General features: G+C 37.6%; 4 protein-coding genes across 4 annotated transcripts; 1 reads left to right on the top strand and 3 right to left on the bottom strand.

Moving 5' to 3' along the window:
• Positions 1 to 3,767: 3,767 nt before the first annotated feature.
• Positions 3,768 to 14,995, bottom strand: LOC139739256 (transcriptional adapter 3-A-like). The gene is made up of 9 exons (XM_071649871.1): positions 14,588 to 14,995; positions 12,508 to 12,690; positions 11,557 to 11,708; positions 10,907 to 11,168; positions 9,760 to 9,838; positions 8,956 to 9,070; positions 7,537 to 7,660; positions 6,728 to 6,921; positions 3,768 to 5,708 (listed from the first exon to the last, which is right to left on the bottom strand). The coding sequence occupies exons 1-9, from the start codon at positions 14,670 to 14,672 to the stop codon at positions 5,577 to 5,579; spliced, it is 1,326 nt and encodes a 441-aa protein (XP_071505972.1). The 5' UTR covers positions 14,673 to 14,995; the 3' UTR covers positions 3,768 to 5,576.
• Positions 14,996 to 15,429: 434 nt separating this feature from the next.
• LOC139739255 (GPI mannosyltransferase 2-like) lies at positions 15,430 to 19,362 on the top strand. The gene is made up of 3 exons (XM_071649870.1): positions 15,430 to 15,518; positions 17,218 to 18,420; positions 19,102 to 19,362. The coding sequence occupies exons 1-3, from the start codon at positions 15,432 to 15,434 to the stop codon at positions 19,360 to 19,362; spliced, it is 1,551 nt and encodes a 516-aa protein (XP_071505971.1). The 5' UTR covers positions 15,430 to 15,431.
• Positions 19,363 to 38,938: 19,576 nt separating this feature from the next.
• LOC139739230 (UNC5C-like protein) lies at positions 38,939 to 39,226 on the bottom strand. The gene has a single exon (XM_071649847.1). It carries the CDS (start codon positions 39,224 to 39,226, stop codon positions 38,939 to 38,941), a length of 288 nt encoding a protein of 95 aa, XP_071505948.1.
• A 25,892-nt stretch (positions 39,227 to 65,118) lies between these two features.
• Positions 65,119 to 130,359, bottom strand: LOC139739229 (uncharacterized). Its single transcript, XM_071649846.1, has 25 exons — positions 130,293 to 130,359; positions 129,533 to 129,807; positions 127,726 to 127,869; positions 126,368 to 127,069; positions 124,575 to 124,718; positions 120,644 to 121,068; positions 111,643 to 111,792; positions 109,130 to 109,216; positions 107,239 to 107,325; positions 97,204 to 97,335; positions 93,148 to 93,228; positions 92,353 to 92,423; positions 91,327 to 91,435; positions 88,965 to 89,178; positions 87,708 to 87,802; positions 85,391 to 85,456; positions 80,711 to 80,801; positions 79,311 to 79,542; positions 74,937 to 75,016; positions 73,504 to 73,559; positions 72,011 to 72,127; positions 68,941 to 69,026; positions 68,048 to 68,099; positions 66,363 to 66,503; positions 65,119 to 65,241 (listed from the first exon to the last, which is right to left on the bottom strand). Exons 1-25 carry the CDS (start codon positions 130,304 to 130,306, stop codon positions 65,119 to 65,121), a joined length of 3,774 nt encoding a protein of 1,257 aa, XP_071505947.1. The 5' UTR covers positions 130,307 to 130,359.
• Between the last annotated feature and the right edge of the window lie 13,820 nt (positions 130,360 to 144,179).

The following is a 144,179-nucleotide window of genomic DNA, read 5'->3' as shown; positions in this document are numbered from 1 at the left end:
TCGTATAAACACAGATTATACATGTACATTCACGAAGTGGTAAAAAAGCAACTTCGTTATCAAGTGTTTCGTCTTGCATAAATGAAACTGGTCTCCAGCCAACGCAACAGTGAGATATCAAATGGATTAGAATATGCATGACGAAGATTAATTTCTAGCGGTTTTTAAGTTATCACAACGTATTACTACACTTAGTCCCAGTCGCAAATATGGAAATGAAACAGAACGAATGGACAAGATCAGTCAAGTACGATGGTATCTTAGAGATACGACACTTCATGACCCCATGCAAGCTTTCCGTCATTTTACGATTTTTCATTTCCGATATTTTCACTCCCATGACATTGTCCCCCACCCCCCCCCCCCCCCCGACTCACACATACAAAACATAGAGGAACATGGGGACGACAAGCTAGACAAGGAGACAATGGCACATTTTATTTTCCTCCGGTTCATATATTTATTACTGGTGGTTTGTTTGTTGTTGTTGTTGTTTGAGGGGGTTCCATGCTATAGGCATTGAGCTACAACAGAGTAACTCCATGCTATAGGTGAAATGACATGTACAATCTGTATTTGGTATTTCTAGGACCGACTGATTCACCGCTATGAGAATTATGCCCTACTACAGAAAAGCAATGTCTGTTGTTATAGGCCTACCAGAGACAGAGAGAAATCAGTCTCATAGCTCTATAATATATATTCCTGGACAGGTGGTATTAAAATGTTCTTGACTTCTTTTTGCCGAAATTACTCTAGGAACGGGAAGAAAAAAAAAACACATACATGAACAACAACAAAAATCTGCAGACCCATTGATAAATAATGTTTGTGAGCGCGTGTGATTCATTTTTTTTCTTCTATAAATAGGCCAACTGAATGTTGCTTTTTTTTTCGTATAAAAACAGTGATTGTTTGTTGTTCTTTTTTGAATGCCAAACAGAATGCCTAAACGTGTGCGTAATTATCTTTAACCCTAATAATGGGGGGGGGGGGGGGGACAAGATATCTGAAATCAAAATAACATCATGAAAACATTTTTGCAGTAGAGCATGCTGCTTAAGTACAGGCAATACATCTAGCCTATAAAGGTCTATTATTAGTACCCCATAGCAAACAGAAGTATCCAGTGGAAATTTTGTGTGAAATGATCACGTAGGTGAGCGTTTGTATTAGCGCGATAACATGCCGTTATTATGTACATGTCTATGCACATACGGACTTTGTGTTCAACTGAGTATGCAGCACATGCCCACATCATAAACTTCCATACTGAACAAAGCCTTAATTGTTTGTTTGCGTCAGAGGTAACTTATATTCACAAAGCATGCATGAAGTCCTAAAATTTACTTCATTCAGTGTTCAGTATGTCTCACAAAATCAATGTCAAACCGATGCAACTTTAAGTGACTAAATGTGATAGAATACACCGTATGAAAATATCGAAAACCTAGAATTTTTTACGTTCATGATACAATAATCCCAGTCGCAACTGAGTACTAAAGTAGGATTGATAAGGTTTATCAAATACGGAGATGCAACGTCATGGAGAGCTTTGACCATGAAATTCGATTCCTTGCCAGCTGTGACAAAAAATTTCACTCCCATAATATATTATCCTATATTAATAACAATACAAAGCTGAGATAAAACTGAGATTAAATTCAATTGAACATTCAAGTTTTAACAAATAAGACGGTGAAAATATGCTTTCCATCAGGGTTACGTCGTATGACCTTAAACGTTACAGACAACGTCTGACAAACAGAACCGGTCCCGTAATCGTCAACAAACATACAACTTGCCTACAGTGATTATTCTGTGGTATTCGCAAAGGATCTTGCGATTAAAAACAAAAACGCAGAGAACAAATTGAATAACAAATTAGGTCAGATATAACATGATTTCCATTTATTTGTCCAATGGCAGAAAATCGTAAGCATAATAATCATCCTTTGAATATGTCATTATCTGATGACTGACAGCGTGCAAAACGAATTCCATAGCAACATACATTGTAGATTCACATGTAATCAAGTTCTTCCATCGCGTTTCATGTAATCCCTTGGCAATCGTATATCATTCAAAGTTTGCCCGTATAGACCATACATGATATATGTGTGTGTGTGAGTGTGTGTGTGTGTGTGTGTGTGTGTGTGTGTGTGTGTGTGTGTGTGTGTGTATCTATGTGCGTGTATATTTGGCATATGTCGATACTTTGTTATGAAGAAATTATGAGTGGTACTGATTCATAATCAAGGTATCAATGTATTTATGTTGAAGAGAGATTATTTGCAGTAAAATTGAAAAAATGATTTGTTTTGTGTTTTGAATTGTATTTGTATTGTTTTTGTTCATGTTACACCCAGAATGGATTGATTCATGACCGATTTGAATGAAAACAGTAACAAAGGAAAAACAAAGTGTGTGAATGTATATGTGTAAGCTGGTATGTGTATGGATGTATGTACAATGGTATTGTATGTCTGTTCAGCGTAATAAAGAATTACTATAAATGTAGTAAGAATTCTCTGTAATGCGTGCCATGATTAAGAGTATACACTTGTGCTTATGCTTTGCAACCTTGACTTTACAGTGTGCACTTCCTACTCTGGAACCCTTTTGGCAAGAAGACTTGCACGTTTAGCTGTACATCTTATACAGGAAGGACTAAGTGACCGAGACTGATCCAGGCTGGCATTTGGTTTTGCTGGTGTTATTGCTTACTCATAATGATTAGTTTTGTTGTTGTTATTGCTCTAGTTATGAGGTGAATCATTCAAATTTGAATATATAGAAACAACTCCCGCCCAAAAACATCAAACAAACAAACAAACATAAATTGTAAATAATTTTTTTTTTTTTTTTTTTTTTTGCGTGGGGAGCAGTCTGCTATCACACGGATGTACACTGTAGTCACATAGTTGACAGTCTTCTGTCCAGGCTTTCAATTCCTTCCAACATGCTCAGTCGCAGGTTTATAGAGTTGTCAAAGGGCTACTGGTACATACAAACAGACTAGCATACAGTGAATGAATGAGACATGGAGAGTAATCACATGGAGAACAAACATCCCTTTTAATCGGCATATTCTCCCAACTCACCTTTACTCTTGATACATAGAGCAACAACATGACAAAACGGTGCATAGGGTACAAATAATGGAAAAGACAAATAAAAATAAAAGAATCTATATACATTTTGATACAGATATGCACAGGTGAGCATACATACACTCAAGGTATGAGAAGATGCCAAATGTTGACTATAATACTTCAGAGACAAGTGGAAATAATGAAGAATGATCTTTCTGAATTAACACTACAAAAGTTTTCCTCCAAAATACGTAGTTTGTCCTGGGAAATAATGTGTTACACCAACAGGAGAGAGGAAAAAAAAACATAGTTCAAAAAGTAAAAGATTGGTGAAAAACTAACAGAAACCAGACAATCAAGAAAAAGATACTGACTGTCCAGATGCTGACATATCATCACACATGGCACACAATCTGCCCATCTTCTATAGGTTTGGATTTGTCGGTCAAATGTGGTACAGTGTATCTTACAATTGTGACATATTTTGCCGTGAACAAATTTTCATGCATTTTGTTTCCTGCAACATTATAGCTAATCAATGATAATAATGATAATAATAATAATAATAATAATAATAATAATAATAATAATAATAATAATAATAATAATAATAATAATAATAATAATTGTAATCATAATTATAATATAAAAGTGAATACTTTGTTCCCCATAGTTTGTCTACACGAATTGATACTTTATTGTTTGGCTAAGTATCGACCACTCTGTGAAAATCATATTTCTTGCTAGACTACATGTACATATGTTCCATTCAACTACAGAAATGCTACTTTACCAGTACTCTTATTTCTATTTCATTTGGGTAGCAGCAGACAACATGTGATACTTTGTGCTATGTCCTCCGACTGTGCAAAAAATTATAGGAGAATCTGTCACAATTAGCTTGTGAGCAACCATCTCTTTTCAACGACGTGAACTCGGCAGGACTGATTTTCCGTTACAGTATTTAGCTGATCTCTTTTTGGTATGCCTACAATGAGGTAAATGTACCACTTGTGACAAGGTGAACATCAGCAGTCTTGACAGCCTTGTAATGATCGAGTTTTGCTACAACTACTGCATAGTAGACCTTACTGAACAGGCTATAGGCATCCACCCTGAAACACACGAACATGATGTCTTTGGACATAAAGACTGGCGCTACTCAGCTAGAAAATCAGTTCAGTCAATTTCTTAATGTTTACATGCTTCATGGCAAGAGAGTGTGGTCAACATTATCCCCTGTTTTGTTTGTTTGTTTGTTTTTTATTTCTTGCATTCTACACTTTTTTCCCCTATATTAGTCAGTCCCTTTGCATCGAAAATAACTTGCAAGAATCTATTGCCAGGAAGAGACATTGTAACGGTTGTAGTTCATATCACCCTGTAACTTCCCAGCTCAATGACAATAGAGGGCGTTATGCACAGTAATTTCTCATGTTTTAGATTTGTTTAGATTTAAATTCATGAGTAAAAGTCTCCAGGTCAAAAACGGTTGCAGGCATCTATTGTCATTTTGTACATTTTCCTCACTGCAATGGAGAAACTCCTCCAGCTGAAGGTGCTCTGCACTCTAATTCCTCATGCTTCTTAAGGTCAAACCTTCCAGGTTATAACAGGGAGAGTGTGATGTCATTTCATGTTTCCATTGTGGCAGCACAGAATCTCCCTGAGCCACCTGGCAATAGGGGGCAGTGTGTCCTTCATTTGTTTAAAGTTTTAAGTTGATGACAAAATCACATTTAGTCAATGTACAAAGGCCATAAAAGGTTGTAGGAACTATAATAGACAGAGGTCTTTCTATTTTTCATAACTTTCTCAAGACTGCTAATGAAGAGTTTCCTCAGGGTTGGCAAACAAGAGAGGGCGCCATGAACATCCTTTTTTTGTGCGTCTTGTTTCCTTCCTGTTCCATCTCGCCTGTGACTTTTGGTCAGAACAGGTGGCAGGAATCTATTCACACGATGACATGGTGACATCATCTGGTACCCATCCATGAATGTTGCATGAGAGTCCTGTGGCCTGGACAACAATAGAGGGCGCTGTGTATTGCATCTTCAGTATTTTCTTTCTCTGTATTCACTGTTGTCTGTGCATCTGCATCGAATGGGCAGCTAGATTCTACCAGCAAAACGTGACATCAATTTAACATCTTCCCATCGCCACAACAGCGAGTTTACATCGGCAATGCCATGGCAAATTCACAAGGATTAAGAATCCTAACAAACAAAACTTGTAGACTTTCGGCTCACTTGGTTTTCAACCAGTCTTACATAGTCCTCGTTGCCTTTAACCCGTTGAAAACTACCGGTCTCGAGTATACTGGCAGGTATCTATGAGAAATGCATGTTGTAGCCAACTCAGTCTATCTTCAACAGGTTAAAGAGAGGGATGTTCCTTATCAGAAAGATGTTCCCGCTGCGGGAATCCTACTCCGGGAATCCCGATGTGGGAATCCCTCCGTGGGAATCCTGTTGTCTCCTCTCAGAGTGCGTCGAGCTGCTTGATGAGGGCTTCCCGGTCCCGGAGGGCCTTCGCTGCCGCATCCCTCTCCTTCTTGGTAGGGGAGCGCTTCTTCTGCTTGGCTGCCATGATGCGTCGGTAGTAGTCAATGCACTGGAGTGGGAGAGACCACATCAAGTTAGGGGAAAGACTCTACCATAAGTCCCCCCCCCCCCCCCCCCAAAAAAAAAAAAAAAAAAAAATGGGACCCTCGTCAATGAAATCTTTACATGTAGTGAATCAATCTAAATACAATTTCAGGGTATGAAACTGTAAGTCATTGCCCACATCTTACAGAAAACCCCATTAGATTTGCTTCAGTGGTCACAGATAAATGAGGAATTTTGTAGAGGATGTAAGGAATCTCTTCCCTCCAAGTTCTATCTATTGTATTCACACACAAGAGCATCGAAGTGCTAAAATTGGAAGAATTAGACTCATGACATGCTTTACAACAATATCCATTTCTTTGTGACCACTTAATCAAATTGAATGGGGTTTTTTGCAAAATAGAGCTAAGATCTTATACTTTGAGATCTTGAAGTAGCATTTAGACAGGTCAATCATATTGGGTGTTATCAATTTGAAAATCTGATTGTATTTGTTATTTTTTTAATTTTTTTTTATTTTTTTTTATTTTTTATTTTTTATTTATTTATTTTTTTTTATTTATTTATTTTTTTTTTTGGGGGGGGGGCATACTTCTTAAATCTTACAGACGATGTTTAGATCTGTCTGTGCCGGGGTGAAACCTTTGAGTGCCATACTAACTTGAGACTGCATTGCTTGGGCACTTCTGGAATACATTCCATTTGTCAAAGCCATGTAACTTTTTACAGAAGCACTTTTACTAGAAATGCAGCGCCCCAAAGATGTAGAGAAAATTGTGAGCTTTGCTTTACTGTAGATTTCCTGGCAAAGCAATGTCTACAAGGCTCTCAATGTACTTACTGTTGAATGGGCATTCGTGGCAGATCTAATGAACAAAGACACTAAATACAGTGCAAAGGCACTGCTCACAAACGAACTGCTTGCACTACTTACTTAATCTTTTGATTTGAACACATTTTCATTAACAATGCAAAATAATAACAGCAATATTTACAGTACTTGCTTGAGAGAACTCCACCAACCTCATTATCTGCGGCGCGGAGTTTCTGCCTGAGATCCTGCCTCTTCATCTCCTCCTTAGCCAGTTTGATGAGCCGCTGCTTCTGGCTGCGATTGTGAGCGTAGAGCGCCTTGAGCTCCTCCTGTCTTTTCTGGAGCTCGATCAGGACCTCATCTTCCTCTGCCATGACCATGGGGTCGTCGATGTCGAGCAGACCTGAAAACATGGTGGTAAAGAGGTTGGAATATCAGTCAAGTGCACAAAACTGAAAGAGATTGAGCTCTCTACTTTTAACAATTTGGCAAAGACAATCTTTGACTAGTGGTTGATATATAACAGGGAGCTTTGCAAAAGGAACAGCAAGCTGAAGTGAAGGTTGGTTTGTTTGTTTGTTTGTTTGTTTGTTTGTTTGTTTGTTTGTTTGTTTGTTTGTTCATTTTCCATCTGAGAAGATGTCTGGATAGCCCATAATCAACTACGCTAAGCTGGTTTTCCACAGGGTCCACTTGGATGTGAGCCGGGACCACTTCATCGGGTTAAAAACCCTGCTCTTCACAACAAATGAATAAAGCGGGATCTTTCACGTGCATGAGTTGTTACTCTCTCACACACGGGACCTCCATTTTTGTGTCCTGTCCAAGGGACAGAGTGTTTTGCCTCTTGCTAGAGGGGACGGTATGATTACACACAACATTTGCTCAGTACATATTCTGCTTTGAACCTGGGATGCTTTGGTCGGAGGCAGACGTGCTAAAGACTGAGCCAGCTCACTGCCCTCTCACAAACACACTCTGCACACCCCACATACCAGTCTGATCCCTTCTCACTCACCCTGTGCTAGTAGTTCCTCCTTAATCCTTGCCTCCAGAGCCTTGGTGTGTGGTACTGTGAAGGGGCGGTTACCATTCTTGGGGGAAGTGGCTGTGTTGCCATCGGTGACGGTCCCATTTTCTTCCTGCTGGAAGAAAAAAAAAAATCAAAATATACCAAATAAAACAAATTTATGAATTTTAATTTTTGGAGAGTCACTAGAAAATACAGGTTACACCCATTGTAACTGAGTTCTTGGGACCTGCAGTTTTCTTGCATTATATAAATAAAATAATTGCTATAAGTATATCTGATATATGGAAAGTAATCATGGGACCTGCATTTTTACTTTGCTGAACGGAAATTAAGTTACAACTATGGTCATTATAGTAATATATAGATATTCACATTTACACAACATTGCTGACTATGGTTTCGTGTAGACCCAAGCAGCTCACTCATACATGTACTGCACTACAAACAGTGTTACACAATGCCTTGTAGGTATTTCGGCATACTGTAAAGCGAGGAACGTTCACGTGCATTTTAATATTCTGAATTTTGCAAGAGCCATGGTTCACAAAATTAAAATGCGTGCAAAAGTTCTTGTCTACACTATATGTGACCGTGCATCACAAAACGAACAGAAAGTCGCACACACCGATTTTGCACGAGGACTGAAAATAAGTGAAATGGGTCAACCTAGCCAATCTTGACTTTTCCTTACTTTCTGAAAGAGCAAGTCTTCTTCTACATTATGCTAAAACTTTGGATCACAAAAGGGGCAGGAAAGTGTGTTTTTAAATAGTTTGTCTCGAACATCTTTGGTAGAGTACTTTGAGAAACCTTGTACACACTCTTCACTTTCAACTCTAATAACTTTTGAAAAGATGACGTTACTGCTTTGAAAATTGGCATTAATCAAGGACAGAGTGTGTAAATAAAGCATGCTTAATTTCAGTTCAATTTGATAATCCCTTCATTGTTGTTACTACGGTGGTTTACTTCCTGTTTTTTGTCCCATTCATCACACAGGCAGCACGGCTTCGTAAAGAGCGCTTGAATAGACACTGTACTTCAGAGCCTCTTTTCTCAGTTCACACTTTTCCTGAGTGTGTGCTTTCTTTCCAATTTACATAGGTTACGAGAATCCATTTCAATTGAATTATACATCATTTTAAAGCTTAGAGTCTGCTATTTCAGAATCTGAACTTCACTTAAAATCCATGTCTGGCAACTTCTTATGTGTTTTGCGGTGCAGGGTCACATATGCACTGAATGCCATTGGCAATTCGTGAACATTTCATGCTGCAGAAAATTCACTGGCTTCAATTTGCGAAAATTTCATGCCGCATAAATATTATGTCTTACAGTAGTTGACTCTTAAGTTGAAACTATCCAGGTGCGGTTAACAGAAGACCACAGAAAAAGAATGCTTACTTTAGTCGTCTCCACGAAGAATTCCTCCTCCAGAGGACACATGATATTCTCCTCTACGAGAGCTGAAATGAGACGCTGGGTCAGCGTTCCAAACGGACAGATGTCGTCATCCGGCCTGGGGTTCAGAAAACAAACATACGGGATTGTCATCATAATGAGGAGTAAACATAGAATGCCATTAACCTTGTCATATCAGGTTTCTTTACTATTCAGGATACGAAAACAAAGATATTAGGTCCGACAAACTCACCTTGTCATTCAAGGGTTTTGATAATATCCGACCTCTCTATGGCAAAGTTCCAATGTACAAGGATGGTCACTTATCTGACCACCTCTCAAAGAAAACACAAAATGTGGTCATTATACACAGGTGGTTTTTGTAGACGGGATTGGTATGGTAACCATTGTGATAGACATGCCTGATATTAGTGCCCTATATGATTACATGTATACCACAGCACTGAATATACATGCTCACCTGTATAAAGTCACATGTGTTAGGCAATTACCCTGTCCTACCAAACAATGTGTTGGTAGCATACCTACTGGCCCGACTTTATGAAGGCGGTACAATCTTTGTCCATGGTTTAAACCATGGACAAAGATTGTACCACCTTCAACTTTTGTACAACCTTCGTGAATTTGGGACTCTGAGTCCGAGTAGACCGACACAGCCCTGATCTTCAAAGTGGCAAAACATTTTTTAAACACCTTTTGCAGATACGATTGTGTAAAGTAAAACAGTGACTGATACATTTAACAGGGTTAAAAGCATCAGATGTAACTGCAGTCATGGAAACATACCTGTCTGCTTTCTTGAGCATGGCTTTTGCTTCCTTCACGTTTGGAGATGGTCCTTTCTTCTTGTCTGTTATTCTGCCTCCTGCAGCAAACAAACGAATGATAATGAATTCATATTTGACCGGTTCCCAATGACAGTAGTTATAGCTCTCGCAGTGGCAAATGTCTCTGTTGAAATACTCAAAATGTGTTCAAGGGGCTGTACAGTACTGATTGAGGTGGGGTTTCAGGTTTATAACATTCCTAAGTGAGATAATGAGAAACCTCTTATGAAATATAAAAGAGCATGTAATTGAAAGGATTCAATGTTTATTTGATGAAAATTGGTTTTCAAATGGCTGAGATATCCAAATAAAGTGATAATAATAAAAGGTGACAGGCCACGCTTTTTATTAGGATCTCTTTGTTTCACCTTGTTTTTGGATATCTCAGCCATTTCAAAACCAATTTTCATCGAATAAACTTTTGATACCCATTTGAATTGCATGCTCTTTGACAGCTCATAGAGTGGTTTCTGAATATCTTGCAAAATGTTAAAAGCTAAATCCTCACCTCAACCAGAACTGTACATACCCTTTAAGATGATATCAGAGTCTAATGAAACTTGCAGGGAAAGCAGCTACTGCGTGTGCACATTATAAGCTCAAAAGAGGAAACTTCTGTTTGTTTCTTTGTTTCTTTCTTTCTTTCTTGCAGATTCATGAGTGACAACTGTAGATACTCACTTAATGATAAAGGTTATGGTATCATTTTGGAGAATCCAGTGAAAAAGTTTGATTCCTGTATGCTGCACTCTATTAGAGGCAGAACACGGTATAGATCATGTTTGTGTCAGAAAAAGCTCTGGTTATGACAATGAATGGCTCTGAATGTAAATAGCTCAATATACAATAATAAAGCTACCAGGCTATAAATATAACTATTGTAATATCAACACCCTCATCAAAATCACTATCTCCATCTTCATCATCATCCTACACATACAACATCATTATCAATCTAACTTTAATCACATTAATCATCATGAATATACATGTAGCCATCATTATTTTCAGCATTACCATAATCATTTCCAGCAGCACTGTTTTCTTTAGTTTCTTTGGTATAAAGTACAGAAAGGGAAGACAACTGCCACTAGAGGGCCTCCTACCTTCTCGCTGCTCCTCCAACAAGTCTTCATGTGCCCAGCGTACGGTGTAGTGTTTCCCTAGCGATGGGATCTTGAAATACTCCACCTCCTCATCCCCGCTCTTGATCAGCTCATCCAAGACTTTCAGGTCATCGTTGGTGATGTCAGCGCAGTACGGCTCCACTGACGCCCAGAAGCGGTCGATGGTGTCATTTCGGGGCAGGCGAGGGGGCGCTGCCTCGGAGAGTGGATCGTCCGTGAACTCATACTCCTGGAGCTTTTGCTATATCATAAAGAGGATAGGGAAAAAGAAAAGAAAAAAAAAATCACTTTCAAACCAACATTCATGTCTGTTTTAATAAATCCAGTACACTCACCAATCACTGGCTTTACAATAATTATGATGTAATGGATGTAACAAAACAAGCACCAAAAGTTACATCCCAACTTGAGATAACACTTCAACCTAAAGAGAAGAAGAAAAGAAATCCACAAGTTCAGAGCAAACATTATTCAGGGCACAAGGTATGATGTGAGCAAATTAACATATTTCCAAAGATGGGTTGCTATGGCAACTGAGCTCAATCGTCTCTAGCACTACATCCTAACTTCACAGTTTGCTAGGAGCAATCTTATCAGCTGGGAATTGCCTCAAGTTTCCATCCACTCACATGCATGCTCTTGGCTTTGGGTCGGTTCGGTCCTGAGGGTGTACCAGCATTGTTTATCTTGCCGCTAGACTCCTTCATCTTCTTTGGAGGTTTCTCTGATTTCTCTTCGGTTCTCCCTCTCTTGCCTGACGAGGGCGTGCTTGCTGTGTCCTCTTTCTTGTCCTGCTAGTTAGATCAAAGCCACAGACACAGACACAAACAACAAAAACAGGATGAATCTGAGGCTGGAACCTATTTTTGCATCTTCATTCAATAATTGTTGCAGAATTGAGAATTACTAATACTATATGTTACCCTCTTTCTTCTACTGTTACTCCTGACATACAACCTTTGTGTTGAGGTACGAACTCTGGAAATGATTAATTAAGGATATTAACAATGTTTAAAGTGTTCATTCCTCAATACTGAAGTAGAGGTTATCGTCAATACAATTACATGTACATCATAGTATGTAATTTTGGATACAGAATGAAACCATGGTATCATCACAGTTCTTCCACTTATCTGAACATAAAAATATTCTTCTTGGGTCCAAGTAACAAGATTCATGCCTTTACTAAAATGTCACTTTTACTTTTTGATCGCTACAACTACAGAATACATCATAATGCCTTCTTTGATTTTTTTTTTTTGGGTTTCATTAACAGATTTGTACTAAAAACTCTGTCAGGAGGTCTGTGAGTAGACATCAGCAGTTCATCTAATTTGCATCAAGACTGTTGATATACAAGCTGTAAATATAGTAGAGATAAAGAAGACATTGAAACTCTATAACTTTTTTTTTCCGTCTGTGCTCAATGGTTCTTTTGCTGGTTTTTGTGTGTAGTGGAGCATGTGGTTAAACATCAAGAGTTGAGATATTGGAAGACACAAATAACCACAACCCAACCAAGAGAGAGAGAGAGAGAGCATGTGATGAAGGTCAGAAAGTGGTAGAGGGAGAGGGTCTACTCACCGGTTTTGCCCCCTTCTTATCCTTCTTACTGGTGTCCTGGAGGTCGGAGAGGGTCTGCACTTCCTGCTGGATCTGACGGATCCGACGAGACACGGCCGCCAGCATGGTCTCCAGCTCCAGCTGAAGGCAGTCAAGCTCCTCTAGGCTGATGGTGCCATTCTCAGCTTCCTTCTCAACAACTGGGTGGGGACAAAGATGAGAGGTGGAGTGGGAGGGGGGGGGGAGAAGAAGAGGGGGAAGAGAAAGAGGGGGAAGAGGAGGAGGAGGAAGAAGAGGAGGTGGAAAAGGAGATGGAGGTACATGTAGTAGAGGAGAAGGGAGAGAGGATGAGCCAAGGAAGAGGAGGGAAATAGAGGGAGGAGAGATGAGGAGGAGGAGGAAGAAGAAGAGGAGGAGGTGGAAAAGGAGATGGAGGTAGCAGAGGAGAAGGGAGAGAGGATAAGCCAAGGAAGAGGAGGAGGAAGAAGAAGAGGAGGAGGTGGAAAAGGAGATGGAGGTAGTAGAGGAGAAGGGAGAGAGGATAAGCCAAGGAAGAGGAGGAGGAAGAAGAAGAGGAGGAGGTGGAAAAGGAGATGGAGGTAGTAGAGGAGAAGGGAGAGAAGATAAGCCAAGGAAGAGGAGGGAAATGGAGGGAGGAGAGATGAGAGGAGGAGGAAGAAGAAGAGGAGGAGGAGGAAAAGGAGATGGAGGTAGTAGAGGAGAAGGGAGAGAGGATAAGCCAAGGAAGAGGAGGAGGAAGAAGAAGAGGAGGAGGTGGAAAAGGAGATGGAGGTAGTAGAGGAGAAGGGAGAGAGGATAAGCCAAGGAAGAGGAGGAGGGAAATAGAGGGAGGAGAGATGAGAGGAGGGGAAATGAAGAGCAGGAAAAGGAGGTGGAGGGAGAGGAGTAGGAGGAGTAGGGAAAGAGGACAAGGGGAAGGTGGAGGAAGAGGAGGAAAAGGAGAAGAGAGGAGATGACAAGGGGGAAGAGGGTAGGTTTAGGAAGTGCCAAAATGAAGTAGAGGGAGTATATGAGAGGAGAGTATGGGAGAAGGAGGTGGAGGAGAAGCAGGGGAGGGAAACAAAGATGAGAGGAAGACGAGGAATACGAAATGGAGGAGGAACAGGAGTGGGAGAGAGAAATACACAAGAGAGAGGAAGAGAAGAGAAGAAGAAAAGAGGAAAAAAATAAGAGCATGGGAGAAGAAAAAAATCAATCATAATACTACTACATTGTATGTACGTGTACAATGTATATGATTTCAGTGTGTTCACCGTTATTTCTGGCTGCGAAACATCAACAGTGCGCCGTCATGGCAAATCACGACTAAAGCCTGAAAGTGAAAGGAAAGTGCATACGTCATTGGACATGTTTAGATTTTTACCAATTGGGCCAAGGGATAATGCTGGTTTTGCTACCTTTCATCTTCATCTTCTTCATAGTTCTTCCCGCTCTTCATCTTCCTCATTTTTATTGGATTGTAGATAATTTTGTTTGTTACAGTGTACATCCCTAACCGTTAGACATCTACATTGTAGACAATAGAGTCTTACAAGTTCTAAATAATCATACAAACATGTAATCCTATCCCACAGATGAGAAAAATTGACTGCAAGATGTTCACAAACTCACTTGCTGGATATTTTGTCTCTCCCTCCAACACACAGTTACAATGTAAACTGCATGATTTGCATTTTACAGTTCATGAACACAACTTTTTTCAGTAAAGTGTGTCTTGTGATAGAGAGCTAGAGACAGTCTCATAATAGCTTGAATAGGACAATACCTGCCGCGCTGCACGGCACGGTGAGCATGACTCCATGAGTAAAATTACTAAAAAATTCTCCCTTGTGTCTGTGACCACAGACAGTCGACGATAACTGATCGAGTCGATCAGTCATGTTTTCTTTGTAACAGAAACAGAGTTAAAGTTAATTTACGTTAGCTAGATCTATACTGTATACATGAGGTCATTCTTGTGTTTAATCTTGTACATGCTGCTGGACTAGATCTAGTCTAGATCTACATGATCTAGACTAGAGGGCATATCCAAAATAAAAAAAAAAACAAAAGTTTAGAATCTAGAAAAACACTCACCTGAATTATATCTCGGACATGATTTCTTGTGGTCGATATGAGCTAACTCAGGAAACTGAAATGGGAGGTCTTTAACATCTGCCATTTTTCACGGAGTTTCCACTGACTGTACTACTGAAGCCGGTGTTGCGAAGTGAGGAGAGATCCACAAAAGGAAGGACACAAAGTTACTGTAACACTACACAGCCGCAGAAAAGACCCAGGGCCAGTGCGGTGGTACGTGTGTACACACCACCAGTGACCAGGCATGCGCATGTGATGCAGCGCGTACAGAATCGCATCCGTACTTGTCGGGTAAAAACTCAGCAATTTACATGTTCGTAAGCATTCATTTTTACACCTTCGAAAAATAGGGTCTACATGCGACAGGCTTCAAGTCACAAAATTCACGGCGATAAATTGAACAGATGGAAATGGTGGGTTCGTGAACAGCAAACATCAACACACTGACGCCGCAGCCTACCAAACAACACCAGCATTCGACTACTCTCTACACACAATTACAAACCTATGCGGCAAAAGCTCCTGGGTTAGCTCTGTACACGCTTTAGCGCTAGCGATAGCGCTGTCTCCAGACGCAGTGGAAAAAAAAAAAAAAATGTACATTTGTGTACACAAAAGCACCATGACCTTACCGAGCGGATGTTGTTGTGGCCAATTTTAATTCCTTTTAGAAAATTAAAAGTCATGGGCAAAAGAATCGAAACCAATAAATTAATTTCTAAGGAGCTTTAATTTCTTAAATTTGTTTTTGTTTGGATATCAGTAGAACAAAAAAGATGATTACAATTATTACATTGATCATTTTAGCTTGAGGTTAAATACAAGCAAAATGGCGACGCCCATGGGGCAACTCAGCATGAGCCAGTCAGATCTGAAAACTGTTGTGCATTTTGCGGTCTCAATAAGGATTCTACTAAGTGTAATGCAGGTACGGCTTTTGCTGGTAAAATTTAAGCTAGTATTGGACTATTAAGTATCTTTGTTGGTTTTCAAAATACATTTTTTGTGTAAATAATCGGTACTAGCTCAGTTAGCAATGGTTAGCATGGTTAGGTGGTTAGCCTGTGCTGTGTATTGTCTTCTCTGTCTGGGTAGTTTAAACTTACTGGCGGATCGGATCGGGATCACACGCACCGGTCTCGCCGCACAGTGCGGTGGTCCGTTCTCCCCATCCACAATATGCTGTATCGTGTAGCGTGTAGGCCATGGCCCATAGCACAAAATGCCTAGCAGCCTGTCAATGCCAATCGGGGAATGGAAATCCCTAAACGTTAGACCCTACTGACAGATTTGAACTTCAAATAAATTCAATATTATTTATATGTACACTGTTCAGTTGTGAATGTGATTTTTATATGAGTGAGTGGAAGTAGATATAAAGATACTTAAATTTCATAGGTGGCTTTTCACGAATCGAAAGGGTGCGGAGTTGAGCGGAGCGGAGCACTCAATGCACCCATTGGCCATATTGGAGACAAGCCCCCGGCCCCCAGGCCCAGTTTGTCTCAAAAGGGTGCGTTTAGCCATTGTGGACGGAGTATGTTTGAAGAACGCACCCATGGACATGATGGATGCATGGTTTATCTTTAAAGGGTGCAGCGCGGAGCTTCGGAGCGGAGTAGAGCGCTCATTGCACCCGTTCAAGATAAGCGCTTCCCCCCCCCCCCCCCCCCTGTTTGTCTTGAAAGGGTGCATTGGGCAGAGTATGTTCGATGAAAGCACCCGTTGGAGACAACGGGGAGGGGGGCTAGTCTTGAATGTACGCGTAAGCTAGTCTTAGAGGATTTTCAAATCTTGTCTGTTACAGTAATCTTACGTTTTTGAATACATTTTGTGTGTTAACAACACTTAACATCGATTATACGGATTCAAATTTTTGCAGTGGTTGTTTCTAGACCTAACTCACATTTTACAACTATTTTGAAGCACTTACAAGTATGCTGGGTTTTTGTTTCATCTGCAAATGGTAAATTATGACTTTAATCTAGGCCTACATACGTATAGGCCTACTATGAACCGCTCAGTTTTGACAGATCTTTGAATACATGTACATGTATGTAGGCCAAAGGGCAAAGTTCAGAGTTTATTGTATGTGTGTGTAGTTTGCATGCGTCTTTGTACCCGGCGAGGGGATGCTATGCTTTACGTTGTCCTCCTTTATTTTTTTGAAGGGTTTATGAAGTTATGAGAGGAAAACATATCAAACAAAATTAATTACTATAATTTGTAATAAGTAATAATTTGTAAAGTACGATTTACACATGTTTTGTTTGGTATGTTGTCTCGAACGGGTGCATTGAGCACAATGCTCCACTCCGCGCCGCACCCTTTCGAGATATTAGCCCTAATAGACATACAAACTGTAGACTCTATCCTGTAAAGTTGCAAAGGTTCAGTGGAATTTGATTATTATTAGAATTAGGGACTTCATCACTCGCATCATGAACATTCCTGAGCCTGTATGGAAAATGTAATTACTGAATGTTTGTATGGCTATTCCATTTTCTTGTTTGTTTTGATGCCTGAAAGTTTAAAAATATTTCCTTTTTTTAACAAGGTGACATGAGGTACAAAGATGATAAAATGGCTAATCTATCTTTCTAATTCAATTTATCTTTCCTGTGCAGATTATTCTCAACACACTCATTCCAGACCACGAGGCAGACGCGTTCCATCAAGACACGATCCAGAACCCAACCACCGGTGACAGGGTGGTCGAGTTGGCCCTCGGAGGGTTCCGCAAGTGGGATGGTGCTTACTTTCTTCACATCGCTGAGAATGGCTACACCAAATCTCACATGTTTGCGTTCTTCCCCCTCCTCCCGTTTGTGGTCAGAGCAACAGGCGACTCTCTCTTGGCGCCGCTTCAAGTCCATCGGAGGAGTGTGCTCCTTGTTGCGGGCTACCTCGTAAACTTCGTGGCATTTGTGCTCGCGGTTTGCGCACTGTACAGACTCAGTGTGAAAGTACTGCAAGATGAGAGACTGGCGTATACGGCAAGTGTGCTGTTCTGCGTCAATCCGGCTAGCGTCTTCATGTGTGCTGTGTACACGGAGGCGACATTTTCGTTCCTGAGTCTGTGTGGAATGTTGTTTGTGACGAGTAGACGCTTTTTCCTATCTGCTGTCTTCTTTGGCCTTGCAGCGGCTGCCAGGTCCAACGGTCTGGTCTCGCTCGGATTTGTCGCCTACCTCAGCGCCCAAGAAGTTGTACGAACTACCTCAGCCACCTGCATGCGAGTTTTCAATATACAGACGCTCAAGCACCTATGTGCAACATTTTCAACATGTGTGACTCGTGTTTTGTACTCTGGTGTGATTATTGCCGCACCCTTTGTCCTTTTTCAGCTCTTAACACACAGTAAGATTTGCGGCACGTATGAATTTTCTTTGATGCAGGCTGGCAAATTTTTGAGTGCAGTATTTAGACATAACTCCACAGGTGGAAGAGCACAGCAAAGTTCCCATGAAGCATGCAAAGAGGAGCTCGTACCGTCCTGGTGTTGTGAGTCATTTGCGATCCCATATTCTAAAATTCAATCTAGTCACTGGAACGTTGGCTTCATGCGCTACTACGAGTTCCGGCAAATCCCAAATTTCCTACTGGCCTCACCAATCATCACCTTATCTCTCGTGGGGGCATTCCAGTATTGCCGTGCTAATTGGGAACACGTCAAATGTCTAGGCCTTCCCAAGCCAATCAGGAATGATTACAAAAAGACAGACATGCCGACTGCTTCATCAGTGGGTTTCTTCAGTCCAGAATGTTTTGTCTACATTGTACATCTTATGGCACTTCTACTATTTGGTCTGACAACCATGCACATTCAAGTGAGTAAGCCAGACCAAATTTGTCAGGAATCCCTGTTTTTAGTCCAGTGTTTCAACAATATATCCAGTGGCGGATCCAGAGGGGGCGCAACCGGCGCACGCCCCCCCCCCCTTTATTTTTCGTTAAAAACAAGAGAAATAAAAAGAAAATAATAAAGTGAAACCCGGAAGTGGCATCAACAATATTAGCTACGCCCCCCCCCCCCCCCCTTTACAGAATTCCTGGATCCGCCCCTGGTATCTGCTTTTGTTGTTGTTGTTGTTGTTGTTGTTGTTGAATTGCAGAAACTCTCCTATGTCATTACTTGTCCGTGAACCTTGTAATTTATTGTTTATCTATCATCAGTATGAAAACTATTAGAAGCTCAGAAAGCTCAATGAAACAATGTGTTTCATACCACCTGTTCATACCGTATTGCTTGATATCTTTCCTGTTGTGCACTCAGAGGGTGCCAGAGGCTTTTCTGTATAGGCCCTATTTTAACAAGTTAAAAAACACACACACACACAAAAAAAATCACCAATTGAAGTGGTGGACTGTCTTGACATGGGTTGTATGCATTAATATGAAGTAGAAGGGGCAATGTACTTTGCCAAAAAAAGAAGAAGAAAAGAACAAAAAATGACAATTGCTTGACCAGGTAGTGTAATTTGACATGTGGTTTCCCTTTTCTCGTGCAGGTCATCACACGATTTCTAGTGTCCAGTTCACCGGCTGTACTCTGGTATGCTGCACATGTCATGCAGTCGTCCCTCACAGAAGGTGATGCGCCTGGCTCACCCCCTGTCAAGCAGCATGGACCAGCTCATGAAGGAATGCTGCCAATGGACATAGTGTGGAGGAGGCCTGTGGGATGGAAGGGTCGATTAGTGCGTGGGTATTTTCTGAGCTATTGCGTCATTGGGATTGCACTACACTGCAACTTTTTGCCTTGGACATAGCAGTTTGTCAAATATGTAACTAAATTTCAGTTCTATGCATCTACTTCATAACAAAGAATGAGTGTGGAAATCAGACAGTTTGCCGAAGATCTGCCGAGCTTAGCCACAATCTTGTCACTTGCAGTTTTGATGAATGAGAAAAATGTTAATGTCTGCAGAGCAACGGCGAGAATAAGATGTTGGGTAACGGTAACCTAAAACTTGTCCTAAAAACAAAGGAAAAGAAAATAGAAAGGATGTCTCCAAGGGACAAAATGCATACAACGCAAATGCTGAAAATCTTCTCTTTTTTTTAACATTGTGTACACGGGTACCTTATAATGTATTTATCTTGAATTTACATTTAAGGCTACACCTCACTACCACAGTGGTGAAAGTATATTCCTGTAGATAGTGTGGTATGGCAGGGTTAAGGGAGTCCCATAGGACCCATTTAAAATCCCAGTTTGGATAATTGCCTCTTAAAGCTGAGGAGCTGTAAAATTGCTGTATGAGTTATTCTTTGGAAGAGAGCAAATTTTCAAGAAGGAAGGATAATGCACTTCCCACAGCCTTCAGATACAATAAAGTACACATTAGTGTCATATGCAAAACTATTGCATAACAAGGACCATGTTCTAAAAGTGGCAAAGTAAATGAGTTTTGGAATAACACCATCTGGTATTAAAATCCTTGGAAGGACAGATTTACTGCATTTTTTTAATATTATGCATAAATTAGCATAATAATAATTCCCTCTTCAGTTTCGTAGAATACAAATGTACCTTGTGGGTGCCAATTTTCCTCTCAATCATGTGGTTAACAGCCAAGATTCCCCCCCCCCCCCCTTCAAGTCTTGCTAGGCATCAAAATAGCTCAGTCTTTTTATGGTTAAGGGACATTAGTTATCAAAATTAATCACAGGATAAGATTATTAGAGGATCCCTCCTCATCAGTAGACATGAAGGTTATGCTTGCACGTTATGCAAACTGAAAAGAAACCATGTAAAGTAATTATGGTAATGAAAAAGGTGAACAAATTAATGTTCCTTCATGGCTGGTAATTCATGATTTGATCAAAAAGGTGGGATACACAATGAAATTCTCGCTATAATATATCCAGGATTTCCATGTTCTTGAGTGTAAGTGAAATCTGTGTTGTGTGTGAAATTGAATGCATACACACTAATGTCCACACTTCTTGGGTTTCCTTTTCACATGCACTTTACATTCAAGTCATTCCAGTCATTTCATATGTCTATTCCTGCATAGCGTAATGATTTCCATTCTTGAGTCACATGTACTATTAATAATGTAACAATATTTTCTGCCTTATATTAGAAGTATGAAGGGGTGAATTACACTTAAATATATTCTCAAGTATACCAAGAACATCAATACCAATATTGCGTTAAACAAATACATACTACTGAACGTTTTCGACTTGCACTCGTTGGAGTAGAACGGCACGTATGAAACCAGAAGCGCGAACATAACAATATATACAAAACGAGCAAACCATTCAAGCAAGCGAAAAAGTGCGTACGCTGATTGGCTGACGCCAACATGAGTCAGAATCTAAATCAAAAGAGCGCCAATGTGCGTACAAACTCCTTTTGCCTGCATAGAATAGGACTGGTCAACTGAATGAATGTCGTAGCCTCAAGCATCACAGGTGAGCGTCGTTCCGGCCTCTACTGACTATGCGAAACTGTGACGAGGTGAGATGCTCAGCCCATGTGCGACTAGTCAGTAAGTGCTGAGAGATAGCAGAAGAAGGGTTACCGGCGGTGGCTGCACTGTCAGCAGGGCGTTTACACTAATACCAATATATGAAAAATTTAATTATTTAATAATCCTAAACAGTAAGCTATGCATGCCTTCTTCTTTTGTTCTGCTTCCATTCTGCTTCCCCAACTCATGCATTCTTATGGTGACTTTACCATGTCATCATCCTTGTTCATCGCAATTTGTTCTAAATTCTGAAAATATTCTTATGCTTCATCCCAATCATCACAAATTCTGGAACTTTGTCCTCGGTATAACTAATTTGTAGTTTTTCAAATGCAAAAATTGGAAAATCAACTGGTCTCCTTTAAGAATCAGATTTCAATGGAGCTTTTATTAGTGTTAATTGACATGGAACCAGTAGGGACATTTTTTGCCATAACCGACTTGCAAAATTCACAAAAATAAGTCCTTCATGTAAAAATACCATAGACATGTATACTGTATAACAAACTACTCATACACTGCAGTTGTAATATTTTCCGTGAATGTGAATATTTCAGGACAGATATTCATCAAAACAGACTTTACGATGCTGCAAGGCACCCTTTACATTAAGAAGTGAAGTACATGTACAATGTACGTCTTGACCATTTGGTTAATACGAGCATCCAACCGCTCCTCTGGGGTAAGCTCCCCATGTTTTCTTTTCAGATGCTGTGCCATTCTGTTGATTTGCTGGCCACAGAGGCAACATGGCCTCGGGATTGTCTGCCGTTTTTTCCCTTGTAAGAAAACATGCAATATTTATAATTGAAGGTGATTCTTCTACTCAAATTCAGAAACAGAACTTTCCAAAGCATTCATTCATAAAATTATTTTGGATAAGTACATAAGCATAGTAAAAAAGTGTGTCTTGAAGATTGACATAATAATTAAACTAAATGGTGGAGGAAATTGGCTGTAAGCCATCGGCCTTTCGAGGCTGATCCCATTTAATGAATATTGTAATTACAATATTGAAGCTGTCTGTCATTATGCACTGTGTCATAAATTGGGAGTCACATATAAAAAGAAACCTGACTTGCAACGAGACATTTTAAAGGTCATGGACCTTGTGAAGTAGGGCATGTATTGATAGGGTCCAGTAACAAAATCATTTTCTGACACAAATTAAACTTCATATTATGCAAACAATCTAAAATTTTACACACACATACCCACCACTCACACACAAGCACTTTTCGACAGTTTACAACTAAATGAAAATCATTCATAATCAGATATTATATTTAAAAGTGTAGTAAAATGTACTGTATAAACATCAGCGACATGATTACTGAACAATAAAAAAGCGTCACTTCCCAAAATCACATTTTGTTTGAATATTTCCCTTTTCTCATAATACTTTAAAACTGGACAATGTTGAGCATGCTCTTATTTTCTAATTCAAGTCATTTCATATGTCTATTCCTGCGTAGCGTAATGATTTCCATGCTTGAGTCACATGTACTATAATGTAACAATGTTTCCTGCCTTGCATTAAAAGTAAGAAGGGGTGAACTACACTTACCGGTAAATATATTCTCAAATATACCAAGAACATTAATACCAATATAAATATGAAAAATTTAATTGATTAATAACCCTAAACAGTAAGCTATGCATGCCTTCTTCTTTTGTTCTGCTTTCGTTCTGCTTCCCCAACTCATACATTCTTATGGTGACTCTGCCATGTCATCATCCTTGTTCATTGGCATTTGTTGTAAATTCTAAAAATATTCTTATTCTTCATCCCAATCATCACAAATTCTGAAACTCTGTCCTCAGTATAACTAATTTGTAGTTTTTGAAATGCAAAAATTGGAAAATCAACCGGTCTCCTTTCAGAATCAGATTTCAATGGAGCTTTTATTAGTGTTAATTGACATGGACCCAGAAGGGACATTTTTGCCATAACCGACTTGCAAAATTCACAAAAATAAGTCCTTCATGTAAAAATACCATAGACATGTATACTGTATAACAAACTACTCATACACTGCAGTTGTAATATTTTCCGTGAATGTTTGGTATAATATTTCAGGACAGATATTCATCAAAACAGACTTTATGATGCTGCAAGGCACCCTTTACATTAAGAAGTGAAGTACATGTACCTTGACCATTTGGTTGCGAGCATCCAACCGCTCCTCTGGGGTAAGCTCCCCATGTTTTCTTTTCAGATGCTGTGCCATTCTGTTGATTTGCTGGTCACAGAGGCAACATGGCCTCGGGATTGTCTGCCGTTTTTTCCCTTGTAAGAAAACATGCAATATTTATAATTGAAGGTGATTCTTCTACTCAAATTCAGAAACAGAACTTTCCAAAGCATTCATTCATAAAATTATTTTGGATAAGTACATAAGCATAGTAAAAAAGTGTGTCTTGAAGATTGACATAATAATTAAACTAAATGGTGGAGGAAATCGGCAGTAAGCTATCGGCCTTTCGAGGCTGATCCCATTAACAAATAATTACAATATTGAAGCTGTCTGTCATATTATGCACTGTATCATAAATTGGGAGTCACATATAAAAAGAAACCGGACTTGCAATGAGACATTTTAAAGGTCATGGACCTTGTGAAGTAGGGCCTGTATTTATAGGGTCCAGTAACAAAAATATTTTCTGACACAAATTAAACTTCATATTATGCAAACAATCTAAAATTGTACACAAACATACTAACCCACTCACACACAAGCACTTTTCGACAGTTTACAACTAAATGAAAATCATTCATAATCAGATATTATATTTAAAAGTGTAGTAAAATGTACTGTATAAACATCAGCGACATGATTACTAAACAATAAAAAAGCGTCACTCCCCAAAATCACGTTTTGTTTGAATATTTCCCTTTTCACATAGTACTTTAAAACTGGACAAAGTTGAGCATGCTTTTATATTCTAATTCAAGTCATTTCATACATTGTATGTCTATTCCTGTGTAGCGTAATGATTTCCATGCTTGAGTCACATGTACTATAATGTAACAATATTTCCTGCCTTGTATTAAAAGTAAGAAGGGGTGAACTACACTTTGACCGGTAAATATATTCTCAAATATACCATGAACATTAATACCAATATGAAAAATTTAATTAATTAATAACCCTAAACAGTATATAAACAGTATCTCATAGCACAAGGCAAGTTTGCATCATGCATGTAGGCCTATACTGTTAGTGTTAGTAATTTGTAAGCATGCCTGAGGCACCTATTGTAATATTAATAAAACTGTCTGAAAACTCTGTAGCTTCTCACTTGTGTTGTCAATTTCCCACATATTGCATCTGTGACCCGGCTCACTGTCCTAGATGGTGTTACAATTTGTAACCTTGATATGCCATCCAGCATAGATGTAGTGGTATCCAACACAACTCCTGGTGTATAGAAATTTAGTCTTGTACGATCTTGTTGGAGAAAGTGCCTGGCTGTGGATTGTATCATGTTGTATTTCTGGTTCAACCATTGACACCACATGTATACACATACATGTATACAGTATACAAACTACTCATAGCTGTAATATTTTTCGTGAATGTTTAGTATAAATGATATTTCAGGACAGATATTCATCAAAACAGACTTTATGATGCTGCCAGGCACCCTTTACATTTAGAAGTGAAGTACATACCTCTTGACCACTTGGCTTCGAGCATCCAAACGTTCCTCTTGGGTTAGATCAGCATGTTTACGTTTCAGATGTTGGGCCATTCTGTTGATCTTTTGCCCACAGAGGCAACATGACCTGGTGATCGTCTGCCTTTTTTTTCCCTTGTAAGAAAACATGCAATATTTATAATTGAAGGTGATTCTTCTACTCAAATTCAGAAACAGAACTTTCCAAAGCATTCATTCATAAAATTATTTTGGATAAGTACATAAAGCATAGTTAAAAAGTGTGTCTTGAAGATTGACATAATAATTAAACTAAATGGTGGAGGAAATCGGCAGTAAGCTATCGGCCTTTCGAGGCTGATCCCATTAACAAATAATTACAATATTGAAGCTGTCTGTCATATTATGCACTGTATCATAAATTGGGAGTCACATAGAAAAAGAAACCGGACTTGCAATGAGACATTTTAAAGGTCATGGACCTTGTGAAGTAGGGCCTGTATTTATAGGGTCCAGTAACAAAAATATTTTCTGACACAAATTAAACTTCATATTATGCAAACAATCTAAAATTGTACACAGACATACTAACCCACTCACACACAAGCACTTTTCGACAGTTTACAACTAAATTAGAATCATTCATAATCAGATATTATATTTAAAAGTGTAGTAAAATGTACTGTATAAACATCAGCGACATGATTACTAAACAGTTAAAAAGTGTCACTTCCCAAAATCACATTTTGTTTAAATATTTCCCTTTTCACATAATACTTTAAAACTAGACAAAGTTGAGCATGCTTTTATATTCTAATTCAAGTCATTTCATATGTCTATTCCTGTGTAGCGTAATGATTTCCATGCTTGAGTCACATGTACTATAATGTAACAATATTTCCTGCCTTGTATTAAAAGTAAGAAGGGGTGAACTACACTTACCGGTAAATATATTCTCAAATATACCAAGAACATTAATACCAATATGAAAAATTAATTAATTAATAAACCTAAACAGTATAAACAGTATCTCATAGCACAAGGCAAGTATGCATCATGCATGTAGGCCTATACTGTTAGTGGTAGTAATTTGTAAGCATGCATGAGGCACCTATTGTAATATTAATAAAATTATCCAACAACGCTGTACATAGCTTCTCACTTGTGTCAATTCAATTTCCCACATATTGCATCTGTGACCCAGCTCATTGTCATAGATGCTGTAGATCTTGATATGCCATGCATAGATGCAATGGTGTCCAACACACCACCTGGTGTATGGAAGTTTTATTGCTAGTCTTGTACATTCTTGGAGAAATGGAGAAAGCGCCTGGCTGCGGATTGTGTCATGCTAAATTTCTGGTTCAACCATTGACACCAGAGCCGTCAAATCCTGGCGAGAAAATCGCTATTTCTTTCACAACTCTTCAGGACTGCATTTGAGAGGGTCTGCCTTCTCCCAAACACTCGTTCTCTCTACTGGCCCTTGCTGCTTGGTCAGCTGGCAGTATTAATATGGCAATAGCAGTCATCTTGGCTCTCTGACTACATCTACTAATAGTTGATTTTGGATGTATGATAACAATTAAAGTTGTTTTGTGGAAGCTATAATTGATTTTCTAATGTTATAGACAGATCCTGGTGGCCCTACTGTATAAGCCACATTTGTCCTGGGGTGGAGGGCCTGCATATGAAGTGAAAATAGAAGTTGTAATAGTAATGATGATGATAATAATAATGATGATAATAATGATAATAATATAATAATAATAATAAAATGAATAATAATCCTAGTAGAATTAGTAGTTAGAGTAATAATAACTATAGTTATAATAGTAATGATAATAATAAAATATGATGATAGTAATCATATTAATAATGTATTACTATGTCGACAAACCCCACGTACTTGCCATTCATGAACTGGACCTGCTTCCGTATTGTCATCTCATCCAGCATCAAGGCGCATTATATAGTCTCCTTCCCCTTACGTTTGTTTTCTGCTGCCTGTGCTGCTAAAGCCTCTAGTACCGGTTTAGTGAAACCAGGATCAGCGTCTGTGGCTGCATACCACTCTCTAATCTGACCAGGATGTGGAATTGGAGTAAAATTGAGTAAAATTGGAGGGTCATAGCAAAAGTCTTGAGCTCTTCCGGACATGCTGCATTTGTTTGTAAATCTTCTTTTTGTTCAGAATCATACGCTGGATAATGTCTGTGGGCACTCCTTGGAAAGTAGTTTCCAGCATTTCAGCACAAGACGAGGAGATCAGATTCTCACTTTTGAGCTGGTTCACTACTCCTTTTAGTCTTTTTATGCCTCCGCCACGAAGTGGTGCCGGAGGCATTATGTTTTCGGGTTGTCCGTCCGTACGTCCGTCCGCTTTCGTTTACGCGATAACTTGAGTAATATTTACTGGAATTTTACCAAACTTGGTCCAAGTATGAAGTATGATGGGGCAATTATTTGAGTAGATTTTGGGTGAAATCGGCTGAAGGTCGAAGGTCAAAGGTCAAGGTCAAATCATAAAATTGTATCTGTTTACACGATAACTCAAGACTGGATAGAGCAAATTTCACCAAACTTTGTTGGAGGATGATGTATGATGGGTCAATTACTTGATTAGTTTTTCAGTGAAATCGGACAGAGGTCAAAGGTCAAAGATCAAGGTCAAATCCTAAAATTTATCTGTTTACGTGATAACTCAAAACTGGATGAAGCAGCTTTCACCAAACTTGGTCCAAGGATGATGTATGATGGGACAATTAGTTGAGTCGATTTTAGTGACATTGGCAAGAGGTCAAAGGTCAGAAGGTCAAGGTCAAATGCTACAAATGTTGCAATTTCCCCCATATCTATGCAATGCCCAAAAGTATTTTCTTGAAACTTAGTGTAGACATGTACTCCTGCATAGAGATTCTCCAGAGAGAGTTTCATGTCATTTTAGGTCAAAGGTCAAAATGTCAAAGATTAGGTGAAAATGTTGCAATATCACTTTTCTCGCAAATGGTTCAATGTATCTTCGTGGAACTTGGTACATACGCATGTACTGACTGGCAGGGATTATCTAGGGAATTTAGGGGTCATGGGTCAATAGTCAGGGGTCAAAGGTCAAGGTCAACTCCTCAAAATTTTACTATTTCCCTCATATATATGCAATGCTTGCATTATTAGTTTCAAAACTTAATACATGCATTACCTAATGGAGATTCTCTTGGAAATTTCCAGCCAGAAGGTCGAAGGTTAAGGGTCAAAGGCCAGGTTTCAATGTCCCCCCCCCCCCCCCCTCCAAAAATTTTAAAAAAAGATCCATTTTGTACCATCATTACACTCTTTCTTCATACCTTGGAAATTACTCAATGCATAAACTTATAAAAAGGTCTCTCAGAATTCAAGTAAAAATGCTCAATTCCCCAAATATATGTGTACCTGCACTCTTTAATAGAAAATTAAAGCAAACCCAGTTCAAGACATTTCTGACAAACCTGTCATTTCAATATTTTGCCAGTTATGTGAAACTGTCATGGATCACACATTGTGAAGACATTGTATTATACGCCTATTGGGAGAATCATGCAATATGGCGGAGGCATCAGTCGCCATAGCGACATTTCTAGTTTCTTTCTGTTTCAAACATCTTGTCTTTTGATGTTCCATCCTGAGTTTCTTTTCACACTTGTCTAGATTGCGGACTGCCTTATCCAGTTTCCGTTTTAAAGTACGAGTCGAATCCAATACGCCACACTGGTGATCCTTTATGACAGCTGATGATGACGATGCCGAATCTTGAGGATGATGTCGAGTACCTGCAACTGATTGATGTGATGATGACTGTGTCACATGTTGAGGATGATATATGATAATGATAATTATGTTGATAATAATAATGTTAACTATAATAATGATAACTGTAATAATAAAAAAAAGAATTGAAAAAACAGTGTTTGTGATATTAATAACATTTATTTTTCATAGAATTAATATCCAAGAAACCGCGTATAACCTTAGCAAACTTATAAATATTTTGATACCAATAAACCTTCAAGAGATTATCCTGTTTTCCTCTCTCCACCTCGTTTTCTTGACACAACTCCCAACATCCTGTAATCTCTTGTACAGTTTCTATGTGACTGCATGATGCATTCTTTCATGTTAGCACTGGGAAAGTACTTTTGACATCGTCCTTTCCTTAAAATATGACTGTCCACGGATTTTGATGTAGGTTTCTGCACATGTATCTCCACAGTCAAACATAAATCAACATTTAATTTTCTGCAAATGGGAAATGATCGTCATCCCATTTTCAAATCAGCTAAAGACATTTGACTTTCACATTTATGTGAATGTGAGTCAGGCAGTCATAGGGTGGTGTTGTGGAATCATACCATCCACTTTTAATACCGTTCATGGAGTTGTCGCATTTGAACATGTACAGGTATCCGTGGAGGTTCAATTCTGATAACCATAGAAACTCGTACTGTACTTAACCTGTTCCATACTGGAGCCCAGATACCTGTGTATTAAGTCTATGGGGATTTCAGAATTCAGTACGGAACAGGTTAAAACTGTCAAGAGTTTGGCACTGCAGTAGACCTTCCCCCTCGTGAGTACAGTGGACTCCCGGCAGTTTTCTTTCGTTTTAAATATCGAAATTTCATTATCCGTACAAATAAACAATGAAAAGACGTAGAGCTGATTCTGTTTTGGCCTGAATTTTTACTTCGTTGTAACCGGAATTTCGTTTTAACCATGTTCATTATAACGGGAGTGCACTGTAGTAGTTAAATTTTGAGGAAAATCAAACTAAATTTTCAGTGTTCAATCAACTTGAAATGTATGTACATGTACACAGAGTGTACTTTGAGAGGCATTCTTATTTCTATATATTTTCTGTTGTTTGTACTATGCATGTTGTTTTGCAAAGATTTTACATTTTGTTGTTGTGCAATAAAAATGTACAGTTGTACATTATATATCCCAGTCGCTTGCACATTATGAATTATTTCATTATTGTTTGTGTTGAATGTTTTTTGATGCAGTGGACAAGTGAAGAGGAACATGTACATGTAATACTTCATACGCCATATATTTGATATCATATTTGGTAAACTAAAACTTAACAAGGAAAAGTAGAAATTACGCGGTGCGTAACATATGTCCCCGCCGGAAGTAGCATTTTGTAACAAAATGTGCAATATAGGTAAAAAATCAAGGTCAAAGGTCAAAGAAGTCAAAGGTCAAAATTCTGTGTAGAAGTTTTGAAGCCCTCACCTAGTGCCATCACATAAAGCAAATGGAATCGAAATTGGGTTAGAAATGGCGGAGTAGCATTTTGTAGCCAATGTACAATATAGGTCAAAAATCAAGGTCAAAGGTCAAAGAAGACAAAGGTCAAAATTCTGTGAAGAAGTTTTGAAGCCCTCACCTAGTGCTATCACATAAAGCAAACGGAATCGAAATCGGGTTAGAAATGGCGAAGGAGTAGCATTCTGTAGCAAAATGCACAATATAGGTCAAAAATCAAGGTCAAAGGTCAAAGAAGTCAAAGGTCAAAATTCTGTGTAGAAGTTTTGAAGCCCTGAACTAGTGCCATCATATAAAGCAAACGGAATCGAAATCGGGTTAAAAATGGCGAAGGAGTAGCATTTCGTAGCAAAATGTACAATATAGGTCAAAAATCAAGGTCAAAGGTCAAAGAAGTCAAAGGTCAAAATTCTGTGTAGAAGTTTTGAAGCCCTCACCTAGTGCCATCACATAAAGCAAACGGAATCGAAATCGGGTTAGAAATGGCGAAGGAGTAGCATTTTGTAGCAAAATGTACAATGTAGGTCAAAAAATCAAGGTCAAAGGTCAAAGAAGTCAAAGGTCAAAATTCTGTGTAGAAGTTTTGAAGCCCTCACCTAGTGCCATCACATAAAGCAAACGGAATCGAAATCGGGTTAGAAATGGCGAAGGAGTAGCATTTTGTAGCAAAATGTACAATACAGGTCAAAAATCAAGGTCAAAGGTCAAACAAGTCAAAGGTCAAAATTCTGTGTAGAAGTTTTGAAGCCCTCACCTAGTGCCATCACATAAAGCAAACGGAATCGAAATCGGGTTAGAAATGGCGAAGGAGTAGCATTTTGTAGCAAAATGTACAATATAGGTCAAAGGTCAAGGTCAAAGGTCACGACTGAAATTCTGTGTAGAAGTTTCAAAGCTCCCATGTAGTGCTATCATATAAAGCAAACAGAATCAAAATTGGCTCATAAATGACAGAGAAGTAGCAAATTGAAGATTTTGATCACACACGGACGCACACACAGACACACGGACGGACGGACGGACACACGGACACACACACGTACGGAGCCCGTTTCATAGTCCCCTGCTCGAACTCGTTCGGCGGGGACAAAAAGGCACTTCACAAGTGATTAAATTTGTGTTTCGGAACAAGTAACAATACTGCATTTAAATCCTTTTCACTGTACATGCATAAAAAGTGATTTTTCACCCTGTGTAGGATGTGAAGGGCATTTTGTGTAATGTGAAGCAATACAATTACATTAAATGTTAATTTGCTAAGATTGGTTGTTGTGTGAAATACTGGAAGATAAAGATAAATGTGCTTGTAATGTTTTCTCAAATTCACTTTTTATCAGGTCACAATTTAAAGCCACTTCATGTAACTGTTTAGAACTTCAAAAGTCTAGTAGGTACTGTACAATTTCTTAATTTCTTGTCCATGATTTTTGTGCAAACTATTTTTGTACAAAGTTTTAAAATCAAATGGTGTAAGTTGTGATTCATCCAGGTAACGATCAATAAAGGAACCAAAATTAAATCAATTCATCTGGACTTTACTGTTTTACTTCCGAGAACAATTTCACGTCCGATCCTGGACGCTTCATCAGCTCGTCTGATTTGATGGCGGGAAAGCGTCGTTGCTAATCGGCGCAGACGCACTACCGACATGGATATGTCCCAGAAAGGTCAAGTACAATGTACAAGTGTCAAGTTAGATAACAATTCAGAACTATTGAGAGAGCTTTCTCCTTTTGTTAGATGAGTTATGCATGTGTGTGTGTGTGTGTAAGTGTGTAAGTGTGTGTGTGTGTATAGCACAAACTTGAAATATATCACTGTGTGTGTGTGTGTACATGTATGTGTGTGTTTTAGATTTATTCATGCAATCACCAAGGATGCTGAGAAAATGCTTTCTTTTCTTTTGACCAAACCTAACACGAGACAAACTGTTACAGTGTATCTTACATTATGTACTTTGAAAAATTAATTATCTTTTTGACATGGAAGAGCATTGTTCTAATTGTTTCCTGAAAAAAAAAATGCTAGCATAAAGCTCTTCAGTAGGAATGATAACAATGACATTCCAAATTGCTTTAAAAAAGGGGCTACTTGAATACAATGGGCACTATCCACAGACATTGACAATAAATGCATATTGTATATTGGATTTTTTCAAGCCAGTCTTTTTAGGCGTTTTCACATCAGCCCAATGTTTCGAGATAGCGCGCTATTTTCTCACTTTGGAAATTTTCCCCGACAGCGAAATAGCGCGCTATTTGATAATGTGAACACAAGTTAACGCGCCAGTTGTATCACTCTGTTCGAGAAAATTTCTCGAGTCCAATTCGGGAAATTTCTGAAATAGCTGGATAGTACGGCACTATTTGATAATGCGAAAAGGACTCGAGAAATTAGCGTGATGAATTCCATCATTCCTCGCGTGTGTGACCAAATTGACCGAGGCAAACAGCACACAAAGCATGAGGAATTTTTGAGAGGACACACACATTACTGATACGCTGTTTGCACATACTCAGCTGTTGAATTAGCTATTTTCAAATTTTTAACTATTCGGGCTAACCCCCTTTGGGCTGATGTGAATAAGAAATGAAATAGCGCTCTAATTCGCAATCACGAAAACTTTTTCGAGCTTGGATTTTTATCGGGGCGATGTCAAAACGCCTTTTGTGTACCACTTTGGCGGCTGTCGTTCACATTGATGATTGCACAGCTTTTATTATTAGGGAGCTTTAGATTTTTATGGTGGGGACATTCGGAGGGAAAAAAAAAATGGGTTCTATGCATGCACAGAAGCATGCATCAATTCAATCTATTTTAAGCTTGCGTAGTCTGAGTTTTTCACTGTGCGTTCTGAGCTATTTTTACTTCTGCACAGTTTGCGACGCAAAGAGCATCTTCATGCACCGTATTGCACCGATCATATGGGGGCGCCATTTTATTTCTTATACGCGTTGTATGTTGTGTACCAGAATAATCTAAAGCTATCTTTCAGGACGACAGGGTGGGGAGAACGTCCAGCGGAAGAGTCGTCCATGTGTAAAAATTTAAACCTCCCTATTTTGTAACAGCCAGCTGCAGTCAGCGGAGGCACACAAGGAAAACATGCACACATTTATGGAGGGCATTTATGGAGTTCATTGTGGAAAGAACCCACATTATAAGTACCGAGTTTCAAATCAATTTCTGAAAATTGTGGGGGAAACTGATAAGACAATGAGTAGCACATTAGGGTACCCTTTCTTTGCCAATCTTTTTTTTTTTCATGGTACAACTGTGTTTAATGCTGTTGATTGAAAGAAAGAAAAAACAAATGGGGGAATGTTGATTGAGTAAATGCAGGAATTAGTAGAACACTACATCAAAGAAAGTGTGGAAAAAAGTGAAAATATGCTGAACTTTCTCATATGTTCTCCTTTTTTCTGTGTTTTCTTCCTTTTTTTTTTTCTTCCCAAACGTGACGTCACAACCTGTAGTAGTCTTCCCTTCCAGTGATGGTAACACCAACATTTTTTAACAATTTGTAACTTTTGAACGGATTGTCTGATTTTCATCATATTTTCATTGCTCTTTGCTACTAGTATTGCTGCATGCACTTAATTCACATAGATATATATTTCATTTCAGTCACCCATTAAAAACAAATGAGGCAATAATGAGGGTGAAGTGGTTAGCCCTGGGGCAAAGTCTCCACTGTGAGTGGGACATGAACCAGAGACCTCAGGTCTTGGTGCATGCAGCCTTACCCACTGAGCCACGATACAACATAGATCCTGATGAACCCATCAATGGAACGGCCATGGTCATGAAATAATTTGTTTTTTTTTAGTCTCCATAAAACAATCTCCATAAAATTAGTCTCCATAAAACAGAAAGTGAAATACAACAATCATGAGTCATATACCAATTAATTTTCACTAATTGTAGTGAAGTTTTTAATAACTTTTTTAGCTTTTTTTTTTACACAAATTAGTAAAAATATATTTTTATGTATTTTATACAATACTTCTATTCTCTATATCTATGCCACTCATGATACACACACTACATGTATGTGCACAATGGTTAATGCAATTTTAAGTCTGGTAAAATATAAAATCAGAACATGTTTTTCTTGCACAGTGATAGCATTATCGCTCATGGGCAAAGTAGTTATGAGAAATAATAAACAAATATTGTATGTTTGCTGTAGTGGTTTGTTGACTTTGTACCATGCAGAAATACACAAAATACACAAAATAAATGAAAGAACATTCAAGAAATTCTTACAGATTATTACCATCAACCATTAAAACTAAATTCATTAAAACTTACACATCAAACAATTGACAAGAGTGCTGACATTTCAGTGAGGAAGCCTGTACTTGAATCCAGACTATTGGCACAATGCAGCGTATCACAGATTAGCACGACATATAAATATCTGAACAACAACATTGTGATTTCATCACAAATGACTGATCAAGTCACAAAACACAGAGATGCCAAGTTCAAAATAATTTTATGAGTGAGACTTTCATGACTGGGCATCTTGGCACACACGCATACGCCCAAGTGAGGGAGTGAAGTGACCAATCGGGGGGAGGGTGTGGGAGGGGGAAGTCCCCCCTCTCGCGATATGGAGCTTTTTCAATTTTTAGCACTTGATGGTGCGATCTGGTGCATACTTCAGTGACTACATTTTGTACTTATCTTGAAAGACGAAAGGGAAATATACATTCAATTGCAACTATCACTTCAACCCTTAGAGCTACGTGTATGTTTAGATGCGTGAGAAATATGGGTACCATGCCTGAGATCACGAGACAGACCCGGAATTTGTGAGTCTCATGCAGAATGCATGAGACTTGGTAGCTCTGAAAGCATGGTCTCTCAACATTGCCAATTTTAGACTCTAACATTTTCAGCTGTCCAGTAGCACTTGTACATGATTATCACATGATTTATCGAATTTCATGACAATTGCCAACAAAAACAAACCGGATAGGCAAACTTAGAAAATAATAATAATGATTAAAAAACAGATAGAGCAGCTTTCAAGGCTACAAGCCATTCAGGATACAGTTTAAGTAAGTCATTTATTACACTGTAATAGCACAGTTTTATGAAACCTGCTGGTCAAACAGAACCACAGGTCAGTGAAAAGATGAACAATGAGTTTCATTGAAAGAGTTTCAAATTTTAAAACATTTCTAGGAATATAAAATTTAGATTAAAAGATGAACAATGAGTTTCATTGAAAGAGTTTCATATTTTAAAACATTTCTAGGAATATAAAATTTAGATTGGCAGACATCAGTATCTTTTCTTTCTTTTTTTCATACCAATATCAAATTTCTTGTTTTGGGCCAAATTGCAGAGTTTTCCAGTTTGCATTACACATTGAGACTTTAAGTTTTTAACTTTAAGGGGTAACATTAAAACAAGTTTCATACACTGTGTTAAGTGAATTCAAGGTGTGCTTAATTTCCAAGGGTTGACTGCGAACATATCAAGACTTTGATGATTCTGCCAACTCTGTCACAGAAGAAAGCACATATCATTATGGAACAAAATATTTAAGAAAAGTGAAAAAAAATGAAATTCAACAACCAAACGTTGTCACCTACAAAGGTTATTCTTTGCCTTAATTTTGCTTGTAACATGAAAATCTATGATATTTACAAAATTCATAAATTTTATTAAATTCATAAAATACCATAGTCTGGGGGAGAGTTAAAGGGACTGTAAAGTACTGGTTGAGGTGGGGATTCATGTTTTGAACATTCTTATTAAAGTGAGAAAATGAGAAACCTCTTATGAAATATGAAAGAGCATGTAATTTTAAGAAGGATTCAACGTTATTTGATGAAAATTGGTTTTTCAAATGGCTGAGATATCCAAAAAAGTGATAATAATAAAAGGCGACAGGCCACAACTTTATTAGGATCTATTTGTTTCACCTTGTTTTTGGATATCTCAGCCATTTCAAAACCGATTTTCATCAATTAATAAACTTTTGATACCCCTTAGAATTGCATGCTCTTTGACATCTCATAGAGTGGTTTCTGAATATCTTGCAAAACGTTAAAAGCTAAATCCTCACCTCGACCAGAACTGTACACACCCTTTAAGTATTTAATGCCATCAATTCTATGATTAAATTACATTTTTAAATGCAAATGCAGGAATAAATAGAATATAAACCAGACTCTTAGTACTGTTTGTCTCTACACAGTGCACACCTTTCCTAATCTGAACCTTCAAAAATGTTTTTTTTTTTAAGCTATTGCTTGTCCTTAGAATGCCACTGAATTTTGCACTTGCATATATTGTAACATGCCCTACAAGACTGCAAATTCAAGTCAGGTAAACCTCTCCCCAGATAATACTGTGGTATTCATGGGAAGAAAAAAAAGCTACATCTGAAAAAAGGAAAACAAATTGTGATTCACTTCACCGTCAATCGGTTTATCGGTTTAAAAAAAAACAACAACAAAAGAAACAAACTTGACCTTTATCAAAAGTGAATATAAAACAATGGAGATATGAAATAAGAAATTGCACATCCCATTCCCAATATTCCTGACCAATATCCGCATATAAAACAGCAAACTGGTGGACTTACAGGCTGTATGGTACCTATTGGTCACTACAGCGTGGTAAGGGTTCAACTAATCTTAGCTTGTATTGAGGAGTCTTAGTCCTTGGAGTTAAGACAATAAAAAACAAAAGCAAAAACACTAGTGCATGGAGAAAGAGTCACTACTACCATAATATAATGATGATAACAGTAATAATAATAATTATGATAATAATAACAATAATAATAACAATAGTATTAATATTAAATAATAATAATAATAATAATAATAATACTAATAAAAATAATATTCAACAATAACATAATCACATAATGTTTCCACACAGCACAATTCAACCCAAAATAGGTTAACAGAGCACTTTGCAAACAAAAATTTTAATCCATATTCACATTTGCATAACAGCAACTATTATCTATAATTTCAGTTCAGTTACATTTTATATAACACACAGAAACAAATAGAAATATACGTGTAACCGTAAAATACACCAGAGCTACATATTAACCCATTTTTTTTTTCCTGCTAATCCAACCTGACCCTGTTGAACCAGTAGGTACCAAGGTTTTCCATGTTTTTAACTGGTCCATACCTGAAAGTATAAAATACTTGTCCAACAGCGATTGTTGCTGGTCTGGACCATCAGACCAGTGCCAGTGTGCAGCCTCGCATACAGCAGAGACTCCAACTCTCCTGTTTTCGACGGGAGATCTCCCGCCGAAAGCCCATTTTTGCAAAATCTCCCGTTCTCCCGTTTGAGATTTGATTTCTCCCGCCCTGGCTCTGTGTCTCCCGGTGGAAAGGATTTCTTACTTATTGCTATTGTATGTTGAAAAAATAAGCCTTAGAAAGCACCAAAGAACATCTAGAACCCTAGGAACTTCGCGCTTCGCACACATCAACTTGAAGTCTCCCGTTTGCTATGGGGTTTCGGGCGGGAGAATCTCCAGATCAGAAGGTGCCTGGGGTTGGAGTCTCTGATACAGTGTAACTCTGGATCATACAGCGGTAAAAGATACTCAGACACAGAGATGACTTGTGTGTATTTTATTACACATCGCGGTGGAAGCATTTCAGTGCCTATTGTGGGACTGACGGTTTTACCCTTTCTATGCTAGAAACTTTGGCTAGTGTCTACAATGCTATCAGGTTTTCTGTGTCAGTCAAAACTCAAGCACATGAAAAATGAACACACCTACCAACTACCTAATAATATAATTCATACTGATACATTTGTTCTCTAATATTATAGGAAACTACATGTACGAGTATATCATTTTTTTTTTATCATGTTTTCTTCTTTCTTTCTTTTTTGTTGGAATTTGTGATTTAGAATCCATTGTTTGAATTTCAGAATGCTGATGAAAAGTGGAGTGTTTGCACACATTAAAGGCAACCGCATGGAACTCAGGGCAGGGCACTGGGCGGAGCATAGTGAAGGAGATCTGATTTGTGCTCATGGTCGCTAGGCTTGCACCCCATTTCATCCCGCCAGGTACTGAAAAAGTGGAAATGTTCACGGTTTGGAAATTTTCGGGCATTTCTCACAACCGGACGCTAATGCGAAAATAAAAGCATGAAATATATTTGCATGCCATATGTTCCAGTAGTTAATGTCCCAATTCCGCAGAATTAAAAACACAAGGAATCCATCTTACCCGGCCATGCACATTTAATTACTCACGCGAAAATATCACTTTAACAGTAATTCCACCAGTCAATAACATACGAATAGTGAATGATCACGAGTGCGATGGTGCAAGATTTCTCACGAGGTGAAAGATAGAGGCGCTGTATTCAACAAGGCGAAGCTGCGCGTTGAATAGTGCGCATATTTGTGTATAAACAACCCTCAAACATCAACAGATATGGTCTGCACAGATTCTTGACTTTGGCACAGAAATGACAATGATTTTCTGCGGAAGGCAAATGAGTGGCTGCAGTCACAGTCTGCTACGTGTACATATGTACACAAAACCAATCAGTTGAAGCTACGAATGACAAAAGTATCCGCTTTTGAGCGCACTTGTTATTGTTGAGCACATGCAACAAATGTTTGTTTATTGTGACATCAGAGCCATGCGATGGAACAAAAACTCCGTGTTGATTGTGAGTTTAACACTGGAGTCAATGGAAAGGGTCGACGTCAGCCATGCACTATCCATTTTTGCTCAAAAATATTGTACGACTCACAGCCACAGTGCGCGATGGCACTTTTAACTGAATGTCGCGTGACGGGCAAATGAACCAATTGGATAGCTACATTCTTTTAGGCATTTGAATGACACCACAGGAAGAAATGCAGATACCAGTCAAGATCAAGGTTTAAGGTTTTGAGGATAATTTTGGATGATATCTACACAGTCCTGCCTCTCCATCTCCTCCAAGAGTTTCGCCAATTCTTCGAGGCTCTCTATCTTTCCTTTCTGGTGAGCGGCCTGAAAGAGATCCATCGTTGGGTCCTGCCTCCCCTTCAGAGCCTCGATGCAGCTTTCCAGGCCAAGTTTTTCGGCGAGACTGGTCCAGTCTTGCCCAAGTACGCTTTCCTGGTTGAGTTTGACGCTGAGCTTTTTTTGCAGCCCATGTGGCACAACCGGCGGAGGCATCGGTGTGAGCAATTTATCTGGACTTGTGCCAATTAAATTAAGCACATACTGGTAGTTATTAGTTATGTTTACTGCTGAAGGAGGAGGTGTAGTTCGATAGTGTTGTGGACATGGAACAACCTGGCCATCATCCGCCCTGCTGAGATCCCTTCCAAGTGGTACGACCGTAGTATCTATCGGAGATGGAAAGGGCCGGTTATCAGAGAGATCAAAAATTACCAGCATGTTCATGTCTACCCTTATCAAAAATGCACTGTTGCCATGGAAACAGACAATCCTATAAGCAAGGCTGTAATGTGTGACCACACCACAAAATCTACAGAATATAGCGGTACAGCTAGTTCATTTCTTCTTTTTTTTTTCTTCTTCTTTCTTAGCACAGCTGAAAACAATTACAAACTTTACACCAACCTTGTGTCAACTCTCGCAAGATTTCGGAAATACTTCATTTCTATTGAGATATGAAGTCTAATGCAGAAGATTATATGCGTGTCATGTCATCAACAGTTTCTGTTAAGACATTGATTATTTACCAAGCCCACCAACTTCCAACTTAACTTGTGCATCACTGAACATTCCTGGCAGAAGTATAGACAAAAAAAAATGATTCAATAAAATCATACATTGACCTGATATAGTCTTGGTTTGTACGGGAACTTGGATTTCATTTTTTTATTTTGAGTGATAGTTGCTACCCATTTTATGGGAAATATTAACCCGCTGAAGACTAGTAGTCCCAAGTACTGCCTGGGCTAATGTCTATGGAAAATGCAAGTTACAGCAATATCACTTCATCCCAATGGGAGAAGAACATACAATTCTATGAGGAATTAAAAGTTTATTTGATTAAAATCGTTTTTGAAATTGCTGAGCTTTTCTAGTACAAAGTGAAAACAAAAGTGGTCCTAATAAAAGGTTGGTCCCACATCTTATTAGGACCACTTCGTTTTACTTTGTTTTTGTATGCTCTTAATGTTTCCTATGAGTGGTTACTAATTATCTCGCAAAGAGTTGAAATCTGAATTCCCATCTCAGACAAAAATGAACTATCCCTTTTACCTTAGCCATTGACATTACACAGAAATACCTGTTTATCTTCTTTAACCTACTTTTTACATCATGCACTGGACTTTTCTACATGTTACCACCTAGGTATAAATGTTAACTGCCATCTTTGCATTTGAGAGATTTTGCCCCCAAACTCTAATCATCTAGTATGCATCTTGTATCACACAGGGGGGATAGGTATTAAAGACATTTATTTTACCAATTCATTTTTTTTTTAGTTTAAGTGTGATAACAAGATGTTGATCAGACAGATGTCGCTGATTGCACCTTTCAGCTATAAACAACTTTCAAGTTTTGACCTGTTGAGGACAAGTCCCGAGTATACTCTGGCAGGTATGTAACGCTGTATATGGGAAATGTGTGTTGTAGCAAAATCAGTCCATCCTCAATAGGTTGAGGGATGGTACAGTATTGGTTGAAGTGAGAATTCAGCTTCTAAATTTTTGCAATATACTTTAGAAACCAATGAAAGCAAGGTATTATTCAGAGGGGTGAAGGTTCAGGTGTCAATTTACTCAGTTTCTAAAATAGCAATGTCAGAATTTTGGAGCTTGGGTATTTGTTCCATGTTCATCGTGTCACTGCCAGCAACCAGGGACAGTCTGATGGTAGTGGTGCTGCCTGGAAAGCAGTAGATGACAGGTTCAAGTCCCACTGGTTCCTTTTTTCTGTCATGCTTGTTAAGTTACAGATCAGCACTTCCAATCTTTGCAAATTTCATTTGTAGAGGGAGATTGTAGTTTGAAGAAACTCACATCTAGAGAAACCACTTCACAAAACGTTTAGAGGCATACAATTCTAAGTGGCATTTTTAAGCTTGATGAAAATTGATTTTGAAATGGCTGATATCCCAAAACAAGACAATCGCCAAATTGTGTCTCACCCATTCGCGTACAAGGAATTAAGATTTTTTATAACTCCCAGAAGTTAATTGACTTGCTTATGACCTTTGACCTTGTGGTGACCTTCAACACCCTAAGGGACATTTACCATCCAAGTTCGGTCACAAATGGACAAAGGGATCAAAAGTAATGAGCCATAATCGAAACGCGTCATAAAAACTTAACATTGGGCCCTAAAAATTTGTTGACCCCATTCTGTGACCTTTGACCTTGTGATGACCTTTAACTCCCCAAGGGACATCTACTGTCCAAGTTTGGTCACTAACGGACATAGGGATCAAAAGTTATGAGCCACAATCAAAACGCGCCCTAAAAACATAACATTGGGCCCTAAAAGTTTGTTGACCCCTGTCTGTGACCTTTGACCTTGTGACGACCTTCACCTCCCCAAGGGACATCTTCCATTCAAGTTTGGTCACAAACGGACAAAGGGATCAAAAGTTATGAGCCATAAACGAAATGCGCCCTAAAAACTTAACATTGGGCCCTAAAAGTTTGTTGACCCCATCTGTAACCTTTGACCTTGTGGTTACCTTCAACTTCCGAGACATCTACCATCACCCAAGTTTGATTGCCATTGTAGCAACATGTGCTGAGTTACGTGTGATAAGAGAGTCTTGCAAGTAAACTTTAACATGACCTCAAATGACCTTTGACCTTATCATGTGACCTCTTACGGCACCATAACATGAAGGTACCCCCAGTGCCTCCATCACCCAAGTTTGATTGCCATTGTAGCAACATGTGTCGAGTTACGTGTGATAAGAGAGTCTTGCAAGTAAACTTTAACGTATGACCTCAAATGACCTTTGACCTTATCCTGTGACCTCCAACGGCACCATAACATGAAGGTACCCCCAGTGCATCTCTGACCCAAGTTAGGCTGTAATCCAAGCAACTTATGTGAAGTTATTTGTCAAAAGAGAGTCTTGCAGGTAAACTTTAACATAGAAAAGAGAGTCTTGCACATACTCTTTAATATGTGACCTCAAATGACCTTTGACATCATCATAACATGAAGATACCCCTAGTGCTTCTATCACCCATGTGTGGCTGCCATTGCTGTAACAGTTGCCAAGTTATGCATCATAAGAGAGTCTTGCAGGTAAACTTTAACATTTGTGACGGACGACGGACGGACGACGGACGACGGACGGACGACGGACGGACGCCATTTGGATCCCTTAGTCTCGCCTTCACCTCCGGTGGGCGAGACAACAAAGTGAAACAAGGTGATCCTAATAACAGGTAGGTCCCATCTTTTTATCAGGATTGTTTTGGATATCTCAGCCATCCTAAAACCAATTTTCATCAAATAAAGTTTGAATTCCTCTCAGAATTATTTATATGCTCTTCCACATTTCATGTGAGATTTCTCATTATCTCAAAACATCATCATCAAAAAATGTTGGAAGCATCAAGCCCCATCTCAACCGAAAGTGTATCATTTCTAGATGAGACATTATTTGGCACACGGACCTGTTTTGGAATCTCAAGAATGTGTGATTGCTATAAAATTGAGAGCAGAGTACAAACCTGGCATATTGATGCTGTTGAGGGGTGTGAAGGCTTCCGGAGAGCTTGCAGACACTCCTGTCGGATATGTTATGTTTTCTTGGTCGGCATCGATGCTAGGAGACTGGAGCCGACATTCTTGGAGTTCTGCTTCCCATTCCTCTTCTGACAAGGGAGGGAAAAACATTTAAAAAAAAAACGATCCACATTGATTTTCTTATGATGTCAGGAACTCTGAACCATCCTTAACATTAATTAAATTTATCCAATCTGAGATTGAACATTTAAAAAAAAAAACATATATGGACACACTTGAGCAATATAGAAAGCAAACAAAAAATGAAAAAAAATAAATCAAGAAATTTGGGTAATACAACATGTAGTTCCTTTATGTGGTGAATTCTAAATCAAATTTTACCAAGATATGATATTTCTAAAAAAAGATGGAGAGATCTGCACTTTTAATACAGACCTGGTGTTGCTAAATCGGTTCCTGGTGCATCACAGACCACCAGTGGTGCCTGGTCGGTTGTTGGTGTCTCATTGGACCCCAGTGGAGCAGGGTGGAATCTCGGTGCTCCACTAAGCTCCAGTGGTGCCTCATTGGTTCTTGGTACCTCGTTAGATTCCAGTGGTGAAGGTTTTGTACTTGGTGCTTCATTGGACCCCAGAGGTGCAGGGTTGAATCTCGGTGCTCCATTAAGCTCTAGTGGTGCCTTGTTGGTTCTTGGTACCTCATTCGCTTCCAGAGGTGCGTGGTCAGTTCTTGGTGTCTCATTGGACCTCAGAGGTGCAGGGTTGAATCTCGGTGCTCCATTAACCCTAAAAAGACTGGGGGGGGGCCTAAAAGGCCCCCCCCTCGACATTTCGCGCGATTACTCAGCAACACGCAATGCTCTCGCCGCGATGCTCTATGACTTTTTTCTTTCAAGTTTCCCACACATTTTGACACCAAATTTGTGACGCCCGGGGGTACGGTTCTGAAGTTACATAACTTTTTGTACATGCACGTGAGACCAAAAATGGCTCAAAAATGTGATTTTGTGTACAAAGTCAATACAAATTGAGTTTTATCACATGGTTCATATAAATATGCTTATTTTTACTCTCAATGGCTAAAATCAATTTGTTTTAGTAGTATTATGCTTCAAAAAGGGTCTGCCACAAATTTTGCTGAAAAAATCAACAAAAACAAAAGGTCGAAAAAACAAAGAAATACATAAGAAATTCATAAAACAATAAAATAAATAAGAAATTAATTTTGATACCGATTTTTTTTTCAAGTACATTTGCTAAGAATGCTACAAAGAATATCTAGACCCAAAATGAGCACTTTTGGAGCTTTATTTACTGATTTAGATAAAAAAGTCTGATTTCTCGCATAAATTAGCATAATTAATCAAAATAAAATAAAAGAAGACTATTTTGGAAAATTTAAATATACGATCTTGTAGATTACATCGCACACTACCATTGTGCAAATTTCCGCGGCGATCGCGCGATCGACGGCCGAGATCTTAAGGGGGGGCCCTTTAGGCCCCCCCCCCCAGTCTTTCGAGCTACCAAAATAGCCCAGTCTTTTTAGGGTTAAGCTCTAGTGGTGCCTTGTTGGTTCTTGGTACCTCATTGGATTCCAGTGGTAAAGGACTGGTACTTGGTGCTTCGTTGGACTCCAGCGGTGCGGGGTTGGTTTGCGGTCCCTCATCGAACTCTTGTGGTGCGCAATTGGTCATTGGTGCCACATTGAGCTCAGACGGTGCCTGGGCGGTTACTGGCGTCTCAATGGACTCCGGTGGTGCAGGGTCTCTTCTTGATGCCTCATTGGACTCCAGTGACGCCTGGTTGATTCTTGGTGCCTCAAGGGGGTCTAAAGGCAATGGGTCACGGCATGGCATCCCAGCAGATCCAGAAACCACGTTTGATTGTGGACCCTGTACTCTACCTCGCAACACTTGGTCATGAGTTGGTGCCTGAGATGATCTCTGCGCTAGCTCTGCTGTCGGTTCTACCAAGGCTGCGTCATCAGAGACTTGAATTGGCTGTGACAGCGATTCCCGTATTCCTGTTAATATCACAAACATTCAGCAAGAAATATGAATATTCCATTTCCGTTTTAATTTCTTATTTAGTTTATATATTTGTCACTTAAATATATTTCTCCTGCTCTTTTTTTTTCTAAAAAGTATTCCAACAAAATCAGTCATTTGATACAGCTTGTGAATGAACCAAGTTAACTATTAACGTGCCATGGTCCCTGAACGGCGACCTTAGTCCTGACGTGCCATGGTCGCCGATCGGCAACTACGAAGAGCGCAAAAAAACATCGGTCATTTAAGTCCCTGCGGTACCATAATGCCTTACACCAGGAAACTGCCACTGATATGTATTGGTAGCTGATTAGCATAGCCATCATTTTCACTAAAAATATGAGTACATACTTACATAGAAAAATTTTGACTGAATACATGGGTATACTTACATAGAAAAATTTTGACTGAATACATGATTTTTCAGCTAAATGCATTTTTTTCGCCTCAGGAAAATCCACAGACAGCGCACCCTTTGCGAGCTGTGTATAGATCAAAATTCTCATTGATAAATCACGCATGTGTATGCTAATGAATCTGTGTGAGTTGTCTATGCATTTCCACTCGCATTCTTGGGTTCTGCTTGGGTGCTCTCCTGCCGGAGCGGCTTTCATTTTGTCCCTCAAAGAAGGTCAAGCTTTCGTTCGTCGGTCAAGTCTTTCATCCTTTTGTCTTGGTGAACTTCACTAATCATCCCCATGCTGGCATCAAGTATACACAAAAGAAGAACACGCTTTTGTTCTTTTCTATGTACATGTACAGAGAACAGACAGTAGACCTGTAAACCAAGGAATTGCATGAGCACAAACCCCTTGTGGACAAAGGCCTGCCGATTTCAAAAGAGTACACCCGCCCGTAGTATAGAGACAAAAGAAGGATTAGTAGGTGCTTCCTTCTCAAGTGGACAAAAGACACCCTTCCAGGACCCGGGATTTACTTTAGTTTCAAATACAGGATCTGGGACTAAAGGACTCCGATTTGGGAATGAATTACCAAGGCAGAAAAAGAAATTGAAAAGACAAATTGAACTGCCAATATCTTTGGAATTATACAACTTTAGAAAACAAATTTGCTATCATTTGAAAGAAGAAATGTAGCTCTAAAACTTTCTCACAGAGGCAAGGGTGCGTTCTATTGAAGAAAAATCACCACTGACTCTTTCCTTCCATGCTACACAAAAATTTAAAATTACTTTTTAATGATATTGATTATTTCTGCAATGTTTCATGTATAGATAGATATTACAGCAAACTAACTACACGACACAAAAGAACAATCATTTCTTGATATTTGTTGTGTAGAACTCAATTCAAAACAGTCAGTAGTTTCAAAGATAGAATAGTTTTGAATTACATTGTCAATCCAGATCGCAAACCTTCTGGCGTTGGGTAAAAACATCTGGCACCTCAATAGGGGTTTTGGGTCTGGCACATTAAGAGTTAACCCGTTGAAGACGAGTCCTGAGGTGTCTATGGGAAATTCATGTCCTTACAAAATCAGTCTGCCCTCAACGGGTTAAAAGGGCTAAGAGTCTCTTGATATTAAATTGTATTTAGCTGGATAATGGGACGACATGTGTGAATACTTTTTACTACACTAGACTCTCAACTTGTACAGAACTGACCTGAGTGTTTTGCTCACTATAGCCTATGATGTGGTAATCCATGGCCCAGGAGAGTGGTGTTATAGATTAAGAAATGTTATGATAAAATAAACTTACCCATTTCAAGAAAATGTGTCTCCAGATCAACCATTTCCGATGAGGGGGAGTTGTTTGATTTGCTCTCAGAAGTCTGGTTATTAGAATGTTGCGACTGATGGCCTTGACTGTGTATCCTCTGCTGCTTTTGCAATCGTTGTTCAGCTAACAGTGAAATGGACAAAAAAAGTAACTTTAAATACTTGTACGTGTATATAATTACATTTGCAGTGCACTCCCATTATAATGAACACGATTATAACAAAATTCCAGATTCAACGAAATAAGAATTCAGGCCACAACATCATCCTCTCTCTTTTTTTTTCTTTTTTTTAATTGTGTATTTGTTCGGTTATATTGAAATTTCAATATAACAAAAGAAAAATGCCAGTCCTGAGGACTTTGTTATATTGGGAGTCAACTGTATGTTTATGTGTATGTATGTGTGGGTGTGTGTATGTATTATCACAGAATACAGAGAAATTGACCAAATTCACAAGGATAGTGTTAATATTGATAGTCTATGGATTATGCACATTTTGTCCATATAAATATGCATCACAGATTACATACGTATGTAGCATGTCTTCTAAACATGATATAGAGTGGTAAGAAAAAGAGTGGGCAGCATACACTGTGTGAAATACAGTAGCAGTGTAACATTGCTTTTGTTGTTGTTTTTCTCAGCTTTGCCTTTCAGAATGACTTTCTAATGCCAACAAATTATCCACATAATTGTCTGGCTTTTATTGAGACTTTCACTTTTACTTCACCCCCATTTTAATTTATGTTCAAAATTCGACTTGCTCAATTCAGAACATAAATTAACCACTTTTTATCTGCCTGTCATAACATTTGAATTGGAGGGGTAGTCAACCAAGTGCTAGTGTCAAATCCTGTATGAAAATACAAGTACATAAATATTAAATATGCAGTGAGTGGCCTCGTGTTATAACAAAGTCCTCGGGATCCTTCAGTTTTGTTCATTATATCGAAATTTCATTATAACCGAACAAATAAACAATAAAACTAAATAGTGTGGATAATGTTGCAGCCTGAATTTTTACTTCGTTGTAAACGGGAATTTCGCAATAACCCAGTTCATTATAACAGGAGTGCACTAGCTGTACCATATTAATTAGAGTGACCGTCACATGCTAATCCTAAAACTATGTGAAAATATAAAGGGACATGATCAGTAATGACACTTCTGCCGGTTTTATTCCTACCTTGCTGAAAGACAGTGCCCCGTAAGTGCAGCAGACGTGCATCCGTCAGGGCTTGTCTCATGACGGAGAGCTGTTTTTCGGGAGGTACATCTGCTCTCCATCGGCGTAGCATATCCTCCGTGCCTCTAGTTGTGAGAACGCCGGATAGTCGGTTTGCAGTGTGACACCTTGTGGTGTCGGCGTACGTCATGCCCAGGGCGAGAGCAAGGTCATCGATCTGATCGTCGGTCTCTAGATTTTTGGCGATAGCCTTAAGAGCAGCATTATCCATGCTCCTGATGAAGAAACAAGCAAATTAACTTGTTGAGGATGAGTCCCAAGTATACTTGGGCAAGTGTCTACATGGGAAATGCATGCTGTAGCAAAATCAATCCATCCTCAACAGGTTAAAATCAACAGCTATCGCTGCTATTAAAACTTTTCTTGAGTTTTACACAAGATCATCTTAGGTTACAATATAACACATATCAAATGATAAAAAAAAAATACATAGAATATATAAATCAAGCATAATCGTCTATAGAGAAGGAAATAGGTTGCTTATTGACTGCAGTTTACACACTCTCCATCCAAGCTGTTTTATATGCAAACAAAGGCACAGAATATTTTCCCTATTATTTTCATTATGAATATCATATCTAACGGGGATTAACACATTGAGGACAAGTCACGAGTATACTTGGGCAAGTGTCTATGGGAAATGCACGTTGTAGCAAAATCAATCCGTCCTCAACAGGTTAATACAGAACATCATATCTTACCCTGGGACACTCATGATGGATCTCTGACTGGGATAAATTCCACCTGTTTCGTTCTGTATCAGCAAAAGTTCTGTTCACAAAAACAAACAAACAAACAAACAAACAAGAAAAGAATGAGAAAGTCAATTCTTGAAATTTTAGATTTTCCAATCTTTTCACAAAACAATTAATTTCAGTCTTAGGTGCGCTAAACATGTACCGGTACCTCACACCTCTCAAACTGGTCTACAGGTACAAAATGAAAAATATAACAAAAACAAACATCCATACACCAACAATGTACTTTTTTTGTGCACAATATTGCACCCACAACTCTTCCCCCCCCCCCCTTAATATCCCAGTAAAGGCCTTCCTGAATGAACTACAGTAGAGTTCTAGGCTAGAGAAATTTAATTAGGCCAAACAAACTCTCAAAGAACGAAGTGATATGTTGACGTACGGACGATAATATAGAGCACATATTTCTACAGTAGCCAAACACTTACTGCAACATCAATAGCATGTGTTTGGAAATTGCAACAGAAGCATGCATGCAACTACTCTCCAACTTTAAGGGAATTCCCGAAGACGGAAAGGCTAAATGGATCTACTAACAGTGTACTGCACAACAAGCGAACACCGCACAGCACAGACTTCAGTGCAGTGCGGTGGGTGCATAATTGCCCATACTTGGAGGGACCGAGATGGCAGGAAAGCAGCTCCTGTACGCTGTAAGCCAGTTCTAGGGTTCCAGTTTGCGCAAGAGCAGAAAAAGGTCATTTGTACGGAGAGAAGCATCTGCGATGTAATGATTATTCATGTAATCCTTCTTAAATGAATGGTGGTTGGTTGTCAGTAGGTTCCTTGAATCCTACATCCACTTGACAGTAAGCCTGGTATTCCGCAATAAATGAATATTAAATCTTAACAGAAAAAGTTTGCTGATCCATTCAAAAAACGAGTGAAAAAAAAACAATGAAATGAATGCTTTCTAAAGTGTTCATTGACGAACCATGCATTCTGGTCACCTGGGGGGCATTTCATGAAGCATTTTGTCCGACAAAGTTGTCGGACAAATTTGCTCTCAGCCAATTTAATCAGGGGATGCAAGGATTTCAGTAGCTTGTAACAGTTTGTCAGTTAAAAAAAAATATCCGACTAAATTACGCTTCATGAAATGCCCCCCTGATCTGCACGGCCACGGGTTTATTCTTTGCTTGAATATGAGTTCCATATAAATCATTATATAACGCCTGAAGAGATCCTTGCCATTTGATTAGTTGTTTGACATTGATCATTCGGCCCATTTCACTATGACGTCATCATCCATGCAATTGCGGCTCCGTTTGCTGTGCAATTTTGGATTCATAGGACTTGATCCATTGCACGCTCACTGAGATCCCGGCTCACTGCGCATGTTAAACGTTTGTGTGTTTGCAGTGTGTATGCGAAAGCGCTCTAGTGTAAAGTGCTCAGTAGGCCTAAGCACTCGACGTGATCTCAGATTCTCTCTTAATTGCTTCTAAATCAATAAAACATCAAATGACAAGGATCTATAGGCGTTGTATAATTCAAAAAACAAATAATAAAAGTTTTTCATTCCTGCAATGGACAAAATGAAAGTGAAAGATGAAATGTTTGATCTATTAGTATTGAACTCGGGTGCACCTCGTTGAATGGATCATATTTTCATCTTTCACCTCAGGAAATATTCTGTCCATTGCACTCATAAACATTCATTATTTGTATACCATGTTGAGCAAGCTGATGAATTATGTCTCTTTGCTGGCAACTGGGAAAAATGAAAGGTCATTTGTACCCGAACTATACACAGCCCAGTTGCTTTACGTGACCGCACAGCGTATTAACAGCGGATCTGGTCGGGCTAGTCTATAAGTACCCAGGCCATGACGTGCACATATGAGCTATCTCCGAACGTGGAAGTTACAAAATACAACTAGCATTGCAGTGCCAGTGGAACATTCCTTTTGTTTAGTTTGACAGAATATAGACGTCTAGACTAATTCACGCATCAACTTACCAAATCATGCATTCTATGTACTTGACATCAGTCGCCTTTTCATTCGTCCTGACATGGACTTGGATTTAGGAAGAAATAGTTGCAGCTCTCACGGAGCAGGGTGTTGCTTTCCGGTGTAAACTTTGGGTTGATTCATACTGCACGAGTAGTAATACAACTCTTTGTACTAGTGCTTCGCGCAAACAAAGTACTGTACTGGCTATAACTGTGTAGCCGGTGTGCGCGCAGTGATAAATAGTGTTGGTGTACCGATCAAGAAAGCGCAAAGCATAGCGCAGATGAGTACGGGGAATCCCCACAATATTCCCCCTTTATATTTCGTAGTCTGTTATCGAGTCGCATTGATCCCCCGTTGTCTTCGATTGGAGTTTCATTCTCACCCACCCCGTCCCTTCTTTTCTCCCCGATTGTGACTTGTATTTGATATTTCAAATGATATATTGACACAGACTTTTGCGGCTTTATATTATTTGATCAAATTCTAATCGAAGGGATAGGGATGACATTGTTTTGGATGAGATGGGGCTTCAGGTTTTCAACTTTGTGTGTGTGAGGTAATGAGAAACGTTATTTCATGAAAATTGGTTTGAAATGGCCGAGGTATCCAGAAAGAAAGAGGTCCTAATAAAAAGTGGGACCCTTCTTTTATTAGGTCCACTTTACTGTTCGATATGTCAGTCATTTCAAAAACAATTTTCATCAAAAACAAAACAAAAACAAAAACAGAAATCCTCTTAGAAATGTAAGTTCTCTGATATTTCATAAGTAGGTTCTAATCATCTTGCAAAAACTTAAAATCTGAGTTCCCCTTCTCAACCAAAATTGCGCCCTCTACATTTAGACGGGTTGCAGTACCGCTGTTACCGTGACCATCATTGTAAAACTAAACAGATTCTCTTTGTTTCATTTCTGCTTTATATGTGGTAGATGAGATGATGAGAATAATTAAGTGACAATTAATGAAAAACATCATTCCATGGAATGATGGTTAAGAAGCATTGTAAGTATTTTAGTCCACTTAAAGTGGTCAAACAGTTGAAAAATTAAAGGAATAGGAAGTATAATGGACATTTATAGTAGCGTGTAAATGATATCAAGAAATTATATTACTATTATTTATACGTTATCATCGCCATTGGGTTTCAGTTTGTGTATTCTACTCAACTTTTCATTTACGGCAGTGGGGGAGGGGGGAGGGTGGTAGCCAGAATCCAAGCAATATACATGAATACGCATGAATTCACACATTAGCCACACACACACACACACACACACACACACACACACACTACAAAACTTTCACTCGTTGATCCATGTAGGTAACGTTGTTGTTGTTGTTGTTTTGTCGGGTTTAGTGGCGTTTTCCATTCTCTTTAAAATATTTACGCCAAACACTGCTCTATAAATTTCTTTTCCTTTTCTGATTTTTTTCTATGTTTTTCTTTTTTTTCACCTTCACAAAAAGGTAAATATTGTAATGAGAGTATTGGTGGTATAATGAGGAATGGGCTTTTGACTTTTTGTGAGATACCAAGAAACCACTTGTGAAAGAGTACAGAGCATGCCATTCTATGAAGAACTCAAAGTTTATTTGATTACAATTGGTTTTGGAATGGCTGAGACATACTAAGACAAAGTAAAACAAAGCAATCGTATAGCAAAAGGTTGGTTCGACCTTTTATTTAAGGACTGCTCTCTATTGGGTATCTCAGCCATTTCAGAACCAATTTTCATCAAATAAACGTTGAGTTCCTCTTAGAATTACATGCCCTTTCATATTTCGTGAGAAGTTTCTCATTATCTCACCCAAAAATGTTTGAAACATGAAGTAAGGTCTCAACCAAAACTACTGAGTACGCATGCAGTTACTCTATATGATCCCTTTCACAGCCTCGTTCCTTCTAGTCTTGTTTCCAGACCCTTTTCCAACTTTAGTCCCTTACACACAAAAAATGCGCCCTCTGCGATGAAAAAGTCGCGGCCTGTAAAAAAACTCGTACGCACATTTTCTTTTTTAAACGATAATACGAACTAGTGGGCTTATTCTCTCTATTTTTCTTGAGCTTTAATCGCAAATATCTCCATTTGACAAATATGGACTTACCGGTTTTTGGAAACAAACTCTTCATATGTGTTTGTTTTTCTTTCTTTTGCATCCTTTTTTTTTCTCCCAGTAAACATGTCATTTTGGATATTTAGGTGTTCAATAAAGAGCTGCTTATAATATGACAGCATTCCTTTGTTCATAGATTTCATTACGGAGAGTCATGGAATATGTCTGTTTGAAAAGGAAAAAAAGAACAAATGAAGAGTTTGTTCGCAAAAACTACTCTTACCATAATATTACCCTGTTTTATCTCTTTCTCTCTTTTTTTTCTAATAAAGTTTTGTTTTAATTTCTCTATTCATTCTGTTCTCTTTTTTTTTTGGGGGGGGGGGGTTACCTCTTCAACCCACAAGGAACAGTGCGGGGATCGACTCATGTATGGATAAGCTGTCACTTTTTAGTTGTCCTTTTACTAGTTAGGGCAGCTTATAGATTGCACTAAAGAGTGAAGACCCTTATGCCACTACTTAGGCAGGGGCGGATCTAGCTTTTTATAAAGGGGGGGGGGGGAGTTGTGGGCGGTATGTGAGGGAGCGTAGCGACCGAGCCTGAGCGAGTGGAGCGAGCGAGGGTGTGGGAGGGGGGTGTCCCCCCTCCCAGAGTAGGGAGAATTTTTGAAAATCTGTGTGTGAAAATGGCGTTTTCTTGCATCTAAAACACCACTATTTTTGGTATAGAGGTCATTGCCAAATTAACCCCCATGAAAATTTGTAAAATTTAGTTGCATTTTCCTGCAATGTAAGGCCAGTTGACAACACAGATACAAAGAATTGGGGACCTTGGAATATAAGAATAATAATAATAAAAATGAAAAATAAAATAAATACATAAACAGAAAAAAATAAAATTACAAGTTTAAAAAAAAAGATAAGATGATTGTTTTTTTAATGTAAAGTGTGTAGACAATAATTGATGACACTTATGAGGTTTAACATGATTATCATTGTGTCCTTTTTTCCATTTACACATTCATTTATTCACATAAATTCACAATATGTGACCGTACATCACAAAATGAACAAAGAGTGGCACCCCTCGATATCATGCGAGGACTAAAAAAAGGTGAAATGGGTCAACCTAGGCGATATTGGGTTTTCAATACATTCTTAAAGACCTCCCCTTCTTCTACATTACTCTTAAGCTTGAGATCATAAAGTAAATGAAAAAGTGCATTTTCAGCATTTTTAAAGACCCTTTTTTTGTAGAGTAGTGAGATCGGGTATGTTTTAGAGGCCCCTTTTCATTTCTTAAAAACCACTTGCACACTCTTCATTTTCAACTAGTCTAATAACTTTTGAAGGGATAAAGCTACTGCTTTGAAAGTTTAGCGTTAATCTTGGACAGAAAATGTTAATAGAGCATAATTAATTTCAGCCTAATCTGGTAATCTCTTCATTGTTGTTGCTCCAGTGGCTTGAACATCCTATTGCTGTCCCATCCATCACACAGCTTGGTAAGGATTAAGCGCTTTAATATGCTCTGTACTTCAGAGCCTCTTTTCTGGGTTTACACTTTTCCAGAGTGTGCGCTTTCTTTCTAAAATTTGGATAGGTTAGAAGAGTCCATTTCAATTGAACAATACACCATTTTAAAGCATGGAGTCTGCTCTTTCAGAATCTGCTCTTGACTAAGAATGTATGTCTGGCGACTTTTTGTTGGTTTTGTGATGCAGGGTCACATATTTCCTTCTGCTTCTCCCACATGCAAGAAAAAGAATCTTTTACATACAAGAGCTTTGATAATTAGTTCCATTTTGTTTATTATTTCTGGAACAACAATGTAAACTTTCTTCAAAAATCTGCTTAAAATCAGTAACAGGTTTTCTTTTTCTCACTCACACCTTTAAGACAGAGTAAGTCAACACATTCCTGCACAATCAAAAAACTTTATTTGATTTGATTAAAAACAAATTTTGTCACTTTGCATACTCGTAAGAACTAGTATGCAAAAGACATCGCAATCAAACCTGACAAAAAAAAAATAAATAAATAAAAAATGGATATTTTCCACAAAAAAAAAACACAAACTTGCATTCGATGGTAAACCAGCATACATAGAGCTGAAACTCTCTCATTACATGTACAATGTCAACCTAACTTCTAACAGCCATTGCATTTATGAAATTTCCTTCATCATGATTGGGTGACCTTGTGTTACATCAGAGCTGATGAATATGCAGATTGCAGATTATGAGAACAGGGGATATACACAAACTCAGATATTAAGAGGATTACAACTAAAATAAGATTTAAAATTATTCTGCACTTCCAACCTTTGATTGAGATACACAGATTACTCCATCAAAAGGCTCTAAGATTGGAAATTGCTACCGAAGAACAAAAAAAAACTTTCTTTTTAGTGGCACATAATGGGTCCGATGCCCAATTTCACTTTTTATATAGGTCTTGTGATGTGATTTTACAATAATAATCATTGAACTCTTTTCTTTTTTCATGCCAGGAAATCTTACTCAAAATGCCTGCTGTCAACAATTCCGCTTGCATACATTAAATTCTGACCATAGCTGTACCTTAATCAATGCAATGTTCTATAAATACCAATAACTTTCATTCTTGTCCTTACAGGAGCAATGATAGCCACTTAACATCCCATATTCCGAGGTATTTCTGCATAGATAACAGGCGGTGAAATCAAGTTAAGCTCTGGACCACTTCCTGCTGGTTGGCTCCATACAAACAAACAACAAAATAAAATATGGCAGGCCTCCAAATGCATCCGTTACACATATAAAAAAGTGTGGTTTGCATTCATATGCACCAAGTGTAAAGTACAATATAAGAGATATTGTACGAGAAACTGTATGCAAAGAATCAGCTAGCAGGATAATATTTCTTTAAAAAAGGGCTATAAATAAGATAAAACCAATATAGATGTATCTTTGAATACTATATTCCATCAACCAGTATCTATCTCTGAATCCGTGTATCAAAGTTAATTAACTCTCTCTCAACAAACGCCATCGTTAAAAATTCTTCAAACTTAAGAATACATAAAGTAAAAGTAATAAAACAGCAATTCAACTGCTTAACCATGAAAGAAAGTGATATAAATTGAACAATTCATAAGCATAAAACAAGTTTACTAGAAAATGGCCATATCTATACATGTATCAGTGAAAAAAAAAGAAATTCAAATTCTGTGCTATTTCTGTAAAATCTGATTCCCTGATGAGTGCGTCCATATTATAATCTTTATTTCTTCAGATGACTCCAACCACACAAAGCTGACTGCAAGTCATTACAAAGAGAAAGGTGGAGTAGGGCCAAGTTTCGTTATATATATATACATATATATATATATATATATATATATATATATATATATATATATATATATTATATATATCTTTGGGGCAGCACTTACAATTTATTTCTGAATACACAAGTTTCCACAATGTCCATGCAATCAGTGATATATTCTCCTCCATGTGAACAAAGGGGGGATTTCCCGAGAAAGTGTAACCGAGCTTCTGCATTCTTACATTAAAATGATCAAATAATTTTATATATGATATATGAACATTTATTAAACAAACAATTAATAAACTGTGACTCAAAACCTGACCAGACTGGAGTACTTGTCTTCATGAAGCTTTCATTTCTTATTAACGTCCGTCTCTTTTGTCAAAAGCAATGATGAACTTGGAAAGGAACTAAGGTCAAAACATACGTCTGTAGAAATTTTTGCAGGAGCACTAAACTTTCTATTATCTACATTACTACCACCTAGTTTAGAAGTTCAAAAAAAATGCAATGAAAAAAAAAAAGAGAGAAACAAGACATTTTCATTCCTTTAATCAACTCACCTGACATGATGCCAAAAACTTCTTAAGACATTACTCAAATCCTCTCATTTTTTCTTTTTCGATTCACACTTGCACCAGCCTTCTTGGGAAAACACTCCCTAAATGAATTTGCTTAGCTGCTCAAAAATACTTGGAAAAACCGCATCCGTAACATCAAGAAACTCTAGAACAATTTGGAGCAGTATTTTCATCACATTTCTTTCTCTCAAAAGATAATTATTGCATCAATGACAAAACCTATGATGTGTGCCGATTCATCTACACGTCAAATAAATATACCCCTCTTTTATATGTTTACATTCATAAAATATAACTTCAATATACTCAATATACATATTTGTGTGTGATATATATACATATATAACTTCTATTTATATGGACATAGTGGTATGTATAACATGGATATTGATACACATTTATATATACACAGAGTTTACACAATGTTCATCTGTACATGTCAAAAGAAGAATTCTATGCCGTTGGGTATATTATTATGGCAGCTTTTTATTGAAATCACATTTTGAATCATTTTGAAGATATGCACATCCAATAAAATGCTGCAATCCGTTTCTGCAAATCTAATACCAGCAAAATTCCATAAAATGTCTCATATCTGCATTTATCTGACTGCCAAACTGAACTGCCGCCATGTGAGATCTGAAATATTGAAAGCCTGCAGATGGGTTGACTATCAAAATGTACTGAAAATATTGAAGAAGCGATCAAAAGAACACAAATTGCTTGAAATTGCACAGATAATGAAACAGATCATGGCAAAAGCTTTGAAGATTAGTTGGTCATCTTAGCAAATTTCCCTGGTCAACCCCAAGCAGTTCTTTCTTCCCTTTCATGCATAATGAAATGTCCAGATTGTTCCTGACGCTTGGCAAGCCAATACTGACTGAAGATGTTTTGACTGATATGCCAAACCCATTCAAGTTACCATGGAAACTTTGTGCCCCTCCCCTTCCACATACCCAGTACATTTGAATGTTGTAGATTGCTTTATCATTCAAGCTCTGGGAATTAACCAACATGTTCTGTGTACAGTAAGAGCTGTTATTTTCAGTCACATTTTCAATCACATTTGGGCTGCGAATTTATACATATATGCAAAATTATCGTAAACAAACAGGCATTAGTGCACTTACAACAACCTTGGTGTCAGAATTGTGAAAACAACATCTAATAAGAATGTCTGTTACTTTCTCATTCGCGAAAAATCACCTGTATGCAAAAATGACAGCTTTCACAGCAATTCTAGTCACACAGGTGTGAACTATTGGCATACCAATTATCTCAAAATGCACTATACAGTCCCATATACACTCACCACTGCTTTCTCTGCACATATCGCATTCTATAAATGTTGTAATACGCATAGGGCTCAGAACAATTTCCAGTCAAAAAGATTTTCGGAATCTTGAACAAGAGTGTTGGAAAGGGAATCGTGTTTTCATTTCTCCAGAATAACACTTCCCAGACCTAATCTTATGTCTGGTGCAAAAACTTTTTTTTTTCTCAAAACTTGCTCATTTATATCTGCTGGCTTTGCATTGTACACTACACATAAGAACACAGGCAAATGATGCCGACCCCTCGTGGTTCGCCCAAGGCGACTTGCAATATAGTCAGCTAATGGTATCACCCAGGCACATTGAAGGGGTGGATCCAGGAATTCTGTAAAGGGGAGGCGCTTTTGCAAAATTAAAGTGGGGCGCTAGCACCTTTCCCCCCCCCCCCCCATTTTTTCTTTTTATTTCTTTTGTTTAAACCAAAAATAAAGAGGGGGTGTGCCCCCCTCTGGATCTGCTATTGCATTGTGCCATATGCTTGAATGAATGAATGTTCTACATTGTAAATTGCAATAAAAGCATCTCCAAGGACAATTACTGACCTGGGTTGGCAAGATTGTACATTTAGACAGCAGTAAAGCAGTAAGTAGGTTGAGGGCACCAGTGCAATGGACAGATTCCTTTTTTTGTTTTCTTCATTTTTAAATTCAAATTACGTTTGAGGTGATAGTTAAAAAGATAATGGTGTACGGAAAAGAATCATTATTTTTTGCGTAAAATATTTTTTAAAATGTTGAATGCAACACCAATAAATTGTCATAACAACCACATATTACTAACCTTCTGGGGGTATTTTGTGAAACATTTTGTCTGACAAAGTTGTCGGACAAATTTGCTCTCAGCCAATCAGATGCAAGGATTTCAGCAGCTTGTAACAGTTTGTCAGAAAAATATCCGACCAAATTGCTATGGGAAATGCCCCCCCTGAGCTATTATGTGACTGGAAAGCAAAACATGGTACACATGGGTGTGTCAGCATAGTCAAACAAAGAAATCTGCCGTGGACACTCTCTGAAACACATGATTGATCAAACTATGAGAATGGTGATGTCAGAAAGCTACTGGAGAGAGCCAAGGCAGTCATTGCAACCATAGGCATTTCATTGTTGTTGCTATGAGTGCAGAGACTCCAACCCCAAGCACCTTCTGATCGGGAGATTCTCCCGCCTGAAACCCCTAGCAAACGGGAGACTCCAATTTGATGTGCGCAAAGTGCGAAGTTCCTTGCGGCCGGGGTCCAGGGCCCGCTTAGCCCTGCAGCTCTAGGGTTCCGGATGCTCTCTCGTGCTATCTAAGGCTTATTTTTCAACATAAAATGATATTAAGTAAGAAATCATTTCAAGCGGGAGACACAGAGCCACAGAGCGGGAGAAATTAAATCTCAAGCGAGAGAACGGGAGATTTTCCAAAAATGGGCTTTCGGCGGGAAATCTCCCGTCGAAAATGGGAGAGTTGGAGTCTCTGTGAGTGTTGAATGGCAAAGAAAACCCCAACTGTCAATAGTTCATGCAATGACATACTGTGAAAGTGGACATTTTTGCGGTGTTGAAATTTTTGCGCATTTCGCCCAACCAGAAACTAGCACAAAAAATAAGAGTACACCAATATTTTTGCTTACCATTATGTTCCTGCCTAGCAGAATTAAAACATGCGAAACTCATCTTGCCCAGTCCAGCACGGAAAATTACTCGCGTGAAAATATCCACTTTTACAGTAGTCAGGGTCAATCAGCCATCAGCAATACACACAAAACATAGGTTGATATTGCCAACAGTATTAAACAAGTAATGAGTTGACCACCACTCATAAATCCAAGACATAACAGTGTCGGCAGCATACGCTTCCGGTCTTCCCCGAAAGGGCCAGCCAGTGGGGATCCAAAATTGATTGGTGGCATTTCATTGGCTATGGAAGATTTAAAGTCAAGTATGAGTACACCACCTCAAATTCTATTGGATGGAATTGCCTGTTGTTTGATTTGCTTCGTCACTTTACAGTTAAATATGATAAAATATTACTTTTTATCATAGTACAGTTCAAAAATATACAATACATTTATATGTAGATATATACATTTATAATAATATTGATTGTAAACATGACTCGTGTGACACACATTTGCAGTTCTTCATTCAATAAAATACAACCATTCAATAAAACCCCCTGGAATGCAGAATGGAATATTCCATGTGTGCACCTTGCTAGTGAACACTGGGTTCTGCCATTCATGAAGGTGGGTTAGATATCTCAGTGAGTGAGCACACACTTTTTTTTTTCAACAATTCCTTAAGCACTGAAGCCAAAAAAAACCTGAATTGATAAATAAAAAAAGCTATGCATGCAATGCAAAAAATAATTTTCAAGATATATATTACCATATGTTTGCAAAATTGTCAATATTAATTTGCATTTTGCTTTGTCCCTTTTCTTGTTTCCATACCACCCAAAAATGTTCCAAGTCTTCACAATCGCAATCATGAACCTCATCACCTAAAAGGTATATCTATACATTTGCACACATCTGGAGGCACTAAAACCTTTTCTTGTTTATCTCTTTATGTGCCACGTTCGCACGTCCGACTCAGTCGACGGCGTGCCAACTTCGCATATTCTGCTCAACAAACAAAGCCGCCAAAACCGATCAACAAATCGCTAATCACTGCTAATCCCCCGGCACAATGAAAGCGTTTCTCGTGCTTTTGTTCCTCTCATATACGGCTTGCATTTTATGTGGTGATTGACTATCAAGCGGTGTTCCCAACTAGATTTGCTCGTACATTCTAAGTTTCTGTCACGGTTTTATGTGCAAAAGTCATACCTTTTCAGTAATGTAGCAACTGGTCATTCAAAAGAAAAATTGAAAATAGATTCGTCATACAATTTATATCGAAACAAAGCTTGGCATTCCTCTTTAACTTTGCCTGATATTATGCCCATCTTAACAGAAATCTGTAGACGTTAAACAAACTTGAAAAACAGAATTCTTTCTCAAAGCATGGCTACCTTCTGTCTCAGAATAGCGTGGCACACAGGGGGTCTCCATCATGGCACATAAAGAGTTATATAATCATGGAAATTCTGGTTCTAAGTCTTTCAGATACATTCCAACATCCATCAAGAGTGGAAAGACCTCTCATATGCAGACTCTTAGCTCAGGAAACATTTCAGCAAAAATAAACACACTTTCATGAGCTACAGAGAGGCAGATTCCTTTCGCAAGATTAGTATGAATCCGTGTTTGCAGATGTGCTTAATAGGAGAGCCAAACTTCCAGGCATCAACAAGTTACACTGTTATTTTGAAGGTTCATTAATCCAACAAAATGAAATAAGGCTCATTATTCCAAAGGGTTTTTTTTTATCCAAAAATGAAATAAGGTCAGTAAGTTACTCCGAAGGTAGGTTAATCTAAAAATGAAAAGAAAGTGTGCACACCAGCAAAAATTGCTGGGCAGTTCCAAAGAAAAATGAAAGAGATCCTCGTGTTATGTGCCATCAACAATACACCCAATCTCGAAGCATTGATGCAAATCTGTCAATGATCAAATATTCATTTAGAAAAATATCTGCAGTGCAAATGACATGCACCCTTTCTGTTAGAGAGGGTTACAAGTCTCAAATAAAATCATTTCAGAGGTAGAATGAAGCATCTCACATATTCTTCAGAACTTCAAATATCATATGTTAGTACAGGATTGCAACTTGATATCATCAAGACTATCTAAAAAAGAGAAAACAATTATGATATAAGTGCTTCAAACAATTACAAGTACAAGATTCCTCAAGAGGTGAAAGATAGAAGCACTCTATTCAAGAAGTTGAATGCCAGTTGAATGGTGCACCTCATCTTTCCAACATTTGTGAAGCATCATCAAGTGCTTGCAAAGTATAGGGCCTATGGTTTCCTGTAAATGCCAACATTATTGTCATCTGAGCAACTTTTTGAGCTGAGTGACTCAAAAACATATTGTTTTGTTTTTAATTTGCAATGCGCAATTATCAACCCATTCAAAATGTGCAGAGAAACTTGAAAATATACCTTCGCAGTTCTCAGAGTTTGCGCTGGCCAAAAGTTGCACAAAGTATGCACAAATTTATGTACTGCAATATGATTTCTGCATTTACAACTAATTCAAAATGTGCGGAAATACTTGGTAAATATACCTTTGCGGGGTCAGAATTTGTGCAAGCCAAAAGTTGAACGTAATATGCAAAAATTAATGTACTGCAATAATTTCTGCATTTACAGTTTACTGTACTTTGTAATCCCTGATATGAATTCATTTGAAGCAGAAATGAAGCAGAGCTTTCAAATTTCAAACAATGTCTGCGTTGTATTTGAGGCTCAATTGAATTGATTCCCTTCAAAAAAATAGCACCATTTTTCTTCCCTTACTTTTTGCTAGTGACAATCAATACCACCTCCATCATACGGTGACAATTAACATGCACTTCCAAAACAATTACTACCTTTTTAAATCCCGTCTGTTTTTTCAAGTCACCATCACCACCAACTGAAGAGTTTTATTGCAAAATGAGCTAAGAGCTATATTTAAACATTTCAAACTAAGTCCATCAACAGATAGATCAAAATTAAACCTTTCCGGTAATACTTCACTTGTGACATAGCAAGAAATATTCTATAAACTATGATTAAGAATATTCTGTATTTTCTTTCTTATTTGTTTGTTTGTTTGTTGTGTGTGTTTTTTTGGCGGCTTTAATCACAAATATCCCAACTTAGCAAGAATGGAGTTACTTCATTTTACGCTAAAACTCTTCAACTCCTTCTGGCATGACTGTCTTCTACTGTAGGGATTGGGTTCCTGATTTGGCATCAATCCCCTCTGCACTATGTGCATGGTCTCCGCTCCCTGGTGATGTAATTCTCATCACTCATTCCAGCAGAGCCTACCAATCCAAAACCACCTGTTACTGCAGTCCCTGCACCCTTGTGTCCATTATCTATCTCCTACTTCAGAATGGGCGTGGTGGGATAGCTTTACAAGCAGCAATAAGTGTACATGGAATCTCTATTTTCATAAGGGTAAGAACCCCTAACCTGCTGGGTGACCAGTCAAATGCACCCCAACCACACAACCACCACATTTTGTGTTCCCAGTCACTGACCTTGTCCAACTCATGTACAGACCAGGTCAATGCAGTCTGCTGGTCTCCTTGAAAGTCTTACATCATCTTAAAATGTAAAAAAAAATCACCATCTTTCTCATGATAAACTGCACCTGCCATAGATCCACTCTACTGGGAGCTACCATGTTACGTAGGGTACGTACTTGTGCATCTTAGCAAGACTACTGATCTGTCTGCTATGAAGAGTTTGTTTGCAAAAACCGATAAGTCCATTTTTGAAGATTTTGAAGTACGATCTCTGTCATAAAGTACAAAATAATACCTTTTAAATGATATATTAGGCACTACATATAAAGGTATATATTTGAAGTTATGGTCAAAAGAAGCAAAAGTTTTCTTATTATTCTCTTCATTTTTCTTGAGCGTTAATCACAAATATCTCCATTTGGCAAATATGGACTTTGCGAGCAAACTCTTCATATGTTGATGGAGTTTTGCTTCTAATAATGTTACCCTGCTAAGGACAAGGAAACAAACTCCTTAAACACACAAGATGCAGGCACTCTTTGTGATACTGACAATGCCTATACCAGGGCCCCACACTAGTATCTATTGCTGGTGGCCCATTCAGGACACTAAATCGTTGAAAGTTTGATGGCCCAAAGCCTATCAAAAGATAGCTTTTCACTTAAATCTTAAAATCTTGAATTTCAATAACCCAAAAGAAACAGAAAGAAACATAGGTCCTAAGTGCCAAATCAGGTCACCAAAGGATAGCCTTTCTGGAGATTTGGTTGCCCCATATCAATTTCTAGTGGCCCTGGGCTACTGGGCCATCACAAACAATGAGCCCTTCTTGCTTAAAGGACAAATCCACCTTCCTGGACATGTGGGTTGAATGAATGCAGCAATATTAGTAGAACACCTCCGTGAGAGTTTGAGGAAAATCAGACAATCCGTTCAAAGGTTATGAATTTTTAAAGTTTCTGCTCAGTCACAGCTGGATGAGAAGACTACTATAGCTTGTGATATCACAGGTACACAACAATTTAAAGAAAGAATAAAGAAAATTCAACATATTTTCACTTTTCTTGCATAACAAAAGAACACTTGACTTCTCTCTTTCAGATTGCAAGGGGAATAATATTTCCCTTAAGATATGTCAGTAACAAGTCCTTTATTCCAAAAGTAACGTTTTGTGAAGATCTCTTTTGATTTTCCTTATATTGTTCTATGCATGTGACATCATACACTGTAGTAGTTTTCTTATCCAGCAGTGAGTGCGCAGATACTATAAAAATTCATAACTTTGGAATAGATTGTCGGATTTCCCCTATACTTTCACTGATGTGTTCTATTAATCGTCACTGGGGTGACAAGACCTAGTATCTGCAATTTTGGTGAAAATGACTTTTTTAGATTAATGGTCAAATAATGGGTTAAGTGATGTCCTGTCCAAATCCCAACTGTCTTACTCATAAAATGAAGCCATCACAGCACATCAAAGGAAAGGCTCTCCTATTCGCCACAGTGCTTTGGCCGCCACGTTTTTTGGCTCTCCTGAACATTTGAAATTTTGTAGATACGAGGTCTTGTCGCCCCAGTGACGTAATATTGTTGCATTCACTCAATCTACATGTATATGAAGGTGGACTTGCCCTTTAAACCTGTGATGGCAATAGAGTCGACAACAGTGAACTTATCACAAGTGCCAAATATACTATTACTCATCTTGGTTTAAGAATTAGTCTCGGTATTCAGACCCACTGAGTTACACACACAAAATGTGCCTGAACTGTCACCAATTCCTACTAAAACAATCAGTAAGACCTTAGAGGTAATTCGCTTTTAAAATCGCTCTCTTTTACCATCTCAACAAAAATGAATATAGAGATTGAGAAACCTCCGGAGATCCTCTTTCAAAATATCCTCAACTCCCATTTGAAGCACAAAATCCAATAAATAAAGAAAATGTTCATATCAATTACATCTCTCCAACTTAGATATTGTTGGCCACTGCTCTTGTCTGCTGCCCTCTAGTGTCACCATTCATATCAAACTTGAAGATGTTGCCATGAAACAATCATTCATACATCTGGATACATCACAAGATCAGCCTTGATTTTCCACATTTTTCATCACCCTCACAACATTCCCCCCTTGATGGGAATGGATTCTTCCAAGTCATTAAATAAGTCTTTAACTGGAAGGCCCGCGCTTCTGGACTGAACCATTAGCGTTTGGAGGTCCTGACAGCCTCATACATTTCGAGGTATTGATATGGGTAGTAGCCACTCTTGCGACCTGTCCTGACCTGGACCCAACCATTATCTTCTGGAGACATTTGGATAACAACCTGAGGGATGAGATGGAGAAAGAGAGAGAGAAGAAAGAGGAATTATAATGCCACTAATAATATAATATGAAGTCCTTTCCCATATGAACAGTGAAACAAGAAAAGTTTGAGAGTGTGTTGTACCAATAACAACGTAGCATCAAAATAGTAACATTACAGGGAAATCTACATGAAATGTAAACATCCATGTGTATTCAGTAAATGAAGGTAATATTGCAGTAAACATCAGTAAACTTTGAGGAAAATCCAACAATCAGTTTAACAGTTCTGATTTTCTTTATAAATATGAAAAATATAATTTGTTTGAATTTATGTGCCTCCGTCAATTGATTAGAAGACTACAGATTAGTAGGGCAACGATATCACAAAATGTCAAAGAAAATTCTTATGCAGGCCCAATTTGAAAGTTAAGATTCTCTACATAATGGCCTACAATTCCCTAGAAGGTACAACAATATTGCTCTCATTTGGACAACTTTCCAAATTATGTGAAATAGCTCACCACAAGTTTATTTTCGCCTTTTATAAGTTGAATATATTTGAAGGCCTGCTTAGGCTTTACCAAGATAATGAGGTATCACAGAAATAATTTTGATATACCTTTGTTGATCCTTGAAATCTTTCAAATAACATGATTATATATTTCATATGAAAACAATACAGATGGTAAACATAAAACTACAAAAAAAAAGTAGACAGGTGGTTTCTGGCAGTTCAGTTACAGGCTGTGGATCCAGGAATTCTGTAAGGGGAGGCACCTTTACAAAATTCAATGGGGTGAACCCCCCCCCCCCCCAATTTTCCCCCTTATTTTTTGTTTTAACAAAAAAGTAAAGAGGGAGTACACACCTGGGGTGTGTTTCATCAACGTTTGTCAGCACTGACAAGTTGTCAGCGCTAACAATTTAAGCAAAATCCGTGGTTTTGATTGACTGAGAAGCTCTCGTCACTGACTGTTACTATGGTGATTGTTAGTGATGACAACTTGTCAGCGCTGACAACTTGTCAGCGCTGACAACTTGTCAGCGCTGACAAATGTTGATGAAACACCCCCCAAGTGCATCCTCTCTGGTCTGCCAGTGAGTTACTAATGGGTTAAAGGAAACTGGAACTCATCTTACCTGGTCCTTGCGGAGGGTGAGACCATCCTTTTTCTCCATGGAGGCCTTGAAGGGGTGCGCCACCTGCATCACGCGCTCCCAGGGCTGGAGGAAGGTGACGCAGAATGCAGGGAAGTAGCCAAACCTGCCCTCGCAGTCGCCCTGGCAACCAAAACAAAGGAAAACCAAGTCATGAGAAAAGTTCTACAAGTTAACCCACTCCATAGGGGAACCTGCTATAGACCACTTTGGTTTGGGTACTGTTCTTTACCTTTTTTCTTTTTCTAATGGAGGCTTCAAGCATGCCTAATAAGAGATGATTTATGCACTTACATAGCAATGCACCTGGATCATTGCATAACTCATTGAAAGTGCTTTTGTTCTTCTTTGGAATCACATCTTTCAGCTCACAATAACTGCTTGGTATTGTAAAATCAAATATTGAACTGACACACTCACTGATCTTCAGTAGATATTGACATAGAGACCTCAACAAGATATCCATCAAGTTTCTAGAATCACATTTCTGTTGATTGGAATTCTAACTTTTTCTTTCTTATTGGTAAATAATTTCAATATCCATTGGTTGTATTTTACAAGGAAGAATTCAAACTTATCTTCACATTTCAAATTTACTTTGTTCACTTGCCAATGCTCATTTTGGAATTCTTAAAAAAGCTCTATGTAAATGCTACATTTACAACCAGTTCTTAAAACTGGTAACACATCTGAGAAGATAACATTTATTTTATCTGTATCATTGTGGCAAATATGTGTAAAAGAATTATGATTCATTTGCAGATTTAAGGAATATTATTCAGTCTCATCTGGTCTCAGATGCAGTCTCCATATAGTTGCCAATTTGATCAAATTGGCAACTATATGGCAAACCATCCCTCAATTTAACACATTCTTTTGTTGGTGATAAAGCAAACCAGCCAAATCCTACAAAGAGAGCTCAAAAGTTTCTTTGGGGAAAAAAAAAAAAAATTAAGTTTCACATTTTTGCGCAATTAATTTTCAATTGTGAACCAGCAAAGCCACTTTTTCTCTGAATTTGTATAAAATTTTGTTCCAACATTTGGTCACAAGATAGACCACACCATCTAGCATTATATCACACTAAAATCTCTACATTAAGTACTTTGCATTCTTAAACATTAATTTGGCAGGTGCAATTTATCACTAACAAATTATGTGCATACAAAAAATAGCACTTAAAGGAGACCTCCATATATGATTTTCTGACTTTTACATTTGAACAAGGATAAATTGATAATACTGAGTACAAAGTTTCAGAATTTATGGTAATTGGTATGAAGAATACGAATATTTTCATAATTTATAACAAATTGAAAAGAGCAAGGATGGTGACATGGCAGGGTACCATAATGCATCAGTTGGGGCTCAAAGAAGCAGAACAAAACAAGAAGGCATGCATAGATTATACACAGGACTGGCGAACTGGTATTGTAATGGAATTACACTGCTAATTTTCGGAAATATGTGAGCCTCCTATGTCAACCTCCTTGTTCAGTGTAATTTGATTAAGGTTTTTCAAAGTATTGTTTCTCTGCTCAAGAGCCACAAGAAAATCTACAAATCTATACATGGAGCTGTTGAGTTAAGTACTATATGATGTGAAGTTATGAATATCATCTGGAGTGCCCCTTTAAAGCTCCATAGCAACCACATTTCCTTCTTACCTTCCACCAGTCCGATCCCTCATCCTCAGCCACCCGAACTCGTTGTCCAGCTCTGCAGGAGAGAAATGAAATGAAAATCTCATAAAACCCGTTGAGGATGGGTTGCTTTCGGTACAACACACATCTAACATATGCCTCTCATACGCCTCTGTCCCTCAGATAGGACATAAAATGGAGGTCCCGTGTATGAGAGAGTAACAACTCATGCACATAAAAGATCCCGCTTCATTAATTCATCACAAAGAGCAGGGTGTTTAACCCGGTGAAGTGGTCCCACCTCACATCCAACTGGACCCCATGGAAGACCAGCTTAACATAGCTGAATATGGGCTATCCAGCCATCTTCTCAGATGGAAATGAACAAACAAACAAACAAACAAACATAGACACCTGCCCCTGTATACTCAGGGCTGGTCTTCAACGACTTAATGTTCTAATTCGTTCAACATGAGAAAGTGGGAAAGTGTGTTTTTTCATAGATTTGTGTGATTAGGTATGTCTTAGAGGTCCCATTTTTATTTCTTTAAAAAAATCCATTACACATTCTTCACTGTTAACTCAAAGATGTTGCTAATGCTTGAAAGTTAAAATTAATCATGGAAAGAACATGAAAAAAAAACATGCCTAATTTCAGCTTAATCTGATGATCCCTTCATTGTTGTTGCTATGGTGGTCTACATCCTGTTTTTTTTTTGTCCCATTCATTGCATGGCTAGCATCACTTGGTAAAGATTAAGCACTGAAATAGACCCTGTGATTCAGAGAGTTTTTTTCTCAGTTCACAATTTTCTAGAGTGGGTGAAGAGAGTCCATTTCAATCAACCTATACATTACTTTAAAGCTTAGAGTCTGTCCTTTTAGAATCTGCCCTTAACTAAAAACTGAATACACACCTTAGTGTGAGGTCGTCCTTTAACATCCCTTCAAAATCATAGAGACAGATGTACTCCCTGCCAGGTGGAGGACTAGCTGAAGAATCCTGGGAGGAGAAACAGAGGGGTTACCATGGTTACAGAGAATCTTCACTCTCATGCATTAAAATGATTTTAAAAAAACAGAAACAGAAATAAGAAAAGAGAGAGAGAAGGTTGAAAAAGAGGGAAATATAAAGAGTGCACGCAGCATTGTTTCCTATTAAAATGCTGGGCAAATAATCATTGCTCAATTTTTACCTGTTTCTATGCTCCACCTACACAATATTACCATATCAGTGAAAATAATGCAGTGCCTTTTAAAAAAACTGCATCCAACTTACACAGTGCAGAGTTTGCTAACAAACACACACACACATACAAAATATGCATATACATTAAACACATGCAGCACAAGCATGCGAAAGTAAAGAGACATCAGCTTCTACTCAGATGGACAATATTGTCTAACAAGATGAGAGAGGAGAAAGGGAGGAGGAAAGGTTTGCAGTGACACAATGAGAAGAGTTTGTTTGCAAAAACAGATAAGTCCATTTTTGAAGATTTTGAAGTACGGTCTCTGTCATAAAGTACAAAATAATACCTTTTACATGATATATTGGTCACTACATATAAAGGTACATTTTTGAAGATATGGTCAAAAGAAGCAAAAATTTTCTTATTATTCTCTTCATTTCTCTTGACCTTTAATCGCAAATATCTCCATTTGGCAAATATGGACTTATCGGTTTTTGCGAACAAACTCTTCAAGTTGATGGTTGGAAAATCAGAGAGATAGGAGAGAGAGAGAGGTGAAGATTCATGAAACCAAGGGGGAGAAATGAAGTCGGTGAACGATGTGGACTATGGAACACAAAATTAAAATGATGAAAGGATCAATAAAGCATGAAGGGTAGAGGTTAGTTTCAAAAGGAAAGATGAGGCTATGGTAAGGTTGCTATGGTAACAAGAGAGGAACATCTTGGCAATCTCAGAGAGGGAGTTAATGCAGCATCACAATATATGAACACAGCACAGAAATTAGTAGATTTACAATTCACTGCAATGCCAACAGCTAGCATTAGAAGACAGCTAACAATGATAATAATGGTTCTGTTATTCAATGATGATATTGATGGTGATAATAATAATGATAATAGAATTTTAGTCAGGAATACATTTTTCTAAATGAGGTTTATATATAAAACTTGATACATCATGTTGTGAATCCATCAAAATCTTCACTAGAGTGTAGACAGTGCAGAGACTTAAGACATAATAACATTTTTTATAATTCAGTGAAGCTCTATATGTGAAGAGAAAAATCTGGTCCAATATTTCATTATTTTATCAAATCTGCTGATTCTTATGTTTTTGGGTGTTAAACTTTTTGTCACAGTATGTGGTATTTAAAGTACTTTTTCCTCCCTGCCAATTTTTATATGATTATCACACACTACTTTATCTTACTATATTATAAGATGATTTAATTCCTCTTGTTTTTCTTTCTATTTTCAGCCACTAAATTTCCTGGCCGGGCCAACACTGTACAGTATATGAAGAGTTTGTTTGCAAAACCGATAAGTCCATTTTTGAAGATTTTGAAGTACGGTCTCTGTCATAAAGTACAAAATAATACCTTTTAAATGATATATTGGTCACTACATGTAAAGGTACATTTTTGAAGTTATGGTCAAAAGAAACAAAATTTTTCTTATCATTCTCTTTATTTTTCTTGACCTTTAATCGCAAATATCTCCATTTGGCAAATATGGACTTGAACAAACTCTTCATATATATAAATGCTTAAGTGGTCTGAAACTAGGTACTAAAAAAAGAGCTTGTGTTGAGCCTTGCATACATTTGAGAATGTTTGTGCACATTGATCCAATAATGTTACATTTACAGTTGTAAGAACTGCAAAGGACATAATCCTTGCCCCCCAAATTAAACTTGTATTTGTATGCTCTGAAATGTAAGGTCTACCAATAATTTAGAAGGCTACTATGGCATAAGTATGGCAGACATATGATATTTGAATGGTCTGTTTCCATACCTTCTGCTATTTTCTTTAAAATGTGATCATTTCGTCACCATGCTTCTCCAGGAATTGTAATGCACTTTCATAGTGACCAGATAAAATAGCACATGCAGATATACACGCATATATATGTGAATATATTTACAAATATATACAATAATATAACAAATATACTGTATACACATAACTAATTACACTTTTATTTGCACTTTATAAACTGCACATGCTTGTAGCTAAAAACTAATATTCATATTCAAGCTTATTATAGAACTGGGGTATACTATTGTGATCACAGTGGCACAACACAGCTATAAAAGTAAAATTTCTAGAAATTGGATCTAATTTATATATGTCAGGCAGCATTGAAGTCTGATAGCTTTTAACACCTTGCTTCCATACTTTTTTTTTATAATAGAATGTTATTTTTTTTGTGATAAATTACTAATGTTCATAAATTTTAAACCCTTGCCAAAATGAATGTCCTTGATATATCCAACATATAACAGGTATAAGAACAATCTATGAAGGAAATGCTCATCTCAATCCCATTTTCCATGTATCCTCAAAAGACATGGCAAGTTTCCTTCAAAGATTGGTCTGAAACTCCGAAACCGAGTCTTGAAAATGTTAACCTGATGGTGATTCATAGCTTAAGAGCACTGATAACAACCTTTTTGTTTTCAGAGAATGGAAAATAATGTAATGCCACAATCATTTTGGAACAACTTGACATGCTTTTATAAAGGAATAAATCCCAAATAAAGATGAATTTGCACAGTGCCCTTTCAATGTGTAAATAGGTTTTTCCATTTTACTTAGTATAGTGAGGCAACAAGTGATTAAAGATTTACAGATATTCTCTGTTCTTGCTATTTTAACTTACATGGTACTCTGCAACATCAAGACAGACATACAATCCACAGCTCGGACATAGAAAAGAAGGACGTAGTTTACATTGCAGCAGAAGTTCAGACAGTGGGGGTCAAAGGTCAAAGGTTAAGAGAGAGTCACCTGACAAGAGTTATAGGAGCCGGATATAACTCGACCCGAGTACCTATGCCGGGACGGAACGGTGGAGGTGAGACGAACGCTCATTACGTCAGACGCGGAAGAACAATGGCGCGGGGGCTTTAAAGTCAAGTTTGTTTTTAAGAGATCGCAGATGAGTTGGATTCGGTCAGATTTATTTTTCGGGAGTACACAAGGGGAGCATATAAGAGGAAGAATGAAAGAAAAAAGTGGAAATTAGACAACTGAGGAAGTGGCAAAATGATAAACACAACAATCATGTACTGCAGAGAGACCAGAAATGACTGAAGAGAATGATCTCCACAAAAATGCACACAGGTATCAGTTTTAAGATCATTTTGAAAGAATTTTGTTTTAGCAATTTATGATGAGAGAGTGATGACAGAAGACAATTATTAAACACAGAAAATAGCACAGACCATTAAAGGCATAATGTTGAAGTTATTGCAGATTGATCATGAGGGGACTCAGTTTCCCTGTTTAGATTTTAATTCAAGCTAAAACAAAAATGATGTATAAGCATTGTCTCCAAAACATTGAAATCATAAAATACTGTGTTGCAAAGATCGATGTTGAAGCACGGCAAAAGGAATTGAATTGTAAAACAAAGAAACAAAAATGCACGCTTTATAAACAAAAAAGTTTAAATCAAAGAAAGCAAATGAAATGAACAATTTTCTTTACTATTTCACACAAAGAAATAAAAGGAATAACAACCACTCTACACTGCAACCAAACAATCATTGTATAAGGTTGGACCAATCTGGCAACACCAGGAATGATGAAGTTGGCAACATTAGATCAGAAACTTTTTCGGTAACTTGCAAGTTGCTCAAAGAGCAATTGACAAGTCATCAAATCTAAAAGACAGGGAAATTCAAAGCAAGGCAATTCTGTAATGGCCTTTGGCAGCACGATGCTGTTTAGGACTCATGAAATAGAGTCAGAATAAAATCTTAAAGATCTTTTTTTTGAGAATGAGAAAAAGAAAGGCAAGCTTTAAGCAACAACTGCCAGACTAGCTATCACTTCACATTCATTTGTTTCTTTTTTATTCATAACCTTGAACCAACATACATTTGAAAAAGCATTGGTTACAGCAAAGTTTCATAAACATGATGTCAGCCTTAGTAAAGAATAACCATTCTACTCTTCCAACTGACCTGCAATTAACATGATCAAGAATTCACTGCCATTTTTGCATAAAACTATCATTTTTCAGATTACATTTTATGTTCCTGCTTTTCTATTTCAGTTTACACTCGTCTAATTTCATTAATTGGAAGGATCTTTAATGAAACTTACTAATATGAAAAACAAAGCTTTGGCCAAGGTTTGGCTGATGACAGAACATCATCTTGACTAAACACCCAGAATTAGTCACTGTATATGAAAATGTGAACTATATGATTAGGCAGTTGATGTCATCAAAGATGATTTTCAAAGATAATTAATTCAATGTTTCTTCCACTTACAGTTTCAACAGGTATTGGAGGCTCACTTCTTCTTCCACTTGTAACCGTCTTGTGAGCTAACAGCAAGAATTGAAATAAAATATATAAAAACATGACAATATCGATCAATAAGTGGCAAGGAGTTTTGAGTTCATCCTTAAATGTATGTATGAAATCTTAGAGTTTCACAAGACAAATTATATGAAATATATATCCAAAATATATACGCAAAAGATACATCCAAAATACATACAGAAGATACATCCAAAGTAGAAAGGAAAGATACATCAAAAATATATATTACAGAAAAAAAATCCAACACAAACTCAGATGAACTTCAAAACATGGAGAAAATTATTCCCTACAGAACAATACAAATATGTCAAAACATCAGATGAAAAATAAGGAAGATATGACATTTTGAAATTCAACATTTTTTGGAAAACATTTCCTGACCAGTCCTTATGAATGTTCAAATGAGTGAGTTGATGATGTCATACCCTCATACTCTTTTTAATGTATGTAATACATTATTTTCATTTATTTATTTATTTGTTATTGGTTTTTTGTTTTTTTTTTTTTGGGGGGGGGAGGTAAACATCATTTTAAGCTAATACAAGTACAAGCATGTTAAAAAAAAGTTTTTATAATTCTTTTATAATCTGGGAGGTTATAAGGGCAAGTTTTACATAAATATAACTTGAATATGAGACTTTTGTCATTTCTGTACACAAAATGAAGAAGGAATTTTAAGATCATGACATCATCAATTTGCTTATTCGAATATTCATAAGTACCAGTAAGATTTTTTTAATTCCCAAAACAGTGACATTTCAAAATATCATATCTTCCTTACTTCTTATACAATTTTTGTCACATTTACATTGCTCAGTAGGGAATACTAAATTTGTCACTTTCTTTCGAAGTGGATATATATTTTGGGGGTGGATTTCCTTTTTAAAGATACATCCAAAACATACACATTATAGATACATCATGATGAAATGAAGAATTTGTTTGCAAAAACCGATAAGTCCATTTTTGAAGATTTTGAAGTTATGGTCAAAAGAAGCAAAAATTTTCTTATTATTCTCTTTATTTTTCTTGACCTTTAATCGCAAATATCTCCATTTGGCCAATATGGACTTATCGGTTTTTGCAAACAAACTCTTCAAATATATAGTAGATCGCCGATATGGTTGAGGCATATATGTCTAAATACAAACAAATGGATTACTTAATCCCCTAATTCCTTTTGTGTCACTAAAATGACCTTTCTGTTAGACTGAGGCACATCGCTACACAAGGGAGGGTTCGTTAACGCAACACATGCATTTGTCGATTTCCTTAGTAAAAACTTGAAATGGAACTGAATATATTGAAATTGCACAAAGACTGGCTCACAACATTTATTCAAAGCTATGTATAAATAGGAGAGTGAACCATCAACTCACATGGCTCAGTGTCGAAGGACATGCTTTTCCCATACGACTGCAGGATCTTCCTTCGTGACTCCTCCCCTCCGTTGCTAGGGCTGAAGGAGCGTATCCGGGGGCGACCGACGTAGTTAGGGGTGGGGACAGCATGGGTGGTGGCGGTGGTGGTGTTGGTGGTGGGAGGGACAGCAGACGGGAAAATGAAAACACGGTGTTCACGAGTCTGGTTAAAGTCAGAGAAGGGCGGGGAGCTACTCCTACCGAGGCTTCCATACCCCATCCCAAATCTACCAATCAAAATGCAGCACAAGAGGAGTTGGGCGGGGCTAAGGGAAGATGGGCGGGGCAAGGGGGAGGGGCTTAATGACATGGGAATAGGGAGTATACTCAACAAAGAAAGAAGTTTGAGATGAATACAGGGATAGCCTTTGATACAGTTACATAACATAAGATGTCAAGTTAAGATTTCTTTTAACATGGGGGGGGGGGCGCAAAGGCAACATTATTTTAAGACACAATAGACATACCACATGGTGTATACATACAAAGGATGATTAAGGAAATGCAAACAAAGTTTATGAAATTTGCAAAGGGGAAAACACACATATTGAGACATATTGAGAGTGCGCATGCAAGTGACCATGAAAGAAGCAATTAGTTAAGAACAGGAAGACCAATATATGAAGTGTGAAAGAAAAGGGGCTAAGAATATTGCAAGTAGTGTAAAATTTATGGATAACGTGAGGAATAGGAAAAATAAGCAAACATGGAATACAGTAAAGATATATCAATGCAGAAAGGAGCTTAAAACATACAAGGTAAGAAAAATAGCAGAGAACAGGAAAGAACAATGTCATATAAAGAAGGTAGAGAAATAGTCATGGAAAGATGAGTTTGAAGAAGCATGACATATATATTTATCAATATATTATATACATATAGATATATGTATATAAGTGAATATATATGCATTTAAATACATATACATATACACTGTATATTACATACATATAAATATATGTATATAAGTAAATATATAAGCATGTAGATACATATATATATTACATACACATAAATTATATATATAAGTAAATATATATGCATGTAAATACATATACATATATATTACATACATATAAATATATATGCATGTGGATATATATACATACATATAAAACATACATATAAATATACATAAAGCACTCATATATTACATGTATACAGGCAGAGAGAGAGAGAGAGGAATGAAGACAGAATGGAAGGAGGAAAAGAGAAAGGAGAGAAGGACTGAAACAGAGAATAGTGGAAGGCATAGAAATATATTAAAGGAGAAGAATAAACATATGGTATATATATGTCATGCCATCAACACACGTTTATTGCATGCAAGGCAGACATATATAACGTAGATGGATCGAAACACACAAGGGTATTTTCCCCAGCGGAGAATAATGCATAAGCTTGACAAAGAGAGTGCACAATTTAAAGCCAGCATTTCATAACATTGAAAGGAAGGGGCTGGAAATGGGGTTAAACAGGTTAGCAAAAAAGGCAATGTAACATCACAAAATAAAATAAACAATAATATGTATTAAAGATATTGGGAGGAGAAAAATGTAAGCTAGTGCAAATGGAAATAGGAAGTAGTGTCCATTACAATTGATTGCTTAGTTCGGACAGTGACATATGTGGTGTGAAAAAGGAAAGATTTGCATGGAAGATTCAGTTTGGAAATGACATATCACGATCATGTCAGTGGCAATATAAAAAGTAATATCAAAACAATTTCAAGAAAAATCTTATATCAGACATTTTATCAATCATTTCTGGCATATATTCCAAATTATATGCATATTTAAAATGGATTTAATTGACAAATGAATAAAATACATTTCACTTCTTTTTGGAGAAAATGTGTCCAGTTGGTATCAGTAAGATACGGGAAAAGTGATTTGTACCATAAGTAGCAACAGGAGAGAAAAAAAATGGTGGTTTTAAAATAGAGGCATCACAAAATCATAAGAAGAAAAGAAAGAAAGTAAATTCAGAGTTAAAGTAGTCGAGCGAATCATTGACACATGCACACAAAATATAGAAGAAAGAAAGAACACACAGATCAAAAAGTTAGTCAACTTCATTCAAGAATGGGAGAGTGTCCTTTAATTATGGTCAGTTTATTTGTTGCCATTCGAATGCAAATTTTGAAAAGGAATTGAGAACAAAGTTACTTGGATGTCATTAGTGGAATGATGGATATGGACATATAATGGAAAAACTACTATGGTTAGTTTGTCAATAAGAATGTTTCCGTGAATCATATAGACCTCCCCATTGAATGGACAATTACAAATTCAAGAACAGAAAACAATTTAATGAATTATCACGTGTTGTATTTGTACATTCATATTAGAAGATAAAAATCAACATTTAAACGACAACCAAAAAAAAAAAATCAGCATTTCATCGAGGCAAGAGGGAAAAGAGAAAAGAGAGCAATTGCATTAGCTCTGGAAAACCTTAAAAGGGAAGTAGAATATTACAAAGTCTGCAATATGATGAACATAGAAATTGATGAGCTTGATGAGAAAATGTTAAAGGATGAGGTTGCCCTTATAAATGTGCAGATTGAGTGAATGCAGCAATATTAGAAGAACATATCAATGAAATTTTGATGAACATTCAGTGTCGTTATCACTGGATGAATAGATTACTACAGTTTGTGACGTCATATGTATAGAACCATACTAAGAAAACATTAGGGGAATTCCACAAAATATTTTTGTTGTCAATACGTTCACATTCCCTCGACTTGATACTAAAATGAAATGTATACAAAGGGAATTATCATTCCGTATGCCTTTTGAAAGAATCAAGTCAAGTGTTCTTTTGTTATGCGAGAAAATTTAGAATATGTTAAGTTTTCTTCATATGGTTCTACACATGTGACATCACAAACTGCCGTCATCTCATCCTGCGATGGCAGCACTGAAACTTCAAAAATTCCTAACTTATGCCTGGATTGTTCAATTTTTCTCAAACTTTCAGTGACGTGTTCTATTAATATTGCTACATTCACTCAATCCACACATAGGCCTATACTATTCAAAGGTAAACTTATCCTTTAAAGTCAAACTAAAAGGAAAGGTGCTTGGACAGCATGGTAAAAACCTGTTTAGAAAGCCCACCCAAGAGATTACAGTTCTTATTGTCGCTGTAGACAGGTGGCAGTGTTAAAGACCCAATAACATCAGGATACCATGGAGTAGGAAGGATGCCCAGCTAGGATATATTCGAGGATCCCCGTAACAAATTGTGTACAGCTTTATCACTGATCTTTATGTAAGTATACAACAACCTAAGTATCTTACTGGAGTCAACAGTTAATGATGAGTGTGCATTTTGATGTATACACATTCACTATCACATGGTGGATGGGTGCTATTCATGGTTTGTTTGTTTTTTTAAAGGAAGTCATCCGAACAACAGTAACAGTTTTATCCCATTCAGCTGCTGATACCAGCCCAGAGTTATCACATGACATTCATTGCCATTGGCCACTATTTGTTTTGCATACAACATGTAACCCTGCATCATAAACACCACAAAAAGTCTCCAGATATGGATTTTTAGTTAAGGGCAGATTCTGAGAGAACAGACTTTACGTTTTAAAATGATGTATAACTCAATTCAAATGGACTTTCCTAACCTATCTAAATATTGGAAAGAAAGTTCACACTCTGGAAAAGTGTGAACTAAGAAAAGAGGCTCTGAAATACAAGGTCTATTCAGGCGCTTAATCTTTAACCATGCTGGCTGTGCAATGAATGGGACAAAAAAAAAAAAGAATGTAAACCACCTGGCAGCAATAATGAAGGAATTATCTGATTAAGCTAAAATTGTCCATACTCTATTTACACATTCTGTCCATAATTAATGTCAACTTCCAAGGCAGTAGCATTATCCTGTCAAAGTGAAGGGTGGGCAAAGGGTAATCAAGAAATGAAAAGGAACCTCTAAGACATACCTGAGAGCACTACAAGAAAGGATGGTACAACATCTGCTGAAAACACACATTCATATTCATTTTATGACCCCAAACTTAAAAATAATGTAAAAGAAGAATAGCTCTTTGAGAAAATATGAAAAACTCAAGATTGACTTTGTTGACCCATGACACCTCTTTGGAGTGTTCACATAACATCACGGGGCGTGACCTCTAGTTGGTTTTTGTGATGCACGGTCATTATATGATGTGAGTTTCAGAAAAGCTGGCCTCGAGTGAGTTAACCCATTGAGGACTAGCTGATAATGTCATAACACACATTTCCCATTGATACCTGACCGAGCATACTCGGGACTAGTCTTCTATGGGTTTAAGGAGCCATGACTAACCTGTGAGGGGCAGACTTGGGCGTGCCTGACCTCCGGGAGGGCGAGTCGGGAGCCATGAGAAAGTTTCCGTCGCCGCTCCCGGACGACTGCTGGAATGCCGACCGCGAGGGCGTCCTCTTTGGACTGCTCGCCGAGACGTTTGACGAGATGGAGCCGCGTCGTGATACGTCGGCGGTGGAACCCGACAAGCTCGCAGCGCACTTGATCGTGCGGTAGATGGGATCAACTGGTTCTTCAAGTGAAATTGTACAGATAGAGAGGAAGACAACATCCCAAAGATTAATTTTGTCTATCAGCATTGACACTGTTCCACACAGACATTTACTACATAGCATGATAGTATTGATGGATAAGATGGATAGATACTAGTCTGCCCCCTACTTTGGCTTGAAGAAGCAGGGTGAATATGTGGTACCAGGGGCGGATCCAGGAATTCTGTAAAGAGGGGCGCAACTAATATTTCTGGTTCCACTTCCAGGTTTCAATTCATTTTTGTTCTTTTTATTTCTTTTGTTTTTAACCAAAAATAAAGGGGGGCGTGCACCGGTTGTGCCCCACCTCTGGATCCACCACTGTGGTACAAATGGTGTTTAATGATTACAATGTAACAATCATTTACATTAATAGCATTGCAATGTAATGACATCCAAAAATGGAAATACAAACTTTTAAAGTCACTGCGAGTGTTTTTTGGGGTAAAGAAGTGGTTATACTGGACATGAAAAATATATGCAGGGTAACAAATCACCAAATTAAATACATAAATTTTATAACATCTTCAGTTTTTGTAAAAGTAAGGGCATTCATGACAAGAGATATTGCATAACACCTGCAAACTCACTTTAGGCAAGCCCAACAAAGAAACATTATAAGCCCATGTAAGCTGGATACAAAATCACCTAACACTGGGAGAAAATACATGCATTACTTTCAGCACACTACATAACCTGCTAGTTGCAGCTGATTGATAAATTACTCCACATCAACGTACACACGCACCGAATTAAGCAGTGTTTAGGAGTAGCCATACAAAGCCACCACTATACATACTCAGGCAGGATTCAAACCTACGACCTCCTGATTTCTGGACAAGCGTCTCATCCACTAGACTGCTGAATTTCCGCCAGACAGCAAGTGTTGGTTCTAATCCTTACACCAAGCAGCGGGTACTGCGTATTTATTCAAATGAATGTATCATAATGTTGAGGAGGTAGCTAACAGCTTCAAATCCTGCCTGAGTATGTATGTGTATGATTTTTATCGTGGCTTGATACTTCTAAGCACTGATTAACCCTGTGCTTATTTACGTTGATGTAAGGCTATTTTTCAATCAGTTGTCATAAAAACAACTCAACGTAACAATTTCATTAGTTTGAACCAGCTATAGTTGTACACTATACCTTCTTTGATGCTTGCTTTGACTTCATTCAAACTCCTCGTGTCGAGATCCGATGAACTTTTCTGTCTCCTCAGCATTTTCCGCTTCTCTGGCTGATCATGCAAGAGGTAAATTAATTGAGAAAAAATCCCATCATAATCCATATTTGACAATTCAGAACTTATTTGCTTTACAGCTATACCATCACACTTTCCACGACTGATACTCAAGGAACACTCAAAAACAATTTAAAAGATAGACTTCTCACTTGAATTTCATGGAAGAAATTATTGGACTAACGTAACAGCTACATTGTATCACTTACCAAATCAACAAATTGCTAACCATGAAGAATTTAATAGATTATTATACGAGGGGCGACTGAAAAGTTTTGAGCCTAACATAGAAAGGATTAAGATATGAAGTCCAAATTTGGTCCATGAAGTCTTCATTATATCTTAATCCTACCAACCAAATTTCTTGGTCATAACAATTTTAATCCTTATTTTACAGGTTCTTGAACTTTCTGTATCAGGTGATTCATAAAAAATGGACAAAATGATCATAAAAGGTGTCTTGTTTCACCAGGACAATGCTCCAAAGCATTCATTAGCGGTTGCAAGGGCAACCATTCATGACTGTGGGTTCCAACTAGTTCCGCACCCACCGTATTCACCAGATCTAGCCCCATCGGACTTCCACCTCTTTCCAAACCTCAAAAAAGATTTGGCTGGACAACGCTTCACCTCTGATGTGGAGGTCATTGATGCTGTTGACTCCTACCTGGAGGACCAACCAAAGAACTTCTACTGCAGCGGCATAGAGGCACTACGTCACCGCTGGAGGAAGTGTGTGGACTCACAAGGGGACTATGTAGAAAAATAGAGCAATAAAGTACTTCTGCCTCTTACCATCTCTTGGAGGCTCAAAACTTTTCAGTCGCCCCTCGTACATACAATGTGTTTGTGTATTGTCAACGCGAAAGACATCATGGGTATGTCTTGTCACAAATCAAGCCTCGAAGACAATCACATGAGTGATCAAAAAAAAAAAAAACAGTGATCAAATAAGACACCTGCATCATCTCTCTCTGCTGACAAAATATGGATCATTTGTTTTATAGAAATCAATGTCTTTGTGACATTTAAATTTCTGCAAATATCACATCACTTGCAAAATCTTATAAAAAAAAAAGAAATATGTCTCAAAAAAATACCACTTATACAGTCTGATGTAGGAAAACACAAACTGTTGCATTAAACACACATACACACATACACACACACACACACACACACACACACATACACATAAACACACACACACACACACACATTGAGAAAAAGGTGAAAGGTCATTTTAGGTGATATTTGTGCCACTGCAAACAATAGCAAATCAAACAAACAGATTGTAGCGTGACAGCACATGCACGCTTGTTACATGCATATCTTTGCGTGAGAGTCAGAGCAAAATTTTACAGAAAGTAAATGGCAAACTGCATGTTAAGTCATAGAATTCCATACATTCCATGATAGAATCGCTAGACAGGTGATATAGGTGTTAGAAGGGCATACAAAATAAAATTAAAATCATGACAGAGAGAAAAAAAAACATCTGCAACAATAAAGTTTAACTCAAAGCAGTCAGGATTGATTAAGTGATAAAGAAAGTGAACAAACTTAAAAGTGCACGATTGTTCCAGCTGTTGTAGTTTATTTTTAGTTGACTAGCTCACTCAACAATATTATAAAACAAAATGAAATAATAATCAGACAGCTGCAGGAAGAATTGTAAATGTCAAAACAAAAAAATCACACTAATCTTGAGTCAAGTAAAGAATTACAAAGTGACACATTTTTCAAGACTTTGTGTCATCTCCTACTAAGTTGAACTAAAAATTGTGTTTGTGCGTAGAATGATTCAAGCTCTAATGTTTCCATAAACAAAATGTAGTATCCTGCAAACGTTTATCCTCTACAAAAACAAAAACACAAAGAAAAAAAGTATTTAGGAGACAAACCTAAACACCTTGCCATCTGACACAAAACGATGAAATTCAAATTGAATTATATACTTCTTCTTTTTTTGACAGAAATTGACATTAAACCTATATCCATAAATCTGAACAAAATAATGACATGTGTGCATCATACGTGTGCCATAACATATATTTTCTTGATTTGTATATCTAAAAAATATAAAAATAATGAAAGGACTTGTAGGAAGGCAAGCACACAAGGGCACTTAAGGTTCAAAAAAGCTTTGCAATTTCAAGCAGACGTGGCATTTGACACATAAAGCATTTGAAGACTTATGTGTTGCTTGAAGGTTTGCATGGTGAAGTAAATGAGGAAGAAAGATTTGTGGTGACACCATGTGTATGTAGTCCTTAACCGGATAGTTGTTTGGCAGAAGAAGAGCCTAGAAAGAGGAGAATTAGAGAGGAGATCCTTACAACTCCCATATGTTGCTTCCCTCTTCAATTCTCCTCTTTCTAGGCTCTTCCTCTGCCAAACAACGATCCAGTTAAGGACTACATACACATGGTGTCACCACAAATCTTTCTCCCTCATTTGAAGACTTCTAGTGAAATTCCTTCACTCCTAAGTGTATGCAGATTTAAAAATACTATCTGTTCAGTTTAACAAAATTTTTGCTGTTGTTGATGTTACTGTTGTTGCATTGTTTATACAAATTAATGTATTCTTAGGGATTTTAACCAGACAGATTTTCATTTTCCACTACAATGAAGGTATTTCACGGAGGAATAATCATGCCAGGGTTTGATTGTCAAAGGAGGTAAGCAAACACAAAAACAAATGGCTAGGTCTGAAGCGTGGTGGTCTTCACAAAATACATCAGTGTGTCCACTGAGAAGAGAAATCCAGTGATTTTTTAAAGCAGATAAATTACATCATAAAATCAACATCATCAGCCGACAATTCCTAAATATTTTTTTCGTCAGTTCAGATTTGTCATTGACTGCCCAAACAACAGCTGTTTCATGGTCTCCCAAATATTCACCCTGGATCCATTCAAGAACACTTTTTTCCCCTCCCTCTCTTGCTTCACTCCCTTCCTTAAGCCAATGGATTCCTCCACCAATATTTGTGACCATGCATCACAAAACGAACAAAAAGTCGCACACACAGATTTTGCGTGAGGACTGAAAATATGTGAAATCGGTCAACCTAGCCGATATCGACTTTTCCATATTTTCTGAAAGAGCAAGTCTTCTTTTACATTATGCTAAAATTTGGGGTCATAAAACGGGCGGGAAAAGGTGTTTTTTAGCAGTTTATCTCGAACATTTTGGTAGGAAAGTGTGATTAGGTGTGTTTTAGAGTCCCTTTTTCGTTTCTGAAAAAGATTGTACACACTCTTCATTTTCAACTCTAATAACTTTTGAAAAGATAGCGCTACTGCTTTGAAAGTTGGCATTAATTATGGACAGAATGTGTTAAAGAGGCATGCTTGATTTCAGTTTAATCTAATAATCCCTTCATTGTTATTACTCGATGGTTTACTTCCTGTTTTTTGTCTCATTCATCGCACAGCCAGCACGGTTTGATAAAGATTAAGCACTTGAATAGACACTGTACTTCACAGCCTCTTTTCTCAGTTCACACTTTTCCTGAGTTTGTGCTTTCTTTCCAATATTTAGATAGGTTAGGAGAGTCCATTTGATTTGAATTATACATCATTTTAAATCTTAAAGTGTGCTCTATCAGAATATGGTCTTAACTAAAAATTCATGTCTGGCGACTTTTTGTTTGTTTTGTGGTGCAGGGTCACATTTCATGTTGTCCTTACTAGCACTCAGAATATGACATAGTGGTGTCATCACTAGTTTACTTGGTAGCATAGGATTATAGCTTTAACGACCAAGAAGAAAATCAAGGGTCTAGGCATTTGATAAAGTGGGCGCCCTAAAGATATGATTTGCCAGTCAAAACAGATGTTCAGCATCACTCAAAGTGATGGAAATTCCCTTCCCAGGAATTTTCTACCAGCAGATGAATACAAAATATATGCTTTGATTTGTTTCACTATATTTACTGTATCCACAAAATAGATTTGGATGATTGCAGTGACATGCATGCTCAAGAAAGCAAAGAATTAATCGAACAAGCTGCTGAAATTCAGACAATGAAAAGAGAAATCTTGAAGCTTTATGCTTTAATGTCAAGCATTTCTGGAAATGTGATGTCCTTTTTGAGAGTATAACATTCTTTTTTCTTAGCCTCGCCTATTTTTGTCTTAAAATATCAAATATTATAGCAATTGACACAATATATCTTTCCATTCCACAGATGACCTATTTTAGATGACATACTGCAATTACCTTACTGGAATAAACGAAATGTTTCAGTAAAAACAATCTCTTTGAAAATAAGACAAACCATCATACAAAGTAAATGAAATTTAGGCATGATGTATCAATTGCACTATAGACCTATCAAGTCATGAAGAACATATTCATATATCTATTTCTATAAATACTTGAATATATTCAATCATCATGAAATCTAGACTTTTTAGTGATGTTTTACTTGCACTTTGCATGCAAAAGAGAAAGCGGGCAATATAAAGCAATGTGTTCACAGATGGATGCAATGTACAAGTACTCCATGCATTTATAGGTAGAGGGTTTTTTGTATTTTGAGGTAAAAAAGGTAACAAAACTGATGCAATTCTGTACCAAGTTGCGAATCTCTCGAACACTCATTTGACGTAAAAACAGCTTCTTGCCTCCCCGACCTTCTTGCTGTAAATGGATAAATGTATACAAAATAACAAATTAATTGAGAACCACCAACGGTAAATTCACTTTTCAATCGTTAAGCATGCATTCAGTGTCGAGATATTACAAGTAAAGAACAATTACAAAGTTTAGTCACTGATGTGTGTATTATTGTTGTCAACATCACATTATGTGTTGAATTCTTGAAATGTATGACACTGTCAGTTTCACTGACATAAATGTACAAAAAACATCAAATATTAAAGAAAAAAGAGAAACACATGGTTATTTTCAATCGGCACATCTCTTTAGAATTCTACTGATGAAAGAAAAACACACACAAAAAAAACTCATTTAGAAGTGTGTCAGTGGCTGCAAAATCGATTGGTACCCAGGCGCCGTGATCTCGGAAGCTAAAACGTCGAGAAACCCTCCGAGGATTTTCAAACTAGGAATAAATGACAATAATAACAACAACAGAAATATACTTTTATATTTCTTTGTATTCTCTTCCATACTCTATTCAAGCATTGCCCAAAAAGAGCACTGGCAGATTCTGTTGCCTGGTATTTAAGCAAATTACATCACACATTAAAAAAAAATGAACTGAAAAAACACAGTATAGACATATACTGCTGGAATGACAAATCCTTATATCTCAAAAATGTCAAATGTTCAGGAGAGCAACAAAACACGGCAGCCAAAGCACTGTAACAAATTGGATCATCTTTCCTTTGACATGCCATTGTGGCTTCATTTTTAGGAATAAGACAGCTAGGATTTGGATAGATCGTCACTTTACTGATTTCTGGCAATTAATCAAAGCAAACAATTTTTAACTAAATCTGACATGCAAAGTCTTCTCACCCCGGTGACAATAAAATGCACGAACAAATAATCATGTGAGCCATCTCAACTCTTACGTTTTTATCTCAGTAACATCAGTGAATTACGAATATTATTTCCAGGAAGAAGATATTTGCTGACAGAAGCACAAATAAAGAAAAAGGGAAAAAAACACTTACAACATTGAAAATACACCCTTAGAAATGAAAGTTTGGTGTGTAACTTCTAGTAATGGTCAGTATTTAGAGTATAGATAAGATAGTGGACATTATTCGAAAAACAGAACACTAGACAAGTGTTTTCTGTTCAACTGGAATAAAATGATTGATATATACTGTAATGTCAAGTGAACGTACAGTGAAAACGTCACTAACTTTCTTTCTTTAAAGAAACTTCTACATATCTGCTCATTAGCCTTTAATTATGAAACACAGACATGGTCTGCAATTACACATCACTACTGTATCATTCAATCAGTTCTTTCAAACTAATATTGTCAATAAGCCAGCCCATGCAGGCAAAAATAATTTTCCTAAATCTAACTGGAAAGTCACAATGACACGAGGGGGATATTAAGTATTGTCTATTCTTCGGAACTTAATTTCTAGATATCTGTACCAGTTGGCACAAAGAAAGCAGAGTCAGGATTAAAGGAACAGGGCCCTGTTTCATAAAGCTGTTTGTAAAGTTATGCAAGACTTTACGAACAGTTGGAATATGAAGTGCCGATATGTGTACCCATTTTTTCCTTATGTTCTAATAAAGTATAATTGTATGTCAACACTTCATCTTCATTGGGCAAAAATACTCTTCCAACTAAAAATGTGGTTAATGTTTGAAAATAATGATTATCATCTGCAAATTTCAACTTTAGCTACTGAAATTAGCAATGATTAGGAAACCCACTTGGTTTGCCATATTCCAGTTTTTCGTAACTTTACGAACAGCTTTATGAAACGGGGACCACGTGGGTGTTTCATAAAGCTGTTCTTAAAGTTGCAAACAACTTAAGAACGACTGGTGATCAGTTCTGTTTGCTGTACTTATCAGAAGTTTAATAATTTAGCACAAGAAATGACCACAAGTTGTTCTTAAGTCATTCGTAACTTTACAAATAGCTTTAAGAAACAGGGACCAGGGATCGAAGGCATGGGAGTGGGCACAGCTTTGAAGGGAGATGTGAAGAGTTTGTTCGCAAAAACCGATAAGTCCATATTTGCAAAAATGGAGATATTTGCCATTAAAGGTCAAGAAAAATAAAGAGAATAATAAGAAAATGTTTGCTTCAAAAATGTACCTTTATATGTAATGACCAATATATCATTTAAAAGGCATTATTTTGTACTTTATGACAGAGACCGAACTTCAAAATCTTCAAAAATGGACTTATCGGTTTTTGCGAACAAACTCTTCATGTGTTTATACTCACAGAGGCAGGGCCAGAGCAGGCTGAAACGGTGTCCATACATTTGTGATGAATACTACTCTTGCACACCTTACACCGCAGTCCTTGCCTCATGATTCCTTTGATGCAAAAGAAATATATGCACAAAATTTTACTAACATATACATATATCAGGGCTCGACACTAACGGTGGCCCGGTGGCCCGGGGCCACCAAAAATGAAAGTCGGGCCACCAAATTTCAGAAAAGGGCAAATTTGGTGGCCCACGTCGGGCCACCAAAATTTTTTGAAAAGTGTGTCAATAAAATCGTAACTTTTTGCGCCGGAAATGCATAAATACATGCAGTGAGTGTGCGACTTATTTTTAAAAAATGGACTTTTGTCAATGTTTTTTTTTTTTTTCGGGCCACCAAATTTTTCTCTCGGGCCACCAAAAATTTGAAATTGATGATTTTGGTGGCCCCATCGGGCCACCGAAAAATGAAGTTAGTGTCGAGCCATGCATATATATAAAATATATAAGACTCTGCAGTCCTTGCCTCATTATTCCTTTGACGCAAAAGAAATATATGCACAAAATTTTACCAACATATAGACCGATTCGGGTTTGTTGAGGGCAGCAGACAATTTGTGGCACTGGGCGCATCCATTAGCTCATTTTGCGGTGTCCCAGCCGACCCCCCCTCCTCTCCCCCACCCCACGGGCAACATGTTTATCGTGCACTTGTTACAAAGGTTCGCGCACTAAGCGAGCATTCGCGCACTCAGTACGAGACGCCCATTGGCTAAAACAACCATGCATCAGTTTTTCATTCCGTGCGCGTGCTAATGTAGGGAGGGGGGTGGGGGAGAGGGGAGGGGGGGTCGGCTGAGACACCATAGTAATGGGGCTGCCCATGCCAAAAATACACATAGCGCATCACAGAATCGGTCAGTATATAAAATATATATGACTCTGCATAACAAGACCAGCAAGTCATCAGACATTAATTTTTATTTAGGGACATATTCTTAAAGAGCAGACTCTGAGCTTAACAATGGTGTACAACTCAATTCAAATGGACTAAATACTGGAACAAATGCAGACACTCTCACATAAAGAGTGTTTATTCATGCATATATTTCATATATTCTTACTTTGTTTAGATATGAGTCAATATTATATCTAGGGAATATATTTGAATTTTCATATTCATTTTTTTAGTCATTCTTTTTTCCATGATTTCTAATTTCATGTATTCTCAATAAATTCATTTTGAGGAAACTCAGTTTGGAACTCACCTTTCAACAAACCCTTACACTGGTCACAAAACGTGGGTTTAATGAAGTTGTACTCCTGGAAGACGTGTGAGTTAGAACTGATCCCTCCGTCACTGGACACCCCCATCTCTCTAATGGAATCTCCCGACTCTGACCCGCCTTTCTCCGGACTCGCCATGACGGCATGGCCATTACTCAACCTGGTCTTGAACCACTCCGGAGCAAAAAGAAGGAGCTGTATGGGGAGAGAAGAGAATAGTATGGGAAATATATTATATATTTCTCAGTTTTGTTAGTGCTATTGAAAAGAATTCCAGGATTCACATATTACACTTACTTTCATGATCTGGTACTACATGTACTAAATGTACTTAACCTTTGACCAATGTATAATATTTATTGACAAATCACTATTCTTCAGTCATATATCTATCACCTATAAAGCATAAAACCGGTATTATTGATTATAAAACTAACAATCTGCAGTAACAAATGCCATCACAATCTTTCCAATTTGTTATAGACTAGAAAATTACATAAAATATCTTCACAAACATTCAAAACTTGACAATTAAGAATTGATGTACTCAGGTGCTTTCACGCAATATGGTGGTGGAACCACAATGAAAAATAGAAATACATGATGTACAGATGACATCAAAAGACTAGAAATGTCGCTATGGCGACTGGTATGCCTCCGCCATAATGCATGATTCTCCTAATAGGTCTATAGTACATGTGGACAATGTGTGATTACATTTTCACAAAATTGGCAAAATATTAAAATGACATGTTTGTCACAAATGTACTGAATGTTTACCTTCCTTGACCTATGTTTAATTGGATGAATAGGAGAGCATGTATTTGGGGATTTAAGAACTTTAACTTGACTTTGACCATTTCATAAGTTTATGCACTGAGTAATTTTCAAGGTATGGAGAAAAAGTGCAATTTCTGTATTGAACAGTAAATTGTTATCATTTTCATCTGGCCTTTGATTTATAAGAGAATCACTGTCAGGCAGAACATACATAAATTCAGCATGTTCTAAGTTTCAAGATAACTTGAGCCACTTCCGAGATATGGAGAAAGAATTAAGTTCAGCACTTTCACTTGATCTTTGACCTTTTGACCTTTGACCTTCTTGGCAAAAAAAAAAATCCCAGAGAATCTCTATTGGGTTATACATGCATACATCAAGTTAAAAAAAAAAAAAAAAAGTCCTGCTGGCATTGCATAAATATAAGGAAAATAGTAAAATTTTGAAGTATTGCCCTTGACCTTTGACCCCTGACCTTTGACCCCATGAACCCTAAATTCCCTAGATAACCACTGCCAGTCAGTAGATGCATATATATATATACTATGTTCCATGAAGATACCTCGAACAATTTCCAAGATACAGAGAAAAAGGTGAAAATTTAAAATTTCACTTGACCTTTTGACCTTTGACCTTTTGACCTCATGACCCCAAACTTTCACCAGAGAATTTTAATTGGGTAGTACATGTATACACTAAGTTTCAGGAAAATATCTTCAGGCATTGCATAGATATGGGGGAAATGGTAAAATTTTAAGCATTTGACCTTGACCTTTTGACCTTTGACCTTGAGCATGTGCACCCAAAAGTTGATAGGCACAACTTCACCCCCTAATACACATACATGCCAAGTGTCATTAGGATACCTCAAAAGGTTTTGGTAGTTACCCTGTCCACAAAATTCATTACGGACGGACGGACGGATGGACGGACGGACGGACGGACAACCCGAAAACATAATGCCTCCGGCACCACTTCGTGGCGGAGGCATAAAAACATACAATGTGCTTACAGGAATTTGCAGGAACAGATTGAAAAATAATTTTCCATATAAGAATCCTGAGTAGGGTGTACAACCTCATGAATCTAATCTCATGAATGATAACATCATAAAGTATAAAGATAAAGATGTTGATTAGAAGTGGAAGATTTGTTTGAAAGTTCAATTTCTGATAATACACATTATGATTATGTAATTTATTTAAACCATTGAATTGAATGAGATACGTATATGTAAGATGTATTATGAATATACCAGTAATGGTTATCATTTTCAATTTCTGCAACAATTATTCCAAAACATTTTTGTTTCGAGTTATTTGTAATTTGTCACGCATATGTTGTTCTTTGAACAAATTGCCATCTTTTTGTATCTCTTGTTTGTAAGACTGGTGGAAGGCACATGTCCACATTTGCATTGTGGACAATAAAACATTCAATTCAATTCAATTCAATTCAATTCAGTCATACCTCTTGGTTATAAATTAAAAGAATGACTATGACTTGTTTTGACTTCAAAACAATCATCCTCACCAAAACACAGTAAGAGGCCTGAAGACTTACCTGGGATCTTTTACACGCCAGCCGGATCTCATTCTGGCGATTCTCATTGCGTAGCTTGTGGATCTCAACAAGAGTTTCATGTGCATTTGCAGCTGGATTTGACTTGGTGCTACGCCAGATGTGAGAGGAAGAGAGTAGAACAGTATCATGATCAATGAAATATGATAAAAATCATAATGATAATAGCATTATCTTCTTTATCAATGGTAGCATCTTCAGTGTTGACACTGTTTTACCAGAGGACAATGCATACCATATATTACTCCAGCGTTGTGAGGTACCCATTTATACACCTGGCTCTAGAGGGTACTGTGGGTATTAACATCTTGTCCCAGGATATACCAGAATAAGTGGAACAACAATCATACATCGTGGTGGAAATGAATACCAATGAACCTTATGAAGTCATTCTTTTCTCGTTTGGTCTGTAAAAAGTTTCAATTTCATCTAGGAGCTGTCACCACAGGTTATACAACCTTTTGGCATCACTGCCCTGTTTTGAACAATAACTTATATTAAAGTATTGTGTAATAACTGATCAAATTAAATATCCAATCAATATTATGACAATAAAACTTCAGTTGACACTGCACAGCTGATAAATACTCTTTGATATCACATAGTCTTCTCTGGGAAACAAACAATGAATTCTGTTCCTCAGCTAAGACCCTGTTACTGCTAATTCTGCTATTAAGTGATACTCTTGTGATTAACATCGTATGAAAGTCTTGTTTTGTATAACTAACTCAAATATGTCATATAACATCCTGAGAGTGGGCCATTGATATGTTTTCTTTTGTTTCGAAAAGTGTTAACACTACTTTTTCAATTGATTAATGTGGTAGTTGGATAGGATTTTAATGACTGATGATATTGTCCTACCAGTCCTAATTAACCCGTTGAGGATGGACTGATTTTACTACAACATGCATTTCCCATAGACACTTGCTAGAGTATACTCAGGACTCGTCCTCAACAAGTTAATGGGTTAATGATGAATATGGTGCATCCAGTAAATTGGCTTACCTCTCATATTGTCTTTTTAATCTGTTGGTCTGATCCTTGAGAGAATTGATGGCAGATTCAAGAGACTGGACCTGAGTTGAAGTCAGGAAAAAGAAATGTATAATTATGTGTCTAACAAATTATTGAAGTTAATTACCTCCTCCAAGGGAAGAGATTATATTTTCATCAGCATTGGCTTGTTTGTTTGCTTGTCTGTGTGCAAAATAACAACAAAAGTTATGCACAAATTTAGATGAAATATGCGGGGAAAGTTGAGAATGACACAAGAAACAGGTGATTAGATTTTGGTAGTGATCCAGGAATTGTTATGGATTTTACAAGGGATTTTCGATATTTTGGCAGGTAAAATAGGGTCAATGAACTTGGGAGTTCAAGCTGCGCGTATTTGAGGTAAGCATGCGTGCCCTAAAGTGTGTTCTCTAGTTTATGCTATGGCTATAGGGCAAGGTGCCACACAGTAGCTGAAAATTGATGATGTAACAAAAGGCTTCTATATTGGAAGAGTGGGCTATTTTCAGCATGCATGCATGAGTGCATGATTATATGGAAGAATATCAGATCAGTGGTGGAAAAACCTGCTTGGTGGAGGTCTGCACTCTAAGAATACTTTTCTAGTTGATTTTTGCATCAAGCTGTTTGTATTGCAACTTGTAGACATAATGGCACTACATCAGTGGCAGATCCAGAGGGGGGCACAACTGGGGCATGCCCCCCCCCTTATTTTTTGTTAGAAACAAAAGAAATAAAAAGAAAAATATGAAATAAAACTCGCAAGTGGCTTCTTGGTCATCTCACCTCTTGACTTAAAGTCTCGTATCTATCATGGAGCACGCCCTCTGTTGCTGGGTTGAGGACCAATCTGTTTTGTGAAAAGTCCTGAGGATGAAAGAGGCAATTTAAATCAGTTTAAAATGTGGCGAACATGAGATTATTTTCGAAGATTGTTTCACAATCAAAATATGGCAAAACCTACGCAGAAACTTGCACATTACAAGCAAGATGAGCTAAGTGTACAATGCACAAATGTCATACATGTACACGTATGCCATAACAACAGGCAAAGATTCAGAAACAATATCCATATGAACCATTTTTGCTAAGTTTAATAGAGTAATGTGCATGGTTTGTGACATCAACATGCACTTTCTAAAAACTGTGTGACCAAATTTGCACACTTTTTTTACAGTACTTTTAAGCAAGTGTTATGTTACACCCTGTGGACCCATTAGGTAGCAAAAATCCTTTTAAGTGTTTTTAAGTACAGATGGATATAAATGAGTAATGATATCAATGTCCTTTGTGGCTGTTATTGAAATGGATGCAGGTTACCATGGGAAATCAAAGCACAATCATTTCTCCTTCAAAACACTCAGGAGTTCTGAGCCACTTCAAAGCATCGATTTCACAAAATGCAATAAGAGACGCTTTTATTTGCCTCTGTGGAATCAAATTTAAAACCATCCAGGTAAATAATATCCTCTGCAAATTTCCTTGCAAAGTTAGTTATGTTACTCTAAACACTGGCTCCAGACGCTTGGGAGTAAATTGTGAGTGTGTAAAAAGGGAAATTTCGATTTGTTCTTTGAAGTTTAACGCTCCAATGGAAAATAGTCACTTTTAACACAAGAAATTCTATCATATACAATCTATGGATGGAATGTCATTCTTTCAAGCAACAACACCACAAAAGAGCTTTGTTTTATTAAAATATAAAGACTCTAGCTATCCTTAGTGTATCAAATTTTGCACTAAAAGTGCGGACACCCGAAAGCAACACGTCAATGAACAAAAGGGATGTGAATATAATTACTATAATTTTTTGGGAGTTAAATCTTTATTGCAGGTTTCCTAATGCTACAGGGTGGCACAAGGGACTGAAATGGGTACGAGTCTAGCAGGAAAAAAAAAAGTCTGCAAAGTGCAATTATTCTAGGCCACAGTAAAATTGGTCTTTGATAGAGACAGTGAAATTAACAAAAAATAGTCATAGAGATTTCTTGAAATTCAAATCTAAAATAAATATAATGAAAGTACTGGTATTTAACATTTTCACACAAGTTCACAAAATTGTGATATTTCTCCAGACTATGATTATACAAAATAGCACAGTATGAAATGATTGTGTCTCTCAAAGCCTTGTTTAATCATAATCATCGCATTAAGCCTCCTTTGATATGAACTCAGTCAAAATATTACATATCATGTTGCCAGTGGCGTATCTAGGGGAAACGGCGCCCGGGGCAAGCGCGAAAATTGCGCCCCTAATTTCTGAAAAAGTGTTCAACCCCAACCCCATCCCGGTAGGGACTTTAAACAAAGTCTCCATGATATGCTTTTTTCAAGCACTTAAAAGGGGTCTTTTGAGGGTGATTTAAATGTAGCGAATTTTGATAAATTTTGGCGAGCGAGCGCAGCGAGCGAGCCGAAAATTTTTGTATTTCAGCTTACAAAACATGGAATTCTTGCCATTTTTTGCTTATTAAATCTTACAATTCTAATCAAGATAGTGACGGCCTTATAGATAACGATTTATACCAACAAAGTGAAGACTTTAAAAAAATACTCTAAATTAGTACGCGCGAGTGAGCCGAAATTTGTGTATTTCTGCGTCATCATCACGTTTTGTTCTTATCTCTCTTTATATATATATATATATATATATATATATATATATATATATATAAATTTTGGCGAGCGAGCGCAGCGAGCGAGCCGAAAATTTTTCTATATCAGCTTACAAAACATGGAATTCTTGTCATTTTTTGCTTATTAAATCTTACAATTCTAATCAAGATATAGTGACGGCCTTATAGATAACAATTTATACCAACAAACTGAGGACTTTAAAAAAAATACTCTAAATTAGTGCGCGCGAGTGAGCCGAAATTTTTATATTTCTGCGTCATCATCACGTTTTGTTCTTATCTCTCTTTTTTTTTATAATAATATATATAAATTTTGGCGAGCGAGCGCAGCAAGCGAGCCGAAAATTTTTGTATTTCAGCTTACAAAACATGGAATTTTTGTCATTTTTTGCTGATTAAATCTTACAATTCTAATCAAGATATAGTGACGACCTTATAGATAACGATTTATACCAACAAACTGAAGCCGAAATTTGTTTATTTCCGCGTCATCATTACGTTTTGTTCTTTATCTTTTTTGATTTTTTTTGCGCCCCCCCCCCCGTATGTTCGAAACCGTTGGCGTCCTCTTTTGATCCAATCGGCGATCGCCTTCAGAACGAAAGAAATTGCAGCCGCTGCTCAGTGAAACATTTTGTCTGCTAACTATTAAATGACATGTGTGAACACAATAGACATTGTCATTTTGTCCGCGTCGTCACGTTTTGTTCTTATCTTCTTCTTCCTTTTTTTGATAAATTTTGGCGAGTGAGCGCAGCGAGAGAGCCGACAATTTTTATATTTCAGCTTACTAAACATGGAACTCTTGTCATTTTTTGCTTATTAAATCTTACAATTCTAATCAAGATATAGTGACGGCCTTATAGATAACGATTTATACCTCCAAACTGAGGACTTGAAAAAATACTCTAAATTAGTACGAGCGAGTGAGCCGAAATTTGTATATTTCCGCGTCATCATTGCGTTTTGTTCTTATCTTGTTTGATTTGGGGTTTTTTGCGCCCCCCCCCCCCGTATGTTCGAAACCGTTGGCGCCTTTTGATCCAATTGGCGACCGCTTCAGAACGAAAGAAATTGCAGTCGCTGCTCAGTGAAACATTTTGCCTGCTAAATATTAAATGACATGTGTGAACACAATAGACATTGTCATTTTGTCCGCGTCATCATCAAGTTTTGTTCTTACCTTCTTTTTTAGATATATTTGGCGAGCGAGCGCAGCGAGCGCCCCGAATTTTTTTTATTTCAGCTTACGGAACATGGAATTCTTGTGTGAACACAATAAACATTGTCATTTTGTCCGCGTCATCATGTTTTGTTTTTATCTTGTTTGATTTGGTTTTCTGCCCCCCCCCCCCCCCCCCCCCATCATTCTCCCTCCCCCCCCCCCCCTTTCCGGGCGAGTTTTTTTCTTCTTCTTCTTCTTCTTCTTCTTCTTCTTCGTTTTTTTTTCTTCTTTTCTTCGCTTTTTTTTTTTCGTTTTTTGCGCCCCCAAGGAGTGGCGCCCGGGGCACGTGCCCCCCTTGCCCCCCCCTAGATACGCCACTGCATGTTGCCTCTTTCACATTCACATCATCTAATACCAGAGTCTTGTAATAACCTGCAAATAACAACTTGTGCAAGTTAGATCTTTGAGTTGCTAATCATAATCTACTGTAAAGCAAGACATATTTGCATGAAATACTTTTACCCATTGGAGCCAATGGCCTTTCTTCGTGGCACAAACTTTCCATGAATCGCCACTGAACAATTCCGGCTGGAAAGGTGTAAGTCTGCACCATTAAAGGTGTTATCTGGTCTAGAAGGTGGAAAGTTACACCCACAAAGGTGCTAACTGATCTGAAAGGTACAAAGTTACACCCACAAAGGTGATAACTGGTCTAAAAGGTGCAAAGTTACACCCACAAAGGTGCTAACTGGTCTGAAAGGTGCAAAGTTATACCCACAAAGGTGCTAAATGGTCCAAAAGGTGCAGAGTTACACCAAAAAAAGGTGCTAACTGGTCCAAAAAGGTGCAAAGGTGCAAAGTTACACCCATTGTCCCACAAAGGTGCTAACTGGTCTAAAAGGTGCGAAGTTACACCCAAAAAGGAGCTAACTGGTCTGGGAAGGTGCAAAGTTACACCCATAAACTTAGGTGCTCCTAGTACGACAAAGGGCTCAAAGTTAAACCTATTTTTCTTAGTAGAGTGTACCACAGATCACTTACTCCTGCAATGGCGCCCTCTGGCTTGCTGAATGTGTATTGCTTGGCTTCGGTGGATGACCCTGAGCTGGCTTTTGGTTTCTCGGATGGCGCCCTCTTTGACACCACTTCCAACCTTTTGATGTGGTCTGACAGCTGCAAGGTAGAGGGTGCAGATATCTTATGACTCTGGGGACTTTGTTCAAGTGTGCAACATTGAATATATCAATATGATAAATCAGCACAATATGGCATCCCATACAGAAGGACGGACGGACGGACGGACAACCCGAAAACATAATGCCTCCGGCACCACTTCGTGGCGGAGGCATAAAAACACACACACACACAAAAAAAATCACCAATTGAAGTGGTGGACTGTCTTGACATGGGTTGTATGCATTAATATGAAGGTGAAGGGGCAATGTACTTTGCCAAAAAAAGAAGAAGAAAAGAACAAAAAATGAAAATTGCTTGACCAGGTAATGTAATTTGACATGTGGTTTCCCTTTTCTCGTGCAGGTCATCACACGATTTCTAGTGTCCAGTTCACCGGCTGTACTCTGGTATGCTGCACATGTCATGCAGTCGTCCCTCACAGAAGGTGATGCGCCTGGCTCACCCCCTGTCAAGCAGCATGGACCAGCTCATGAAGGAATGCTGCCAATGGACATAGTGTGGAGGAGGCCTGTGGGATGGAAGGGTCGATTAGTGCGTGGGTATTTTCTGAGCTATTGCGTCATTGGGATTGCACTACACTGCAACTTTTTGCCTTGGACGTAGCAGTTTGTCAAATATGCAACTAAATTTCAGTTCTATGCATCAACTTCATAACAAAGATTGAGTGTGGAAATCAGACAGTTTGCCGAAGATCTGCCGAGCTTAGCCACAGTCTTGTCACTTGCAGTTTTGATGAATGAGAAAAATGTTAATGTCTGCAGAGCAACGGCGAGAATAAGATGTTGGGTAACGGTAACCTAAAACTTGTCCTAAAAACAAAGGAAAAGAAAATAGAAAGGATGTCTCCAAGGGACAAAATGCATACAACGCAAATGCTGAAAATCTTCTCTTTTTTTTTTAACATTGTGTACACGGGTACCTTATAATGTATTTATCTTGAATTTACATTTAAGGCTACACCTCACTACCACAGTGGTGAAAGTATATTCCTGTAGATAGTGTAGTATGGCAGGGTTAAGGGAGTCCCATAGGACCCATTTAAAATCCCAGTTTGGATAATTGCCTCTTAAAGCTGAGGAGCTGTAAAATTGCTGTATGAGTTATTCTTTGGAAGAGAGCAAATTTTCAAGAAGGAAGGATAATGCACTTCCCACAGCCTTCAGATACAATAAAGTACACATTAGTGTCATATGCAAAACTATTGCATAACAAGGACCATGTTCTAAAAGTGGCAAAGTAAATGAGTTTTGGAATAACACCATCTGGTATTAAAATCCTTGGAAGGACAGATTTACTGCATTTTTTTAATATTATGCATAAATTAGCATAATTATTTGAGTATTAAACAATGGATGTGAATAATAATTCCCTCTTCAGTTTCGTAGAATACAAATGTACCTTGTGGGTGCCAATTTTCCTCTCAATCATGTGGTTAACAGCCAAGATTCCCCCCCCCCCCTTCAAGTCTTGCTAGGCATCAAAATAGCTCAGTCTTTTTATGGTTAAGGGACATTAGTTATCAAAATTAATCACAGGATAAGATTATTAGAGGATCCCTCCTCATCAGTAGACATGAAGGTTATGCTTGCACGTTATGCAAACTGAAAAGAAACCATATAAAGTAATTATGGTAATGAAAAAGGTGAACATATTAATGTTCCTTCATGGCTTGTCATTCATGATTTGATCAAAAAGGTGGGATACACAATGAAATTCTCGCTATAATATATCCAAGATTTCCATGTTCTTGAGTGTAAGTGAAATCTGTGTTGTGTGTGAAATTGAATGCATACACATTAATGTCCACACTTCTTGGGTTTCCTTTTCACATGCACTTTACATTCAAGTCATTCAAGTCATTTCATATGTCTATTCCTGCATAGCATAATGATTTCCATGCTTGAGTCACATGTACAATGTACTATAATGTAACAATATTTTCTGCCTTATATTAGAAGTATGAAGGGGTGAATTACACTTAAATATATTCTCAAGTATACCAAGAACATCAATACCAATATTGCGTTAAACAAATACATACTACTGAACGTTTTCGACTTGCACTCGTTGGAGTAGAACGGCACGTATGAAACCAGAAGCGCGAACATAACAATATATACAAAACGAGCAAACCATTCAAGCAAGCGAAAAAGTGCGTACGCTGATTGGCTGACGCCAACATGAGTCAGAATCTAAATCAAAAGAGCGCCAATGTGCGTACAAACTCCTTTTGCCTGCATAGAATAGGATTGGTCAGCTGAATGAATGCAGCCTCAGGCATCACAGGTGAGCGTCGCTCCGGCCTCTACTGACTATGCGAAACTGTGACGAGGTGAAATGCTCAGCGCATGTGCGACTAGTCAGTAAGTGCTGAGCGATAGCAGAAGAAGGGTTACCGGCGGTGACTGCACTGTCAGCGAGGCGTTTACACTAATACCAATATATGAACAATTTAATTAATTAATAACCCTAAACAGTAAGCTATGCATGCCTTCTTTTTTTGTTCTGCTTCCGTTCTGCTTCCCCAACTCATGCATTCTTATGGTGACTCTGCCATGTCATCATCCTTGTTCATCGCAATTTGTTCTAAATTCTGAAAATATTCTTATGCTTCATCCCAATCATCACAAATTCTGAAACTTTGTCCTCAGTATAACTAATTTGTAGTTTTTCAAATGCAAAAATTGGAAAATCAACCGGTCTCCTTTAAGAATGAGATTTCAGTGGAGCTTTTATTAGTGTTAATTGACATGGAACCAGAAGGGACATTTTTGCCATAACCGACTTGCAAAATTCACAAAAATAAGTCCTTCATGTAAAAATACCATAGACATGTATACTGTATAACAAACTACTCATACACTGCAGTTGTAATATTTTCCGTGCATGTTTGGTATAATATTTCAGGACAGATATTCATCAAAACAGACTTTATGATGCTGCCAGGCACTCTTTACATTAAGAAGTGAAGTACATACGTCTTGACCATTTGGTTGCGAGCATCCAACCGCTCCTCTGGGGTAAGCTCCCCATGTTTTCTTTTCAGATGCTGCGCCATGCGGTTGATTTGCTGGCCACAGAAGCAACATGGCCTCGGGATCGTCTGCCGTTTTTTCCCTCGTAAGAAAACATGCAATATTTATAATTGAAGGTGATTCTTCTACTCAAATTCAGAAACAGAACTTTCCAAAGCATTCATTCATAAAATTATTTTGGATAAGTACATAAACATAGTTAAAAAGTGTGTCTTGAAGATTGACAAAATAATTAAACTAAATGGTGGAGGAAATCGGCAGCAAGCCATCGGCCTTTCGAGGCTGATCCCATTAACGCTGTCTGTCATTATGCACTGTATCATAAATTGGGAGTCACATATAAAAAGAAACCGGACTTGCAATGAGACATTTTAAAGGTCATGGACCTTGTGAAGTAGGGCCTGTATTGATAGGGTCCAGTAACAAAATCATTTTCTGACACAAATTAAACTTCATATTATGCAAACAATCTAAAATTGTACACAGACATACTAACCCACTCACACACAAGCACTTTTTGACAGTTTACAACTAAATAAAATTCATTCATTAACAGATATTATATTTAAAAGTGTAGTAAAATGTATAAACATCAGCGACATGATTACTAAACAGTTAAAAAGTGTCACTTCCCAAAATCACATTTTGTTTTTAAATATTTCCCTTTTCACATAATACTTTAAAACTAGACAAAGTTGAGCATGCTTTTATATTCTAATTCAAGTCATTTCATATGTCTATTCCTGTGTAGCGTAATGATTTCCATGCTTGAGTCACATGTACTATAATGTAACAATATTTCCTGCCTTGTATTAAAAGTAAGAAGGGGTGAACTACACTTACCGGTAAATATATTCTCAAATATACCAAGAACATTAATACCAATATGAAAAATTTAATTAATTAATAACCCTAAACAGTAAGCTATGTATGCCTTCTTCTTTTGTTCTGCTTCCGTTCTGCTTCCCCATCTCATGCATTCTTATGGTGACTCTGCCATGTCATCATCCTTTGTTCATTGCAATTTGTTCTAAATTCTAAAAATATTCTTATTCTTCATCCCAATCATCACAAATTCTGAAACTCTGTCCTCAGTATAACTAATTTGTAGTTTTTCAAATGCAAAAATTGGAAAATCATCCGATCTCCTTTAACCCTAATCAGGCTGGGGGGGGGGGGGGGGGGGCGGAATCCGCCCCCCCCCCCCTCAACGTTTCACGCAATATCTTCGCAACGCGATAAGCTCGCGCCGCGATGTTTCATGACTTTTTACTTTCAAGTATCGCGCAACTTTTGAGACCCAAATTGTTGCACCCGCGTGTACCGTTTTGACGCGACGCCCGTTCGAAAAAAATTTGTCAACCCCAAAATTGCTCCAAAATGTGATTTTGTGTACAAATTCAATGCAAATTGTGTTTTTTCAATTAATTCACATAAAAATTCATATCTTCACTTAGAATGGCCGAAATTAATTTATTTTAGCATAATAATGCTTCGCAAAATGTCTGTGACAAATTTTGGCCAAAAAACAAACAAAAACAAAAGGTCAAAAAACAAGGAAATACATAAATTCAAAAAACAATAAAATACATAAGAAATTAATTTCGATACAGATTTTTTTTTATCCTAAGTCTCAGAAGAATGATACAAGAAACATTTTAAAAAAGAAATTAGCTTAATTGGAGCATTAATAAGTGATTTAGGGCCCAAAACTGAGTTTATGCATAAATTACAATAATTAATTAATGTAAAATATAAGAAAAATTTTTCGGAGAAAGCAACCATACATTTTGATAGAATACGTTGCGGGCGTCGCGTGTGCCGATTTTCAGCGCGATCGCGCGTTCCATAGGCGAGATCTGAAGGGGGGGCGGAATCCGCCCCCCCAGATATAGCATAGCCAAAAAAGCCCAGCCTGATTAGGGTTAAGAATCAGATTTCAGTGGAGCTTTTATTAGTGTTAATTGACATGGAACCAGAAGAGACATTTTTGCCATAATCGACTTGCAAAATTCACAAAAATAAGTCCTTCATGTAACAAGAGACCCGCGGGTCTAGCGCTCACCTGAGTATCGCAAGTTCACCTTTCACGCAGTCACTAATCTAAATTATTCACAGCTCTACCAAAATTTGACCAGGCACTCTCAAGTAGAAGATGAAAATGTACAATAAGGTCCCATTTTTTTAAAGATTCCTTAATTTGGGGGGATTGGGGCCCCCTGGGGCCCTCTGGGTGGGGCATGGTACTCATTTTGATAAATTGTGATCCTGATCCCCTAGGGATGCTACTTGCCAAGTTTGACGAAAATCCATCATGAGGTTTTCAGGAAGAAGATGAAAATGTACAATTTAGGCCCCCATTTGGACCTTCCCAACCACCCCCCCCCCCCCTCCCCGAGGGGCACCCCTGGATCTCCTATGAACAAACTTGAAACTACAGTCATTAATGTACTCACTCATAGTATTATCTTAGCTCTATAACTTCTGATACTAGAGAAGATTTTAAAAGATTCCTTCATTTTGGGGGTGTGGGCCCCCCGGGGGCCCCCTGGGTGGGGCATGGTGCCCATTTTAACAAATTGAGATCCTAACCCCTTAGGGATGCTACCTGCCAAGTTTGGTGAAAATGGGTCATGGGGTTCTCAAGAAGATAAAAATGTACAATTTAGGCCCCATTAGGATCCCTCCTCACCCCCCTCCCCTGGGTCCCAAGGGGGGCACCCCTGATTCTGCCATGAACAAACTTGAAACTACAGTCATTAATGTACAAACTCATAGTATTAACTTAGCTCTATCACTTATGGTTCTAGAGAAGAAGATTTTTACAGATTCCTTAATTTTGGGGGGTTTGGGCCCCCTGGGGCCCCCTGGGTGGGGCATGGTGCCCATTTTAACAAATTGGGTTCCTAACCCCCTAGGGATGCTAGCTGCCAAGTTTGGTGAAAATGGGTCATGGGATTCTTAAGAAGAAGATGAAAATGTACAATTTAGGCCCCATTAGAACCCCTCCCCACCCCCCCTCCCCTGGGTCCCAAGGGGGGCACCCCTGATTCTGCCATGAACAAACTTGAAACTACAGTCATCAATGTACTAACTCATAGTATTAACTTAGCTCTATCACTTCTGGTTCTAGAGAAGAAGATTTTTACAGATTCCTTAATTTAGGGGGTTTGGGCCCCCCTGGGGGCCCCCTGGGTGGGGCATGGTGCCCATTTTAACAAATTGAGTTCCTAACCCCCTAGGGATGCTACCTGCCAAGTTTGATGAAAATCGGTCTTGGGGTTTTCAAGAAGAAGATGAAAATGTAAAAAGTTTACGCACGACGCACGACGGACGACGCACGACGGACGACGGACGACGGACGACGCACGACGCACGACGCACGACGCACGACGGACGCCGGACGAAGGGCGATCGCAATAGCTCACTTGAGCCTTTGGCTCAGGTGAGCTAAAAATACCATAGACATGTATACTGTATAACAAACTACTCATACACTGCAGTTGTAATATTTTCCGTGAATGTTTGGTATAATATTTCAGGACAGATATTCATCAAAACAGACTTTATGATGCTGCCAGGCACCCTTTACATTAAGAACTGAAGTACATACGTCTTGACCATTTGGTTGCGAGCATCCAACCGCTCCTCTGGGGTAAGCTCGGCATGCTTTCTTTTAAGATGCTGTGCCATTCTGTTGATTTGCTGGCCACAGAGGCAACATGGCCTCGGGATTGTCTGCCGTTTTATCCCTTGTAAGAAAACATGCAATATATATAATTGAAGGTGATTCTTCTACTCAAATTGAGAAACAGAACTTTCCAAAGCATTCATTCATAAATTTATTTTGGATAAGTACATAAGCATAGTAAAAAAGTGTGTCTTGAAGATTGACATAATAATTAAACTAAATGGTGGAGGAAATCGGCTGTAAGCCATCGGCCTTTCGAGGCTGATCCCATTAACAAATAATTACAATATTGAAGTTGTCTGTCATTATGCACTGTATCATAAATTGGGAGTCACATATAAAAAGAAACCGGACTTGCAGTGAGACATTTTAAAGGTCATGGACCTTGTGAAGTAGGGCCTGTATTAATAGGGTCCAGTAACAAAATCATTTTCTGACACAAATTAAACTTCATATTATGCAAACAATCTAAAATTGTACACAGACATACTAACCCACTCACACACAAGCACTTTTCGACAGTTTACAACTAAATGAAAATCATTCATAAACAGATATTATATTTAAAAGTGTAGTAAAATGTACTGTATAAACATCAACGACATGATTACTAAACAGTAAAAAAGTGTCACTTCCTAAAATCACATTTTATTTAAATATTTCCCTTTTCACATAATACTTTAAAACAGGACAAAGTTGAGCATGCTTTTATACTCTAATTCAAGTCATTTCATACATTGTATGTCTATTCCTGTGTAGCGTAATGGTTTCCATGCTTGAGTCACATGTACTATAATGTAACAATATTTCCTGCCTTGTATTAAAAGTAAGAAGGGGTGAACTACACTTAGCGGTAAATATATTCTCAAATATACCATGAACATTAATACCAACATGAAAAATTTAATTAATTAATAACCCTAAACAGTATAAACATAGTATCTTATAGCACAAAGCAAGTGTGCATCATGCATGTAGGCCTATACTGTTAGTGGTAGTAATTTAAAAGCATGTTGTATGAGGCACCTATTGTAATATTAATAAAATTGTCTAAAAACTCTGTAGCTTCTCACTTGTGTCTTCAATTTCCCACATATTGCATCTGTGACCCGGCTCACTGTCGTAGATGTTGTTGACCTTGATATCCCATGCATAGATGCAATGGTGTCCAACACACCACCTGGTGTATGGAAGTGTAGTCTTGTACAATCTTGTAGAAGTAGAGAAAGTGCCTGGCTGTGGATTGTGTCATGCTAAATTTTTGGTTCAACCATTGACACCAGAGCCATCAAACCCTGACGAGAAAATCGCTATTTTCTCCATAACTCTTCAGGACTCCATTTGAGAGGGTCTGCCTTCTCCCAAACACTCGTTCTCTTTACTAATCCTTGCTGCTTTGTCTGGCAGTATTAATATGGCAATAGCAGCCATCTTGCTTCGCTGACTTCACCTACTAATAGTTGATTTTGGATATATGATAATTAAAGTTGATTTGTGGAAGTTATGATTGATTTTCTAATGTTATAGACAGATCCTGGTGGCCCTTTAAGCCATGTTTGTCCTGGGGTGGAGAGCCTGCATATGAAGTGAAAATAGAAGTTGTAATAGTAATGATGATGATGATAATGATAATAATAATGATAATGATAATGATAATGATAATAATTATAATAATAATAATAATATTAATAATAATTATTATAATGATATTGATAATGATAATGATAGTTATAATATGAAAAATCAAGTAGAACTAGTAGTTAGAGTAATAATGATTATAGTTATAATAGTAATAATAACAATAAAATAGAGTAATCATATTAATAATGTATGATTATGTCGACAAACCCCACATACTTGCCATTCATGAACTGGATCAGCGTCTGTAGTTGCATACCACTCTCTAATCTGACGAGGATGTGGAATTGAAGTAAAATTGAGTGAAATTGGAGGGTCATTGCAAAAGCCTTGAGCTCTTCCGGATATTGCTGCATTTGTTTTCTTCTTCTTTTTGTTCAGAATACGCTGGATAATGTCTTTGGGCACTCCTTGGAAAGTAGTTTCAAGCATTTCGGCACAAGACGAGGAGATCAGATTCTCACTTTTGAGCTGGTTCACTACTCCTTTTAGTCTTTTTTCTTTCTGTTTCAAAAATCTTGTCTTTTGATGTTCCATCCTGAGTTTCTTTTTACACTTGTCTAGATTGCGGACTGCCTTATCCAGTTTCCGTTTTAAAGTACGAGGTGAATCCAGTTCCCCATACTGGTGATCCTTTGTGACAGCTGATGATGACGGTGCCAAATCTTGAGGATGATGTCGAGTGTTCTGGTCATAATTTTCATGTGTTTTGGCTGCCATAGGGAATAACAGTGAAATTACAGCTTTCCCATGATTGTGTTTACATGAATTTTACAGCTCAGTTTAAAAAATACTGTAACAAAGAGTTGTACAAACTCTTGCTTACCATTATTGTGGATTCTTTTTCGGATACCTAATAACGGTGCAAAAGAAAGATTAGCAATAGACTATTTTAATCATAAGGCTCCTTTTAAGTAGGATAAGTAGGTATCTAGTCAAGGCTGTTCTGTTTAAAGATATTGAAACATAGTTTCTGTGCTTTATTTTCATTTCTTATTGTCAGTATTTAGTCCTTACAGTTACACTCTTCTTTTCAGTTTATGAAGTTTTGATTTGTGTTCTTGCAGTCTATAATTTCAGATAGTTTGTATGATCAACCCCTGAAAGGGGGGGGGGGGGTTAGATGCTATTCAGTTTATGGCAATTGCTATGAAGTGATAATGAAATTAGTGTGTCCACTGAATTCTTGTCACTGTAGAAATGACTGCTGCACCCCTCCCCATTTGAGACAACTTTAACTATCAAAAAAAAAAATGGACTCAAATTAGTCCTTATTCATCAAACATAGACACCACATGCATATTGCACTCACATTGAAGTGACTGATTTGTAATAGTTGTGTACCATAATCGGAGGAAACCCATCAAGATTTGCTGCATGTTTCTTCATTTCATATTGACCACAGAACATAATCTGAACCAGGACATGTTTTTGAATTATGTTGTATTACAAAAGATGACAAATTGTGTGTCAATTGACGATTGGAGATAGCATTCATTGTACATGTATATCCACCTCATGTTCTTCAGATGGTCTAAGTGCATCGTCTCTCTCTGCGATGGCCCTGCAGAGGGCATTGAGATTTTCCAGGGCAGTTGTGTCCTGTGAAGCAATAAGATGAGTGGAGAATGGTATAGTAATGACTGTCAAGTTATAGTTTATTTTGGATCTATGATAACAATCAAAGTTGATTTGTGGAAGTAATCATTGATTTTCTAATGTTATAGACAGATCCTGGTGGCCCTATAAGCCACATTTGTCCTGGAGTGGAGAGCCTGCATATGAAGTGAAAATAGAAATTGTAATAGTAATGATGATCATAATAATAATATGATAATAATAGTAGCAGTAATAATAATGATAATAATAAGAATAATAATATTGATAATAATAATAATATAAATAATCTAGTAGAACTAGTAGTTAGAGTAATAATAATCATAATTATAATAGTAATAATGATAATAAAATATGTATATATATTTATACATATATATACCCCATGTATACTTGCCATTCATGAACTGGACCTGCTGTCTCATTGTCATCTCATCCAGCATCAAGGCGCATAGTCTCCTTCCCCTTACGTTTGTTATCTGCTGCCCGTGCTGCTAAAGCCTCTAATGCCGGTTTAGTGAAACCAGGATCAGCTGGAGTTGCATACCACTCTCTATTCTGATGAGGATGTGGAATTGGAATAAAATTGAGTAAAATTGGAGAGTCATAGCAAAAGCCTTGAGCTCGTCTGGATATGCTTCATTTGTTTTCTTCTTCTTTTTGGTCAGAATACGCTGGATAATGTCCTTGGGCACTCCTTGGAAAGTAGTTTCCAGCATTTCGGCACAAGACGAGGAGATCAGATTCTCACTTTTGAGCTGGTTCACTACTCCTTTTAGTCTTTTTTCTTTCTGTTTCAAAAATCTTGTCTTTTGATGTTCCATCCCGAGTTTCTTTTTACACTTGTCTAGACTGCGGACTGCCTTATCCAGTTTCCGTTTTAAAGTATGAGGTGAATCCAGTACCCCATACTGGTGATCCTTTGTGACAGCTGATGATGACGGTGCCAAATCTTGAGGATGATGTCGAGTGTTCTGGTCATAATTTTCATGTGTTTTGGCTGCCATAGGGAATAACAGTGAAATTACAGCTTTCCCATGATTGTGTTTACATGAATTTTACAGCTCAGTTAAAAAAATACTGTAACAAAGAGTTGTACAAACTCTTGCTTACCATTATTGTGGATTCTTTTTCGGATACCTTATAAGGGTGCAAAAGAAAGATTAGTAATATTTTAATCATAAGGCTCCTTTTAAGTAGGATAAGTAGGTATCAAGTCAAGGTTGTTCTGTTTAAAGATATTGAAACATAGTTTCTGTGCTTTACTTTCATTTCTTATTGTCAGTATTTATTCCTAACACTCTTCTGTTCAGTTTATGTAGTTGTAATTTGTGTTAAGTCTATAATTTCAGATAGTTTGTATGATCAACCCCTGAAAGGGGGGGGGGGAGAGTAGATGCTATTCAGTTTATGGCAATTGCTATGAAGTGATAATGAAATTAGTGTGTCCACTGAATTCTTGTCACTGTAGAAATGACTGCTGCACCCCTCCCCATTTGAGACAACTTTAACTATCAAAAAAAAAAAATGGACTCAAATTAGTCCTTATTCATCAAACATAGACACCACATGCATATTGCACTCACATTGAAGTGACTGATTTGTAATAGTTGTGTACCATAATCAGAGGAAACCCATCAAGATTTGCTGCATGTTTCTTCATTTCATATTGACTACAGAACATAATCTGAACCAGGACATGTTTTTGAATTATGTTGTATTACAAAAGATGACAAATTGTGTGTCAATTGACGATTGGAGATAGCATTCTTTGTACATGTATATCCACCTTGTGTTCTTCATATGGTTGAAAAGCAGCGTCTGTCTCTGCGATGGCCCTGCAGAGGGCATTTAGATTCTCCAGGGCAGTTGTGTCCTGTGAAGCAATAAGATGAGTGGAGAATGGTATAGTAATGACTGTCAAGTTATAGTTTATTTTGGATCTATGATAACAATCAAAGTTGATTTGTGGAAGTAATCATTGATTTTCTAATGTTATAGACAGATCCTGGTGGCCCTATAAGCCACGTTTGTCCTGGAGTGGAGAGCCTGCATATGAAGTGAAAATAGAAATTGTAATAGTAATGATGATGATGATGATAATAATAATGATAATAATAGTAGCAGTAATAATAATGATAATAATAAGAATAATAATATTGATAATAATAATACTATAAATAATCTAGTAGAACTAGTAGTTAGAGTAATAATAATCATAATTATAATAGTAATAATGATAATAAAATATGTATATATATTTATACATATATATACCCCATGTATACTTGCCATTCATGAACTGGACCTGCTGTCTCATTGTCATCTCATCCAGCATCAAGGCGCATAGTCTCCTTCCCCTTACGTTTGTTATCTGCTGCCCGTGCTGCTAAAGCCTCTAATGCCGGTTTAGTGAAACCAGGATCAGCTGGAGTTGCATACCACTCTCTATTCTGATGAGGATGTGGAATTGGAGTAAAATTGAGTAAAATTGGAGAGTCATAGCAAAAGCCTTGAGCTCGTCTGGATATGCTTCATTTGTTTTCTTCTTCTTTTTGTTCAGAATACGCTGGATAATGTCTGTGGGCACTCCTTGGAAAGTAGTTTCCAGCATTTCGGCACAAGACGAGGAGATCAGATTCTCACTTTTGAGCTGGTTCACTACTCCTTTTAGTCTTTTTTCTTTCTGTTTCAAACGTCTTGTCTTTTGATGTTCCATCCTGAGTTTCTTTTTACACTTGTCTAGATTGCGGACTGCCTTATCCAGTTTCCGTTTTAAAGTACGAGGTGAATCCACTACCCCATACTGGTGATCCTTTGTGACAGCTGATGATGACGATGCCAAATCTTGAGGATGATGTCGAGTGTACTGGTCATAATTTTCATGTGTTTTGGCTGCCATAGGGAATAACAGTAAAATTATAGCTTTCCCATTGTGTTTACATGAATTTTACAGCTCAGTTAAAAAAATACTGTAACAAAGAGTTGTACAAACTCTTGCTTACCATTATTGTGGATTCTTTTTCGGATACCTTATAAGGGTGCAAAAGAAAGATTAGTAATATTTTAATCATAAGGCTCCTTTTAAGTAGGATAAGTAGGTATCCAGTCAAGGTTGTTCTGTTTAAAGATATTGAAACATAGTTTCTGTGCTTTATTTTCATTTCTTATTGTCAGTATTTATTCCTAACACTCTTCTGTTCAGTTTATGTAGTTGTAATTTGTGTTCAGTATAGATAATTTCAGATAGTTTGTATGATCGACCCCTGAAAAGGGGGGGGGGGGTGAGAGTAGATGCTATTCAGTTTATGGCAATTGCTATGAAGTGATAATGAAATTAGTGTGTCCACTGGATTCTTGTCACTGTATAAATGACTGCTGCACCCCTCCCCATATGAGACAACTTTAACTACCCCCCCCCCCCCAAAAAAAAATGGACTCAAATTAATCTTTATTAATTAAACATAGACACCACATGCATATTGCACTCACATTGAAGTGACTGATTTGTAATTGTGGTGTACCATAATCGGAGGAAACCCATCAAGATTTGCTGCATGTTTCTTCATTTCATATTGACTACAGAACATAATCTGAACCAGGACATGTTTTTTAATTATGTTGTATTACAAAAGATGACAAATTGTGTGTCAATAATTGATGATTGGAGATAGCATTCATATCTACCTCATGTTCTGCAGATGGTCCAGCATCGTTGTCTCTCTCTATGATAGCCCTTCAGAGAGCATTAAGTGTGCCCAGGGCAGTTGTGTCCTGTGAAGCAATAAGATGAGTGGAGAATGGTATAGTATTGTCCATCAAGTTATAGTTTATTTTGGATCTATGATAACAATTAAAGTTGATTTGTGGAAGTTATAATTGATTTTCTAATGTTATAGACAGATCCTGGTGGCCCTATAAGCTACGTTTGTCCTGGAGTGGAGAGCCTGCATATGAAGTGAAAATAGAAATTGTAATAGTAATGATGATGATGATAATAATAATGATAATAATGATGATGATTATAATAATAATAATAATAATAATAATAATAATAATAATAGTAATAATAATAATAATAATTATAATAATAATTATAATAATGATAATAATAATCATAATTATTATGGTAATATTGATAATAATGGTAATAATAATATAAATAATCTAGTAGAAATAGTAGTTGGAGTAATAATGATTATAATTATAATAGTAATAATAATAATAATAAAATATGATGATAGTAATCATATGTATGATTATGTCGCCAAACCCCACGTACTTGCCATTCATGAACTAGACCTGCTTCCGTATTGTCATCTCATCCAGCATCAAGGCACATAAAATCTCCTTCCCCTTACGTTTGTTATCTGCTGCCCGTGCTGCTAAAGACTCTAGTACCGGTTTAGTGAAACCAGGATCAGCGTCTGTAGTTGCATACCACTCTCTATTCTGAAGAGGATGTGGAATTGGAGTAAAATTGAGTGGAATTGGAGTAAAATTGAGTAAAATTGGTGGTTCATTGCAAAAGAAGCCTTGAGCTCTTCCTGATATGCTGCATTTGTTTGTAAATCTTCTTCTTTTTGTTCAGAATCATACGCTGGATAATGTCTTTGGGCACTCCTTAGACAGTGGTTTCCAGCATTTCGGCACAAGACGAGGAGATCAGATTCTCACTTTTGAGCTGGTTCACTACTCCTTTTAGTCTTTTTTCTTTCTGTTTCAAACGTCTTGTCTTTTGATGTTCCATCCTGAGTTTCTTTTTACACTTGTCTAGACTGCGAACTGCCTTTAATAGCAAGTTTCCGTTTTAAAGTACGAGTCGAATCCAATACCCCATACTGGTGATCCTTTATGACAGCTGATGATGACGATACCGAATCTTGAGGATGATGTCAAGTGCCTGCAACTGGTTAATGATGTGATGATGACTGTGTCACATCTTGAGGATGATATATATTATGATAAATGATAATTATGTTGGTGATGATAATGTTCACTATATTAATGATTACTGTCATATTAAAAAAAATGTTAAAAACAGTGTTTGTGATATTAATAACATTTATTTTTCATAATTATAATCAATATTCAAGAAACCAGGTATAACCTTTGCTTACAGCAAACTTGTTTATTTTGATACCAATAAACCTTCAAGAGATTATCCTGTTCTCCTCTCTCCACCTCGTTTTCTTGACACGACTCCCAACATTCTGTAATCTCTTGTACAGTTTCTATGTGACTGCATGGTGCATTCTTTCATGTTAGCACTGGGAAAGTACTTTTGATATCGTCCTTTCCTTATAATATGACTGTCCACGGATTGTGATGTAGGTTTCTGCACATGTATCTCCACAGTCAAACATAAATCAACATTTAATTTTCTGCAAATGGGAAATGATCGTCATCCCATTTTCAAATCAACTAAGACATTTGACTTTCACATTTATGTGAATGTGAGTCAGGCAGTCATAGGGTGGTGTTGTGGAATCATACCATCCACTTTTAATACCGTTCATGGAGTTGTCGCAATTGAACATGTACAGGTATCCCTGGAGGTTCAATCCTGATAACCGTAGAAACTCGTACTGTACTTAAAACTGTCAAGAGTTCGGCACTGCAGTAGACCTGCCCCCTCGTGAGTACAGTGGACTCCCGGCAGTTTTCTTTCGTTTTAGATATCAAAATTTCATTATCCGTACAAATAAACAATGGAAAGACGTAGAGCTGATTATGTTTCGGCCTGAATTTTTACTTCCTTGTAACCGGAATTTCGTTTTAACCGTGTTCGTTATAACGGGAGTGCACTGTAGTAGTTGATGGAATACCTCCCCCCCCCCCCCCCCCGCCCCCCCTCCATCCCCCATAGAGGGTATAAAAGGGGCAGCACTTCACAGCCCTCTTCTGTCTGTTTTCTCTGTTCTGTCTTCATCCTCTCTGCTACTCTTCTGTCAACCCTTCTCTTCCACGATTTTCTGCCTACTAGGCTAATAATAACCTAACATCCTATGTAGGCTGATAAGACAACCACACTTATAGGCGCCTGCACCCAAGAAAGGTAGAGACTGCCGTGACGCTGAATTGTGAAGAAAATCCAACTAAATTTTGAGTGTTCAACTTGAAATGTACCATGTAATTTGAGATTGTGTCCTTTTGCATTCTTATTTCTATATATTTTCTGTTGTTTGTGCTATGCATGTTGTTTTGCAAAGATTTTACATTTTGTTGTGCAATAAAAATGTACAGTTGTACAATTGTATATCCCACTCGCTTTCACATTATGAATTATTTCATTATTGTTTGTTTTGAATGTTTTTTGATGCAGTGGACAAGCAAAGAGAAACATGAACATGTAATACTTCATACACCATATATTTTATATTGTATTTGGTAAACTAGAACTTTAAAAGGCAATTCACAAGTGATTGAATTTGCATTTCAGAACAAGTAGCCATACTGCATTATCCCTTTTCATTGTATAAAAAGTGATTTTCCACCCTGTGTAGGATGTGAACGGCATTTTGTGTAATGTGAAGCAATACAATTACTGTGTACATTAAATGTTAATTTGCAAAGATTGGTTGTTGTATGAAATACTGGAAAATGTGTATAAAACAATAAACTTAGCATGCTTGTAATGTTTTCTCAAAGTAACTTTTTTATCAGGTCATGAAACCGTTAAAAAAAATATTGAGAGCTTTCACCTTTTGTTAGATGAGGTGTGCATGTGTGTATGTGTGTGTGTTTAGATTTATTTTGTGCACCCACTCGGGATGCAATGAAAAATGCTTTTTCTTTGAGCTAACCAAAAATGTAACACTGGACAAACAGTTACAGTGTATCTTATATAATGTACTTTGAAAATTATCTTTCTTGACATGGAAGAGCATTGTTCTAATTGTTTTCTGAAAAAAATGCTAGCGTAAAGCTCTTCAGTAGGAATGATAAGAATGATATTCCAAATTGCTTTAAAAAAGGGACGCGATATGCTACTTGAATACAATGGGCACTATCCACATACACTGACAATAAATGCATCAAATATATTGGATATTTTCAAGCCAGTCTTTTCCGTGTACCACTTTGCAGGCTGTTGTTCACATTCATGATTGCACAGCTTTTATCATTTAGGGAGTTTTAGATTTTCGCAACGGGGGGGGGGGGGGGGGACGTTAAGAGGAAAAAAAAAAGGTTCTGAGCATGCGCAGAAGCGCGCATCAATTCGATCTATTTTTAGCTTGCATAGTCTGAGTTTTTCACTATGCGTTCTGAGCTGTTGAGCATCTTTATGCACGGATCATATGCGGGCGCCATTTTATTTTTTATATGTCGTGTCCCAGCGAAATCTAAAGCTATTTTTCAGCACGACACAGGGGAGGGGAGGACGTCCAGCACACGCAAGTGTCGTCTCAAATGTCCACGCATCAAAATCTAAAGCTCCCTATTTTGTAACCAACTACAATGTACATGTAGCTGCGGTCAGGATGCACACACAGAAAACATGCATACACAAAAAGGGCATTTATGGAGTCCATTTTTGAATCAACTCCATCAGTCCAGACTTTCAAATCATTTTCTGAAAATTGTGGAGGAAACTGATAGACAATGAGTTGCACATTTGTGGTAACTTTTCTTTGCCAATAATTTTCATGGTACAACCGTGTCAATACTGTACATTGAAAGAAAAAAATAAACAAGAGAATGTTGATTGAGTGAATGCAGGAATTAGTAGAACACATCAAAGAAAGTGTGGAAAAAAGTGAAAATATGCTGAACTTTCTCATAATATGTTCTCCTTTTTTCTGTTTTTTCTTCCTTTTTTTTTTTTTTTTTTTTTGCTTCCCAAACGTGACATCACAACCTGGTACTCTTCCCATCCAGTGATGGTAACACCAAAATTTTTGAACAATTTGTAACTTTTGAACGGATTGTCTGATTTTCATCATATTTTCATTGCTCTTTGCTACTAGTGTTGCTGCATCCACTCAATTCATATAGATATATATTTCGGTTTCAGTCCCCCATTAAAAACAAATGAGGCAATAATTAGGGTGAAGTGGTTAGCCCTGGGGCAAAGTCTCTGCTGTGAGTGGGACATGAACCAGAGACCTCAGGTCTTGGTGCATGCAGCCTTACCCACTGAGCCACGATAAAACATAGATCCTGATGAACCCATCAATGGAACGGCCATTGTCATGAAATAATTTGTTTGTTTTTAGTCTCCATAAAACAGAAAGTGAAATACAACAATCATGAGTCATATACCAATTTATTTTCACTAATTGTAGTGAAGTTTTTAATAACTTTTTTAGCTTTTTTTTAACACAAATTAGTAAAAATATATTTTTATGTATTTTATACAATACTTCTATTCTCTATATCTATGCCACTCATGATACACACACTACATGTATGTGCACAATGGTTAATGCAATTTTAAGTCTGGTAAAATATAAAATCAGAACATGTTTTTCTTGCACAGTGATAGCATTATCGCTCATGGGCAAAGTAGTTATGAGAAATAATAAACAAATATTGTATGTTTGCTGTAGTGGTTTGTTGACTTTGTACCATGCAGAAATACACAAAATACACAAAATAAATGAAAGAACATTCAAGAAATTCTTACAGATTATTACCATCAACCATTAAAACTAAATTCATTAAAACTTACACATCAAACAATTGACAAGAGTGCTGACATTTCAGTGAGGAAGCCTGTACTTGAATCCAGACTATTGGCACAATGCAGCGTATCACAGATTAGCACGACATATAAATATCTGAACAACAACATTGTGATTTCATCACAAATGACTGATCAAGTCACAAAACACAGAGATGCCAAGTTCAAAATAATTTTATGAGTGAGACTTTCATGACTGGGCATCTTGGCACACACGCATACACCCAAGTGAGGGAGTGAAGTGACCAATCGGGGGGAGGGTGTGGGAGGGGGAAGTCCCCCCTCTCGCGATATGGAGCTTTTTCAATTTTTAGCACTTGATGGTGCGATCTGGTGCATACTTCAGTGACTACATTTTGTACTTATTTTGAAAGACGAAAGGGAAATATACATTCAATTGCAACTATCACTTCAACCCTTTGAGCTACGTGTATGTTTAGATGCGTGAGAAATATGGGTACCATGCGTGAGATCACGAGACGGACCCGGAATTTGTGAGTCTCATGCAGAATGCATGAGACTTGGTAGCTCTGAAAGCATGGTCTCTCAACATTGCCAATTTTAGACTCTAACATTTTCAGCTGTCCAGTAGCACTTGTACATGATTATCACATGATTTATCGAATTTCATGACAATTGCCAACAAAAACAAACCGGATAGACAAACTTAGAAAATAATAATAATGATTAAAAAATAGATAGAGCAGCTTTCAAGGCTACAAGCCATTCAGGATACAGTTTAAGTAAGTCATTTATTACACTGTAATAGCACAGTTTTATGAAACCTGCTGGCCAAACAGAACCACAGGTCAGTGAAAAGATGAACAATGAGTTTCATTGAAAGAGTTTCAAATTTTAAAACATTTCTAGGAATATAAAATTTAGATTAAAAGATGAACAATGAGTTTCATTGAAAGAGTTTCAAATTTTAAAACATTTCTAGGAATATAAAATTTAGATTGGCAGACATCAGTATCTTTTCTTTCTTTTTTTCATACCAATATCAAATTTCTTGTTTTGGGCCAAATTGCAGAGTTTTCCAGTTTGCATTACACATTGAGACTTTAAGTTTTTAACTTTAAGGGGTAACATTAAAACAAGTTTCATACACTGTGTAAAGTGAATTCAAGGTGTGCTTAATTTCCAAGGGTTGACTGCGAACATATCAAGACTTTGATGATTCTGCCAACTCTGTCTATAGAGATACTGTCACAGAAGAAAGCACATATCATTATGGAACAAAATATTTAAGAAAAGTGAAAAAAAAATGAAATTCAACAACCAAACGTTGTCACCTACAAAGGTTATTCTTTGCCTTAATTTTGCTTGTAACATGAAAATCTATGATATTTACAAAATTCATAAATTTTATTAAATTCATAAAATACCATAGTCTGGGGGAGAGTTAAAGGGACTGTAAAGTACTGGTTGAGGTGGGGATTCATGTTTTGAACATTCTTATTAAAGTGAGAAAATGAGAAACCTCTTATGAAATATGAAAGAGCATGTAATTTTAAGAAGGATTCAACGTTATTTGATGAAAATTGGTTTTTCAAATGGCTGAGATATCCAAAAAAGTGATAATAATAAAAGGCGACAGGCCACAACTTTATTAGGATCTATTTGTTTCACCTTGTTTTTGGATATCTCAGCCATTTCAAAACCGATTTTCATCAATTAATAAACTTTTGATACCCCTTAGAATTGCATGCTCTTTGACATCTCATAGAGTGGTTTCTGAATATCTTGCAAAACGTTAAAAGCTAAATCCTCACCTCGACCAGAACTGTACACACCCTTTAAGTATTTAATGCCATCAATTCTATGATTAAATTACATTTTTAAATGCAAATGCAGGAATAAATAGAATATAAACCAGACTCTTAGTACTGTTTGTCTCTACACAGTGCACACCTTTCCTAATCTGAACCTTCAAAAATGTTTTTTTTTGAAGCTATTGCTTGTCCTTAGAATGCCACTGAATTTTGCACTTGCATATATTGTAACATGCCCTACAAGACTGCAAATTCAAGTCAGGTAAACCTCTCCCCAGATAATACTGTGGTATTCATGGGAAGAAAAAAAAGCTACATCTGAAAAAAGGAAAACAAATTGTGATTCACTTCACCGTCAATCGGTTTATCGGTTTAAAAAAAAACAACAACAAAAGAAACAAACTTGACCTTTATCAAAAGTGAATATAAAACAATGGAGATATGAAATAAGAAATTGCACATCCCATTCCCAATATTCCTGACCAATATCCGCATATAAAACAGCAAACTGGTGGACTTACAGGCTGTATGGTACCTATTGGTCACTACAGCGTGGTAAGGGTTCAACTAATCTTAGCTTGTATTGAGGAGTCTTAGTCCTTGGAGTTAAGACAATAAAAAACAAAAGCAAAAACACTAGTGCATGGAGAAAGAGTCACTACTACCATAATATAATGATGATAACAGTAATAATAATGATAATAATAATAATAATAATAATAATAATAATAATGATATTGATATTAATAATAATAATAATAATAAAAATAATATTCAACGATAACATAATCACATAATGTTTCCACACAGCACAATTCAACCTCAAATAGGTTAACAGAGCACTTTGCAAACAAAAATTTTAATCCATATTCACATTTGCATAACAGCAACTATTATCTATAATTTCAGTTCAGTTATACTTTATATAACACACAGAAACAAATAGAAATATACGTGTAACCGTAAAATACACCAGAGCTACATATTAACCCATTTTTTTTTTCCTGCTAATCCAACCTGACCCTGTTGAACCAGTAGGTATCCAGGTTTTCCATGTTTTTAACTGGTCCATACCTGAAAGTATAATATACTTTTCCGACAGCGATTGTTGCTGGTCTGGACCATCAGACCAGTGCCAGTGTGCAGCCTCGCATACAGCAGAGACTCCAACTCTCCTGTTTTCGACGGGAGATCTCCCGCCGAAAGCCCATTTTTGCAAAATCTCCCGTTCTCTCGCTTGAGATTTGACTTCTCCCGCCTGGCCCTGTGTCTCCCGGTGGAAAGGATTTCTTACTTATTGCTATCAGATGTTGAAAAAATAAGCCTTAGATAGCACCAAAGAAAATCTAGAACCCTAGGAACTTCGCGCTTCGCACACATCAACTTGAAGTCTCCCGTTTGCTAGGGGTTTCGGGCGGGAGAATCTCCAGATCAGAAGGTGCCTGGGGTTGGAGTCTCTGATACAGTGTAACTCTGGATCATACAGCGGTAAAAGATACTCAGACACAGAGATGACTTGTGTGTATTTTATTACACATCGCGGTGGAAGCATTTCAGTGCCTATTGTGGGACTGACGGTTTTACCCTTTCTATGCTAGAAACTTTGGCTAGTGTCTACAATGCTATCAGGTTTTCTGTGTCGATCAAAACTCAAGCACATGAAAAATTAACACACCTACCAACTACCTACTAGTAGTAATATAATTCATACTGATACATTTGTTCTCTAATATTATAGGAAACTACATGTACGAGTATATCATTTTTTTTTTCATGTTTTCTTCTTTCTTTCTATTTTGTTGGAATTTGTGATTTAGAATCCATTGTTTGAATTTCGTATCAGAATGCTGATGAAAAGTGAAGTGTTTGCACACATTAAAGGCAACCGCATGGAACTCAGGGCAGGGCACTGGGCGGAGTATAGTGAAGGAGATATGATTTGTGCTCATGGTCGCTAGGCTTGCACCCCATTTCATCCCGCCAGGTACTGAAAAAGTGGAAATGTTCGCGGTTTGGAAATTTTCGAGCATTTCTCACAACCAGACGCTAATGCGAAAATAAATATATTTGCATGCCATATGTTCCAGTAGTTAATGTCCCAATTCCGCAGAATTAAAAACACAAGGAATCCATCCTACCCGGCCATGCACATTTAATTACTCACGCGAAAATATTACTTTAACAGTAATTCCACCAGTCAATAACATACGAATAGTGAATGATCACGAGTGCGATGGTGCAAGATTTCTCACGAGGTGAAAGATAGAGGCGCTCTATTCAACAAGGCGAAGCCGCGCATTGAATAGTGCGCATATTTGTGTATAAACAACCCTCAAACATCAACAGATATGGTCTGCATAGATTCTTGACTTTGGCACAGAAATGACAATGATTTTCTGCGGAAGGCAAATGAGTGGCTGCAGTCACAGTCTGCTACGTGTACATATGTACACAAAACCAATCAGTTGAAGCTACGAATGACAAAAGTATCCGCTTTTGAGCGCACTTGTAATTGTTGAGCACATACAACAAATGTTTGTTTATTGTGACATCAGAGCCATGCAATGGAACAAAAACTCTGTGTTGATTGTGAGTTTAACACTGGAGTCAATGGAAATGGGTGACGTCAGCCATGAACTATTCATTTTTGCTCAAACAAAATTGCACGACTCACAGCCACAGTGCGCGATGGCACTTTTAACTGAATGTCGCGTGATGGGCAAATGACCAATTGGATAGCTACATTCTTTTTAGGCGTTTGAATGACACCACAGGGTAGAAATGCAGACACCAGTAAAGATCAAGGTTTAAGGTTTTGAGGATAATTTTGGATGATATCTACACAGTCCTGCCGCTCCATCTCCTCCAAGAGTTTCGCCAATTCTTTGAGGCTCTCTATCTTTCCATTCTGGTGAGCAGCCTGAAAGAGATCCATCGTTGGGTCCTGCCTCCCCTTCAGAGCCTCGATGCAGCTTTCCAGGCCAAGTTTTTCGGCGAGACTGGTCCAGTCTTGCCCAAGTAAGCTTTCCTGGTTGAGTTTGACGCTGAGCTTTTTTTGCAGCCCATGTGGCACAACCGGCGGGGGCATTGGTGTGAACAGATTATCTGGACTTGTGCCATATGAATATGCATTAAGCACCAACTGGTAGTTATTAGTTATGTTTACTGATGAAGGAGGAGGTGTAGTTCGATAGTGTTGTGGACATGGTACACCCTGGCCGTCATCCGCCCTGCTGAGATCCCTTTTAAGTGGTACGACCGTAGTATCTATTGGAGATGGAAAGGGTCACTTATCAGTGAGATAAAAAATTACCAGCATGTTCATGTCTACCTTTATCAAAATGCAGTGTTGCCATGAAAACAGACAATCCTATAAGCAAGGCTGTAATGTGTGACCACACCACAAAATCTACAGTTGTATAGCGGTACAGCTAGTTCATTTCTTCTTTTTTTTTTCTTCTTCTTCGTTTTTAGCACAGCTGAAAAAAATTACAAACTTTATACCAACCTTGTGTCAACTCTCGCAAGATTTCGGAAATACTTCATTTCTATTGAGATATGAAGTCTAATGCAAAAGACTATATGTGTGTCATGTCATCAAAAGTTTCTGTTAAAACATTGATTGTTTACTATTCCCTCCATCTTTAACTTGGGCATTACTGGACATTCCTGGCAGAAGTATTGACAAAAAAATGATTCAATAAAATCATACATTGACCTGATATAGTCTTGGTTTGTACGGGAACTTGGATTTCATTTTTTATTTTGAGTGATAGTTGCTACCCATTTTATGGGAAATATCAACCCGCTGAAGACTATAGTCCCAAGTACTGCATGGGCTGGTGTCTATGGAAAATGCAAGTTACAGCAATACCAGTTCATCCCAACGGGATAAGAACATACAATTCTACGAGGAATTAAATGTTTATTTGATGAAAATCATTTTTGAAATTGCTGAGCTATTCTCGTACAAAGTGAAAATAAAAGTAGTCCTAATAAAAGGTGGGTCCCACATCTTACTAGGACCACTTTGTTTTACTTTGTTTTTGTATTCTCGTAATGTTTCCTATGACTGGTTACTAATTCTCACAAAAAAATCTCACAAAAAGTTAAAATCTGAATCCCCATCTCAAACAAAACTGTACCATCCCTTTTAAAAACCTTGACCATTGACATTACACAGATACAAATGTCTACATCATAAATCCACTGGATTTTTCTACATGTTACCACATATGTTATGTTATCTGTAATCTTTGCATTTGAGAGATTTTGCCCCAAACTCTAATCACCTATGTACCCTGTATCACACAGGGGGGCCAGGTATGAAGACATTCATTTTACAGTTTTGTTTTTAACCTGTTCCTTACGGGAACCTGGTATACCAGGTTCCCGTGGGAGCAACTGATATACGGGAACCTGGTTTACCAGGTTCCCAAAATGAAGACAAGGGTGCGTGCTTCAGTGGCCTAAATTCATGTTTCTTTGTGTTAAAATGCCCAGAAAAGTGGGTTCGAATAAAAGATCAGAGTTTATTCTATCAGCATTTGTTCTCCTTCTGTTTGAAAAATGCATATTTCACAGTATTATGCACCTTTTTCCTAATTTAGTTTTGCGCTTGTTCTGCTGTAAACTCGTACGAACATGTACATAGCGATCAAGGCTGAGATCACTTAGATATCTTGGTTCGCTGACCCCAGTCACCTCATTCAGGTGCCTGGTTTTGTGTAGAACAAAAGATTCTGTGAGCTCATCAGCACACGCTCTATTCATTCATACCTCGCACCCGATCGATATTTCCATTGTTCACTGGCACGTTTAGTTGACCATAGAAATGGGGATACAATGTACCGCTTGACTGCCCTCACACAGGTGGATTACCAACCTGTCTGCCTCTCTGTCGACGGGCAAAAAGAGTCTCGTTTGGGGGCATTGAAGGCACTCAGAGAATTGCGGAAGGAACAGGTTAAGTTTAACCCTAACCAGGCCAGGCTTTTTTGGGTGTTCTGTGGCCAGGGAGGGGTTGATTCAACCCCCCCCCCCCCCCCCCCTTGAGATCTTGGCTGTCACTCGTGCAATCGCCATGAAAATTAGCAGATACATTACCTGTGGCGTAATCTACCAAATTAGACAAAAAGAAATGGAAATTTCCGTCATAATGATTAATTATGCTAATATATGCATAAAATCATACTTTTTGCTCTACATCAGAAATTAAAGCTCCTAGAATCCTAATTTTTGGTGATAACATTCTTTGTAGCATTCCTAACAATGAACTTGAAAAGAAATATCTGGTATCAAAATCAATTTCTTATACATTTTATTGTTTTATGAAATTTTTATGTATTTCTTTGATTTTTCGATCTTTTGTTTTGTCATTTGAGTATATGAATATAAGAACGACCCAAGTCCAATTTTTGGCCAAATTCAGTTTGACATGGGAAATTGTAGCTTATGCATGGACTCATCTTGTGTATAAATGATAAATCCTAATTACCCCCGAAAGTGCCTGAAATAAATGAGTTAAATCTTATATGAATGTAAGAATGAAGGACTTGGGTCATTCTTACATTCATATTATAGCGCCCTCTCTCGTCCTTCTCTCATCTCTATAGCAGAATATCATGTATATGAATCAAAGAACGATCCAAGTCCATATGAATCAAAGAACGACCAAAGTCCATCACATAAAACGGCCTCTCCACAATTAATGTTAATGTTAATTGTCATAATAATATATGTTCTAATTTGTATATACAATGTTGCCTTCCCATCACAGTTAAATAGAATATTATTGGACAAACAAAAAAGATATGAAGTTTTTTTTAGTTTACTCGAAATGGTCTTCCATGGACTTGGGTCGTTCTTGTATTCATATACTCATTTGTTTTTCACAAAATTTATGACAGAACCTATTTCAAGCATAATTATTCTAGAATTAATTACTTTCAGTCTATAAAAGTGAAAATAATCATATCTTTATGAATAAGAAGAGAAAACTCCATTTGCATAGACTTTACACACAAATTCATGTTTTTGAGCCATTTTCGGTCTGACAGGCATGTATAAAAGGTCGTGCAGCGTCGTAACGGTATCCACAATTTTTGCAAAAATGGTGTCAAAAGATGCGCGAGACTTGAAAGTAAAAAGTCAGCGAACGGCGCAGTCAAAAAATTTCGTGCGGCGTAGTCACAAAAAATGTAGAGGGGGGGTTGATTCAACCCTCCCCCGGCCTTTTTAGGGTTTAATAAGCATGATAACAAGAAGTTGATGTGACAGATGACCCTGATTGCGCCTTTCAGCCCTAAACAGTATTGGTTGAGGTGAGAATTCAGCTTTTAAATTTTTACAATATATATACTTTACAGAAACCACTTCAAAAGGCATACTATTCTACATTGTAATTGGAATTCAAAATTTATTTTATGAAAATCGGTTTTGAAACGGCTGAGATACCCCCAAAAAAAGTGAAACAAGGTGATCATAATAAACAGGTGGGTCCCAACTTTTACTAGGAATGTTTTGGATATCTCAGCCATTCTTAAAGAAATCTTGATCAAATAAAATTTGAATTTCTCTGAGAATTATATGCTCTTTCACATTTCACTTGAGTTGTCCTATTATCTCAAAACATCATTGTCAAAAAATGTTGGAAACATCAAGCCCCATCTCAACCAAAAGTGTATCATCCCTCGGTAAGACATTATTAGGCACACCTGTTTTGGAATCTCAAGAGTTTTTGATTGCTATGAAATTGAGAGCAGAGTACAAACCTGGCGTATTGATGCTGTTGAGGGGTGTGAAGGCTTCCGGAGAGCTTGCAGACACTCCTGTCGGATATGTTATTGTTTCTTGGTCGGCATCGATGCTGGGAGACTGGAACTGGCATTCTTGGAATTCTGCTTCTCTCTCCTCTTCTGACAAGGGAGGGAAAAACATAAAAAAAAAAAATGATCCACATTTTTCTATGATGTCAGGAACTTTAAACCATCCTTAACATTAATTAAACTTAAGTCAATGGAAATCCAATCTGAGATTGAACATAAAAAAAAACACACACGGACACACTTGAGCAATATAAAAAGCAAACAAAAAATGAAAACAAGGCAAGTGCCGAATTGTGTCTCGCCCATTCGCGTACAAGAAATTAATATTTTTCTAACTCCCAGAAGTTCATTGACCTGCCTATGACCTTAGACCTTGTGGTGACCTTCAACTCCCCAAGGGACATTTACCATCCAAGTTTGGTCACAAACGGACATAGGGATCAAAAGTTCTGAGCCATAATCGAAACACGCCATAAAAACTTAACAATGGGCCCTAAAAATTTGTTGACCCCTTTCTGTGACCTTTGACCTTGTCATGAGCTTTAATTCCCCAAGGGACATCTACCGTCCAAGTTTGGTCACAAACGGACGTAGGGATCAAAAGTTATGAGCCACAATCGAAACGCGCCCTAAAAACTTAACATCGGGCCCTTAACCCGTTGAGGACGAGTCCCGAGTATACTCGGGCAGGTGTCTATGGGAAATGCGTGTTGTAGCAAAATCAGTCCGTCCTCAACGGGTTAAAGTTTGTTGACCCCTGTATGTGACCTTTGACCTTGTGATGACCTTCACCTCCCCAAGGGACATCTACCATCCAAGTTTGGTCACAAACGGACAAAGGGATCAAAAGTTATGAGCCATAATCAAAACGCGCCATAAAAACTTAACATTGGGCCCTAAAAGTTTGTTGACCCCTGTATGTGACCTTTGACCTTGTGATGACCTTCACCTCCCCAAGGGACATCTACCATCCAAGATTGGTCACAAACGGACAAAGGGATTAAAAGTTATGAGCCAAAATCAAAGCACGCCATAAAAACTTAACATTGGGCCCTAAAAGTTCGTTGACCCCTGTATGTGACCTTTGACCTTGTGATGACCTTCATCTCCCCAAACGACATCTACCATTTAAGTTTGGTCACAAGCAGACAAAGGGATCAAAAGTTATGAGCCATAATCAAAACGCGCCATAAAAACTTAACATTGGGCACTAAAAGTTTGTTGACCCCTGTCTGTGACCTTTGACATTGTGGTAACCTTCAACTTCCCAAGGGACATCTACCATCTAAGTTTGGTCACAAACAGACAGATACATCAAAAGTTACGAGCCATAAACGAAACGCGCCCTAAAAACTTAAAATTGGGCCCTAAAGTTCATTGACCTCTGCCTGTGACCTTTGACCTTGAGGTGCCCTTCATGTTTGGTAAGATGTGTAACATTGTATAACCACTCTTCCCCCCACGTTTGATTGAAATTGAAATCCTTAGTAGAGAGTTATTCAAGTTTTTGTAGAGTTACGGACAGACGACGGACGGACGGACAGACGGACGACGGACGGACAGATGCCGCAGGCGATTCCTTAGTCTCCCCACACCTCTGGTGGGCTTGACAAAAATAAATAAGGAAATTTGGGTAATACAACATGTAGCTCCTTTATTTGGTGAATTCTAAATCAAATTTTACCACAATACGATATTTCTAAAAAAAAGATGGAGAGATCTGCACTTTGAATACAGACCTGGTGTTGCCAAGTTGGTTCCTGGTTCCTCAATGACCACCAGTGGTGCGTGGTCAGTTCTTGGTGTCTCATTGGACCCCAGTGGAGCAGGGTGAAATCTCGGTGCTCCATTAAGCTCCAGTGGTCCCTCATTGCTACTTGGTACCTCGTTGGATTCCACTGGTGAAGGATTGGTACTTGGTGCTTCGTTGGACCCCAGAGGTGCAGGGTTGAATCTCGGTGCTCCATTAACCTCTAGTGGTGCCTTGTTGGTTCTTGGTACATCATTGGATTCCACTGGTGAAGGATTGGTACTTGGTGCTTCGTTGGACTCCAGCGGTGCGGGGTTGGTTAGCGGTCCCTCATCGAACTCTGGTGGTGCACAATTGGTCATTGGTGAAACATTGAGCTCTAACGGTGCCTCGGTGGTTATTGGTGTTTCACTGGACTCCGGTGGTGCAGGGTCTCTTCTTGATACCTCAATGGACTCCAGTGGTGCCTGGTTGATTCTTGGTGCCTCAAGGGGGTCTACAGGCAATGGGTCACGGCATGGCATCCCAGCAGATCCAGAAACCACGTTTGATTGTGGACCCTGTACTGTACCTCGCAACACTTGGTCATGAGTCGGTGCCTGAGATGGTCTTGGTACTGTCTCTGCTGTCAGTTCTACCAAGGCTGCATCATCAGAGACTTGAATTGGTTGTGACAGTGATTCCCGTATTCCTGTTAATATCACAGACATTCAGCGAGAAATATGAATATTCCATTTCCATTTTAATTTCTTCTTTAGTTTATATATGAATATATAATCATATTCATTTGTCACTTAAATGTGTTTCTCCTGTTCTTTTTCTTCTAAAAAGTATATTCCCACAATATTAATCATTTGATATAGCTTGTTTATGCACCAAGTTCACCTGTTGAAGATGAGTTCCGAGTATACTTGGGTAGGTGTCTACGGGAAATGCATGTTGTAGCAAAATCAGTCCATCTTCAATGGGTTTAAAGGGCTGAGAGTCTTATGATATTAACCCGTTCCTTACGGGAACCTGGTATGCCAAGTTCCCATGGGAGCAACTGATATACAGATGAGGATGGAGATTAAGACTTTCGCACAGGTGGACTACTAACCTGTCCATTCTCTGTCGATGGGCAAAAAGAATCTCGTTTTGGGGCATTAAAAGCACTCAGAAAATTGCGGAAGGAAGGGTTAAACTGTTTAGCTGGATATTGGGACAGCATGTGTGTGAGCACTTTTCAATACGCTCTCAACTTGTTCAGAACGGACCTAAGCGTTTTACCCAGCCTGTGATGTGGTCACCTATGACCCAGGTGAGTAGTGTTATAGATTAAGATATTTAATGATAAAATAAGCTTACCCAAATCAAGAAAATGTGTCTCCAGATCAATCATTTCCGATGAGGGGGAGTTGTTTGATCTGCTCTCAGAAGTCTGGCAATTAGAATTTTGTGACTGATGGTCTAGACTGTGTATTTGCTGCTGCTTCTGCAATCGTTGTTCAGCTAATAATGAAAGGGACAACAAATGTGACCCTGCATCACAAAACCAACTAAAAGTCACCAGACATGGATTTTTAGTTAAGAAAAGATTCTGAAAGAGCAGACTCTACGCTTTAAAATGATACTCAATTCAAATGGACTCCTCTAACCTACCTACTAGTAAATACCGGAAAGAAAGCACACTCTGGAAACGTGTGAACTGAGAAAAGAGGCTCATAAGTACAGGGTTTATTCAAGCATCTTTCACCAAGCCGTGCTATCTGGGCGATGAAAGGGACAAAACAGAGGATGTAAACCACCGGAGCAACAACAAAGAAGGGATTATCAGATTAAGCTGAAATTGAGCATATTATTCTATCAACACATTCTGTTTATAATCAATGCCAACTTTCAAAGCAGTACCATTATCTTTTCAAAAGTTATTAGACTTGAAAGTGCATGAAGAGTGTATAAAGGATTTCAAGAAATGCAACTGTACCTGATCATTCTACTATTCTCTCCAAAAAAGGGTTGTAGAAAAACTACAGAAAAGCACACTTTCCCATTCGTGTTATGATCCCAAACTAAAGAATAATGTAGAAGAAAGCTCTATAGAAAATATGAAAAACTCAAGATTGACTAAGATGACCCATTTCATCTGTTTTGAGTCCTCCTGTAAAATCAAGGGGTGCAACTTTTTGTTTGTTTTGTAATGCATGGTTACATATAATATCTATATAGACAGTCCACTCCCGTTATAATGAGCACTAACGAAGTGCTGGTTTAAATGAAATAAGAATTCATGGCCCAACATCATCCTGTCTATGTCTTTTTTATTATGTATTTCTTCGGTTATAATAAAATTTCAATATAACAAATGAAAACTGCCGGTCCCTAGGACTTTGTTATATTGGGAGTCCACTTTACTTATGTGCATGTGTGTGTTGACCACATTCACAAGGATATTGTAAATATTGATAGTCCATGGATTATGCACATTTTGTCAATATATAAATATGCATCACAGATTACATACGTAAGTAGCATGTCTTCTAAACATGATATAGAATGGTAAGAAAAAGAGTGGGCAGCATATACTGTGTGAAATACAGTAGCAGTGTAACATTGCTTTTGTTGTTGTTTTTCTCAGCTTTGCCTTTCAGAATGACTTTCTAATGCCAACAAATTATCCACATAATTGTCTGGCTTTTCTTGAGACTTTCACTTTTACTTCACTCTCATTTTAATTTATGTTCAAAATTCGACTTGCTCAATTCAGAACATAAATTTACCACTTTTTATCTGCCTGTCATAACATTTGAATTGGAGGGGTAGTCAACTAAGTGCTAGTGTCAAATCCTGTATGAAAATACAAGTACATAAATATTGAATATGCAGTGAGTGGCCTCGTGTTATAACAAAGTCTTCGGGATCCTTCAGTTTCGTTCGTTATATCGAAATTTCATTATAACCGAACAAATAAACAATAAAACTAAATAGTGTGGATAATGTTGCAGCCTGAATTTTTACTTCGTTGTAAACCGGAATTTTGCAATAACCCTGTTCGTTATAACAGGAGTGCACTAGCTGTACCATATTATATTAGTGTGACTATCTAATCATAAAATTACATGAAAATATAAAGGGACATGATCAGTAATGATACTTCTGCCGGTTTTATTCCTACCTTGGCGAAAGACGGTGCCCTTTAAGTGCAGCAGACGTGCATCCGTCAGGGCTTGTCTCATGACGGAGAGCTGTTGTTCAGGAGGTACTTCCGCTCTCCACTCACATAACAGCTCCAACGTGCCTTTGGTAGTGACAACACCAGATAGTCGGTTTGCGGTGTGACACCTTGTAATGTCAGCATACGTCATGCCCAGGGCAAAAGCAAGCTCATCGATCTGATCGTCAGTCTCCAGATTTTTGGCGATGGCCTTGAGAGCAGCATTATCCATGCTCCTGATGAAGAAACAAGCAAATCAACCCACTGAAGATGAGTCCCAAGTATACTCGGGCAAGTGTCTACATGGGAAATGCATGCTGAAGCAAAATCAATCCATCCTCAACAGGTTAAAATCAACAGCTATCGCTGCTATTAAAACTTTTCTTGAGTTTTACACAAGATATCTTAGGTTACAATATAACACATATCAAATGATAAAAAAAAAATACATAGAATATATAAATCAAGCATAATCGTCTATAGAGAAGGAAATAGGTTGCTTATTGACTGCAGTTTACACACTCTCCATCCAAGCTGTTTTATATGCAAACAAAGGCACAGAATATATTCCCTATTATTTTCATTATGAATATCATATCTAACGGGGATTAACACATTGAGGACAAGTCACGAGTATACTTGGGCAAGTGTCTATGGGAAATGCATGTTGTAGCAAAATCAATCCGTCCTCAACGGGTTAATACAGAACATCATATCTTACCCTGGGACACTCATGATGGATCTCTGACTGGGATAAATTCCACCTGTTTCGTTCTGTATCAGCAAAAGTTCTGTTCACAAAAACAAACAAACAAACAAACAAACAAACAAACAAGAAAAGAATGAGAAAGTCAATTCTTGAAATTTTAGATTTTCCAATCTTTTCACAAAACAATTAATTTCAGTCTTAGGTGCGCTAAACATGTACCGGTACCTCACACCTCTCAAACTGGTCTACAGGTACAAAATGAAAAATATAACAAAAACAAACATCCATACACCAACAATGTACTTTTTTTGTGCACAATATTGCACCCACAACTCTTCCCCCCCCCCCCCCCCCCTTAATATCCCAGTAAAGGCCTTCCTGAATGAACTACAGTAGAGTTCTAGGCTAGAGAAATTTAATTAGGCCAAACAAACTCTCAAAGAACGAAGTGATATGTTGACGTACGGACGATAATATAGAGCACATATTTCTACAGTAGCCAAACACTTACTGCAACATCAATAGCATGTGTTTGGAAATTGCAACAGAAGCATGCATGCAACTACTCTCCAACTTTAAGGGAATTCCCGAAGACGGAAAGGCTAAATGGATCTACTAACAGTGTACTGCACAACAAGCGAACACCGCACAGCACAGACTTCAGTGCAGTGCGGTGGGTGCATAATTGCCCATACTTGGAGGGACCGAGATGGCAGGAAAGCAGCTCCTGTACGCTGTAAGCCAGTTCTAGGGTTCCAGTTTGCGCAAGAGCAGAAAAAGGTCATTTGTACGGAGAGAAGCATCTGCGATGTAATGATTATTCATGTAATCCTTCTTAAATGAATGGTGGTTGGTTGTCAGTAGGTTCCTTGAATCCTACATCCACTTGACAGTAAGCCTGGTATTCCGCAATAAATGAATATTAAATCTTAACAGAAAAAGTTTGCTGATCCATTCAAAAAACGAGTGAAAAAACACAATGAAATGAATGCTTTCTAAAGTGTTCATTGACGAACCATGCGTTCTGGTCACCTGGGGGGCATTTCATGAAGCATTTTGTCCGACAAAGTTGTCGGACAAATTTGCTCTCAGCCAATTTAATCAGGCGATGCAAGGATTTCAGTAGCTTGTAACAGTTTGTCAGTTAAAAAAAAATATCCGACTAAATTACGCTTCATGAAATGCCCCCCTGATCTGCACGGCCACGGGTTTATTCTTTGCTTGAATATGAGTTCCATATAAATCATTATATAACGCCTGAAGAGATCCTTGCCATTTGATTAGTTGTTTGACATTGATCATTCGGCCCATTTCACTATGACGTCATCATCCATGCAATTGCGGCTCCGTTTGCTGTGCAATTTTGGATTCATAGGACTTGATCCATTGCACGCTCACTGAGATCCCGGCACACTGCGCATGTTAAACGTTTGTGTGTTTGCAGTGTGTATGCGAAAGCGCTCTAGTGTAAAGTGCTCAGTAGGCCTAAGCACTCAACGTGATCTCAGATTCTCTCTTAATTGCTTCTAAATCAATAAAACATCAAATGACAAGGATCTATAGGCGTTGTATAATTCAAAAAACAAATAATAAAAGTTTTTCATTCCTGCAATGGACAAAATGAAAGTGAAAGATGAAATGTTTGATCTATTAGTATTGAACTCGGGTGCACCTCGTTGAATGGATCATATTTTCATCTTTCACCTCAGGAAATATTCTGTCCATTGCACTCATAAACATTCATTATTTGTATACCATGTTGAGCAAGCTGATGAATTATGTCTCTTTGCTGGCAACTGGGAAAAATGAAAGGTCATTTGTACCCGAACTATACACAGCCCAGTTGCTTTACGTGACCGCACAGCGTATTAACAGCGGATCTGGTCGGGCTAGTCTATAAGTACCCAGGCCATGACGTGCACATATGAGCTATCTCCGAACGTGGAAGTTACAAAATACAACTAGCATTGCAGTGCCAGTGGAACATTCCTTTTGTTTAGTTTGACAGAATATAGACGTCTAGACTAATTCACGCATCAACTTACCAAATCATGCATTCTATGTACTTGACATCAGTCGCCTTTTCATTCGTCCTGACATGGACTTGGATTTAGGAAGAAATAGTTGCAGCTCTCACGGAGCAGGGTGTTGCTTTCCGGTGTAAACTTTGGGTTGATTCATACTGCACGAGTAGTAATACAACTCTTTGTACTAGTGCTTCGCGCAAACAAAGTACTGTACTGGCTATAACTGTGTAGCCGGTGTGCGCGCAGTGATAAATAGTGTTGGTGTACCGATCAAGAAAGCGCAAAGCATAGCGCAGATGAGTACGGGGAATCCCCACAATATTCCCCCTTTATATTTCGTAGTCTGTTATCGAGTCGCATTGATTCCCCGTTGTCTTCGATTGGAGTTTCATTCTCACCCACCCCGTCCCTTCTTTTCTCCCCGATTGTGACTTGTATTTGATATTTCAAATGATATATTGACACAGACTTTTGCGGCTTTATATTATTTGATCAAATTCTAATCGAAGGGATAGGGATGACATTGTTTTGGATGAGATGGGGCTTCAGGTTTTCAACTTTGTGTGTGTGAGGTAATGAGAAACGTTATTTCATGAAAATTGGTTTGAAATGGCCGAGGTATCCAGAAAGAAAGAGGTCCTAATAAAAAGTGGGACCCTTCTTTTATTAGGTCCACTTTACTGTTCGATATGTCAGTCATTTCAAAAACAATTTTCATCAAAAACAAAACAAAAACAAAAACAGAAATCCTCTTAGAAATGTAAGTTCTCTGATATTTCATAAGTAGGTTCTAATCATCTTGCAAAAACTTAAAATCTGAGTTCCCCTTCTCAACCAAAATTGCGCCCTCTACATTTAGACGGGTTGCAGTACCGCTGTTACCGTGACCATCATTGTAAAACTAAACAGATTCTCTTTGTTTCATTTCTGCTTTATATGTGGTAGATGAGATGATGAGAATAATTAAGTGACAATTAATGAAAAACATCATTCCATGGAATGATGGCTAAGAAGCATTGTAAGTATTTTAGTCCACTTAAAGTGGTCAAACAGTTGAAAAATTAAAGGAATAGGAAGTATAATGGACATTTATAGTAGCGTGTAAATGATATCAAGAAATTATATTACTATTATTTATACGTTATCATCGCCATTGGGTTTCAGTTTGTGTATTCTACTCAACTTTTCATTTACGGCAGTGGGGGAGGGGGGAGGGTGGTAGCCAGAATCCAAGCAATATACATGAATACGCATGAATTCACACATTAGCCACACACACACACACACACACACACACACACACACACACACACACTACAAAACTTTCACTCGTTGATCCATGTAGGTAACGTTGTTGTTGTTGTTGTTTTGTCGGGTTTAGTGGCGTTTTCCATTCTCTTTAAAATATTTACGCCAAACACTGCTCTATAAATTTCTTTTCCTTTTCTGATTTTTTTCTATGTTTTTCTTTTTTTTCACCTTCACAAAAAGGTAAATATTGTAATGAGAGTATTGGTGGTATAATGAGGAATGGGCTTTTGACTTTTTGTGAGATACCAAGAAACCACTTGTGAAAGAGTACAGAGCATGCCATTCTATGAAGAACTCAAAGTTTATTTGATTACAATTGGTTTTGGAATGGCTGAGACATACTAAGACAAAGTAAAACAAAGCAATCGTATAGCAAAAGGTTGGTTCGACCTTTTATTTAAGGACTGCTCTCTATTGGGTATCTCAGCCATTTCAGAACCAATTTTCATCAAATAAACGTTGAGTTCCTCTTAGAATTACTTGCCCTTTCATATTTCGTGAGAAGTTTCTCATTATCTCACCCAAAAATGTTTGAAACATGAAGTAAGGTCTCAACCAAAACTACTGAGTACGCATGCAGTTAATGATCCCTTTCACAGCCTCGTTCCTTCTAGTCTTGTTTCCAGACCCTTTTCCAACTTTAGTCCCTTACACACAAAAAATGCGCCCTCTGCGATGAAAAAGTCGCGGCCTGTAAAAAAACTCGTACGCACATTTTCTTTTTTAAACGATAATACGAACTAGTGGGCTTATTCTCTCTATTTTTCTTGAGCTTTAATCGCAAATATCTCCATTTGACAAATATGGACTTACCGGTTTTTGGAAACAAACTCTTCATATGTGTTTGTTTTTCTTTCTTTTGCATCCTTTTTTTTTCTCCCAGTAAACATGTCATTTTGGATATTTAGGTGTTCAATAAAGAGCTGCTTATAATATGACAGCATTCCTTTGTTCATAGATTTCATTACGGAGAGTCATGGAATATGTCTGTTTGAAAAGGAAAAAAAGAACAAATGAAGAGTTTGTTCGCAAAAACTACTCTTACCATAATATTACCCTGTTTTATCTCTTTCTCTCTTTTTTTTCTAATAAAGTTTTGTTTTAATTTCTCTATTCATTCTGTTCTCTTTTTTTTTGGGGGGGGGGGTTACCTCTTCAACCCACAAGGAACAGTGCGGGGATCGACTCATGTATGGATAAGCTGTCACTTTTTAGTTGTCCTTTTACTAGTTAGGGCAGCTTATAGATTGCACTAAAGAGTGAAGACCCTTATGCCACTACTTAGGCAGGGGCGGATCTAGCTTTTTATAAAGGGGGGGGGGGGGGGGGGAGTTGTGGGCGGTATGTGAGGGAGCGTAGCGACCGAGCCCGAGCGAGTGGAGCGAGCGAGGGTGTGGGAGGGGGGTGTCCCCCCTCCCAGAGTAGGGAGAATTTTTGAAAATCTGTGTGTGAAAATGGCGTTTTCTTGCATCTAAAACACCACTATTTTTGGTATAGAGGTCATTGCCAAATTAACCCCCAAGAAAATTTGTAAAATTTAGTTGCATTTTCCTGCAATGTAAGGCCAGTTGACAACACAGATACAAAGAATTGGGGACCTTGGAATATAAGAATAATAATAATAAAAATGAAAAATAAAATAAATACATAAACAGAAAAAAATAAAATTACAAGTTTAAAAAAAAAGATAAGATGATTGTTTTTTTAATGTAAAGTGTGTAGACAATAATTGATGACACTTATGAGGTTTAACATGATTATCATTGTGTCCTTTTTTCCATTTACACATTCATTTATTCACATAAATTCACAATATGTGACCGTACATCACAAAATGAACAAAGAGTGGCACCCCTCGATATCATGCGAGGACTAAAAAAAGGTGAAATGGGTCAACCTAGGCGATATTGGGTTTTCAATACATTCTTAAAGACCTCCCCTTCTTCTACATTACTCTTAAGCTTGAGATCATAAAGTAAATGAAAAAGTGCATTTTCAGCATTTTTAAAGACCCTTTTTTTGTAGAGTAGTGAGATCGGGTATGTTTTAGAGGCCCCTTTTCATTTCTTAAAAACCACTTGCACACTCTTCATTTTCAACTAGTCTAATAACTTTTGAAGGGATAAAGCTACTGCTTTGAAAGTTTAGCGTTAATCTTGGACAGAAAATGTTAATAGAGCATATTAATTTCAGCCTAATCTGGTAATCTCTTCATTGTTGTTGCTCCAGTGGCTTGAACATCCTATTGCTGTCCCATCCATCACACAGCTTGGTTAAGGATTAAGCGCTTTAATATGCTCTGTACTTCAGAGCCTCTTTTCTGGGTTTACACTTTTCCAGAGTGTGCGCTTTCTTTCTAAAATTTGGATAGGTTAGAAGAGTCCATTTCAATTGAACAATACACCATTTTAAAGCATGGAGTCTGCTCTTTCAGAATCTGCTCTTGACTAAGAATGTATGTCTGGCGACTTTTTGTTGGTTTTGTGATGCAGGGTCACATATTTCCTTCTGCTTCTCCCACATGCAAGAAAAAGAATCTTTTACATACAAGAGCTTTGATAATTAGTTCCATTTTGTTTATTATTTCTGGAACAACAATGTAAACTTTCTTCAAAAATCTGCTTAAAATCAGTAACAGGTTTTCTTTTTCTCACTCACACCTTTAAGACAGAGTAAGTCAACACATTCCTGCACAATCAAAAAACTTTATTTGATTTGATTAAAAACAAATTTTGTCACTTTGCATACTCGTAAGAACTAGTATGCAAAAGACATCGCAATCAAACCTGACAAAAAAAAAAATAAATAAATAAAAAATGGATATTTTCCACAAAAAAAAACACAAACTTGCATTCGATGGTAAACCAGCATACATAGAGCTGAAACTCTCTCATTACATGTACAATGTCAACCTAACTTCTAACAGCCATTGCATTTATGAAATTTCCTTCATCATGATTGGGTGACCTTGTGTTACATCAGAGCTGATGAATATGCAGATTGCAGATTATGAGAACAGGGGATATACACAAACTCAGATATTAAGAGGATTACAACTAAAATAAGATTTAAAATTATTCTGCACTTCCAACCTTTGATTGAGATACACAGATTACTCCATCAAAAGGCTCTAAGATTGGAAATTGCTACCGAAGAACAAAAAAAAACTTTCTTTTTAGTGGCACATAATGGGTCCGATGCCCAATTTCACTTTTTATATAGGTCTTGTGATGTGATTTTACAATAATAATCATTGAACTCTTTTCTTTTTTCATGCCAGGAAATCTTACTCAAAATGCCTGCTGTCAACAATTCCGCTTGCATACATTAAATTCTGACCATAGCTGTACCTTAATCAATGCAATGTTCTATAAATACCAATAACTTTCATTCTTGTCCTTACAGGAGCAATGATAGCCACTTAACATCCCATATTCCGAGGTATTTCTGCATAGATAACAGGCGGTGAAATCAAGTTAAGCTCTGGACCACTTCCTGCTGGTTGGCTCCATACAAACAAACAACAAAATAAAATATGGCAGGCCTCCAAATGCATCCGTTACACATATAAAAAAGTGTGGTTTGCATTCATATGCACCAAGTGTAAAGTACAATATAAGAGATATTGTACGAGAAACTGTATGCAAAGAATCAGCTAGCAGGATAATATTTCTTTTAAAAAGGGCTATAAATAAGATAAAACCAATATAGATGTATCTTTGAATACTATATTCCATCAACCAGTATCTATCTCTGAATCCGTGTATCAAAGTTAATTAACTCTCTCTCAACAAACGCCATCGTTAAAAATTCTTCAAACTTAAGAATACATAAAGTAAAAGTAATAAAACAGCAATTCAACTGCTTAACCATGAAAGAAAGTGATATAAATTGAACAATTCATAAGCATAAAACAAGTTTACTAGAAAATGGCCATATCTATACATGTATCAGTGAAAAAAAAAGAAATTCAAATTCTGTGCTATTTCTGTAAAATCTGATTCCCTGATGAGTGCGTCCATATTATAATCTTTATTTCTTCAGATGACTCCAACCACACAAAGCTGACTGCAAGTCATTACAAAGAGAAAGGTGGAGTAGGGCCAAGTTTCGTTATATATATATACATATATATATATATATATATATATATATATATATATATATATATTATATATATCTTTGGGGCAGCACTTACAATTTATTTCTGAATACACAAGTTTCCACAATGTCCATGCAATCAGTGATATATTCTCCTCCATGTGAACAAAGGGGGGATTTCCCGAGAAAGTGTAACCGAGCTTCTGCATTCTTACATTAAAATGATCAAATAATTTTATATATGATATATGAACATTTATTAAACAAACAATTAATAAACTGTGACTCAAAACCTGACCAGACTGGAGTACTTGTCTTCATGAAGCTTTCATTTCTTATTAACGTCCGTCTCTTTTGTCAAAAGCAATGATGAACTTGGAAAGGAACTAAGGTCAAAACATACGTCTGTAGAAATTTTTGCAGGAGCACTAAACTTTCTATTATCTACATTACTACCACCTAGTTTAGAAGTTCAAAAAAAATGCAATGAAAAAAAAAAAGAGAGAAACAAGACATTTTCATTCCTTTAATCAACTCACCTGACATGATGCCAAAAACTTCTTAAGACATTACTCAAATCCTCTCATTTTTTCTTTTTCGATTCACACTTGCACCAGCCTTCTTGGGAAAACACTCCCTAAATGAATTTGCTTAGCTGCTCAAAAATACTTGGAAAAACCGCATCCGTAACATCAAGAAACTCTAGAACAATTTGGAGCAGTATTTTCATCACATTTCTTTCTCTCAAAAGATAATTATTGCATCAATGACAAAACCTATGATGTGTGCCGATTCATCTACACGTCAAATAAATATACCCCTCTTTTATATGTTTACATTCATAAAATATAACTTCAATATACTCAATATACATATTTGTGTGTGATATATATACATATATAACTTCTATTTATATGGACATAGTGGTATGTATAACATGGATATTGATACACATTTATATATACACAGAGTTTACACAATGTTCATCTGTACATGTCAAAAGAAGAATTCTATGCCGTTGGGTATATTATTATGGCAGCTTTTTATTGAAATCACATTTTGAATCATTTTGAAGATATGCACATCCAATAAAATGCTGCAATCCGTTTCTGCAAATCTAATACCAGCAAAATTCCATAAAATGTCTCATATCTGCATTTATCTGACTGCCAAACTGAACTGCCGCCATGTGAGATCTGAAATATTGAAAGCCTGCAGATGGGTTGACTATCAAAATGTACTGAAAATATTGAAGAAGCGATCAAAAGAACACAAATTGCTTGAAATTGCACAGATAATGAAACAGATCATGGCAAAAGCTTTGAAGATTAGTTGGTCATCTTAGCAAATTTCCCTGGTCAACCCCAAGCAGTTCTTTCTTCCCTTTCATGCATAATGAAATGTCCAGATTGTTCCTGACGCTTGGCAAGCCAATACTGACTGAAGATGTTTTGACTGATATGCCAAACCCATTCAAGTTACCATGGAAACTTTGTGCCCCTCCCCTTCCACATACCCAGTACATTTGAATGTTGTAGATTGCTTTATCATTCAAGCTCTGGGAATTAACCAACATGTTCTGTGTACAGTAAGAGCTGTTATTTTCAGTCACATTTTCAATCACATTTGGGCTGCGAATTTATACATATATGCAAAATTATCGTAAACAAACAGGCATTAGTGCACTTACAACAACCTTGGTGTCAGAATTGTGAAAACAACATCTAATAAGAATGTCTGTTACTTTCTCATTCGCGAAAAATCACCTGTATGCAAAAATGACAGCTTTCACAGCAATTCTAGTCACACAGGTGTGAACTATTGGCATACCAATTATCTCAAAATGCACTATACAGTCCCATATACACTCACCACTGCTTTCTCTGCACATATCGCATTCTATAAATGTTGTAATACGCATAGGGCTCAGAACAATTTCCAGTCAAAAAGATTTTCGGAATCTTGAACAAGAGTGTTGGAAAGGGAATCGTGTTTTCATTTCTCCAGAATAACACTTCCCAGACCTAATCTTATGTCTGGTGCAAAAACTTTTTTTTTTCTCAAAACTTGCTCATTTATATCTGCTGGCTTTGCATTGTACACTACACATAAGAACACAGGCAAATGATGCCGACCCCTCGTGGTTCGCCCAAGGCGACTTGCAATATAGTCAGCTAATGGTATCACCCAGGCACATTGAAGGGGTGGATCCAGGAATTCTGTAAAGGGGAGGCGCTTTTGCAAAATTAAAGTGGGGCGCTAGCACCTTTCCCCCCCCCCCCCCATTTTTTCTTTTTATTTCTTTTGTTTAAACCAAAAATAAAGAGGGGGTGTGCCCCCCTCTGGATCTGCTATTGCATTGTGCCATATGCTTGAATGAATGAATGTTCTACATTGTAAATTGCAATAAAAGCATCTCCAAGGACAATTACTGACCTGGGTTGGCAAGATTGTACATTTAGACAGCAGTAAAGCAGTAAGTAGGTTGAGGGCACCAGTGCAATGGACAGATTCCTTTTTTTGTTTTCTTCATTTTTAAATTCAAATTACGTTTGAGGTGATAGTTAAAAAGATAATGGTGTACGGAAAAGAATCATTATTTTTTGCGTAAAATATTTTTTAAAATGTTGAATGCAACACCAATAAATTGTCATAACAACCACATATTACTAACCTTCTGGGGGTATTTTGTGAAACATTTTGTCTGACAAAGTTGTCGGACAAATTTGCTCTCAGCCAATCAGATGCAAGGATTTCAGCAGCTTGTAACAGTTTGTCAGAAAAATATCCGACCAAATTGCTATGGGAAATGCCCCCCCTGAGCTATTATGTGACTGGAAAGCAAAACATGGTACACATGGGTGTGTCAGCATAGTCAAACAAAGAAATCTGCCGTGGACACTCTCTGAAACACATGATTGATCAAACTATGAGAATGGTGATGTCAGAAAGCTACTGGAGAGAGCCAAGGCAGTCATTGCAACCATAGGCATTTCATTGTTGTTGCTATGAGTGCAGAGACTCCAACCCCAAGCACCTTCTGATCGGGAGATTCTCCCGCCTGAAACCCCTAGCAAACGGGAGACTCCAATTTGATGTGCGCAAAGTGCGAAGTTCCTTGCGGCCGGGGTCCAGGGCCCGCTTAGCCCTGCAGCTCTAGGGTTCCGGATGCTCTCTCGTGCTATCTAAGGCTTATTTTTCAACATAAAATGATATTAAGTAAGAAATCATTTCAAGCGGGAGACACAGAGCCACAGAGCGGGAGAAATTAAATCTCAAGCGAGAGAACGGGAGATTTTCCAAAAATGGGCTTTCGGCGGGAAATCTCCCGTCGAAAATGGGAGAGTTGGAGTCTCTGTGAGTGTTGAATGGCAAAGAAAACCCCAACTGTCAATAGTTCATGCAATGACATACTGTGAAAGTGGACATTTTTGCGGTGTTGAAATTTTTGCGCATTTCGCCCAACCAGAAACTAGCACAAAAAATAAGAGTACACCAATATTTTTGCTTACCATTATGTTCCTGCCTAGCAGAATTAAAACATGCGAAACTCATCTTGCCCAGTCCAGCACGGAAAATTACTCGCGTGAAAATATCCACTTTTACAGTAGTCAGGGTCAATCAGCCATCAGCAATACACACAAAACATAGGTTGATATTGCCAACAGTATTAAACAAGTAATGAGTTGACCACCACTCATAAATCCAAGACATAACAGTGTCGGCAGCATACGCTTCCGGTCTTCCCCGAAAGGGCCAGCCAGTGGGGATCCAAAATTGATTGGTGGCATTTCATTGGCTATGGAAGATTTAAAGTCAAGTATGAGTACACCACCTCAAATTCTATTGGATGGAATTGCCTGTTGTTTGATTTGCTTCGTCACTTTACAGTTAAATATGATAAAATATTACTTTTTATCATAGTACAGTTCAAAAATATACAATACATTTATATGTAGATATATACATTTATAATAATATTGATTGTAAACATGACTCGTGTGACACACATTTGCAGTTCTTCATTCAATAAAATACAACCATTCAATAAAACCCCCTGGAATGCAGAATGGAATATTCCATGTGTGCACCTTGCTAGTGAACACTGGGTTCTGCCATTCATGAAGGTGGGTTAGATATCTCAGTGAGTGAGCACACACTTTTTTTTTTCAACAATTCCTTAAGCACTGAAGCCAAAAAAAACCTGAATTGATAAATAAAAAAAGCTATGCATGCAATGCAAAAAATAATTTTCAAGATATATATTACCATATGTTTGCAAAATTGTCAATATTAATTTGCATTTTGCTTTGTCCCTTTTCTTGTTTCCATACCACCCAAAAATGTTCCAAGTCTTCACAATCGCAATCATGAACCTCATCACCTAAAAGGTATATCTATACATTTGCACACATCTGGAGGCACTAAAACCTTTTCTTGTTTATCTCTTTATGTGCCACGTTCGCACGTCCGACTCAGTCGACGGCGTGCCAACTTCGCATATTCTGCTCAACAAACAAAGCCGCCAAAACCGATCAACAAATCGCTAATCACTGCTAATCCCCCGGCACAATGAAAGCGTTTCTCGTGCTTTTGTTCCTCTCATATACGGCTTGCATTTTATGTGGTGATTGACTATCAAGCGGTGTTCCCAACTAGATTTGCTCGTACATTCTAAGTTTCTGTCACGGTTTTATGTGCAAAAGTCATACCTTTTCAGTAATGTAGCAACTGGTCATTCAAAAGAAAAATTGAAAATAGATTCGTCATACAATTTATATCGAAACAAAGCTTGGCATTCCTCTTTAACTTTGCCTGATATTATGCCCATCTTAACAGAAATCTGTAGACGTTAAACAAACTTGAAAAACAGAATTCTTTCTCAAAGCATGGCTACCTTCTGTCTCAGAATAGCGTGGCACACAGGGGGTCTCCATCATGGCACATAAAGAGTTATATAATCATGGAAATTCTGGTTCTAAGTCTTTCAGATACATTCCAACATCCATCAAGAGTGGAAAGACCTCTCATATGCAGACTCTTAGCTCAGGAAACATTTCAGCAAAAATAAACACACTTTCATGAGCTACAGAGAGGCAGATTCCTTTCGCAAGATTAGTATGAATCCGTGTTTGCAGATGTGCTTAATAGGAGAGCCAAACTTCCAGGCATCAACAAGTTACACTGTTATTTTGAAGGTTCATTAATCCAACAAAATGAAATAAGGCTCATTATTCCAAAGGGTTTTTTTTTATCCAAAAATGAAATAAGGTCAGTAAGTTACTCCGAAGGTAGGTTAATCTAAAAATGAAAAGAAAGTGTGTACACCAGCAAAAATTGCTGGGCAGTTCCAAAGAAAAATGAAAGAGATCCTCGTGTTATGTGCCATCAACAATACACCCAATCTCGAAGCATTGATGCAAATCTGTCAATGATCAAATATTCATTTAGAAAAATATCTGCAGTGCAAATGACATGCACCCTTTCTATTAGAGAGGGTGACAAGTCTCAAATAAGATCATTTCAGAGGTAGAATGAAGCATCTCACATATTCTTCAGAACTTCAAATATCATATGTTAGTACAGGATTGCAACTTGATATATGTATCAAGACTATCTAAAAAAGAGAAAACAATTATGATATACGTGCTTCAAACAATTACAAGTACAAGATTCCCCAAGAGGTGAAAGATAGAAGCACTCTATTCAAGAAGTTGAATGCCAGTTGAATAGGGCACCTTGTCTTTCCAACATTTGTGACCCGCTACAACAAAAGGATCCTAAAGTAGCTGACGGGCGAGCCCAGCATGGCCCAGAAAAATGCTATTTTCAGGCCTTTCCTTTGATCATTTAGCTTCGAAATTTCGGCAGATGATAGAAGATACATTAGACTACAAAATTATGTAAAAACAGACATTTGAATGTTCTGACAGACTTTGGTGATCTGACTTCAAACTCGATTTTCTCGGCTCACCCGTCAGTGACTTTAGGATCCTTTTGTTGTAGCGGGTCACATTTGTGAAGCATCATCATGCGCTTGCAAAGTATAGGGCCTATGGTTTCCTGTAAATGCCAACATTATTGTCGTATGAACAACTTTTTGAGCTGAGTGACTCAAAAACATATTCTGTTTTGTTTTTAATTTGCACTGCGCAATTATCAACCCATTCAAAATGTGCAGAGAAACTTGAAAATATACCTTCACAGTTCTCAGAGTTTGCGCTGGCCAAAAGTTGCACAAAGTATGCACAAATTCATGTACTGCAATATAATTTCTGCATTTACAACTAATTCAAAATGTGCGGAAAAACTTGGTAATTATACCTTTGCGGGGTCAAAATTTGCGCAAGCCAAAAGTTGAACGTAATATGCAAAAATTAATGTACTGCAATAATTTCTGCATTTACATTATACTGTACTTTGTAATCCCTGAAATGAATTCATTTGAAGCAGAAATGAT

The sequence above is a fragment of the Diadema antillarum genome, unplaced genomic scaffold, assembly GCF_040938485.1.
Source record: "Diadema antillarum isolate AM-2024a unplaced genomic scaffold, OU_Dant_1.0 seq00000791_RagTag, whole genome shotgun sequence".
NCBI classification, from domain to species: domain Eukaryota; kingdom Metazoa; phylum Echinodermata; class Echinoidea; order Diadematoida; family Diadematidae; genus Diadema; species Diadema antillarum.
This window is presented reverse-complemented; position numbering and strand designations above follow the sequence as displayed.

Coding starts and splice junctions, on each gene's coding strand:
- LOC139739256 (XM_071649871.1), bottom strand. CDS start 14,672: ATGGCAGATGTTAAAGACCTCCCATTTCAGTTTCCTGAGTTAGCTCAT. Junction 11,709..12,507: donor GAAGGGGGCAAAACCGGTGA/GTAGACCCTCTC, acceptor AGGACAAGAAAG/AGGACACAGCAAGCACGCCC. Junction 11,169..11,556: donor CCAAAGCCAAGAGCATGCAT/GTGAGTGGATGG, acceptor TTTATGATATAG/CAAAAGCTCCAGGAGTATGA.
- LOC139739255 (XM_071649870.1), top strand. CDS start 15,432: ATGGGGCAACTCAGCATGAGCCAGTCAGATCTGAAAACTGTTGTGCAT. Junction 15,519..17,217: donor TTCTACTAAGTGTAATGCAG/GTACGGCTTTTG, acceptor TTTCCTGTGCAG/ATTATTCTCAACACACTCAT. Junction 18,421..19,101: donor TGACAACCATGCACATTCAA/GTGAGTAAGCCA, acceptor TTTCTCGTGCAG/GTCATCACACGATTTCTAGT.
- LOC139739230 (XM_071649847.1), bottom strand. CDS start 39,226: ATGCCTCCGCCGGTTGTGCCACATGGGCTGCAAAAAAAGCTCAGCGTC.
- LOC139739229 (XM_071649846.1), bottom strand. Junction 89,179..91,326: donor TGGCGTGTAAAAGATCCCAG/GTAAGTCTTCAG, acceptor CTCCCCATACAG/CTCCTTCTTTTTGCTCCGGA. Junction 75,017..79,310: donor CCCAAGTCTGCCCCTCACAG/GTTAGTCATGGC, acceptor ACGCTCCTTCAG/CCCTAGCAACGGAGGGGAGG.